The sequence below is a fragment of the Rhopilema esculentum genome, chromosome 14 (assembly GCF_057945365.1).
Source record: "Rhopilema esculentum isolate cy_ngs chromosome 14, ASM5794536v1, whole genome shotgun sequence".
Classification (NCBI taxonomy): domain Eukaryota; kingdom Metazoa; phylum Cnidaria; class Scyphozoa; order Rhizostomeae; family Rhizostomatidae; genus Rhopilema; species Rhopilema esculentum.
The window spans coordinates 2577876-2696266 of record NC_142828.1 but is presented as its reverse complement, the minus strand read 5'-3'; the positions used below and the strand labels follow the sequence as shown (position 1 = coordinate 2696266).

At 36.0% G+C, this 118391-nt stretch overlaps 3 protein-coding genes across 4 annotated transcripts; 2 read left to right on the top strand and 1 right to left on the bottom strand.

The window, feature by feature from the left end:
* The first annotated feature begins 766 nt into the window (after positions 1 to 766).
* Positions 767 to 22077, top strand: LOC135696292 (eukaryotic translation initiation factor 2-alpha kinase 3). 2 transcript variants are annotated; one of them, XM_089112417.1, is made up of 22 exons: positions 767 to 1024; positions 2828 to 2954; positions 3760 to 3840; positions 4269 to 4385; positions 4534 to 4667; positions 5322 to 5626; positions 5998 to 6231; positions 7086 to 7230; positions 7625 to 7728; positions 8058 to 8137; positions 9045 to 9100; positions 9858 to 9980; positions 10848 to 10994; positions 11910 to 11992; positions 12536 to 12964; positions 13416 to 13570; positions 13746 to 13802; positions 14939 to 15029; positions 15757 to 15830; positions 17160 to 17261; positions 18408 to 18470; positions 19256 to 22077. In XM_089112417.1, the coding sequence occupies exons 1-22, from the start codon at positions 861 to 863 to the stop codon at positions 19373 to 19375; spliced, it is 2991 nt and encodes a 996-aa protein (XP_088968543.1). In that variant the 5' UTR covers positions 767 to 860; the 3' UTR covers positions 19376 to 22077. The 2 variants fall into 2 exon arrangements, with proteins under 2 accessions (XP_088968543.1, XP_065071715.2); XM_065215643.2 differs by having other exon boundaries at positions 768 to 1024; positions 7625 to 7724; positions 8054 to 8137.
* A 2647-nt stretch (positions 22078 to 24724) lies between these two features.
* LOC135696291 (uncharacterized) lies at positions 24725 to 98187 on the top strand. Its single transcript, XM_065215640.2, has 55 exons — positions 24725 to 26839; positions 27048 to 27123; positions 32268 to 32423; positions 33054 to 33445; positions 35615 to 35774; positions 36646 to 36891; positions 40885 to 41277; positions 42082 to 42126; positions 43980 to 44486; positions 45147 to 45707; positions 47617 to 47688; positions 48453 to 48626; positions 49624 to 49743; positions 50635 to 51177; positions 52398 to 52666; positions 53100 to 53214; positions 54069 to 54396; positions 56121 to 56247; positions 56611 to 56785; positions 57862 to 57975; positions 58640 to 59350; positions 59889 to 60152; positions 61772 to 62022; positions 62513 to 62741; positions 64885 to 65229; positions 65570 to 65626; positions 67978 to 68102; positions 68997 to 69055; positions 69695 to 69876; positions 70177 to 70479; positions 70952 to 71299; positions 71690 to 72010; positions 72416 to 73210; positions 73686 to 74006; positions 74754 to 75371; positions 75661 to 76017; positions 76625 to 76942; positions 77923 to 78093; positions 78615 to 78905; positions 79977 to 80135; positions 81281 to 81454; positions 82486 to 82656; positions 83356 to 83465; positions 84235 to 84293; positions 84908 to 85050; positions 86482 to 86787; positions 87745 to 88038; positions 88369 to 88680; positions 89508 to 89974; positions 90161 to 90255; positions 90740 to 90896; positions 92147 to 92213; positions 93056 to 93327; positions 94254 to 94425; positions 95932 to 98187. Exons 2-55 carry the CDS (start codon positions 27051 to 27053, stop codon positions 96174 to 96176), a joined length of 13839 nt encoding a protein of 4612 aa, XP_065071712.2. The 5' UTR covers positions 24725 to 26839; positions 27048 to 27050; the 3' UTR covers positions 96177 to 98187.
* A 7844-nt stretch (positions 98188 to 106031) lies between these two features.
* Positions 106032 to 114225, bottom strand: LOC135696294 (programmed cell death protein 4). Its single transcript, XM_065215644.2, has 16 exons — positions 113736 to 114225; positions 113218 to 113497; positions 112217 to 112317; positions 112029 to 112103; positions 111842 to 111877; positions 111038 to 111079; positions 110622 to 110660; positions 110301 to 110382; positions 109474 to 109535; positions 109161 to 109252; positions 108773 to 108887; positions 108280 to 108327; positions 108096 to 108155; positions 107849 to 107959; positions 107168 to 107307; positions 106032 to 106774 (listed from the first exon to the last, which is right to left on the bottom strand). Exons 2-16 carry the CDS (start codon positions 113480 to 113482, stop codon positions 106708 to 106710), a joined length of 1335 nt encoding a protein of 444 aa, XP_065071716.1. The 5' UTR covers positions 113483 to 113497; positions 113736 to 114225; the 3' UTR covers positions 106032 to 106707.
* Positions 114226 to 118391: the final 4166 nt, after the last annotated feature.

Below are 118391 nucleotides of genomic sequence, written 5' to 3'. Positions count from 1 at the left end.
TGCATTGTACAATATGCTATATAACATGCTATCGAAGCTCTTATCGATGTACTTCTGCGCTTCTCTATTGAAACGGAAAACTGAAATGCTTTTCCATCCCCCTTACCTACTCCGTCGTTGGTTGTTAGTATCTCTATTTTATCTAGATGTTTGCAGAGTCGAACAAAGTTTTCAATTTTCCTTCTGATCAATGGTTCCGTACCTTGAATTCTTCCATAAAATCTTCTTAGATCCGCCGTGCTTGATTGTCAAACATCGAGTGACCTTCTCTAAATTCTCAAGCTATTGCAATGAAACGGCCATTACTCCTGGACCAATTTCTTATGAACGCCGATACAGTAGTCTGGAACCCAGTGTAACTTGGTAAGAGATGATATGATATTTCACACAATTCCAATTACATGGTTTGAGGGTTAGATAGGATGAGGGTGGGGAGATGCTTTGAATGGATCGGAAGCAAGTGGATCTAGAAACTGAAATAATAGGTAATTTACCATCACGAGGAATCAATGCCTACTCTTCAATAAAAGTTTTTATACAACATCTTCAATAAAACAACAACAACAATGGAACAACATCTTCAATAAACAACAACAACAAAAAACAACAACAATAGAACAACATCTTCAATCAAAGTTTTTTACTCACAACTGGGTATACATTTTTCATCGTGATCTTTAGGACCGACATTTTATGCTCTGAGGAATGTCAAGCTATTGCAATAAAAATAAAAAAAGCTCTTAGCGTTTTTGACCTCGTTATCAAAAAGAGATATGCTTACATCATCGAAATGGCCTAAACAACAATTTTGACCGCACATTCTGGAAACATCTTACCTGCCCATCAACGTTATTGCTTTTATGATATGGCAAAAAATGCTTCGTTCTGTTCTTAAGGTAGTCCTTATTTTATTATTCATCAATATTGGCATTGATTATGTTAATCCTCATACTGACGACGAGGACGCAACTACAGAAGAAATCCCACAAACTCAAGTTAGTCATTGCTATCGGAATAATCGAGAGTAAGTTCACTTTTTGCTCCAGATTTTGAATAACCGAATCTTCCAATAATCATAAAATACTTAGAATGCATCAATATCTAATTTGAATAAAATTTAATGTCAACAACTAGATTCTTTAGCTTGGTTAAATGAAATTCGATCACGTTTGATATGTGACAGGGTACGCCTTTTCTGTGCCCCTTGGGCTTTTCTTGTTGGCACAGAAAGCACGACTGTGTGTCGCTGGAGTAAGCATTGCATTGTCTTTTTATACGGCCAAATTAACAAGTTTGCATTGGGTATATAAACTTTATGTTAGCATACATTAAGGACCAAAAATCCAGTGCCAAAAATTTCGGTGGATTGATGTTCAGTGGGAAGGTTTTCAGCATGGAATCAATGTATTTTATGGAGATATTGTCTTTCTATTGTCTATTGGCGTATGACCGGCATGACAATTTGAACTTGAAAATTTTAAGTGAAGAGAAAAAATTTCTGTGTGTAAAGAAGTGAAACACTCCCTGTAACTTATTGCAACTTCACAACATAAAATGTTTTGGACGCAATTGTAAAAGTTGCAAAAATCAAATATTTTGACGTCAGCCCAATAAATGGAACCGAAGAGAAAGCAAGAATGTCATAAACTCTTATTTAGAGAATGTCTTTTTTATTTTATTTTTAACCAATAATTAATTGGAATCCTTTACAGCTCATAATATTTTAGATTGCCAATTGCAACAAGAGGATTAGAAATTATGATTGATTATGACTTGAAAATTGAGGAAAATCCAGATTGAAACTGCTGGAACTTTAGAAATAAATACTTTAGTGAAATTATGAAGAGCCAGTAGAAGCATCAGTTCAGACCATAGATAACTCAAAATTAGTTGATGTAGAAGGCGAAAGAGAAGAAAGTGAAGATGAGCTTGAAATCTTTTTTGTTGATGACAAGGGAGAACCAGAATCTGAGAATTGATATGTATTGGATGTATAGTAATACTCAAAAAAGATCAAAGGAACAATTTTGTTGTTGTTTTTTTTAAATTCCATGGGTGTCAAACAGCATTTGTATAGTGTTTCAAAATTTTGATAGGAAATAATTTCAGTTTGAAAGACAATTTTGAGTAAACTTAAGCTTTTCGTCTAACACTCTTTAGAGTTTACAACTTCAAAACAAAGATTGAAAACTCTACGCTAGGAAATATATATACCCATTTGTAGATTGAAATAGGCCAATCAGAAATGCGAGCACATGACTATAAAGGTTGACCAATCAGTGCCACTTGAAAGGTGAAAACAAACTCTATTTGTCTACACAATAGCGGTTTTTTGTGCTTATGTAGATAGATTCCAAAACTGCTAAATGGAACAACGATCAGGCTTTACCAATAATCCAAAAGATGTTGCCATTATAGATTTTTGCATAATCTGGGTTTTCCAATAAATGCTGCCTGATAGCAGAATCTCAGGTTTAGTTATACTTTTAGATCAGCAAGACCGATGTGGCTGTTCTCTTTGGGGATGAGTTTTGTTTCTTATACTAGACGGAACATGTTGTTTTATTTTATCCTCCAATCTTTGGGTAGTGCATCCTACGTAGCCAGAATTACACTGGTACATAAATTCATATACAACAGAATTATGCAATGGACAACCTTCAAATTTTGTGGTACCAAGGCTCATTTCATTATAAAAAAACTGAGTCACAGTTTGGAAAAACACCAAGCCAGGTGTGATAGAAGGTTGTCCATTGCACATGAAAAGACTCTAGCTTGTTTAGGCATATTTCATTACTTTATGGATCATTTTTTATCTTTTTTTAAGGTCTTTGACATTGGTGAGCACTCTTGATGGGAGGTTTGTAGCACTAGACTCAAATTCTGGCAAAATAATTTGGAGTCTAAAGGAGTCATCAGGGCCGTTGCTCTCCTCAAGCCTTAGTTCTGTCAAGGTAACTGTTTTTTTCTCTCAAGATAAGTTAAGATTAGATAAGACCAACTGAATCCTTTTTTGTTCCTGTCATTTTTTCTTTTTATGTTCACATTTTATGTTTTCTGATACTTTCTGATACTATTACTTCTACATTGCAAGGAATTAGGTTATATTTCTTTTAAAAAGTTGATTCATCTTAATGTACATAAAATAAGGATGGTTTTAGAAAACAGAGGGAGGGTTTGGTATGGTTATCATTCTATCTTGTAATATTTGACATAGAAGATATTGTGTTTGAGCACAACTTGTTGCTTGCAATTGCACAAGCATTTGACTGCATATTGGGACAAGAAATGTACTGCAAAAATATACGTTATGTAAGTTGCCCTGGCATCTATAAGATCCTGATTTTCAGAGATAGGCTGCAAGTATCTAAACATTATAGAAGGTTTTCTGATGTAAGTAGAAAAGAGAAAAGACATTTATCAAAATTTTGGAATTTCTGCCTAGTTGCACTGCCTCCACATACTCATTAATGTATGTAAGGACAGATTAACATTGTCTGCTTGAAATGCAAAAATTTTTCTTAGCCTAAAAACTTTAGACCGTTGAAGACCATGCCTAAAATGTACTTGCTGCTATAAATGCCCTATCAACCAAGCAGTCAAATGCTAAACACTTTTCTCAAGCCCATGTTTTTATTTAATTAAAATAATCAAAATATGGCTTGTTCTAGAGTTCAACTTGTCCCCCAATCTCATTCTAGTATTCATAGCAATTTTTGTGTAAAGCTGCTATCATAATCAAATATAAACCATTTTTAGCACGAAGAAGACCGTATGAAGCTTAGGTATGTGCCTTCATTGAGTGGTGGGATTTTCCAGATCGAAAAGGATAAAATAGAGGTAAGGTCCTAAAATAGAATGTTTTAAAAGGCCCTCTCCAGCCAAAATTTCAATGATCCCTTTTTGATAAATAATGTAGGAATTAAACCTGCTGAAGTGCTGATCATGAATTTGCTATTTGCTTTTAAATATTGTGTTGTATGTGCTTGCAGTTTTAAAAATTGAATTTGAATTCAAGAAGAAGACTTTTGATTGGTCACACTGCTATATTTGCATCACTTGGTCTGTCTATGTGAAGTCTATGTGAAGCAGCAGTGTCACCTAATTGATTTGTCTTTGTTTTTCTGGAAAAAGTCAATTTTTAGCTGCATTACCTAATTAGTAATTTAAATTTCGAATCTAAAATTTTTTTTATCACACAACACACAGCAAGAGCTATCTTTTGAACCAATAGCAAAAACAATAATTTTTGATGACTTTTTTGGCAGGCTGTTCCATTCTCAGCAGATATATTGCTTGGAAAATTCCAGAAGTTGCCTGATGGAACCGATATAGTGGGTGGAAAAGATATCAAAAGTTTTGGTATTGATGCAGAGACAGGAAATGTATGTGCAGTTTTTATTGTATAGAGTTTTTAATACTTCTGTTTCTTTAAAATAAACTACAACCACATTCCAGTGCCATGCCAGGGAAATACCAACTTCATATTCATATGGATTTGTTGTATGCTATATTTCATCCATTCTTTTCTAGGTACTTTATGAGTGCAATATAAATGGCTGCAAACCTGTTGCTAATAGATGGCATTTGTCAGAAAGAGATATTTTTGTTATTAGAAGAACTCAGAAAGTAGTTCGGGCTGTTGATTTGAAGACTGGTGAGGAAAGGTATTAGAGAAGTTTCTTTTCTAAAGAATTGTGTATGCTGTGTTTTGTAAACCATATCATTAAACATTTTTTGTACTAGTGATATGATTTTTTATAACATTAGTTTGACAGCACAGATGAGTAGAAACTTAAATATGTGGACAACAGCAAATAAGTTCATGAGTTTCAGTTCAAAAAAATAAATGCAGCATGTTAAAAATAAGCATTTCAGTGATAAGATATCCTTGGTGCAAAAATCTAGGCTGCAACTCAAAGTTTCGTGCCAAGTACTATCATTAGGCAACTGTTGATCATGTGCTTACAACTCTGCTCATTTGACAGACTGACAATACAGTAATTTTCAATGACAAATTAATTTGAAACTAAGTCATGTTATTTGAATATGATTATGATTGAAAAGAAACCAATAACAGTGGTAATTCTTCTTATAGCAACATGAGCCTGATTTTGTACCCTAAAAGTCTGTAAAATAAGAGACCTGTCTCAGTGCTTTTCTTTAGGGTCCCAGGTGCATCCGTTTTGTCACTGATTGATATGCTGTTTTTCTGAACATTTATTCCTTGACTATTTCATAATTTAGAAACAAATGTTTAGGATGTTTGAAAGCTTACTTCTTTGTTAATCACAAGTGCTAAGCCTATGCAAACATTTCAGGTGGAATTTTTCAGTTGGGAATTTTGATGTCAGTTATCTAGACTCGCCTGGCCACCAGCAAAGCTGTGAGAAATATTCAGAAAATTCAAATTTAAAAATGAAATTCAATGTAGCAAAAGGACTTTTGGAGGCATTTAGACAAAACAGTGAGACTGATGTTGAGTGGAGTTTCAGATTTGACTCGCCAATAGCAGACGTCTGGAAGCTTGATAATAAAGTCATTAAACCAGTGGATATATTAAGATATGGGTTATTGAAAGACATGATGGATAATGAAATATCAAGGGAACCAATTCTGTACCTTGGTGTGTATTTTTCGAATAGTTATTTGTATTATGATGTAAATTATCAAAGCTCTTTGCGTGTTGAAATATTTGTTTCAATTAGGATCCTTCATTGCATTCTATCACACACAAGGAAAGTATTCGAAAATATTGAGCACCAAATATACTGAAAGATTAACATCAACATTGGCATATCTAGAACTGTTTTTGTTCTAAATTTGTGTTTAAATTGCTGGTTTTTTTCTGTCCATATACCCTTTTTCTTTATAGGCCTTTTTATCAGTATATTGACGCAGTCTATTAAACTACAGGGTCTTGCCATTTTCTGGCATCAAGAATATTGATTTTTCACCGCTGAAAGCCAATTTTCTTACAGATTTTTTCCACATTAGGCGTATACGAAGGTCAAATGTATGCACAGTCATTGCAGTTCAATATGCCCCAAAGGCTACCAAAAGATCCTTCATTAGATCACGAAGGAGCTTCAAATTCAAATGAAGTGTCATTGTTTGGACAACCTTATCTTGGCACTTGGCGACCATACATTGGAAGTTCACCATCTAGAACACCCTCTCTCATGAACAAGAATGGCTTAACAGTTTGGAACCAGCTTGACTACCCTTTCGGTAAGCCAATCAGATATTGTTTGTTCTGCTTCTTGGCTTTGTTTTTAATAGCCAATCATAACTTTTGATTCATTTTCTTTGTCAATTATCTTTAAGGGGTAATTTTTAGCTTTGATGTTCATTGATTTAAGTTTCACATCAATATTTTTAGTTCATAATGGCTTTAAAAAAGCAAACACCTGTTTGCTTGCTTTTTTTTTGCTTTTTTAAAAGCTGTTTCAAGTTCTGTACCACCAAAAATTTGATCACATTTTAGTTTAATACACCATGTGGAATATGTATGATAAATAGCATTAATACCCCTTAACATCAAACAGGCTCTTTGTTAATATAGGGCATTATCTTTGTATCTCTCTTGATATGATACTTACTAATACTATCCTGATACTTAAATTTGACACCAGTGTTTGGTAAGGGTTGGCCAGTGGTTGACAGTGTTTGATAGTGGTTACTAGTGGTAGCCTGTGTTTGATAGTGGTTTCCTGATAGTTACATGTGGTTTGATGTTCTAATGTTTCAAGGAAACATCTTTAAATTGCCAGTTGTTACAAAGAAGACTTGTACAACTCTGCCTATGAGACACATAACAATCTTTGCAAAAATTTCCAGAACTTTCACAGCTTGACTAGGTTATTGCTTTTGATATGAATAAATGTTGATCTTCTTTATATCCTGTCCTCCATAGCTTGAATAAATGCCTTTGATCAAATAATCAATACTATACGGATATGGGCGGAAAAATATTGTAGCCCTGTTAATGTTAAAAGGACTGGAAGTTGTCATCAACTTTTCACTAAAATTGTGCTCTGTTGTTATAGTTCTAAACATTGTGAATTTGTTATTTTAATTTTTAGATAATGGCTTCTGCATGATTGCATTAAAAAGAATCACAGCCCTTAAGAAGTTGGAAAAGAAAGAGCAACCAGAAAAAACAAACAAAAGTGTGATAGAAGATCCATATACTTACGACTTTGTACCAGTCTCTCTGTTTGAAAGATGGTATGCCATATTTTTTAAAGCTCATATTTTAATTATCGGCAAACTTTGCTGATTGATTACCGTGGTATTCATTCAAGTTATCCCCAACTTCAATTTTCGTATGAATATGCAATTGTTGTTTTAAAGAGTTACTTTAAGGCCATCGAATTGCGTGATCATTTTGGAGTAAAAAAGCAATTCAAGACAAGCTAACACTATGGCGTAAAAGTGTCGTTTTAGTTAAACGCTTTTTTCGGCGTGAGATTTTTAAATGAGAGCAGATCTATTCTCTTGCAAGCAATATGCAGTATCTTTTCTTTCTATAAAAAGTTACAATTTTTGGGTGGAAAAGTTCTTTAAGTGTGTCAAAAAATGTCAAATGCTTCATTTTACTTTTTTACTATTTTTGTTTCAGGAGAGAGATCTTATTGCTTGCCGTATTAATTTCCATATTTTTACAATACACAATCTTCAAATTTATCAGAAGGAGATACAAGATGTTAGAAGAAACACAGGCAAGTAACTTCTTGCTTTCTGTGTGCATGTCTTTTTTTAACTCTTTGAATCCATCCTCAAATTCTCTGATGCATTCCTTTAGTACTTTATTTATGATCCTCTTTGTAGTTTGAAATGTTCAAAATATTACATACATTTAATTGTATTTTGAGTAATTTTTTATTCATTCTCAGTTACTATAAATTGTTTGTAATTGGTTTTTACTCTGAGTCTTTTCTTGAAGTTTAAAACATTCATAGAAAAAACGTTGTCTGTATATAACTCGTTTTATTGAAATTATGCAATTTTTGCTTCCCATCCAGTCTTATCTTCTATACCTTGTAAACAGGAAGACGACTTGCCAAAGGAAAGTGAAATCAAGAGGGTTAGATCGATAACAGCATCCGTTTCAACTTCGACTGATCCACCCCAGGTAAAATCGTGTTTTGTTTCAAAAATTTTGAATCTAGTTTTTGCTGTCTACAACTTTTGCTGATTGGGTGTTAATGGTAACCTTGATTTACAAGCAGTTCCGATGCACATACATTGCTGGCTTTAGAATTCAAGACAAGAACATCAGATAATAATACTATTTTTCCAATAATGTGTTACTTGGTTGCAAAGAGGGGCGGACACTTGGTCAAATATTGGGGGGACAAGCCTATTGTTTTAATAAGATGACGTCACATTTCCCCATTGCTTTAGAACAAAAGACCATTGTCCTCGAAAAGTATTTTCGGGGGGGGGGGGGTGGTACCGCCACTGGTTGCAAATAAGCTGAATGAAAAAATGGAAAGTTTGCCAAATCCATTGATGTTGTTGAAGTCTCATGCTGTAAATATTCGGTATTTGTTGGTGTTATGTGAGCTTTCGAGCCCGATAATTGATGAAAAAATAGACTTAAAATTTAATTGGGGGTTGGGTTTTTCCCATAATTAATAAGCAGAAAGGACCGTTAACACTTGTTCCAAGATTAGAAGCTACAAGTAAGGGCTCATATAATATGCGAACGCTTGATCCATAACTATTCATAAACGCCGTATATATACGCTACATATGATTATAAACTTGAACATGAAAATTAAAAAGGAACATGGAAATGGTTTGAAAGAATGGGACATTTGAAACATACTTTAGTTTTTATAATCAAGTATTATGAGAAGAATCTTTTACCCTGAAGAGCGTCCGGCGAAACCTTTAAGTATGTTTCAGAATTTTTGCTTTTTAAAAAGCCATTTTAGAGTTCTGAACCGCCAAAAAGTTGTTAGCTGTTAGTTCCTATGCATTTAATAGGCTGTCCAATTTTAGTGATCATAAAATTTCCATTATTCTTTCCGTAGGAAAGCCTAGAGAATGTCATCCAAACCATTGCTTCTATAAATGACTTTTCCTCAAGGTAAAACAGTAAAGTTATTTGGACTTTTTTATTATGAATGCTCGAGTTGTAAAGTTTTCTTAAACCTTCAGTGTCGAAAAGCTGCTAGTGTTTGCATAAGATTCTTTTAATTTTAGAAACTATTATCCATGGTTATAAGATAAGAGCTTCTGTTCTGTTTGTCATCGTTTTTCTCATATACTTTAATTATCATGATTAATAAATTTTGTAACTTTTTTCACTGATGATGGGAGAAGACATGAGGGCACCTAGATATGATCATAAATAGCATTTATATCATTTATAAACAATTTTACTCTTTTATGTGTGGAAGATCGTGGTTGTAAGTTTGAATTCCGAGTTTCACGCCTTCTACGGCTATCAGGTGTTTCAGAGAATTTATTCATTCAAGATTAGCAGACAAAAGGGAGGGAGGACGGATTATGAAGATATGGGACAAGATAAATGATAAGTTACTATCAATTAAGAGAAGAATTTCGAGATTACTCTATAGAAAGAGCTATTTTGATCTCTATTTAGACCGGTTTTGTAAAATCTTCCCGAAAATGTATCATTTTCTTTGTGAATATTGTAGATATAAATTTTGATGTTAATATTGTAAACTTTTCCTCATTGGAAAAGGAGAAATTGATTATCTCTTTAATCAATTATTGTCCGTTTGATGGTAATATCGTAAACATATCCAATGCAACTGTTTATTTCATATACCGATTTTGGTGTTGCATCACATCGTTTTACTCAATTCTATTCTTTGCAGATATCTTGTTGATTTCGACCATATTGAGTGCATTGGAAAAGGAGGCTTTGGGGTGGTTTTCAAAGCAAGGAACAAAATCGATGACTGTGAATATGCAGTAAAGAGAATCTATCTGCCTAATTGGTAATTACCCATTTAAAGATCAAGCAGATACCTTGAATCAATCTTAAATGTACCTTTTTGTATTCACCAAAGGGAGCAGTGTGAGACTGCTAGTTTAGGAAGATTGACTTAACATACCCCTTTCTTTGAAACCGTCAAAGCTAACAGAGTCCAGAGAAGTGATCTGCCAATTGATTTGCTCAGCTTTCTCAGAGAACAAGGCAAGGTTTGGCTTTGTATGTAAACGTCCTTTGTTTTCATTGGCCCTCCTCATGGGCTGGCTCCGTACGTTCGCTTTGTTCTCTGGGCTGTGAAAACCAGCACATCTTCAGGCTCCAGCAAAAGAAAATTGAGATCTCCTAAATCATAGATATTCGAGTTTTTTGCACAACCTTTCTTGCTTTGAAATTGGTCAAAATCGACAAAATTCAGTCGAAATTTAACTTTGTAATCCCTGCTTTATATTGCTAATGCCTTTAAAAGCTTTTTTATTCTCGTCGCATTGTGATTGCACCACCTTTTTACAATTTTTCTCTTAATGTTAACATTTCTTAATAAAATATCTATCAGCAAATTCAGATATAAAGATATTTTAAAGTTGTATTAAGATGATATCTCTCTACACTGGAAATTTGACCGTTTAAAGATCTGACTGCATGCAACCATTAGGATTTGAAGAGCATGACTGTCTCAATTTCTGTTGTTCCAATCGCAATCCATTTTGCGGATATTCACTTATCAATTAACTTAGCTACAGCACTAAGAAAATCCAATCAGCAGATTGTTTCTTATTGTGATTCTAAACAATTTTCTAAACAAAGTTTTAAAAAGTTAAAACCAGCATTCGAAATGTATGCTTCAAATTTGTTGTTTCTGTTTACCTTCAAGCAATGAAGCAAAAGAAAAGGTTACTAGAGAAGTAAAAGCATTGGCCCAGCTCGACTACCCTGGGATTGTTCGCTTCTTTTACTCTTGGTGGGAGTCGCCTCCCACAGGTTGGCAGGAAACTATAGACAGAAATCACCTCATGTCAAAGTAAGTTACTTCTGAATGGCACTTTTGCTATTGATATTGCTAAATGCCTACAACCGTAATAGTTCTACTGTTACAAAGACTATCTATTCGTTTTTTGTTTGGCATTACATTGTTGCTTTTAAAAGACATCATATTGTTGCTAATATGGTCAAAAGAAACCTGTCAATAAGGAAGCAACCAGTCAAAAACGCGTAATGATTTAAACCAATCACAATCACTTCTGGTTATCGGAGTGTAGACACGTCTCAGGTCGTGAAATCTTTTGGGATAACAAACATTCTCGACTTTTAACCACGCAATGTACAATTCTGAATTGGCCATAAAAAAACAGGAAAACGATCAGGTTTATGCACAGTAAAACTAGGATGAGAATCAATGACTTATTTTTCTTTTCTCTTGGTTTTTTAACATCTAAAAAATTGAGAACTCTATTGCAAGGATTGAACCCTAGATAATAAATTGGATTGAACCCTAATTTATGGCCTTTACCTGATTATAAATTTGATGAAATTTTATGGCCGTTACCTGATTATAAATTTGATGTAGTTTGTAGTTCTTCATTCAACTTTGCTCTTTGTTCCAATCTTAACCTTTTGATGAACGGACTACACCTATGATATTCAATTAATACTTTGAGTGTTGTCCTAACTAATCAAGATGGCTTTTGTTTCAAGAGACTTTTGCAGAATTAAATACTTTATTCCCCCTTTGCAGAATATTTTAAAAATGGTTCCTATGATGATTACTTTAAAGGCAATCGACAGATGCTTTGGCCATATGCCAATCATTTATTGACCAATCAGCAATCGCGTCCGTTGTATTAAGCTTGTTGATTGGCCATTTTTGATTGACAAATGGCTTAAGCCACTTAAGTATCTGTTGATTGTCTCAAGAATCAGTCCTTTCTTTTAAAAGTATCCCAGGAGCGCCGGTCATTGGTCTTTCGAAAGAATGGTACATACATATTCAAACTGACGAAGAAGATACATTCGATGAAGGTACATAAAACGTTTGAATTTTAACTCATCCCGATGTTTGCAAAATGGGTCTTCTGCTTGGAATGATATGTCTTCATTTGAATGATAATGATCGTTTCTATTATCTTCAGTTTTCTAATTGAGTTTGAAACTCGAAAAAGCACAACCATTCACTGATACAGAACAAAGCGCCAATTGTTAGAATGTCTATTTGCCAATTATAATTTGGTATTTTCACTCGATCAATCAATCAATGTATCTTATGTGTTAGCTTTTCAATGTAAAAATAAGTTTTTTCCAAAATTATAAGAAAGTTAACGCAGATTGAAAGCAGAACAGTGTTCCAGGAAGCGTAGGAAAAATTGACTTATTGATGATGATGAGTGAGATAAACACTGTGTTTTAAGGCTAGAAATATTACCTGTCTTCTCAGAGCGTAGGAAAATATATAACAGTAAACTCTCTATGTACGTCAGTCCTACAAAATGGGGTGCTTGATGTTTTGTTTTTGACGCAAGTTTGTAGTGCACGTGATGTTGAAACAGTGTATGTTTCATTTTTCAGAGGATAGTGGATTAACGTTGAAAAGAAGAAGAAACAAAAGTACCAAGTCATCAAACTCGATGACGTCATCTAAAAGCATTGGGGATGACCCTTTTGGGAGGAGGTCTTTTAATGACTCATTCGGCATTGATGATGAAGAACTATTAAAGGTCGATTTGTTGAAAAATAACGATGTGTTTCACGAGGAAACATCTCAGGATGATTCTTTTAACATTGAATTTAAAAATGAAAATCATACAGACAACGGATTTGTTGATTCAAGTGAAGAAGAAAAGGAAGTAGAAGATATATCTATAGAATTCAATGACGATTCTTCGACGGGATTGGATTTTTCTCGGAGTAAATCCGACAAAGGCACACAGTCAGTAGCTAATGTTGGCAGCTCTAAAGGAAAACTGCTGAAATCTAGATTATCGACGAAGCTTGTGGGTAGGTTTATTCTCTAATCGAATCTTGTATTTTTAAAAGTGAGCGGGGGGGGGATGGATCTTAATAGGTCTGAGGAACGGAGACTTGCCATTATTTAGGGTTACCTTTTGTCTAAAAATTCTGAAATTATTGGTACTAGTTTTTGAAATATGTGCAGAATTATGGGTACAATTTAAAGAAATTTTGAACCCAAATAGCACATCCCCGTCCAAAACAAGGCTTATTTAGCCCCCCTACTCCCCTTCCGAGTTCAGAAAATTGATCAGCCTTCCTCTTGAAAATTTCCTCCAGCTTAAAAAACCTTCCACAGGGATTTGGGTGTGATACCTTCTATACATTGATATTCTCATTGCCATGTCGTATTTCTAGAAAGTTTAAAAAGTTTTGAAACATTATGCCAGATTCGATGATAAAATTCCTCGATTGCTTAAAGAAAACTTCTTTGTTTTAGGACGTTGTTGTTGTAAGTCAGAGGAATGTATCAGGGCTCCTCCGCTATATCTGTATATACAAATGCAGCTATGTATGAGCAGTACTTTGAAAGATTGGCTGAATGAGCATATCACAGAAAGGCAGCGCAAATATATAATGGGGATCTTCGAGCAAGTAAGTGTATTTAACAAATGTTTTGCTTAATAAATAATTTTTTCTGATTTGTTTCTATAAGAAATTGAATGTTGCCCTGAAATAAGTTTGTCATTTTTTATTCAGTATCACAGGTTTGCTCTTTGATTATTCTAGCATGTTGTTTCATTTCTGTTCTTTTTTATTTTCCTTACAGATATTACGTGCTGTTGAGTACTGCCATAGACAAGGGATGATGCATAGAGATCTGAAGGTGAGTTACCTCGACTGTTGTTGTTTGGTTTGCTTAAATTTATCCGATTGATAGCACGTGGTTAGGGCAAGGAAAAATCGACGAGAAATTTTGACAAGGCAGTTGTACGAGGCGGGTAGTTTGACGAGGCAGGTTGTTCGATGAGGCAATAGTTGAAAAGGCAGTTCACCGAGTGGGTGTATCAGTTTGAAGGGATTTATGAAATTAATGAAATTTTCAAAATATATTTTCCATATCCAACAACCAGTGGCGGACACTTGGGGGGGCGAGGGGGGGCGACCACCCCCCCAATACTTTAAAGGACAATGGTCTTTTCTTCTAAAACAATGGGAAATGTGACGTCATCTTATTAAGACAATAGGCTTGCCCCCCTAATATTTGATCAAGTGTCCGCCCCTGCCAACAACCCGCCTACATATTGGATGAAGGCTATCTTCGCCTACATGCTATCGAAAATAAATAAAAACTAGGACAAAATGCGAGGCTTTTAGAGGCTTTTATAATAGATGGCATATATGTCACAAGAAAAGCTGTTTTTATTTCATCAACTCGTCTTGCAGAGATTTGAAGAAGATATTTTAATCATTAGAAAATGTCAAACGGGGGCAGTACTGGATCTGGAAAGAGTTATCTAGAATATCTAGAAAAATTCTTAAGAACTTCACTGGTATGTGGGCTTGTGATGCACTGCAAATACCATACCAGTCCTGCAAATCAAATTCAGTTTTGTTGCTTTTTGATTTTGTTGAAAAGTGTTTATTTACCCTTTATAATTCTCTGAAAGGTTTTTTGCTTTGCTGATTTGAGTCTCTGTTGTAGTGTCCTTAAAATGATGAGGCAATAGCGAAAATGAGGCTCATGGAGTAAGTCTAGGCCACTCTTTCTTCTCGTTGCCTTCAGCCTCCAAAATGTTTTCATTAAGTACTAGATTGCTCTTTAGCGGATACGAGGCAGGTTTCTAAATGAGAAGCTAGAATTTGAAACCACAGTCGTCTACTCAAGGGCTGTCTAGCGCATGGTCTGCAGGATCGGATCTATTCAAGTTATAATTTAGTATTTCTGTATTTGTACTAGTATAATTAGTAAAAATTATTCTTATCAATATTTGTTGTTAAAGTCATATTCTTTTATTTTAGCCATCAAACATTTTCTTCGCAAAAGACGGATCAATTAAAATTGGGGATTTTGGGCTCGTTACAGCCATAACAAGACCGTCAGAAGGCAAAGGTAAAACGGTATTTTGTTTGAATAATCTCAAAGCCTTGCAATGTGAATTGAAGAGATTCGATGGTGTTTCGTCCGCCTGATGGCCTTCTTGTCTATCACTAATCAGTAAAATGCATATCAACAATCACTTAACGAGTTTATGCCTAAATAAGTAAAGGCAAATTTGTTAATCCAGTCAGATATTTCGTTTACTTGTTGGTTTCTTTGCGTGTTTCTTTTATCCTATAGAAAATATTGTCTGGTAGGATTTCAAAACCGCACAAAATCTAGCAATATATTACCGAACCCCTTTAGTTGCAGTCTTGGTCGACAAAACATTTAAAGGGTGGCGCAGGGGGCCGTAGTCCGCCCACTTTTTATAGAAAAATAGAAATCTTTTTGCAAAGCAAAAGAAGCTAAGTTTTTATGAGTATTCATTTTTCCCTTGGCCCCTCCCCGACTCTCAAACTTTTTCAGAGCCTATGATTTGAACTATGAGCTTTTTTTCAATAAACGAAAAAAAGTAGTGTTTCTCTTCCCTTTAACAACTATCTTTTTCCGCTCCTCTGATTCAATGCTGAATGCATGTTTCTGAAGCACAAATGATAGAAATACAATGTGGATTTAGGGAGAAAAGGGGGTATCAATTTCGATGGGAAACCTTAAGTGGAAATCTGCGAGAACTTCATTTTGTCTCATCAATTTGTCATAGATTGTAGATGTTCTTAAATCAAATTGATATTTGTAGGTGTTGGCCAACCAGCTATAGATGAAAATCACACTGGCAATGTCGGTACTCAGCTTTACATGAGCCCAGAACAGGTAGTGTTTCTCCTATCCAATTTGATGTCATGGTCTCTATATAACATTAACCAAAGGCTCTACCAGATAATCTTACTCACATGTTTTTGGGGGTCAGAGACAAAGTCTTCTATTCAGTGAACCAGTACTTAGACTCGTATGCATACATAGAAAAAACCTATGATGGAGAATGGCTCAGTGCAAAGAGGGCTTTCTCTTTATCATTCCAAAACTGTAAGTCTTGCAAGCACAAGCTTAGAATAGCACAGGTGAAAGATATAGTCAGAAATTCAATTCAACATATTACAGTGACCCGTAAGCGAACCGTGGAAATTAACTAACGAGATAATAATCATGGACACGTGGAAGTCAACTCTTTCAACTTCTATTTCATGTTTTGAGTAATTGCTCTTAGTCTTTGTTTATTTGCTCAGAGGCAAGCCACTCTCTCAAACTGATCATTCCAGAGAAAGTTAAATAAATTATTTTGTGAAATAAGTCATGCAGATTACAGATTTGTATTTGTTTCTACCTAGCATCCGAAGGTAGTTTTTAGGACACTGAGAAGCTTATGCTTATCGAGCAGTGTCCTGGTCCTTTTTCTCGATGTGACCACACCTCGTGATTACCACGCCTGGAGTTACAGAGTACTGGTGACTCTCCTCACTCTGGGTGAAAATTTGATCGTGCCAGGGACTCGAATCATGCCAGGGATGTTGTAGTCAGCGCCTCTAACAACTGTGCCATCCTCGCACGTTATCCTTGACCCCCCCCTCCCCCCTCCCCCAAGACCTGTCTCTAACACCAGAAACTCTTTGCGAATCTCTTTGCCAAATTCACGAACACAGCCTTGAAACTTTTCTTTCCTTTCCAAAGCCTATGGACTTTTGACGCTTTGTCCACTTTTTTCTTTCCGGACTCTTGTAACCTGTCCTCTTTAAAACTTAGTGCAACAAATGAACCGCCCCTCTTAGCGTTTCCTTCCTTCCCCCGTTTTGGACTTTGCTATCGATTCTTCGGAACTTTCCCTAACATAATTCGCTTGAAAATTAGGGTGGTTTAGCCATTGCATACCGGCAATCTTGTGGTTTTCTTTATAGAATGTTGAATAGTTCTGATACATCAAGGTACAATTGGCATAACTGTATAGAATTATCGTCGCTGCTTGTTCCTAGTTTGTAATATATCATACTCTTTTTATGTAAATGCGTAAAAAGGCTGTGATTAAAATGGTGCATTTCCATTCTTCACTCAACTTAATTACTATGATACTCTTCTCTATCTGACAATAAACTGAATACTACAGAACTATACTTTCATATTCTCACTCATTTTCTTGCGATTCCTCAGATTAAAGGCGATTCCTACAACCATAAAGTCGATATATATGCACTTGGTCTGATATTGTTTGAATTGCTGGTGCCATTTTCCACCCAGATGGAGAGAATAAAAGTAAGTACTTGTATTCTGTATAGTAAGAGCATTCTTTAAGAGAAAACATGTCTTTCAATTTATAATAGTGCCTTACTTGAATTGAAGATTTTTACAATAGTCAAAAGCTTTCTTTTAAACATTGTCAGACAACACCCGCGGATTTATTATACGCAGTCCTATGAAAACTCGTAGTCCAGTAACTGTTTTATTGCAAGTCACTGAATTTGATGAAGTCATTGGTTACCTTATACAATAGCAGATTTTCGACTTTGGGTAACTTTGTTTTGTATGCTAGAAGGAACATTTTGCTATATTCCATTCTCCAGTCTTTATGTTGTGAGTCCTTTGTCGCCAGAATCACACTCGGACGTACGATGCACGACGTATTTTCAGAACTCTTTCAGTTGGCAGGAGCGAAATCTTTTCAAATTGTTGGAAGAGCTCTCTTTCCACTGTAAAGAATACGAGGACAGACAGCAAGAACTTTTTCCAGCATGTCAAAAAATAAGTGAATCCTCGTATTGTTTACAGTACCGTCAATAAATTGTTTGAAAATAAAATGTGTTTGGTAAGAGGAACAATCAATACCCGAAAAGCAAGTTGTCTGCATTAGAAACGACATGAAATCAGTTAAAAAATAAGAAATTTCCATAGCATCAAAGTTTATGCGGATGATGATATGTTTATGCGGATGATAAAAAAACTGCGGAGTTGATAAGCACTTGAGGGAAGTGATAAAAAGCTGTTATTTATAGGAGAGGTAGTTATGTATGAATGCCCAGCTACTGGCGTCAGGGGCGAAACTAGTAGGGGGTGGCTTTAGGGAGGTACTTCATGAATTCGTCGGTAAATCTTCAGTTTGTCTACAAATCCCTTAGTTTGTCGGTAAAATTGTTCTATTGATTTTTTCTATTCGAGTTCAATAAACAATTCATGTTTATTTAAGCTGGCAGAATAATTAAATGGATAAGGTAGTATAAACTTTCTTCTAGCAGGAAAAAAACAGTTTGCAAGTTGTTTCGAAACATAGTGTTTTATTTGCACTTATTGGAGCGCGTCTAGGACTTGCAAAGAAAAATTTGCTTATATTGTCTGAAAAAACATTTTGAATGTGCAAAACGTCATTATTTCTGTTCTTTAACCTTTTTGTTCTCTTGTCTTCAGAGTTTATTCGAAGTAAAACAGCACACGTTGCCGAATCGATTTGAAGAAAAATATTCAACAGAAGTAATGCATTTTTTAATTGGTTGATTCTTGTTTGTCTATCTTATTATAGTGAATCATCTATTTTTAGCGATTTCATCGTCTTATATTTCTTTGTCAATTTTAGCGTATTATTTGGATTTTACAGCATAAAAAGAGGTAATTCTTCGCTACAGAATGATTGGAGATAATTGAAGGCTTGAGTGTCATGACTTTTGCTTTCATTCACTTTCATCTGGTTTTCCCTTCGGATTTGAGTTTACATACGACGCTGTATTGGATTTTGAGTTCACGACATTGAGGCAGTCAGTAGTCCTTCACATGTACCCAAAACTGAGTGAAAAGCAGTCCAATGTCGTGTTTACACTTGCAAAATCAAAGTGCTTTTCTTAGATAGGCCAGAGTTATTCGAAGTATAATAAATCGTGTTACTTGAGCATAGGTTAGGATTCTTTAGCTAGAGCGAGGCCAATGCCTAGAGCGAAGTCAGAGGTATTCTTATAACATCTCTGTATTCTATAAATGCTTAATTTGCCGTTGCTGACCCCCCCTCCCCCTGGGAGATTCAGGTGCATGCATGGGTTATCAACTAGACAGTTTTAAAACCTTATCTTGTTTCGGGGGGCTTTGGTTAAAACATGAAAAAAATGCACCATTCATATCGAATTGTTAACTTGAATATTTTTTAATAGGCGATGCAAATTGGCCAAGCATAAACAATTTTGTTGTGATTATTTTGTAGAAAATATTGGTAGAATTTATATCATTTTAAAAGATGAAGTTTCTTAAGTTGAATTATTCTCTTTCAGGCAAAAATATTGCGATGGCTCTTATCTGAAGATCCTGATGGGCGCCCAGAGGCAACCGATTTTAGAAGGAGTGAATTGTTTAAAAACATTTGTATTGACACTGATTTTTCGGCAGACTAACATCGCCATTTGTCATAAAGCTCGGTGTGTTTTTTTCTAAAGTATTACGAATGGAACTATTCAACGAGGGTCCCGAGACAACGGAAAATGACCTCACGCAAATAGCACAGCACTGCACGTCTTTGTTTAAAACAAGTCTTTCTTATTACTGTCACCATTTCTAAGATAGCCCAATTAAATGAAATTTGTTTATGATACAAAGACATATGCTTAGCTGTATATGATACAAAATTTTAACAAATGACTTAAAGAGACCATGATATTCTTGTGTTTTCAACTAGTGGTTGCCATTTTACTAAAGTTCTTACATTGTCTTTAAAATACCTGTCTTCTGGTGGAGATGAAAAGGGCCTAATTATTTAAAGCTGTGTTGCCACATTTGCGTTACTTCTTTTGAATATAAATAAAAACACATTTCTACCTGTTTTTTAAGGAAACAGAGACAAATTTGTCAATAAAGACCTATTTGGAATGTTGAGAATGGCATTTGATAAAGTCATGGTCCATCTTTTTTGGCAAAATTTTTTTTAAAAGTAGTTTGGAGGTTTCCGTCACTAAGTTTGGAAGTTCACGAACCATCACTCATTCACATAGAAAGTTCATAAACATCTTACCGAAGTAACTGCCCTTTGTGGCTTTTTTACTGGATCAGTTAAGTTCGTCTCCATTCTCCACACAAACTAAGCCTTTGGTATGACACAATTTGAAGATATCAAGATATCATGCCAACTCCATTCGTGGCATACTCACTCATGAGTATACAAACCAGTAATCTACATTCCCTTGCAGTTTACCTGCAATTTACAATCATATAATACGCATTTATAAAATTTACATCCACATGTATACTTTCTTCTTTGCAACTACATGTCCCAGAATGCAATGCGCGCAATGGACAGAATGACGTCATTATAAAAACGGCTGATTACAACTTTGCAGCTAGGCATGGCTGCGTCTTAAATCCGAATGGTTTTGGTTGCCACGCCACGAGTTTAAAGGTATGTTTGTGCTGATTTTGTGTACATATCTCAGAAATTTTTCTTTGAATTCAATTGGTAATTAGCAGAAAATTTACGTAAAAGTTCCCATAACTGTGGAGGAGCATTTCATTAAATGCTGAATGACAATTTCTTTTTTACATACGAATAGGCACACGTTTGTAACCATTCTTCCATTGTGTCAACGCAAAAAAAGTTGAAGAACAAAGAAATGGAGACTTTAGGAAACAGGAACGCTTAAAATGTTTGGGAAAAATGGTTGAAAAAGCATCTGTTCTCTCGTTGATGTGAAATAAATTTGATAAACACTTTTAATTTTGGAAACGATTCAGCGTGGGCCTTGGATACCTATTCCCTAAATAACTTCTAAGTCAAAAATGAAAGAATGCCCTTTGGTTGATACATGTGTTTTAATACATGTGCACAAACTGTATTTTGAAACTTTGTTTTCAATTTCCTTCCTGGCAGTGTTGTATCGTTGAAAGATCAATACTTCTAATGTCCATCCTGCACCATACTTGTCTTTTGGGTGGAGTTTCAGAATATGATAGAAATTTTGCCCCCGAATTTTCGTCTGCTCAAAGAGACGCAGTTAATACAAAGTTAAATTGAGCCTGGAGAGAGATTAAATTTTTGATGTCGAAATTGGTAACCTGATGTTGAAGAACTTTTCTTTATTTTCCTGAAGGTTTCCTGGCCTAATGGAGGTTTTCTGTGGAGATTTGCTCAAGTATTTAGGAGGATTCAAAGAGTAGGTAGTAGCATACGAACCACAGTAAAGAAACACCTATTTACAGTAAACATGACGTGAAAATAGTAGAGAAGACCCTCAATTTATCAGAGTTAATGGATCTCTCACTGCAGATCAGGGGAAAGAGAAGATGATGAAATTGTCCGTAAGTAGATAATATACTGAAGATTTTTAGATGTTTTCAAGCGAATATATTGCAGCGAGACATGATCGCAAAAACTGTAACGAATTTTGTGGAGAATCGTACAATAACAAAGTTTGCATATGAAAGAACACCCTGGAAAAAATCAAGCTGAAGCAGTTTGGGTAAGGAATTGAGAATGAAACCTCGTAACAGGAAAAGGTGATGATCGGGAATATTCCTTGGAAAAAGCGATTATCTCTATCCTTTATTGATACTGGAGGCGATTCATCGATGCATCTGCTGCTCCGATAATTCAGAATCTTGGCTGGTTAACCATCAGAAATCTTGTAAGAAAGGAGACAGCCACGCTAACTTACAAATCTCTAAATATGCTTGCACCAGACTATTTGAGAAAATTATTCGAAAAATGTTCGGATGATAGAGAACGGTTTCTGCGTTCATCAGAAACTGATCTTAAGATACCGCTGCTAAGAACAATAAATGGCCAAAAGGCTTTTTCTTATCGCGGTCCAAAACTGTGGAATAATCTAGAAAGGGCTACCAAATTGGCCCCCTCCCTGAAAACCTTCAAAGAACAACTATAGTCGGGGACAATTTTTATTTCATCTTTACGTTCACTTTTTATAGCCTTAGTATTATTAGATATTGTAAATTAGGTTTGATTGGTAAATTTCTTTTGTTACTAGTATTTTAACATAGTTATTAGCTCTTATTTTATTCTTTTAAACAGGTCAGGTTGAAAAACATATGTATGAACCTTTAACCTGTATAAATATTATAAAATAAAAAAAAAAAAAAAAAAAAAAAATCGGGACCGAGTGAGATTCATCGGGGCCGAGGCAAGCAGAATCTTACTCCTATAAACAGGCCCAAAAATGCGGCTTCTTCTTTGGCGGTCAGTGATTGCTGCAGATGATACTGTGAGGTTTGGTCCTGACAGTTTGAGGTTCGGAAAATACAGGTGCCTCCTTTGATTATAATTGTTTTTAGTGTCTTTATTATGAATAGTAAACCACATTCAGATTAATGGCCTGATATCAATTGTGACTTAACTTTATAAGTTACCGCAAATTCGTGTGTCGAGAAAGTCACTTCTCTCATTCTTTATCGAATGCTTGTGACAATCTGTTATAGTCAATGCTTGTGACAATCTGTTATAATAAAATTTTAATGGTGAAAATGTTCCACTTGTTTTTTTCTTGTTATATTTATGATTCTTTTCCATGTGATAAATCTCAAGTTTCAAATTAACTGGCTTAAATAGCGATCTTAGTTCTTCTAAGAGCTACTTTTAGCCTGTACGGTACCTGCCTGTACGCTACTCTTAGCCTGTACGATGCCGATACCTGTATTTATTTATTGATCAATCAAAAACCACTGATTATCTGAAGCTATCACCAGCTCAATCAAAAGAGTTATTTTATATCCAACGATTGTAAACATTCAGTGTGCATGTAGTCATTTTGTGCATGTAGTCATTTTTACCAAGCAGTAGGAAGCGTCTGCACTGGCCGCTAAAAATGCAGAACCCTTTACTTCAAAAGTTGCTCTTTTCTAAAGAAGGATATATATTTTAGGCCAATGCTCCTTCAAAAGCTTCTTTGAATCATAGTGATTTTTGTGTGTAAATTGATCGCAAAAAAAGACTGGGTCGAGCTTCTCCAGCCTAACGTTGATTCCATATCGCAGCGTCCACGTAAGGGCCTCGCCGTGTTGCTTGAGACTAGAGAGCATACATGTTGGTTTTAGTTTAACTTCTTTTTCATAGCAAAAGTCAAAATTACCATTAAAGCAAGAACTTCCAGTAATTGTAAGTGACTTTAAACATGGTGTGGTGGTATTTAGTTTATCCATTGTAGAATGAACTTTTAACTAATTTTCCAAGACATGTTACTTTTTATATTATTTGAGAATTCAATGATCCCTACGAAGTCAAAAGCGCAACCTTGTTTGTGTGCCTTTTTTACTCATGGCACCCGTAAGCTTTAGAGGCGAGAGGTCCCAACATAGAGGGATTTGATCACTTTCTGGTGCTGATGTAGGAGAACATATCGTGAGCCTGAGGTTGGTCTGTCCGTGGCTAATTTGCTCAATCTTGGTCTAAAGCCCAAGCCCCAGTTTCAAGCTTAAAGATTTTGAATTTGTGAAAAACTTGCTCGTTTGCGTGTGCCAAAAGCAAATATTTCATCGTAATTTAAATTTTAAATTTAAAAAACCTCTCTCGTTCGCGTGCCAGAAGCACAGAACACAAAATATAATCGCACAAGATGGCTATTTTCAAACCCCGAAATGTGCGATGCTGATTTTTTCTTAAAATTATGTATTCAGCAAACAAACTTCTCTTCTGAGAGAGGAGCAGCCATCTTGGCTGTCGAATTTGGCGCCAGATTTGCATGCTGTGTATTTCAAACAGTCTGTGCGTATTTTAAATACAATTGTCATTTGTGTGCGCTGGGCTTGAGAGCCGCATAGCGGGTTTTGTTGGAACTTAAAGGTATAATAATTACACAATTATTTTTATTATAATAATTATTACACAATTAGAAAAACAATTGTACACAACAGTTTTAAGACCAGTACTGCTCTATGGTTTTTGAGGCATGTGCTTTGACTAGAAAGGAGGAAAAGATATTGGAAACAACGGAGATGCGAATGCTGAGACGGATTATTGGGGTGTCATTGAGAGACAAGAAAGGGAATGATGAGATCAGAAAGAAGCTAGAAGTGTGTATAATTATAGCGAAAGCAAGGGAGAATAGGCTCAGATGGTTTGGACATTTGTTTAGAGACATCATGTCTATAGAGGTGAATGGAAGCGAGGCCGGGGAAGACCAAGAACGAGATGGAAGGATAACATCAAGAGAGACATGCAGGAACTGAACCTGACCGGGGAAGATGCAGAGGAAAGAAAACAATGGAGATGGAGGATTCGGGCGACTAACCCTGATTAATCAGGATAAGGTCTAAGGAGAGGAAGAAGAAGAAGACAATTTGGAGAAGACATCATGGAAAAACATGCCAAATTGGTCTTCTTCATACAAATTTAACAAATTTATGATAAGCTTCAAACACTGTGTGTGTTGAATAGGAGGAAAGGACTTATTGAGTGGTATTCAAAACCCATGATCTCGTATATATAATTAGTTGCATACTTTCACATTTGCGAAAAAAAGATAGAAACTAAAGTTCAAAGGAAGTGATTGAGTATCTACGAAAGCAAATTGAATGAAGTGAAGTAATGGGAAAGTAGTGTAGACAGATGTCTTAGGGGGTAGGTGTGGTTGGGTGTAGGTGTGGTTGGGGAAGTAGGTGTGGCTGGGGGGATTGGGTGTGGTTAGGGAAGTAGGTGTAGCAGGGGGTATGTGTGGTTGGTGGTAGGTGTTGTTAGGGGTTAGGGATGGTTTTTGGGAAATTAGGTGTGGATGGGGATGTGGGTGTGGTTAGGGGTAGGTGTGGTTGGGTGTAGGTGTGGTTGGGTGTAGGTGTGGTTGGGTGTAGGTGTGGTTAGGGAAGTAGGTGTAGCAGGGGGTATGTGTGGTTGGTGGTAGGTGTTGTTAGGGGTTAGGGATGGTTTTTGGGAAACTAGGTGTGGATGGGGATATGGGTGTGGTTAGGGGTAGGTGTGGTTGGGTGTAGGTGTGGTTGGGGGTAGGTGTGGTTGGAGGTAGATGTGGATGGGGGTAGGTGTGGTTGGGGGAGTAGGGGGTGGTTGGAAAGATTCCAAAGTACGAAGAGTTTGCAAGTGCCTCTTCAGCGGCAATTCTCGCCTCTTTTTGGATTTAAGACGATGCTGTTGCGGCTTCTTATAATAGGATGAGTTCATTTCCGTTTTTGTGTGAAAAGATGAGCATGAGGCATTTATTTGCTGGAGGTGTTCATTTAAGCTATGCATATGTAAAGGGACCATACATTACTCTGATGAACCCTTGTTCGCGAAGTGTCAGTTCTAATATTTTCCTTCTGTAATTAATTATCTACCTGTATTATATTGTCTCTCTTTGTTTTGCGCTGTCCGCCCAGTATTTATGCTGTCATCGCGTGATTCGAGGAGTCCGGCGGACACCATATTAAACCTTTCTTCTTTCTGGAAAGTTTTCGTTTGAAAGTCGAAAATGTTGAAACAAACGCAACCGCATATTGGTATATCAATTCATTTGGTTATGAATTTATTAGTTGATAGTGCTAGTTGATGTGCACAGGTTACCTGTTTTACCATTGAATAATTCACTATGATAACTTTCAAATTAAAGATAGCCTGTTTTGCACAAAGCCAGTGAGTGTAGATAAATCTTTTGCTTAGGGCTCTCATCTAAGCTAAAAGGTAGGTATCCTGTCGCTGTGTACGAAGAATACTGGTACTCTTAAGATGCTGTTGAAGACAGTTATGAATACGTCGAAATAAATAAATTTTCTTCGTACACAAAAATTCATTTATTTGTTGCAAAAATAATAGGGATGCGATGAATTTCTTCATCGACAGGTCCGTCTAAGTCAATGATGAAATTTATCTGCCTGCTTTGTATTTTTCTCGAGCATAGACTCGGGCAAAACCCCCAGCTCGGGAAGTTGAAGTTTGCAAACCCAGGCAGGAGAGAGCTAGAGAGGGAAACTGGTTCCTAGAAAAATGGAATCCCCTCTATAGGTTCTTAAGAGGGAACCAGTAAAACAATGAGCGCTTTACTAAAAAGAGGACGTACCTTCCTCGACTCCGGTTCGCTAACTAACCCCTACGTTTCATGTGCTACAGTCGACGTTCTTTTGAATAACTTCTTTTCCGCTGGTTATTTTTCAGTTTGTTAGGCTATTAGCCTAAGTTCCAGACCCCTTACTATAAGTATCGATAGTAAGTAAGGCTCGGGCTTTTGAACTATTAGATAGCTTGTCTGTAAAATTCCTCGACAGAGCTTTTGCATTTTGAAGTCAAACCATAAAAGGTGCGTAATGTGGCTTTAATTTAGTGCGATTTCCAGTATAACCTGGATGCATTTAGGTTTCAGTTTGGATTTTCAGTAACTTGAGTGCGTTTGGAGGTAGCTTTAAGGTAGGAGCACAGAACCCTTATATGCGAAGAAAAACAATGACAAAATTGACAATAGCAATACATTTTTACCAATCAAAACTTTATTGCCGCTATATCCGTATCTTAAATTACACGATGCTACAAAGGATCGATTGTTTCTGCTAAAAGTTGTCCCAACTTCCCTTCTGGCAATGAGAAAATAGTTTTCTAGATCGTTGGCTTGCTTGTGAGGTTGAGTCATCATCATTTCGTGGCCGCAAGCAATAGAAATCGGTACGCTAATTACAGGAAAACGAGCATGCCTTGCATGTTGATTTAATCGAGTTGCTATGCGGCGTTGCTATGCAGTCTCGAACTGGTGTCTTGTAGGTTGTACTGTTCAATTTGACAGACTCAATCGTCTGAATGCGCTATTGATGGTGTCGTGGTATTTTATTGAATATTCTCCTCCAATTTTGATTACCAGTCTTATGCTCTGTTTAAATCTTGTGCTGGAGTTTTATAACAACGCGGTAAAATGTATTTATCTATAGACTAAAGGTGCTGAACTGTAAGTGCTTTTGTTATTTACACCTTTTGCATTTGTTTTCTGAAAAACTAAAACGTGAATCTTTATGTATGATTGCATTAGTTGAATATCTTTATTTTATGAATACTGCTAACCAAAAGCATAAAATCTCTGCGTTTGAATAGTTTCACGTAGTTTTCACGAAGTTTTATACCTTCTACCATATTTATGTACTTTTATCTATCCGCAGGGTATGAAAATGCTTATCTCATTGGCGGTTTTGTTTGTGATCTTGCTGCCTTTCAAGACATTTGCTTATATCGATCGTAAGTGATATTTTTAAGTTATCTGTTTGTTTCGATGCTGTGGAAGATACAGGGAGATTAATCAGGGCCGTCGCTAGCTATGGTGTACAAGGGGGATGCCCTGACCCTAGTTGCTGACAAAGTGGGTTAGCCATCTACATTTTCCGACAAATCTGAAAACTTGCCGATGAAGCACCCTAAGTAGTAAAAAATTTCTCGTTTTAACAATACTGTTTTCTGTCATACCCCTTCCCTGTCACATCCCCTCACCCCCGTAGCGATGGCCCTGAGATTAATGATAAATTTATCTTCCATAAAATGACCGTATTGCTGCTAGCAATAAATCTTGAGCAATCCCTATGAAATTCTGAAAAGCTTGCATGGCTATCGCTTCGATTCATAGTGTTCAATCATTTGTTAAGAAAGTTCAAGCGCTAAAAGCCCGTCTACACGATAACAGTGAATGAACCCTGTTGTGTCTTGTACCTGCAGAGAGGTTTGCCACTGTTAATAAGTATTGTAGTATTTTTTTTAAAGAATTCAGGTGTACTCGAGTGCTAAAATGGCACATCTATACAGGAGATTATCTTCTTGAAAAGCTATGAACGGTCCATTGCAAAAACAATTTTTAGACAAAGAATGTTCAACTTCGTTACTATGAGCCAATTTGCTTCAATATGTCCTCGATTCTTTAATTTTTGCAATGTTTCTTCGGACCAGGATATACATCCAAACCTTCAATGAACAGTTGAAACATTGTTTAAAGCTTAGAAATTCCATAAACACTTACGTTCAAAAAGTACTTCGAAATTTCGAAAACATTTTATGCAACAAACTTGGAAAGACTTTTTTAAATCTTTCTCATTAAAAAAGTACGGCAGCTATTTCCATGAAATTTTCACAAGGCATCGTTGATATTTTGAAGCCTTTTATGAGACGAAAACATGGAAGTTCTTAAAATTCAAGAACTGAGTTAAGAGAAGCGCTAACAAATTGCTTTCTACTATAATAAAGCAAATAGATTTTGTGAAATTGCGTCAATTGTTGGTTGCTCAATGAATGCAGCTTTTTGGTGTGTAAAAATTTTTTCCGTACAAGAACAGTAAAAATTCACAAGGGGTTGGCAGACCGAAGAAGTTTACGACGCCGAGGTCATTCCTGCGGAAACTGCGAAGTAATAGGTTTGAATCCTTACTAGAAACCGCGCCAGAAACTATGTTGTCATGTAAAAAGAAGCTAAATCTTTGAACATAAGCAAAAACATGGCTATAAAAACATAAGAAATAAAAATTTTCCAGCTTATAAGAAGAAAATGCTCTCTCATAACAAAAATTAAACATCGCCAACGAATACAATAGCTTCTCCTTGAATGTTACACAATTTATAAAGTATGTAGCTTGAATAAATGCAATGATTTAATGAAATTGTAGCGTTTTCGTTTATGTAGTAAATTTTATTTGAAGTTTAAAAGTTTGATTTTGTAATTTGTTATGCAAACGTAAAAAGTTGTATTTGTTTGCACAGCTCTAAAATTTTTGGAAGGTCATGTGACTTTGTCATTGTCAGGCCATGCAAACGTTCTGCATATTTTGCTGTTATAATCAGGAAAATCGAAAAAATCCTATGTTTTTATGGTTATGCTTCAAAAGTTGAAGTATTTTTTTAACTTTTAATTCCATTTTGGGGATGCATAGCCCTAGATTATTTGGAAAAAGACTGCTCCAATCTGAAAAAGTTTCCGTTGCAACACCGAATCCAACGCAACGCCCTAATTCGTTTATCGAATTTGTCCCAATACTTTTTGAACGTAATTGTAGTTTATTCAAGGCAAATATTAGCATGTATTTGCTCCTTTGTAAGGGGGAGCTCTCTATTAGATCAATAAATCGAGACAGCCGCTCTCCCGTTTCCAATTAAAAACAAAAAAGAATGAAAACAAGACCAGAATTTTTTAGCTCTTCTTAATGAAAGTGAATAATTACGTTATAATCCTGGCCATTGACGAGGAATCCCCTCACTTTTGATTTTAGTTTTGCATCAAAATATTTTGTTAACTGAAGACCGTATTAAAACATATTCTCTATGTTTCGAAAAAAACCCCTTTACTCACATTTCAAAACTCTCAGAATGAAGGGGGTGAGAGGTTTTTAAGGCAGATTCTTAAGCGTTTTTCAGTTTGTCGAGATATAAAGGGTCCAAGAATGGCGCTCATCCAGCTTCATGCCTAAACTGACTTTATTCAAGTTTGATATGCGCAGACAATTTCTTGTGGGGGAATCAAATACAAAAGAACTGTTTTCAATGTTAAAAGCATCGTTTCTGCTTTAGGCCGATGCTTTGCTTTTAGCAGTTTTTTGTAGAATATAATCCTTAGCTTTACTGTTTTCTGAAACTTCGTATAGATGTTCTTACCGTTAGCAAACAGAAAAAAGGACTTAAGATATACTAGGCAAATTCATCGACATACGTTAGAAAAGTAAGAGACCCAATAAAGATCCTTGAGGAATTCCTCAATAACTGACTTCCCCAACACTGAAAGAATGAATGTTGTTTGAAACATACTTCTGAATCTCTGTAAAGTAGGACTCAACCAATGTTTATCTCAACACCTGTTATCACTAAGTGGCATTTAGATATTGAAACATGCCACCTGTTAAACATTCAAGTATCTTTTGTACTGATTATGTGTCAGGGTCAGCAGGGGCGCAGTGGGAGTTAACTTTTTGGGTGGGCAAAGCGGAAAATTTTCCGATAAAACTATGATTTTTCGGAAAAATTTTTTCTCAATACATTCCTTGAAGATTACCCTTGCTGCATATACTGCAACACTTGATACTACAATATCACGAATGGATCTCGAAATCGTTAACGAATGGATCGTTCGTTATACACCTTCAAGTTCAACAATAGCCTTTATTCTAACAAAACTTATCAAATATAAATCGCTATGAACAAAACTGCAACTAGTTATAAATTTACACCCTACAAGTCTTCTCGCTATACTAGACAATAAACTGTCAAGTCAGTGTTTATAGCTGTTTATAGCAAAAAGTTTTTTTGGCAAGTTTTAAATCGCATCATAATTACTTTGCATTTATTTATGCTAAACCTTAAATAGATATTACGCCTCCAAAAGAATAGTTTTCTTTTAACTGAATTTATATAAACTGTTACTCAAGCAGCATCTTTCTCAAAAGAGGTGTGGCAGCATACAAATCGATGATGTCACCATAGTCTATCGACTGTAAAATATCACTTTCGACGTTGATTGTTATCAGAGAGGAAAGGCGGTCTTGTCCCATCGTTGACCGTAGCCGATTTTTTTACAATCCTTAGCTTTGAAAAAGCTCTTTCATAGTTTGTTGAACCTATTGGCAAAGTGAAGAGAACCTTGTAAAGAAGGACCAGCTGTGGAAAGGCACTTTGCAGGTTATACTTATCATCAACTGAAGAACTGAATGGAACTGAAAAGTTTTCTCTTTCTTCTGCAGCCGGGAGAGGGTTGCTCTTTGCTCTAACTTTCCAAAATTTACGGTAATTATTGGCGAACGAGCTGTACTCATCTCTTAATTTTTCGTCATCCAGGCCGTAATTCTTCGCAACCTTTTTGAATTACACTGCACACAACTGCCTTTCAATTGTTTTTTGAAAACATTCAGGGTTGAGCAAGGCAAAATCTGTCAAAATTGCCTTATGAGACGTAAATATTGTATTCATTGAGCTGATAGCTGTATCCACTATCACGATGATATACGGATTCCCTATTTCCCTCTAATTCATCTATGCAATTTTCCCCTGGCATCTTTTTCTTTCTGCGTATTCGTCGCTCGACAAAATTTTCCTCTTCTAAGTCATGGCGAAAATAATAACTTTTTGCGTCTTCTACAACACCAGCGAATTCATTTCGAAATGAACTGAGTTGAATTTTTACTGTCGGAAATGGGAGTTTATAAAATAACTGAGACCAGAGCGTTAATTTCCTTTACAAATTTCAGCAATGCGATGATTCCGATAAATACTCTAATGAAAATAAGTAAGAAGGGTTGAGCATGCCCTATTTTACGACAGGTTTAAAAAAATATGCGACCTTTTGGACAGGATCGATGAAAACCTTACATTTTGTCTAATATTTCAAATTTTCCGACAAACGTTGGATTTTCCGACAATCCGACAAATTTTTTGCCAGGGGGGGCGGCTGCCCCCCCTGCCCCCCCAGCCACTGCGCCCCTGAGGGTCAGCATCAAGCACTGGCACTTATGCAATCTAAACCAACATCGCTGAGATAGATACGTTATTTACTAAAAACTGACAGTCTAGGGAATCTTTAAAGCGCAAATGTCAATGTCTAGGACGGGAACCAGTTGTGCTGTCAGAATTGAGGCTAATAGACACGCAACGCAACACATCTAAATCTTTAATCGTTTGCTAGTTATGGAATCTTCTGTCAGTTATCCTTATTCATCTCAGTGGGTTTAGTGTTTGTCAGGAACTTATAGTGACCAAGAAGTAAAGGGAATTGCGTATAGCAAAGCTGTATCAGAATTAAAATGCAATGCCCGGCTTTTATGTGATGTAAACATCATGTAATGTAACGAACCGTAACCTAACCTAACCTAACGCAGCCTAACGTGATATAATGTATTCGTATGTGATCTAATGACATTTAATGCTATCTGTTTATATACAGGAAAAAACTTGTTTGCTAGTATTAAGTACTAGTGGTTAGTAGATCAGTAAAACAGAAGTAAAAATATAAGCAAGACCTGAGTTGTAGTGTTTCGTTTTCCAATAAAACAACACCACCGTAACATCAATTTTATGTAAAGCATTAAAAAAACGCCATGTAAATCTTCCACAAAAGATAATGAGAAATTGATAAAATAATCAAACTGATTGATGAATTACTAGCTTTAATATTTAGATTAATTGCTTTAATTTTCCTTGCGTTATTACAGAAATTTTTCAGCGCCCCAAACAAAGTCTTGTTTGAAATAAACAGAGCCACCGATGAAGGGGGGCAGGGGGCATGTCCCCACTTTTCTGCAAAGTAATAGAGCTTTTTTCAAAATCTTTTATTATGGGTTATAAATTTTCCCTTGGCCACCCCCCTCCCCAATTTTCAAACCTGTGACAGTGCTCATGATAATTTTTTTTGTTTTCTGTAGAGAGCTGCTTGCTGTTTAGTCAGAGTGGATCATGTTGTTCTCGGCCCTCAGTCCACGACTACCAGCCATGTCATGAGAGATATGACAAGTTTCTCTGTGATGCATGGGTTGAGTCTGCATCTAATGTTAGATGTGCAAGCATCGGAAAATTTCCTGGTAACTTTCTGTAATTTCTTCAATGTAATTGCATGTCTTCCAGCGGATTTGATTCCAAAACCCATAGATCGTATTTGAAATGGTTGAAAGACACTTGCAGTTATTTATGAATCGTATCATACAGGAATTCCTGCATTCAAAGAGTAACTCTACACCTGTGAAATACGTTGATGCCCCTTTTATATCTCCAGGTTTCTATTTTTACCGGGAATAGCAGAAGTATGTTTTCTTATTGAACATACTTAGCATTTCTTATTCCTAAGATGGGTAGAGGAAAAATGATTTAGACGAATAAAAGCGTTTCAAATTTTCTCACAGCATTTTGCCTAACTGCCCTTTATGCTTACCTTCTACGTTATCTTAATTCGGGATCTGATTTTTAGCGTGAGATAATACCTGACCTTTCTAAAGCCAATAAACTCTTATGCCAAAATGGTGTAAACGGGGCTTATATGTTTTAAACGACATTGTAACATTGCAATATTCTGATGCTATGGCCACCTCTCTACTACTTACATTCATTTCCCTAATTTCGCAAATGTGCGACTTTTACCAATCTTATGTTCAACTGAATTTCTTATGTTGTGACCACTGCTATTTTTGTAAGTTTCCTTCCGATCTTTATTTAAGGTGTTTCATTGGGTAATCCACTCGGCATGGTCAATGGCCTAATATTTGGGGACCAGCTTGTTGTTCCGGATAATCAAATATCTGCCAATCAAGCTCGGTATGTTTTTTTGGACTCCGGTGGATGGAAGGCATCAAAAACTTACTGGGATTCTCATAGATCTTACTTGACATTAATTCCGGCAGACCAAGCCTATCTTCAAAAGAACGTCATCGGATTGCTTCCTATATTCCTGGAAATAGATTTCTTGGAAATGAAGAGGATTTTCTACTTTATTATTGGAAACAACATCAGGATAAGTGGTATTTCCCCCCCAGACCGAAGGTTTGCCATAAGTTACCGCGATGTCAATGGGAAAAGGATCATTTACGGAAAGGACCCTGCCTACGCTGCGGTGTGTTTCAATTTTGTATCATTTTTTAATTCAGTCAAATCTATGCAAATCGAACTCACTAGGGGATTGTCAAAATTTTCGAATTACAAAACTGTCGATTTACAAAATTTTCGATTTACAGTGATTCTAATTATAGAAATTTATTTGTGAGAGACCTAAGAATTTTGTTTGTTTTAGTAACAGTTCGAATTACACCTGTTCGAATTAAAGACAGAGTTCACACTACTCCGTTTTCAAATGAAAACGGAGTCAAACTAATCCGTTTTTGCCTTGCGTTCACACTACTCTGCTATGAAAACGGAGTCGTTTGAAAACGCAAATGAAAACGGAAGCTTGCGAATACATCATATTGAATACGCTCCGTTTTCAGTGTGAACACCAAAAACGGAGACATTTGAATACATTAATAGTGGCAACAAAATACGTGCTTTCTAGCACACCAAATCTCAAAATTTAAATTGAGAATTCACCATGGCCTGGTAGCTGTTACAACAAAGTTTTTCACAATTTGCTTTTATTTACTTTAATTCATAGTGACACCAATTTGTTGAGGTTTCGTGAACGCCTCTTTTCAAAAATGAGGCCACCAACAGCGTTTTTGTTGGAGCAGTGTGAACACTAACCGTATTCAAATCGTATTCATTTGAAAACGGATAAGTGTGAACGGACAGCGTTTTCATCGACGAAAACGGAGCGAAACGAATATGGAGCAGTGTCAACGTAGCCTTAGACAGAGTTAATGTATCCTCGATGTATAAACGTCGGATAGAAGTAGTAAGCAAAAACTAGTATCCTAATGCGGATCGAAAGTCATGTTAGACGGAGAATGACGCGTTTGATTGGTTCCTTGTATTCGTCAATCGGTGGCCGCTGACCTCTCATCGAATTTTATGCCATTTTGCAATGCTAGACATTATATTATATCCAGACGGCATTTAGGCAGATCCGTACAATTAGCCAGACCTTCAGGCATCTTCTATGCTATTTGACGTTTTGATGCTGTTATATAAGGCTGGCGCATCGGTTGTAATGGGGAAAAGGAACATTTCGTGTCCACTGCCTTCCCAATATGAACTGAATCAGGACTTTTTGTGTAACTTGCCTTAGTAAACTCTTCCTGCTATAGTTTAATTGTGAGTTGACCGATTTGCGGTCATGCATTAAACTTGCTCTCGATGATGTGGAAACGTAGCCTCTGGACTGAATTGCTGGTGTTTATGCCATGTTTTTCTGAGGAAGCAATTTTTGCCCCACAACTTGTATTGTGGCTTCTGACAAATATACAGACTGATTGGACAGGTGAAGCCATGTGATCAATATTACACAATGCATGTGTTGCAGTGAAGCATTCAATTCACAATGTTTAGGTCAGCGACTCTCGCAAAATTTGAATCATCCCAACTTTTCCAACACTTAAGACCTGTTTACCTAGTCTGCCGAAGTGCATTGCATTTTTTTTAAAAGGAGACGTCACTATTAAGATATATTTATACACCATTGAAAGTAGGGGAAAACGTAACCACAATGTTTGTATCCTGGAAGAGGTAAGGTTGCTAATAGAACCAATCTTAGCTGTCCAATCTTACCCGAAACAGAAGCGTAACATCACGATATCATCAACGTACCAAGCTTCATCCTCTTGTAACAATAGAATGAATGAAAATTTGCCGATTCTGGCTGCGCTGCAGATTTTTGTAATTTTTATAATGAATAGCTCAGCTTTCAAAGTGGACAGCACGGGCTTTTCAACCCTGTTGAACGAATGGCTAGATCATGTAATACCCAGACTTCTATGTAAATACAATTTATGGCTGAGGTGGGATTGGACTTCTCTGCCATGCTATGTTTGGTTAAGGATTTTCTTAAATAACATCAGTGATCATACTTTATGATTGAGTTATGCCCTAGTATCTGCTTTCTTTCGCGTCGCCCGCGAGATTTGCCGCAACTTGCTGCGTAACTGATATATTTAGATTAAACAAAAAGGACAAGGTTTATTGATCCGTCAACGGTATTGATGTGCTTATGGTCAAATAATCGGTTGTGAGCATTGCCTGGATTCTGTAATTGCTTTTGTCAAGATGCTCTTGGATTCATTTAACTTCATTTTCCTTGATTTGACAGTTTTTGCTTGTTCTTGATCTATGATCCTTTTATCATTCTCTCTAGACGACCTATTGTAGGCAAATAATACTTGGGTTTCAAAAAGCTTGCAGAATCAAGGTCGATCCTTTCAGAGCGAGATCTGTTCGAGTCACTTCGAATACCTATGATAACTATGCAAGAGAGGCAATTTACCTTGAAGTCGGAGGTTTTCATTATCTACAAGGTATCATCTTCTATTTTAGTTCGAAATGCAAGTGTACAAACTTATTCTTAGAGTATGTAAATAAAGGAAAGGCCATGGTAGCAGGCTGCTCGACGGACTCCTATAGAATGCTTGCGGTGAAAAGTCGAGAAAAATCTAGAAAATAAGTAACACTGCAACACGACAAGAATGAATAACAACAAACACACATAAATCAGTTATGGCTAATATTTCGCCCCGGCATACGGGGCTTCATTGAAGCAAATGTAAATGCCGGGGGCAAAATATTAGCTTTCATCAATTTACTTGTGTTTATTGTTGCGTTGCGTTGCGTTGCGTTGCGTTGCGTTGCGTTGCGTTGCGTTGCGTTGCGTTGCGTTGCATTGCAGTGTTCCTTATTTTCTACTTCTTTTTCTTGAAGGACTTTTTATGTTTTAAGTGCATTTGCCTTTTAAACACCTTACTTAGTTCATTTTGCAGGTTTCCATAACGCTTGTGAATTTTGTAAATGTGTAAGAAATCACAGAATTCTTTCCCATACAGTTAATTTTATTTCTGGTAGACAGTATCCTTCTAAATCGTCAATTTTTGAATCACTATAGTTTTTTAAAGTTACAGTTTTACAACTGCAAAAGATGATCTTATTGTTTGGATAGAGTTTGTCTTGAAAATGCTTAGTTAATAAGGTAATCCAATGTTCTTTCGTCGAGAAGTCCTTCGTCTGAGTGTGTTGTCAATTTCTGCAAGAAACACGTTGCTTGAAAACTGTAAAAACTTACTAATATCTTTATTGCTACGGTAATCGATAAAAGTAGAATATTTTATCGCTTTGTTGTCTGAAATTTCTGAATTTCACTTGTTTCATGTTTTGAAATAAGGCCATTATTTTCAGCCGACCATCATTGGTCTTTCAACACGATAAAGAACGGCACCACTACTTTTTTCCCTGACATCGTTGGAGGTCTTCATCTTCTGACATCAAAGATGATTAATACAAACAGCTACACTGCCCACGATGCAGGGAAGCTTGAATTTGTCAATGACTCAGTCAGCGCGGATCTGTCATCGTACGACTCAAGCTGTCTTGCGAATCCCACGAACTGCGCGGACGGTTTTTCAGTCGCATTTTGGTTTAACGGTGGGTTTTTCTTTTTGCCTTTACGGAATTCTTTTGTTTTACCAAGCAGTGTATTGCGTATAGCTACAAGTCCCTGAATGATGTTAAAAAGAAAGTTGTTTCTAGGGTGCCATTCATAGCAGTGAATTAATTCTGATCACTGGATAACAAACTTCTGTTTAAACAATCTTTTGGTGGTACAAAACTTGTAAATGGCTTTGAAAAAAGCAAACATTTAGTAAACTAAAGCTTTTCGTCTGACACTCTTCAGAGTTTAAAACGTCAGAACATAGATCGAAAACTCTACGCTAAGAAATATATATACCCAGTTGTGGATCGAAATAGGCCAATCAGAAACACGAGCACATGACTGTAAAGGTTGACCAATCAGTGCCGCTTGCCTATTAGAATGTTACCAGTGGAGTCCTAAGGTGAAAACGAACTCCTTTTGTCTACACAGTAGCGGTTTTTTCGTGCTTATGTAGATAGATGTATGGCCTCCCTAAAATACACAAGCCGAATGTCCCACTTAGACCCATTTTGTCTATGATTGACTCAGCACAACACGAACTGGCTAAGTGGCTTTCTGAAGTTTTGGACCCTGTTCTTCAAAAATATTCAAAACATTGTATCAAGGACTCTTTTACGTTCGCTGAGTTCATGCAAAACTTGAACATCGAAAACGAAACATCTTTCATGTGTTTTTTCGACATTAGCAGTCTTTTCACTAATGTCCCTTTGAATGAGACCAAAATATGTGCCGACGCTTTGTACCGGAGCGAGCTTAATAGCCCACCATTCCCAGAGGAAGTATTCATTGAACTGATGGAAACTGCAACACGTTCAGTTGAATTCAGTTTTAACAATGAAATGTACCAACAAAAGGATCGTGTCGCTATGGGTAGCCCTCTGGGACCTGCCTTGGCCAATATCTTTGTTGGCTTTCATGAAGAGCGGTTGTTTGACTGCGACCAAAAGCCAGGTGTCTATTTTCGGTATGTGGATGACACATATACTATTTTCAAAACAGAGGCTGAGTGTGATATTTTCCTAAAACGCCTTAATGGTCTTCACACAGCCCTAAATTTTACATTTGAAAAGGAAGAAAATAACTCCTTGCCATTTCTAGATGTTTTGGTTGAAAAATTTGACACTGGATTTCTCACCAGTGTATACCGTAAACCCACTTTCTCGGGGTTATACACTCGATGGAGTTCGTTTTGCCCAAAACAAAGAAAAATCAGCCTCATCAAAACGCTTACACATAGGGCACTGATGATTTGTTCCAAGTCTAAACTCGACTCGGAACTTGAAAAACTAACTAAGATTTTTCTGGAGAACGGCTATCCAGAAGATGTTATTTCAGTTTACATTAAGGAGAAGATAGGAAATTTCTCGGCTGACGTAAAATTTGGTCCTCAAAAGTGCCCGGTCTATCTAAAACTATCCTGGATCGGTAACAGCTCCCTACGTTTTGAAAGCCAAATAAAACAGGCCATAACAAATTGTTTCTTCGCGGTTAACCCACGTGTTGTTTACAGTACAAAAAAGGCCCTTCCGTCCATTCAAAAGGACTGCGTTTCTGCCACAAAAAAAGTTCTGTTGTTTATGAATTTACGTGCCAGTGTGATTCTGGCTACGTAGGACGCACCACCCAAAGATTGGAGGATAGGATAAAACAACACGTTCCATCTAATATTAGAAACAAAACACATCCCCAAAGAGAACAGCCACCTCGGTCTTGCAAATCCAAAATTACTACTAAAACCTGCGATTCTGCTATCGGGCAGCATTTGCTAGAAAACCCAGATTGTGCAAAAAACTATAATGGCGACGTGTTTCAGATTATTGGTAAAGCCCGATCGTCGTTCCACCTAGCAGTTTTAGAATCTATCTACATAAGCACGAAAAAAATCGCTACTGTGTAGACAAAAGGAGTTCGTTTTCACCTTAGGACTCCACTGGTAACATTCTGATAGGCAAGCGGCACTGATTGGTCAACCTTTACAGTCATGTGCTCGTGTTTCTGATTGGCCTATTTCGATCCACAACTGGGTATATATATTTCTTAGCGTAGAGTTTTTGATCTATGTTCTGACGTTTTAAACTCTGAAGAGTGTCAGACGAAAAGCTTTAGTTTACTAAATGTTTGCTTTTTTCAAAATTCTGTTTGCATCACAAAAAACGATAGGTTACATGATAGGCAATATAAATATATCTGCAAATTTTCAAAAGAAATTGGATCTATAACTCTAGAAGGAAATGCAAAATTAAAGTACACGTCACTATGGGAGTTTGGGGGCTCGGCCCCCCATCCAATCAGCGATGTCGTCGGAAAATTCCGGCTTTCATCGGATAATTGACAACCGTTAAACGTGTCGAAATTACTCCAAGAAATCGTTCTGCAAAGGAATTTTAAGCTGTTTGCCAAATTTTCTGCTCGTTACGCTCGCAGATGATCTGCAATTCCCCTATTTGCCCCAGGGGCCTCTATAGCCATTCTTCTGTGCCTTTTTTGCAAAATTTGAACATAGCATAGCTGATAAAATATTAGCCAGTACCAAGATAAAATAAGGAACTAAGATAGTCTAACTAAATTTGCCCGAATTGCCCACTTTGCCTAGGCCATTTTCTCGTTTCCCTAGGTTATTTGATTTGTCAACAAAGCACATCGTTTTGTTCCTCAAACATCGGCGAACATCTTCGTAACAATTGTTTATTGTTTTGACCGTGTTCGCTGTGTCTCTGGCCCTTTGGAAACTAAGCAATTTCGGGCCCTCCATTGGCAGATCCCAGTGCATAGCATAGCTTAGCATATTTTATCTTGCCAGTACTAAATAATCAATCAAACAATATATGACAAAGATCAAAACTGCTTGTGAATTGTATATTTGATTCAATTCCGTAAAGATTAGCCTGAATTTACATTGGATTCTTGCGACAAAAGTTATTTTCAAACTTATTTCTCACTGACGAAAACAAGAAAAAATGCAGAAAATGAGCGTACGACTTGTCAAAAGTGTCGCCCTCTTGTTTCATCAATTGTATCTTAGATGATCGATCTTGATATCAAAAATCATAAATGGATTGTTCTTCTTGCTACTTAATTATGACGTGGTCGGCAAAGATTTCTAGCAGGTCCTGTCAAAAAATCATCCATTTTCATCAAAATGTTCAGTTTCTTTAAAATTAGACATGATCCAAGATGTTATATTGTCGGAAAATCGTAAGCCTGGGCTCTCCCAAATGAAAGCCTGAATTTTCGCCACTGCGTTTGCAATGAATATCAAGCCTCGTTTCCATAACATTTAAATTCCGACAATCGAGTCGCATTACAAACCTAACCCAGCAGCCTCGGTTCTGCGTACTTACAGTGATTAAACAAAATATGAAATTTGTAACTGTTATCTCCGATGCTGCAACCAGAATTAATACATGTGTGCATAATCGTACTTGCGAAAGGCAATTCTACCGATGCCGGTAGGCCAAAATCATGTAGCAAGCTGTTTACGATTTTAAGATACAGACACACCTTCCTGCCTCTCTGCCCTGATTCGCCATCTATTCTTCTTTAAAAGATTTCTTCTGGAAAATCTGAATCGCTTTCGTGACGAAGTTTTTTCATGGAGCTTTTTGACAACACCGACAAACAAAGGCACATCCCCATTCCCACCGATCGTCTGCGAGTCTATTGTTCATTTATAAACGAATCAAAACGCTCTAATTGTTAATTTCAAGTCAATCACAATCGTGACATTTATCATTCAACGTAAGAATATTTTCATGTAGACTTATTGTTAGGAACAATTCGCATTGAAACAGGAGAAGCAATCTTCGAATAAATCCCTGAAATAGGTAAAAAATTTATGCGTTCTAAAAGTTCATTTCTTTTCCAACATTGATCTAGGTTTGCTATTTAAAGAAGCGATTAATGTTTTTTATATCATTATTTCGCTTTGTGTCCGAGTTAACGAAAGTTTAAATTGTATAAAAGGTAACTTTTTATTCGATCAGTGAAATCTAACAGCGAGGAATTTGCAGTAATGACAGTTGGAAATGAAAACGCCGGTCAAAGCTTTGTTGGCTTCAAAATCATCTTTACAACTGCGAAAAAGTTAAATATCGATGTTATAACTGAAACTGTTCATTATAATGGTACCTATGACATCGCCCAAAACGGCTGGTTACATTTTGCTGTCACATGGTCCAAATCGTCTGGTATACGCCTGTATGAAGATGGGGTTCTTGTAGTCAATGGCAGCTTTGTCGAAGCTGTTGCTTTTCTCAATAGTGCCAGTAAGATCCATATTGGAGCGAACACAGCAAATCGTGGAACTCAGCTGCACGATTTGAAGTTGTGGAGCTTTTGGCTGTCTGCAAACGATGTCATGAATATCTTCAGTCCAGGTGAGCTTTGAATAAAATATTCCGGCAAAAGATGCATATAAAAGAATCTTAATTTGGCTAAGCCTCAATATTCTCAAAAAATTTTATATTTCTGAGCCTAGAATTATTGCAAAATGATCTTAGTAAGAAATTACATATCGTTGCTATATACTTTCTTCATCACTAAACATTTAAGGAAACGAAGCATACTGGCACAATACAAGCTTGAGTGTTTCTCGAATTTTTTACGTGGAAGTCAAGTTTGCCTTATTTGGTAAAAAACTCATTTAGATAAAAGTCAAATTTTTGATTAAATTCGGGCCTGGCTTTAATTCTTTATCGATTTTTAAGTTTCACCAATTTTGAGGTGAAATTCTCTTAAAAAATTTATTCTTATAAAAATGTCTGTAGTGGAAAAGGAAGCTCCTTACTGGAGCAAGTTTCATACCGTGGTTTCCCTATTTTTTTAAATTAAAGCCTCTTGAAACGATAGATTAAACTCACAGATTTCAGGTGATTTCTTTCCTTTATTGCGAAGATTACTCAATAAATATGATCTCTGGTGACATCTCTTCCTATGAAGGTCGTTCCCGCACGATTACAAACTTTTTCTAAAATGTTATCATCCCTAGAGCTGGTTAGAAAGTAGATATTTCTGTGTAATAATTTCTTGGCTGATCTTTTAATTGATCATTTGCAAAGACTAAATCGGTTTTAGAATTTTTTTTGTATCTGTACGACATCTTTATAGTATCTAGAGTCTTTGATCAAACACTTATTATTCCTTGCAAATTTAAAGTCATCTGAGTTTAATTTTTTCTGTAGGGAAAGGAGACTACAGCCAGAAGGCTGAGGATATGACAAAATTCAGTGAGTAAAATGCCATTTTCAATGTCTATATGACAATTTGTTAGAACAAAAATTACAATTCTATTTTACATCTTTAGAATGATAATTTTTTTGCAAATTCACTGCTGTAATATTTGTTTGTGTCTAGATTTGCTACCACCTAGCTTCTGAAATTAGATTTTGGGACACTGAGAGGCAGATTTTGGGACACTGAGAGGCAGATTTTGGGACACTGAGAGGCAGATTGTGGGACACTAAGAGGCTGTGCTTATCGAGTAGTGTCCTGGTCCCTCCCCCCGGTTTAGCCAAAACTCATAATTCTTACTCCCTGAATCATAGACAGTGGACAACTCTCCTCTCTCCAAGTGAAAGTTTTTGTCATGGAAATGATTCTAACCACAGACCCTTGGATCTTTAGTCTGCTTCCCTAATAGCCAAAGATCCCATCCTTGCAACTCCAGTGATATTTGTTGCAAAATATGTGAAAAACTATAACTTCTCTCGGCTTTGATCCCAATTTAGGAAAAAGTTTCAAAAATAGTAATCAGTAATATGATAAACAATCAGAAATTATCAATCATTATCAATCATCATTTCTTCGATTTTCTATGCTTTGTGGTTTTAAGATGACAACTAATGCTAGGTGTTGCTATCATTAATTGATATTATAACGGTTTCGATATCGCACTTGAAAAATTCTGTGCTTCGATCTTGCAATAATTCATACACTGAGCTAGTAAGATAACCTTTTAAGACATTTTGAAATTCAATTTCAGTTCCAATTTTTTATTTTTTCTTATTTGTTTAAAAAGTGCTCTGTTTAAAAAGTGACAATATTTTTGGCTCAGTGGCTAGGGGCACAGATGGAAAATCCAAGTTTTAAAGCTTCGAAATTTTTGCTAAGATCGATGAGAGTCGCCAGCTTTTATTAACTCCAAGCGTTGACATCCTAGGCGAACTCCGATTTGCGTTTTTCGAGCCTCTTTGCAGCATCGAGGTCGCTATGCTGAGCACAGCTTACCGTAAATTTTTGTTAACGCCCCCTGGGGGGTTTATTATTTTCAGCACTTTAAAAAGGGGGCTTATAAGAGAGGGGGCTTAATTGAGAGAGGGGCTTAATGAATATTCGTAATAAAAAATCATTTTCAGTGGCAGACGAATTTTTGCTATTTCCGAATTAAATTACACCATATCAGGCTCTTTCATCAATAACATAATCATCATCATCAGTTGCAATTCTGAAATATCGTCTTGGGCCATGTCGTCTTCTCAAATCGAGCATTCGCGGGGGGCGACTTCAACTCTCTTTGAGTACCAACTGCCTGTAATTTTGGAAAAATTTTCTCACGTGGCTCGTGCTTAATGCACTTTAAATCTTTGTCTTCGGATCCGTCCAGACTGAAAGAAAAATGCTTTGAATTTTGAGATTGCTTTGAAAAAACACGATGAAAATATATATCCAGTTGTGGATCGAAATAGGCCAGTCAGATAAAATCAAGCACACGACCGGCCAATCAGTGCCGCGTGCCTATAGAAAATTACCACTGGAGTCTAATTTGATGAGGAGTATTGAACGACCAGTGGATAAAATAAACCTATCTTTTAACTTTGTCAAGTTTACCTATCTTTGCATAAATGAAGTTTTTTAGAGGGGGGGGGCTAAATTGTGAGGGGGCTTATTATTTTTCCTTCTGAAAAAGGGGGGGCTAACAAGAGAGGGGAGGCTGAATTAAGAGGGAGGCATTAAAGAGAATTTACAGTATTACGTTCTGATTAGGTATGAGGATTAAAAATCACAGGTCACATTTCGAAGAAGGGGATCTTATATCTAAACTATCTAGGCAGTAGCAAATACTATGATATCTACTTTACAGGGCCAGGAACCTGTTTGGGAGCAATGGCAGCTTATGGGAGAAAAGTTTCTGTCTATGAGCTTTATCACGTCGAGGGCTCCTTCCCTTTAAAGTGCATTCCAGTTGAAAATGGCGTAAAGTATTACATCTTCCCGGATTTACCTGTTTACAATGTGACTGGGCCATGGAAGAGCAACTTTGAAGCGACGATCAAGTATGAACAAAACTCAAAGACTATCATCAGACATCTGATAAACTCAGCCTCGTCCTGTGAACAGAAGGTCTCGTTTACGTGCATGATGACTGGCATATCTGATTCAGATCTGTATGGCTGGAATAATGAGTTGCTTGTTGGAAGTTGCGTTGGCGGTACATGCAACTGTGTGGCCTCAGCTTCTGTTGTACAAAAAGACATCAAACAATATAATGTCACAAAAAAATTGCCACTTACGAAAATAATCAGAAAAAGTATTAGCTTGTCCAATCACTACCAGATGTTTGATATTGGCCCAGTAGAGTGCTTTCAAGGTATTGATTCCAGATACTTTAACTGTATTTTAACTGAACATGTCCACATCACACTAATCATCTGAATTTTATTTCGTTTAGTTATCCCTGATTATGTATGGCCGCACTGATTTCTGACATAAAACTCATTATCTTTGTCAAAGTGGAAAATCGAGAAAACTTTTTCAAGTTTGACAAAAAGAATCCGATTTCCGCTTGGAAATCCGAGCGCTCTGCAGTTGGTGTGTAAAATTGTTGTTTGCTGTTTGGTTAATGTAAAGTGGTTTAAAACAAAGAACGATTTGACTTTGGGTATTCTGTGGCGCCAGAAAAATGCGTTAATTGCTAATCATTTCCGTTTTACAGACTTCATCCTGCTCTGGGGCAGGACGGAACCTTGAGGGATTAGTGAATTTGGTTCGGTGACAATTTGGGTGGGCGCATTGGAAAATCAGCATTTGTTTACTAACTAGCTTAATCCCTTTTCTCTATGAACAATAGAAGTTAAGTGTCTCAGAAGTTTTTCCTGAAATCTTGTTCGGTGCGTCTAGGGCCTATAACTCGTTCAACAGTAGCAAACCTTTACCCACTTGCTTGAAAAATATTATAAATATGTGATATGATTTTTTAATATTTTTCCTTGTCAATCACGCCATTCTTTATAAGCTTTTCGCTTTTTAGATATGAGGGTTTATAGCTCATGCAAACATGCTTTGGAAGTAAATTCATTTGCAGCAGGAAAGTACACCATTTCGACGTCAGTGAAAAACATTTTTGTTCACTGTTCAAAGAATGATAGCAACTTTGTGACGCGCATAGATCACGAACTTAGCGGACTGTCTATTCGTGTTCATGGTTATGAGGAACACGGAAGCTATGTCAGGCTTATTCGGTACCTCGAGGACTTTGAAAGTATACTGGCTGTAATAAACGTAGCAGATTCGTGCAAACAAGAGGTAACTGCTGAATGCTACAACTCCCTTCTACCGGACTATTCATGGTTTGATGATCGTGATGGAAATAAGATCAACTATCAATGTAAATGTGGGACTGAAAATAACTGCCCTACAACGGGACCCACAAGGTCGTGTAATTGCCAAAACAATGATAATGTAATAAGAAATGACATTATCGTTTACTCACAAAAGTCTCAACTTCCTCTAACCACTCTGAGAGCTGGCGATACAGGCAATCCACCGGAGTACATCACATTTGAAGTTGGCAGCTTGGAGTGCATCAGTGGTAAGTTTAAGCTTTTTCTCTCGGCTTGTTCTTTAAAGTTTTGTCATGATTTAAAGCACAATACACGTATTTTTTATAAGAAACTAAGGTCCGGTGCTGGTAGGCAGTTAAATTTTCTGGCCATTTTGCTATCAAAAGTTTCTTAGATGTTTCTTAAATTTCTTAGGTAATGAATTTTTTAAACGTGCTTCCAAAGTAAAGTGAATAGTTCACTCACATTCAGTGATGAACTAACAAAGTGATCAAGGAGTTTTGTTTTCCTAGAATGACAAACTCTGTTGAGATCTGTAAACAGTCAAGCTCATCGAAAAGCTGATTGAACTTCAACAATGTCAAGTTGAAGTCAAAACAAATTTTAAACGGAAACTTCTTGAATGTGCAATTTACTGAGAATGAATGCAAACTGCATGTCAAGTGTAGTGCTGCAATATACAGAGTGATGTTCAATGTCAAGACTGTTTCGAGTGTCAACTCGGAAAATAAAAACTGCAAATTATAAAAGTTTCTTAGCTTTTTCAATTTGGGTAGGGTTGTTTCTTAACTTTCGAAAAATTGAGCCTACCGTTCTTATAACCCGTTTCTTATTAAAATATGAGTCTATTAGTATAACGTTATATATGACCTGCAGTACTAATCACTAACCCTAAATTGAATGAACTTTGTGCTGATTTTGTAAACAATTCTGGTCAACTATCAGTTGCAAACAACTTCTGTTACGATGATAACGTCAAAAGATTCAAGCCTCTTTCAAGTGACATCATTAAAGATAACGTTAATGATCTTTTCGAATTGTTCTGCCCCTCAAGATAAACAGGAACCAATTAAGAAATGGCAATAGGTTATGCACGTCTGCATCATAAAAAACTGACCCTGACAAATATGAATTTTGTACAATTTTTCAAGCTTAGGGTGCCAGGCTGTTTGTTTTTTGTATACACGGTGGAAAAATATTTTGGAAATTTTTTCTGCCCTGTGATAGCTAACTGTCCTTTGAACTTTGATCTTTGAATGAACTTTGCTACATTTTATACAGCTGGTTATTGCAAAGATTTTCAGCCCTTAGGTTTCCCACACGCACGATGCCTGTCAAAAATCCTGAAACACGCAGCAATTTGCCTTGTATTTTATATATTTCATTTCACTACCACCGTCCCCTTTCCTCTAAGAGCAGTGTTGACAGTTTAGACAAAAGTCATACAAGTAACGAAGCAGAAGGTACTTCCTCTTCTCCTACCTCCTACGCCGTTCTATAGTAAACAATCGTTGTTTTATGGGGGAGGGAGTGGATTGTTTTACAAGGGAGGGAGTGGCTGATTTTGATCTTGAAAACTGGCATCAGTGTTCCAACACTTTTGCCCGGCATTGTAGATAGTCAGTTAGCGCGAATAGTCAGAACCCGGAAAAAAATAATATAAAGCTGAAATTAGGCACAGACGCTCTATACAACTGTATTACAAGAGATATATAAAGGGTGCAGATATATGAGGTAATAGGGCGCAACGCCCTCAACGCCCCACTTACTTCCCTTAACGCTCTGTAACCCAGGGTAATATATATATTAAGTCACTTTAGCGACATCAAGATTTGAACCCCTTTTGATCAGTCCACCATTATGGGACTTGCCCAAATATGGAACTCCCAATGTTTAAATAATGGGGCTTTTTCTGGTCATTTTTAGTTTTTCTGGAACCTGTGTACTTAATTTTAGCTTTATATGATTCTTGTCCGGGTAAAATCGCAATTCCACTACACTTAGCTTAAAATCTATTCTCTAGTGTCATCATTCAATATAAGTAACAATGTCACGTTTACGACGTTGTGACGTCATCTCCATTGCAATCAACTTTATTTTTAAACTTTTCAAAAGGCAATTCATTTCAACTTTAATATGGTTTTCCATCCTACGCAGCTGTAGCCGCTGGTGTAAATAGTTGCCATAGGGAAACGTCTGGAAAGTCGTGCTACGAAAGTAAAATTTCAAGTAAGTGGAACAAACAAAATAAAATTATTTTCTTAGTAGCATGGGTTTTAGAAGAATGGCCTTCCGTCAGTGAAATCGATTTTCAGTTCTACCTGTACAGTATCAAGGTAGAGAGAGAGAGAGAAGAATAGGCCCACTGCATGCCTATTCGCAGACGTTGCCCGTTTCGCTCAGAAATAAATACGTGAATTGAAAGTAAGCATTGCCATATCAAAATAAAATGTAAAAGTAAAACACAAATATAAAAGCGATTTTACTGATATGATATCTTATGGGAGATTTTGCTCCAGTTTTGAATAGAATTGGAGTATGTGACTGATCAGCATATACATTCTTTTTATAAGATGAATTTTTTGAAAACACGATATTTTGTGAAACCTCTAGAAAATTTTTTACCTCAAAACGAGGAGATTTTGCCATGTAGGATTTCTTGGTTGGTTAATTTTCAAACTTTTTCCCAAAAACGATGTCTCACACACTTTGTTGGCAAACGAGGCTTTAGCAACTCCCCCGACCCCTCCCCACCCCCAGTGCCCAGTAGCTAGCAATGCCACTGCTTCCACCTTAATTATTTAAAAACAAATTAAGAATAATTCAGCCTCAAATGTTTGAAAACAGCCAGCCTGAAATTGAAAAATAGTTATAAAAAGGTCAATATGTGTTGCTTCTAATAAAGTGTTCTTATAAAAAAGAGTGTAAATGGAAGTAGCGAATCCAATGGGTTGAATTGAGACTGTTTTGATGAGTGTTCGTTTTCTTTTTAGACTTTGGTAACTGCGAAAATGAGATGGATTTCAATGGCTGTTGCGAATTTCCATTCACATACAGGAACCGAACATATAACAATTGCACTACAACAGACTCAGTAGTTCCCTGGTGCTCATTAACTCCAGAATATAGTGGACAATGGAGATATTGCATCTCAAGCCAGCCTAAAGGTATGACAACCATAGTGCTATGGGTATGCTTAAATTCTTGGTATAATGGCTTGACTAGTATCCCTCTTAGTTTGAATTAGAATCACAATGCATGCTCAACATGCTTACGTGAACTCTGGCTTATGTTCGGTAGAATAGATTAATAATAATAACATCTACTTCGATATGTGACAACCATACCTTATAAGTCAAGAAGTGAGCGGCCTTTCTCTGGATTATAAGCCAGAACTTTGAAAGCCTTCATTAAATAAAGAAAGCAAGGCATGCACTCATCGTTCAATAACAATCCAAGTTTGAGATTAGAACTCCGCTCCTTAAGTTTTTTGTTGATTTCAGTGCTAAAAATTTCTTAAAGGTTTTTCAAACACAAAAGGCTAAAGAGCTACTTACAAGAAACACAGTATCAAAGCACAACATGAGATAAGATGAAATATAATACTCATTAAATGATAAGGAGCTCTTTGTTTTATAGAGTTCTCAAATGTGACGTCACAAAAAACTGTTTTTAGAATTTTCGAATTTCGACCACATAACATGAAAGAACACGCTGAAATACTCCCATATATGAAAAATCAGTTAAATTTGTCAAAAATCGGGTGAGCTATAGCCAATAAAAAATTTGAAGTTTGCTAACGGATTACTATTATTTTGGCTCAGTTCATAAAGTTATGAACTGAGACCAAATTAGAGAGGTTTAATGGGGCCAGAGCTTGTGCTCATCTGGTCATATCTCAGCCAATTCGTAAAACCTTTAACTGATTTTGCAGATTTAGAGGTATTTTATGATGCACTTTCATGTTATGGTCGAAAGAAAATCTTTCCCATCCCATCTTTGATTTTTGAGTGGTTTTGCAAGGTCAAGGCTAATCAGTGCTAAAGGTTTCATTTTTTGGTTATCTTATGGTTCGCTATTTTACAGACGGTTTCTTCAACTTTTCCATTCGTTCATCTTCCAGTCATTGGCTATGCCTACTGTTATTTTTCTCTCCATTTTCAGCTGACATCGACTTTAGTTTGGGTGCAAAGGAAACAACTGGAGACTGGAAAATTGGATACACTTGCAGTGAAGATGACAACAGTGGCCCTTGCTATGATATGACTTTTTCATCAACTCCAAGTACGTTCTCTTCATATTCCTATTTCATATATGCCGTTACTGGAGTTTTTCATAGAGAATTTGAATGCAGTCAATTATCCTTACTTTTTTCTTTCACATTTTTTCCAAAGGCTCCTTCACAAGATTCATTACTCATTTTGCCACCCCAGTCAGGCTCTAGGGTGAATTCTAAATTCAGAGGGACTCCCTTGATTCCAATTTTGAAGCCTTTTTCAATTTTTAGTAGAAAGTGTCTAAAGAAAGAATCTGAGTTGGTTTGGAGATATCTTAATTTGTAAGCATTTATAAACCTTAATTTCAAAGAGGCTCTCAAAAGGGGCTCTTGAAATTTTTGTACTTTTAATTTGTGGACCAAACTGGAAACAAGTTTTCAAACATAGTTTGTTAATAACATAAAAGATTATTATACATACTTTTCAGTATTTGTATACTCCTCACATGCTAGAACATCTTTTTCTAAGATACCATAATACAGAATCAACATTTTATTCCATCTTTGTCAATTTCTATATTATCTTCCGTTTATCAGGATTTGGCTTTAAACTGTCATCTTTTTTCGTTGTCTAAACAAACATTCATTTGCGAATGAAGCAACCTGTTTATGTTCTTAATCTATGATGTCTGCCTGCTTGATAATCTATTAATATATATGGCTGTTTGGCCCCTTGAATAAGTCCAGTATTAATTTCCTGCAGATTTCCTAGTCTTAGGTTATCCATTTTTAGATTGTGAACGAAGTTAATTTTAATTGATGTATTTTTTTCTGTCTGTTCACGTTAAGAGAAGAAATTATTCCCCCTTTTTTTCACGGATTTTGGGAGAGCAATTTGAAGCTCTAGGGGTGAGGTAGCTCAAGACCAAGCTTTCAACTTTTATATCATTTAATTTTAGGTGAAAAATCTCAAGAAAAGCCTGCTGTTCATCGTCTCTCCTATAAGAGTGTTTCATCTCTTGACAAAATTAACGGCTTTTGCACGCAAAAGTTCATTGGGTCGGTCAACTACACTACAACCGCCATATCTTATTTAGCGACTGATTTGACGAGGCCAGAGTTCTTAGACAGCGTCTCTTTCTGCTTATCATCTAATGCTGATAGCCCGGTTGAAGCAATCGTTCACATTTATGCTGCTGTATCGCTTGATGAAGCTGATAGTGTCTATATTTCCAAGTGCAAATATCAGTTTTTCCGGTCAGCGATGTATTTTGGACCGGTTATTTGGAAATACGGACCGGTTTCAGATGGAAAATATATCGGCGGACCAGATTTGAAAAAGATTGTCTTGCCAATCTTATCATCTAGCGATCCAAATGTCAGCCAGAAGCGGATTTATTTGCTGTTGGAATGGCAAGAGTTTTTGATAGGAAATGGTATTACGGACAGTTTGCACAATCCTTGTAAGGAGCTGTATCTACGCCATAAAGTTCGTGGACCAGGTCTGTAGCTCTTCATATCTAATCTTAAAACTATTTGTTCTTTTTCTACTTTTACTGCTTTTATAAATCATTGGACATAACGATCAAAATAAATAAAATGCCGTTTTTACACTACCTGGTATTTGTCTGGTATAGCTTTTACTTTAAATGCTGTGCGTTGATTTAAAAAAATTTGATGAACCGAAATCAAAAAGCTGCAAACAGCGATAGAGTCAATTGACTTCATAGAAAACAAAGTCGCGAGCCAGTCTGCAGAGTATGGCTGTTCTCGACGAGCTCTCTCTCTCTCTCTCTCTCTCTCTCTCTCTCTCTCTCTCTCTCTCTCTCTCTCTCTCTCTCTCTCGTGATATCATTATAACGAAAGGAAAATGGACAGGAAAATCTTCAAATATAACCAAAAGAGGAAAGAATTAAAAGAAAGGAGGAAAATATTGACAGAGTTCAGAAAACGCCCTATTCTTCATCAGCATGAAATTTGGCCACATTTTCCTTCTATAAAAGTTTCCCTGTATCTTTTGAATAAATTTTTCTTAGAAATGGTATTTAAGCAAAATCATATATGGTCTGGTTTTTGCGCTTTATCAGGAAAAAAAGTTGGAGTAAAAAGCTAAATTATTTTCTCTTTGTACTCGTGTCAAGTTAGGTAGTGGCTTACCTTAAAACTACGCCATCATTGGGTGACTTTCTCTCTGGCTCACAGCCGTGGAACTGTAATGTTTACTTGAATCTGAAAAATTTAGATCCAAAGCCTGAGAAGAAAGTTAATGATGTTAAATGCAAGATTAGGAGCTGCTGAATAACGTAAGATTCAAGAAGTCGTAAACCCCAGACAATTTTTTTCAGTAGATTGACGAATGTTTGAAAGAAAAAGTTAAGTACAGGACTACAAAGGCCCAATTTTTATTATAAAACTGCCTTAACTTTCACCAATACTATGCTGTTTTACGCAATTTTATTATGTGCTCCCTCAAGTTCCTTTGTCTATGATAGTGACAACGCGTTGAAGTTGTGTTTTTATGGGGTGTTACAATTTTGGAAGTTGTGTTTTTATGAGGTATTACTTAACTGGCATTGCTCCTGATAGAAGGGACCTGCAAGTGTATAGTAGGGGCCTGCTAATCTTTTTAAATTTGGATTGTCCAACTCACGAGGTTAACGGTCAACTGTGATCGGTTGTCAGTTAATTTCTTGAGGGTCTTACAATATTTTTCTTCGTCAAGGAAATTATCTACAAGCTGACAAGAGCGATACAAAGAGACAAGGTGAAGCCTTGGTGTATGATGCAAAGTTTTTTTCACCTTCTAAGAAATGTATACGATTCTGGTACTTTATGAGCGCTGTTGGCAATAGTATGTTAATGGTGAATTTGTATCAAGAGTATCACACGGCAAAAGAAATCATAAGAATCGTTGGTGATCAAGGAACCAAATGGAAGAAGGCAACCATTCCCATCGAGGCTCTGGTAGATTCTCAAGGAAATCTTGCGAAGGTATGCCAATAAAATAGGCTTTGCTTAAGTTTTTTGTAACATTTACCCATTTTCTAGAAGTTAAAATGAACATATTTGTTTATAATTCGTTGAGTACCTTCACCATGAAAAAGCAAACAGGCTCATCCCTGCAAATAACAGCGAACCCACTTGTAATAGCGATGTATGGATCATAATTCGGCTTCGTCTCAAAAAATTGCAGAAAATTGTGAGTTTAAGTGATTAATTCTAACTTCTTCTCAAATTTTGAAAACTTTTAAATAGTTTTTTTGTGAATCGCTTAAATGTAAGTAGCGGTGCACAGTTGTCCATGTTCCTTGTGCAGTTAACAAAGATGAAAACTTAAAAGGGCGAAATCGATACACTTTTGCAGGTAATCGTTCATTTCTTTCACTATATTTGCTGTTTAAAAAAATATATTTGCTGCTTTTAGGTATCCTTTGTGGCAATGTACGGCTCGAATAGTTCTCGAAGTATTGCCATAGATGATATCAGTATTCTTAGTGAGTCCTGCATCCTACAACCAAACCAATTGCATGAATATGGAGGTAGGTCTCTACATTTACATGTATTTTTGATAGTTGAAACTCATGGCAAGGCAACGAGTCGTAGCTCGAACGTAGTATCAGACACTGTGTAACTTGGATTTTCTGTTATAAACCGTGAGCAAGGCTCCCTTGAAAGCTACCAAGATGGCTTAGTTATCTAGGAACTCCTAATACGCTCAAAATGAAGCTCCTGATAGCTCGCATTGTTAAAAGTGTCGAGACTGTGAAACATGCAAAACGCAGAGTAACCTTTTCAGGATGTCAGGATGAAACATAAGCTATATCCCGGTAAAGTTTGGCGCTATAACTTCTAATTATCGATGCCTTTCTTACAACAAATATACATTGAGAATGGCAGTTTGATAAGACTATTTATTTTCTTTGGGCATTGAAATAAGGTTATTGGAGTCAGTTCGGTACCCCCAAACGTGTCTAAATTCAACCAAGAGCATTTGTGCTGTGACTGAAAAGCTATTACACTTTTACAAGGCAACATACACAAGTAACTCCTAAAAGTAACTAACGTAACAGGCTGTACCCCCCCCCCCCCACTTTTTTTGCTAAACCAGGATATCAAGGTTGTAGCATCAAAGATAATGTATAGAGGCTTTTTAAGAGATCTCTATACATAAAATAAATGGAACGAACTCACCGCTTGAGAATTCAAATGAATAAACAAATCCTTCATTTCTCCATCTCAATTTCATTCCTCGATCCTATCACACCCCATAACAAAACTAACATAAACTAAATTGTTTCCATGGATATTTGATATTTGAGGGTTGGTTGGTTGCCTAATTATCATAATGATCGGATTGAACCCCCTGGAAAATTAACGTATCAATAAATTCTAGTTCTAGGCCATCTGCCAAAAGCTGCGATATTCATTCCTCTGGACCATTCATTGTATGACAACAACTCTGCCTCTGTGATGTTTTCGCCATCCTCTCCTCCTGGGCCAAAAACTGCTGATAACTTTGGCTACCCACATCAACATGCATACTTTAATGGCGTACAGAACCGTTTACATGTAACATACCAGGATCAAATAGAACTTTCAAATGATTTTACAATCTGTCTTAATACAAAACCAGCTTCATTGTCAAGTACACTGAATCTGCTCCAAACTTCTGATGGTAGCCTCGTGCTACGAATGATTGAAGGAGGAACTCTGACATTGTGGTAAGTACCAGTTTCTTTCTCTCCCTGATGTTTTTCCAAGTTACAAATCATGATATACCTGGAGAAAGATTTCTGTCTTCCCCTTAATTGCTAAAATTTTATAGCAATCTCCAAAAAGTTTATAGCAAATCTCCAAACTCAATAACTGACAATGAGCTAAGACCTGATAATGCCTGGTGACAGATGAAAAAATATCTTCAGCGTTTCATTAATTTTTTTCATGAATATAGATTGTTTTGTGCTTTTAAATACATCTCTAAACATTTAACGATCAAAATGTATACCTATTTAGATTCATTAAACGCACTCTATTTAATAAACGCCCGGAGCTATTGTTAGAAATATTGCGAAGAAGCAATTTTTTATGTTGCGCATACTTATGGTTATAAAAATATCATATTACACAGAGGGAAATAAGCCGCTCCACACAGGTTGAAAAATAGTGTCAGCCACCACATTTTGAGATGGAAGAGAGAAGGAGGATCCTTGTGAAATAGCGAATTCCAACGTGGATGAGAATCGACCTTAAGTTAAACTGATTCAGATAAAGAAGAGAATGAATTAATATCAATTGATTAGATTCTGTACTTGCCAGATCTGGCCTGGATTAATTTGAAAATATGATTTTATCTTGCAGATAACATTCTCTTAATGCCACCATTAAAACCGAAAATTTTAATTAACGCTAAGACCTAAGCCTGAAAATTAAGAAAGTATTGATCTTCGTATAAAAATTGTTATATTACGATTTTGGTATAAAGGTTGTAATATTATGAAAATTTTAAATTTTTGTTCCACTGAATATTCAAGAATGTGTATCAGTGTAATTGTATCCGGATACTGTAACCTGCAGGAATTCGACCTAGCAGTTACCAAGCCTTTAAAGTGATTTTGGAAATTTTGAGAGTTTTGAGTTAAATTCATCCAGAACGATGATAACGTAATGTAGACTACAACAAAGATGAGGACGACGGTGAAGATGACGTAACAACGGCGAATACAAAAACGACGAATACGAAGACGACGATTCAGAGAGGACGAATACAAAGACGAAGAATACAATGACGACGAATACGAAGACGACGATTCAGAGAGGACGAATACAAAGACGAAGAATACAATGACGACGATTACAAAGACGACGAATACAAAGACGATGAATACAAAGACGACGAATGCAAAGACGACAAATACAAAGACGACGAATACAAAGACGACGAATACAAAGACGACGAATACAAAGACAACGAATACAAAGACGACGAATACAAAGACGACGAAAACAAAGATGACGAATACAAATACGATGAATACAAAGACGAAGAATACAAAGTTGACGAATACAAATACGATGAATACAGAGACGACGAATACAAAGACAACGAATACAAATACGATGAATACAAATACGATGAATACAAAGACGACGAATACAAAGACAACGAATACAAATACGATGAATACAAAGACGACGATTGCAAAGACGAGAATATGACGTATAGGAAGACGAATATGCTTACAGTGGCAGTAAAGCATCACACTTTCACCAATATGACAACATCATGAAAACCTTTCGAATTTACAGCACAGCCTTAAAGAGAAGTTACATTTCACCATTAAATATGTTAGGAATTCCAGATAGTTTTGTATTCATAAATTCTTAATCTTCCATTTTTAAACAAAATTTTTTTTACTGATGATATTATTTTCTTTTTGAATTCCAGGTTCAATACCAAGGAAGGACAATTTAATGAAAATTTTAAACCAATCTTGACTGAAGATGCATGGAACTTTATTTGCGTCGTGTTCCAGCAACACCGCGGAGCATTCAATTTCTTTGTGAATGGGCAGGTTCGTGAACTCTCGAACTTTCAAACGTGGGACTCTTGAATCAATTAGCAAAGTTTAACAAAGTCAATAAAAAGTCTACTTGCTTTCTATAAAGGTTCTTTTATATGGAAGCTGTTTGAAACGTGGTTTATGCACGTTGGCACAAATGAGACTAATTTTGGTGAAAAGCAGACATTTGCACATGGAACCAGGAATTTTAGGTCGTACTGTAAGATACCTTTCGTTCAATGTAATATAACCTATATCAAATGGCTTTTTCAGTTTGCAATTTGGTAGGTTTAAAATTTGGTAGGTTTAACTTCCGGGTCTCTTTGAAATCCTTTTGTAAACATTTTTTCTAAATCATTTTACTTTCCTCTTCAGCTGATGCAAACGGTCCACACTGGCTTTGTTGAGCCAAGCATTGTTGTAAAGACACTCAAGATTGGTCATCTTAATTTGAATAAAGGAAGAAATTTTATAACGTGCGTACAGATATATTCTAGCGCAATAGATGATGCTGTCATACCAGCTCTTGAGCTTTGTCCAAACCGTCACAGTAAGTGTTTCTTTTTGCTTTTTGAATTGTTTTATTCCAGTTCGAAGACTCCACCACGTATTGTCATCGTGGCTTTAAAAATTTACCTATCAGGGGTGAAAATGATTCCCTAGTAACGCAAGAAATGCTTCCAAATAGCACTTAGTTTTAGATTCCGTCATTAATTTTCTTGATATAGTCACCTCACCTCCCATTTCTGCCAATAGATATTGTACAATTTTGCCTATACTTGATAAAATTTGTACAAAAGTAGCTAGTTTTCACTTTTCGAAAGGGATGTGTTTATGCAAGACACCAATCGAGTCCTACCGTGGCCGTATTGCTCGCTCGCTTTTCTCCCAGTATGTTTATTTTATATTTTCCTCTGTATTGTAGATGTTTCTTCTTTATGTGACCTTGCTCTTGTTGTCATTTTTCTTTAGAAATTTAGGTAGAACATTCTTTTTAGCACGATAATTTGCTTAACGATAGCTTAACAATAATTTGCAATTCAAGAAATTAAAACTAATGCTCGAACTACATCTACATTGGCACTCATAGCGAGGAGAATTGTTTGCTCTTTAAAGCTTTAGGCAATGGGATGATATCATGCGGTCTACTCGTTAATAAGGACAAGATTATTTTTTAATAGCAGTAACTATTGAGCTCCCAAAACCTGTCATCAACTTTAGACAGAGACATGAAACTTGTGAGTAACCAAGTGTACATTGTTTTCTTTCTCCCACCTCTTCGCTGAAAAAAGTTAGTTTGGCATGGGTGCAGCATTTGATTTCTAGAATTATTCCCCTCCCATCGCACTTGACTATTTTTCCTCATCTTTGTTCTTGTACAAATGAAATAAATCTACTATTTCTAAATAGCTTTTTTCTATTAATTATTTTTTAATACATATTTAAGTCCAAAACTTTATCTTTAAGTTAATTTATCAGTTACTTTGTTTCCGAATATTTCTCTGTTTTTACTTATTCACATGCAAAAAGATGCTAATGATAAATACCTTTTACCTGCTAGATACCTATAATTCAATGTAATTTTATTCTGTGGAATGGTAATAGCATGATATTTTTCCGTTTTAGTGGTCAGTGCCTGCAAGATGAAATGCAGCCGTGAATCTGTTTGTGATCAGCTTTCTCAAAGGTGTCTTTGTCCATCTTATGCCAATAGATTCGTAAAAGAAGATTGCTCTAATGGTATGTATGTTTGTTTGTCTAAGTGGAAATGTATTTACCGACGTTAAGAGGTGTTCTGTTTAAAAATCAACAATTCGTTATTCGCGAAAGCAGCCATTTGCACGTACTGTGTGAATGCATAGGCAGTTAACTATCTTAAACTATCTGTAGCGTGACTTCCTTTTGGATGTTTTTGACTTACCCTAGAAAGACAATTTCAGGTCATGCCCTTAAAAACACCTGAAAACTTACCAGATATCTCTATCTAAAGGAATATCTGCCTGGTTAACAATCTGGTGATCAATGTCGACGAGAAGACACCTAATATTGTCACATAATATTTTCATATTGTCATGTAACTTTGTCATGTAATATTGTCATGTAATATTCTCATGTAGTGTTATCATGTAAGCATTATGCCATGGTAAATCCTTTTTAGAATGAGTTGGAAATACTTACACATTTATTGGGTAGTCAGTAGACAGGTCTAGAAACAAATAAGAAATCAAATGTTTATGAAAGTGGTATAATAGAAGGGAGTTGTGGTTCCATTGGGTTGCCCCCTTGCACCTTAGCGGCTGGCGTGTTAAAGCTATTATTCAGGCCCTTTTTTATACCACTGCCTTAACAAGACTGTTCTACCATGACAATACAAGCTTATTGCCGTCATTTTTTCTTTTAATAGCACTAGAGTCCACGGTGTATAGTGGTTATGCTGATTACATGGGATTTGATGATCGAAAAATGCTACCTGGCAAAACGTTTCAGAGCATTGCGGAGGCTGAGAATAGAACGAAGACCAACATATCATTCTTTCAAGACACGACCTTTGTCTTCGTGCCTGGTCCAGTTAGCTCTGCACTTTGTGCCTTGAAATCAGCAGCAATAAACATACCATTACAGTCGAGTTCTTGTTTCTCAACTGGAACATGCGTCAACGGTATGACGCTAGTGGTTTGGCTGTACATCCCAGCTGTGCTTGACTGGAACGCGGTTGGTAACGTAACGCTTTTCACTTACGGTAGACTCAAGGTTATCTACGGCGTTGTTAATGACATGCGCAATGGAACTACCAAGCCAATCCCATCGCTGATGTTCGCCTATACACAAAATGGCGAAACCTGGCTTTGGGTATCGATGATATACGGCAGCTCGATAACCGAAGCTTGGTCTCATCTTGCCATCACCGTGGACTCCTCGCACGACGTTCAGGTTTATTACAACGGTAAACCAAGTTTTGTGAAAAAATCAGCCAAAGTGGAACCAGCTGAGACAGAGACAGCTAATATTGTCACTGGGGATCTAGAATACACGTGCTTTGATGAATTCGTTGCTTGGGACAATTTTCAGTTAAAAAACCAAATAGAGAGAATATACAATCTCTCGGTTTTTGGAGGTATGGTATAAGTTTATATGCAGGGAACGTGAATTTCTCTTTCAAAAAAGTTTTAAATTACAAATTATTATTAGAAAACACACATAACTCCTGCAAACTTTTATTTGGAAAATCTTTCATCCCTTACTTTATTTCATTTCCAATATCTCCAAGTTACCTGCCGTCATGTTACGAGGTATTGTTAAGCTCCCAACAAAAAAGGATCGTTAAGCTTCAAGCGATCGATCCAAAAAGGATAATTTTAATGTACGTTAGAAAAGATTTCTAGGTATCTAAAAAGAAGAAATATTTTAAGGTATCTGAAGAAAAGGAATCTTTTTATGTATCTGATAAGCCTTTTGGCTTGTATTATAAAAACGAGCCACGGAAGCTTGGAATGTGAAGTCACAGGAAATGGAGCAATAACAAAGTTTACAATTTATCATGTGACATCCACTTCAATAGTATCTTGAGCTAACCTTTATATCCTTCAATTACCTAACATTATCGAATACTTCATCCCTCGAAGGTTTCTTAGCACAATTTAATCAAATTTCAGGACAACAAGCTACTGAAAGCCGGATTCTCTTCAGAAAATTGGCCCTCAAGGAACCCGGTGATTTGTGGGCAGTTGATCGATCTGATGTTGCTTATAAATATCATGATGGATCTTGGATACCGTTGCCAAGCGAGCCCATTCAGGTTATTCATTCAGGGATGTTGGGTGTTATTGCAGTACACAAGAACAATAGTTTATACAGAAGAGCGGGTATCACACCAGAAAATCCTGTTGGATCATCATGGGAACCCCTCTTGACAAATAGTATGTTGCTACCGATGCGGCTTATGTCATCTGCCAATCAACTATCGGCCAATCAAGAAGCTCCTGAGTGATATCGCGGTTGCTCATTGGCCAATGTTGATTGACAGATGACTCAGCCTCGTCGATTGCCTTTAAAATGTATCTTATAACTGAATTTCCTAATGCCACTCTAACTCCTAATGTAAATGCTCATAATTTCTTACTGCGTTTGAATTTATAAGAGTTAAGTCAAAGAAAAATGATAAAAGCTAGAGACTCTTAAAGACTGAGTTAGAATTCCACTTGTGCCTATGTTAAGCAAATATTTTGAATAAATCGTTGAACTTTTGGCTTGCCAACAAAAATAGCGCAAAGATACGTGTCTTGTACAGTGTTTAAGACAACTTGGACAATGTTACACCAAGAAAGCTAACTGATAATTGCAATCATTTACAGGGGTCTAAAGTCGATGAGTTCTACAATATCACTTTATCATAACTTGGTGACCAATGCACTCCTTAAGATTTGAACACACTCTTTAAGAAGACAGAGACCCGATTTACCAACAAAATAAAAACTACGTAAGAACATGCATACCCCAGATAAAACATTAGAAGAAGCATTAGATTAAAATTAGGAAAAACAATGCTTTTGGAAGCTGTTTCTCGCGTTAACATAACAGAGCAGATTTTATCAGCTAACCGAGTCCTCGTTCATTTTTATAAAAAGGACTGCAGTTCGCGTTTCCTACAGCCAAATCTGATTTCTCTTAAATATCGCATAAATATATTGACACTATGTGTGCAACTAAAAAGGAAAAAGTTTGAGATCTGCTGTAAATGGGGCATCTTTGTAGGCATCTCTTTTCAGAGAACTGGCAGTATTTTATTACAAATTCTAACGTTCATGGATTTTTGATAGAGCTAATTTTTTGCAAACTGCCTGTTGTGTATAAAGACAGAGAATGTAAGAGCCAAACAGTTGAAGTTTAAAATAAACTGTGAAAGAAAATACCTGGTTGCAAACCCAAGCCAAGACAGGGAATGGGTATAAATGCCCCCTTAAATTTATGTAGGGGGACCTAGCTTGAATCTGATCGAAAAATAAAAATAAATCATATCAGCCAGAAACCCAGTATTGAGTGTTTTGAGGCACCCGGGTTGACTAGGTTGGATTGGACGGCACTGAGTTGATGGGTTGGGAGAAGTAGGAAGTGTAGGGTATCTTTTTGCTAAATAGATTACCGAAGTGTGGCGTCATCAAAAATCCATTTTTAGAATTTCTTAATTTTGACCACATAATCTTAAAGAACAGCATCAAATACCTCTCATTGTGCAAAATTAGTTAGATATGTTCCAAGTTGGGCGAGATATGGCCAATGAAAGATTTTAAGTTTGCTAACGGATCACTCTTATTCTGGCCTGGTTCATAAAGTTATTAACCAAGACCAAATTACAGAGCTTTGATGTGCTTGCGATATCTCAGCCAATTTGTAACAAAATCAACTGAATTGGCATCTTTGAAGGTATTTCAAGATGCTCTTTCAAGTTATGAGATCAAATATGAAAACTTCTTAAAATATATTTTCTGTGATACATGGGTGAAACATTCAGATTCTTAAACATTTTATTTTCTTCTAGCTAATTTTATGGGACGTGTAACCGACCTTTCATCGTCGCCTAAGGGTAATATCCTTGCAAAAAGCCTTTATCAATGGCACTGCATTTCTGCATCGTCTGGAGGTCCGTTTAAAAATATGAACACCCTAATTGGTGGCAGTGAGTTTTCTCAAATCGCTTGCAATGGTTTTGAATGTTGGGGCGTAGACACGTCTAATTTGCCCCAAAAATTCTTTGAAATCAGTGATTGCAGCTTTATTCCAAATGACACGGTAAGTTTATACCTGTTTTTACACTTATTGGCATATTTAGGCCCCGTTTACACGAGATTTTATTTCATCATTAAAATGGGTTTTATCAAAATTTGCATATTTACTTCCTAAAATTTCATCAAATCTCGGTTTTGAAGATATGATAGCCCCTATATTGCCTACATCTTTGTGGAGATGGTGACCATGTTTTTGTGGCACCGTCTAGAGGTACTTTTAGTACTCTCTAATGTCAACGCTGAACATTGGTGCTGCTAGCTTTATGGGTATTATACCATATAAATGTGTTTGCTTTAGCCCTATACTTTTCGTTTTTCTACCAAATCATCACTTGTTCTACAATCCTCTTTACTTTGCTTCACATCATTCTTTTTAAAGATTTTTTGTATCAATAGCTTTTCACAGTATCACAGTTTAAATTCAAAGTTGCAAATTTGTCAGGGTTTCATCGTTGTTTTTTACATTGAGATCACACAGCGTTGCTTTTTCGTAGCCACTTGGTTCCAAAAAGATTTCACACATTACTGTAAGTTATTTTCCTCCGATATTTGCGATCGAGAAAGAGGACAAGAAACTCTTAACTCGTATTGATGGATGGAGAGCTTCACGGGAAGGGATAGACAATAATATGCCCTTTCTTGACGTGGTTGGGTTGTATGGAATGGCAGTTGGAGTTAAAATCAATGGGGACATCGAATTTCAACTTCCTGATGATGCTGATGGCAAGTGACAGTTTTTTTATAATCCAATATCGATTGCAAATACACGTAATGAGATACGCTTCATAAATAAAACACTCTTCAATACTACTTTGTCTACCACAAGGCCATTGACATAAAGAATCAACGGTTTCGTGAATTTCAATAGAACTGCATGAAAAAGTGATAAATTTTTCTGATTGATAAGCTGATACTCTGCAACAATTTTAGGTTAATAATTCTTGAATTTTCTTTAAAATCTTAAGTACATCATATTAGTCACTAATGGACAGTATATGATGATCGTCGATTTGTAGACGATCAAACAAAAAAGCAATAAAGAAATTACGAAAAACGTATGCTGCAGTTGTGTAAAGTCATGGTTAATAAACCTTCTCTAAAGGATGTCATTCAGGTTCATGTGATATCGGCATCCGTTGTTTAAAACTTGCTATCGAAAGAAGCTGTTTAGTTAATCAGTACGAGGCAACTTTGTATGATCAGATTCAGGTCAACCAATAACAATGAGGCACGAATGACTCAGCGGATTTTGATACGTTTGGGTATACCCTCTCCTTTTATCACGATTCAATGCCTTTGAGGTTCTTTGAATTGATATTCCTCGTATAGGGTCTTGACGTTTATTGAAGCATAGCGATAATAAATTCGAAGTTCTATAAATAAATACAAAATTCTACTCATTCCAACCTCCACTGATTTCGATCAAATCTCAGGGCGCGCAAGATTCTTAGAACAAAGATGTTGTCTCAGGTCTGTCTTTTACGGTTTTTGTTTATGCGAAGAAAAATGAATTCAGTTATATTTACATTGGAGATCAAGCTCTTCAAAATACACGTATAGATTGGATGCGCAAATTACATTAAGACAGAGATCAGAAAGGTGAATACCAATTAAATCGGCATTTGGTAAGTTAAATTTGGTTATGGACTAGAATTATAGCTTATTCATAGTTATAGCTTACCAGTAAAGTATATAACTGCAAGTTATTTTCACTGCTACTAAATTCCGCTTGCTGTGAGAATGGCCATCTTGCAAAGGCCTATTATGAAAATTATGCAATTCTATTGTCCTATGTCTTCCTCGGATAATTTTGCTTGACGAAAAGTAGAAACTAGTGAACGCTTTTCTCTCAAATTTTTTTTTCTGCGCATGTGTCGTCGCGGATTTTTCGGAAGAACACTGCAAAAAAGCGTCAAAGGAGACTGGCCTCAAGCGATAGCTGTATACGAAAGCAAAATTCAATTCTCAGGTGTAAACCTCGAAACCTGGGCCGAACCTCGAAGCCTGGGTCGAAACCTCGAAACCTTGGTCGAAACCTCGAAACCTTGATAGCTTAAAAACTCGATAATCCAAATAAAACTTCTGTTTCTGTTTTGAGTTTGGCATATTTAGCTTCAACTTAATCAACTGTGTATATATGCCTTATATTGATAGAATGAAAATAATAAGGGCCTTATTACTAGAGTTTGCTCAGCTGATGGGTTGCTGAACTAGGATCCTTGATTCAGCAGGATTAATTGGACCGATTTCCATTGGAATTTCGGTACATAAGGGGTTCGTTGGATTGGGAATCTCTTGTTTTCTTCAAACTCACTAAAGATGACGTCGAAGCTTATTCCTAGAAAAACTTTGGAAAACAATGTTGTAGAACTGCAAGGAGAAGATAAAAGCTAATAACTATCTAAGAATTAGCCTAATAGCAACCATATGATATATAACCAGACTTAAAAAAGCACTAGCTTCACACTTTTAGGGTAAGCCTCTTCCAGTTGTGATCTGCTGTTTATATTTCACACTTTTTTCATAGAGACTAACAGGTCTAAGCTCATCACTATTTCGAAATCTGTCTACTAGAAAAACTACATGACTAGTTATGGCTAGTCAAGTTTTTCACTTACTGTTAACATGTTCCAGAATGGATCGCATAAGGCTACTGGCCGCCAAGGATTTATGGTACTGCTATTTTGACAGTGTGGAATGAGTTCAAAAAGCCAAGCTCTGTCGACAAAATATCCCGTGTGTTTTTGTCTCCATCTTCTCCAAATATTTCGTTGAATATTATACTTAGTATTAGTGGATGAATATTATACAAGTGGCAATAAACGTATCGTTGATGACAAGTTTACTTTTGCTTTTTCTTTTTCAGATCAGCCTCTTTTGATAACACAGCATAAGGACGGAAGCAGTGCTGACTGCATTCATTCATCGGCAACGGAATTCATAATTGGGTGGTATACTAGATGCAAGAATCTTCTTTTCCGTTCGAAAGAAGGCTGCCTTGTTAGGCTAGCATCCAATAAGTTTTTGCAAATCGACGGAGGAACTACAACATCATCTGATACATGCAGAAATGAAGATAAGGTTCGATTTGACAAGAGTGGAATGATATCGACATCCAAATCGAGTACTTCTTGTTTGCAAAAATCTTCCAACAAACTTATACAGAAGTCATCAGAGAGTAGCCCTTGTTTAGATTTCACTTATAACACAAGTAAGGTGTTATCTAATTATAATTTTTTTGAATCTGCCCCTATCTTTACATATAAGCAATATTCAACACTATAAACACAAAGGAATTTTCATTGTCTGAGCCCAATAGACTTTCTTAATGAGCCTCTGTTTCGCTACGCCTCTGTTGTAGCGCCCGTAAAGTGAGGCAGTAGCGAAACAGAGGCTCATGGAGTAAGTCTATCAGCCGAATACCCTAACAATCAGAATATTTTCTAAAATCCTGTTCTCGATCATAGAATCCGTTATATTACAGCCAGAATTACCTCCAGAACATACGATATCTTACACGCAATGACTTTAAGTAATCATTCATATTGTAGTGAACCCTATCAAAAACATCCCTGGAAATCTTCTAAAATGGAATGCAACTAGTGCAGGTAAGCATCACGTTAAGGCTACTTGACTAAACAGCACTGCCACAATATTGTATCTATATTTGTATTGTAAAGATATCGAATATCAAGGCTTCAAAGATGTCTTTATCAAGGCTATTAGTGGTATCGGATATTAGTGCTATTAAAGCTATCGAATATCAAGGCTTTCAAAGATGTCTTTATCAAGGGTATTAGTGGCGTCGGATATCAGTGCTATTAAAGATGTCGAATATCAAGGCTTTCAAAGATGTCTTCATCAGGACTATTAATGATTCGGATATCAGTGCTATTAAAGATATCGAATATCAAGGCTTTCAAAGATGTCTCATCAGGACTATTAGTGATTCGGATATAAGTGCTATTAAGGATATCGAATATCAAGGCTTTCAAAGGTGTCTTTATCAAGGCTATAAGTGGTATCGGATATCAGTGCTATTAAAGATATCGAATATCAAGGCTTTCACAGATGTCTTCATCAGGACTATTAGTGATTCGGATATAAGTGCTATTAAAATATCGAATATCAAGGCTTTCAAAGATGTCTTTATCAGGGCTATTAGTGATTCGGATATCAGTGCTATTAAAGATGTCGAATATCAAGGCTTTCAAAGATGTCTTTATCAAGGGTATTAGTGGCGCCGGATATCAGTGCTATTAAAGATGTCGAATATCAAGGCTTTCAAAGATGTCTTTATCAGGACTATTAGTGATTCGGATATCAGTGCTATTAAAGATATCGAATATCAAGGCTTTCAAAGATGTCTCATCAGGACTATTAGTGATTCGGATATAAGTGCTATTAAGGATATCAAATATCAAGGCTTTCAAAGGTGTCTTTATCAAGGCTATAAGTGGTATCGGATATCAGTGCTTTTAAAGATATCGAATATCAAGGCTTTCACAGATGTCTTCATCAGGACTATTAGTGATTCGGATATAAGTGCTATTAAAATATCGAATATCAAGGCTTTCAAAGATGTCTTTTTCAGGGCTATTAGTGATTCGGATATCAGTGCTATTAAAGATGTCGAATATCAAGGCTTTCAAAGATGTGTTTATCAGGGCTATTAGTGATTCGGATATCAGTGCTATTAAAGATGTCGAATATCAAGGCTTTCAAAGATGTCTTCATCAGGACTATTAGCGATTCGGATATCAGTGCTATTAAAGATGTCGAATATCAAGGCTTTCAAAGATGTCTTTATCAGGGCTATTAGTGATTCGGATATAAGTGCTATTAAAATATCGAATATCAAGGCTTTCAAAGATGTCTTTATCAGGGCTATTAGTGATTCGGATATCAGTGTTATTAAAGATATCGAATATCAAGGCTTTCAAAGATGTCTTCATCAGGACTATTAGTGATTCGGATATCAGTGCTATTAAAGATGTCGAATATCAAGGCTTTCAAAGATGTCTTCATCAGGACTATTAGTGATTCGGATATCAGTGCTATTAAAGATATCGAATATCAAGGCTTTCAAAGATGTCTTTATCAGGGCTATTAGTGATTTCGGATATCAGTGCTATTAAAGATGTCGAATATCAAGGCTTTCAAAGATGTCTTTATCAAGGCTATTAGTGGTATCGGATATCAGTGCTATTAAAGATATCGAATATCAAGGCTTTCAAAAATGTCTTCATCAGGACTATTAGTGATTCGGATATCAGTGCTATTAAAGATGTCGAATATCAAGGCTTTCAAAGATGTCTTCATCAGGACTATTAGTGATTCGGATATCAGTGCTATTAAAGATATCGAATATCAAGGCTTTCAAAGATGTCTTTATCAGGGCTATTAGTGATTTCGGATATCAGTGCTATTAAAGATGTCGAATATCAAGGCTTTCAAAGGTGTTGAATATTATGTTGGTACCACTATCTCTAACGAGCGTCGGAGTGAAAAGATGCAGAATTCAGAGAAAAGTTGTCATTTTCTATATTTCATTTATTATTCAATAACCATATCTGTTCTCTATTCAATACTCATCATTCCAACCAACTAATTCATATCAACATGCATAATTATTGCGTTTTGTTTTCAACGTGTTGTGTGCGTGGACATAACCGTATTCGGTATCTTAAATCAAACGATTTTACTGCGTTCTGGTTTAAATGAAATATATTATCATCATATTAAAGCCATCAAAGATGTCGAATATCAGGGCTTTCAAAGATGTCAAATATCAAAGATAATGATACTTCAAGATAGCTGTATTTGATAGCATTAAAGGCATTTGACATTTTTAAATCAAACATTGTCCGTACAAAAAGGTTTTATTGAAATAAGTAAACTTTAGACTAGATAAAGTTGATATATTGCAAAATAATTGTAATTTTATTTCTTGATGTAGATTCTATGGACGTTAATGTAGACATTGCTGCAGTATTTCATCTGCACTACCCAAGGTGGACCGCTAAAACAGATCATCTAGGCAGCAAAGAGTTTGCTTTTTTTTGTCAAAGACTTCGTTTTGAGGTAAGTAATTGTATGTTATCAGTAATGAGTATTCATGAAAATCCTCCTGCAGCCAAAAAACGAAAACCCTTGATTTATGCAAATGATTCAATACTCGAATAATGAATTTGAAAATAGTGTGAACATAGACTTCTGATAGCCTTCACCTCAGTTTGGTATTCTGACTACATTTTATTATCCTGGCCTTGTATATTGAGAATTGGTAATTATCTTTAAAAGGGAAAAAATTATTGTGTCAATTCTCAAATTTTTAAAATAGCTTCTACTTTCGCTACCCACATTGGCACATGCTTTGTGCCACAAGTCTGTCAACATTTATAGGCTTTGTTTTATTTTCAAATGTATGTGCTTAACTCAAATGATGTGCCATTATGTAATATTCCTATTTAGGGAGAGCTTATTACTAGGAATGTTCGAAGCGATTTAAACATTGGCAATATGCGTTGCCAATCTTTATTGTGCGCTTTCATATAGTGCATTTCCTCTAAAGAACGTGTATTACACGCGGCGGCGTTAATTAAAAATCCAACTTTGGATGCGGTGTTCATCAGAGGGCAGCGTTTAATACAAAATGAAAAGCGTGTGTCAAATGAAAAATGACAAGAGAAGTGCTATAAAAAGGATAAAATGGATGCCAGTGTCTCCATCAGAGTCATTGTCCCAATTGCATAAAAACTTTCATAGCTTTCGAATAGTAAGCGTAAAATCTATTCGTTATTTCTTGTTTGGCCTGTTTTCTTATGAACGTCGCTTCCAATATGCGGCGTTTAAAGAGAGTGGCCTTTATTGGAGGAAATACGGTATAGCAATATAAACAAACAGATTTCTTTGTAGAATTTCGTATTAACTGCATTGGAAGATTTAATCCTTGAAATAATGTCTCCTTTTTCGAAGATGGCACAGCGATTTTCTGGAAATATTAATTATCGGAAGTTCAAGTGCAATACCATAAAGTACGTATGTAACTATTCAAGTGGCCAAAATTAACAGCAATAAAACTTTGCTTTATAAAATCAAAAAGATAGTAGATAGCCCTGTAAGCGATTGAAGCGGGCCAGCTTTGTATTTGACTGGATTCTGTCTTGATGTAATGACAGCATATGTATAAAATTTATTTGAATGAGCCAAGTGACAGCATTTGAATATGTATAAAATTTATTTGAATGAGCCAAGTGACAGCAGAAATTCAACATCAACCAAAAAAAGAAACATTCTTTTTTGATCCATCATATTTGAATGCCTTGTTAATCCGAATTAAATGCGATATAAAACCAGTATTTTGCTTTTCCGTTTGATATCTTGCTGACATGTATTGATCAGTTTCTTTCATTAGCAACTTTTACATTGATGACTTGATCAGAACGAAAATTGAACCATGTCTCAAAATTCCACAGTAGAGTTGATTTTGAATACTTTTGAATAAATCCTTAGGCCAAATAAACTTGATTTATGAACATATTTACACTACTTTTGTTCTTTATCAAAAGACATGAATTAATTTTTGTGTCAGTTTCGTTCTGTTGGGTTCCTCTGCATTTTGGAGTTAATTATAGCTGTACAAAGCTATTTTAAAGAGTCCGCTTCCGTTTCAGAAAAGACGAATGCGACCTTGAGCGGTTAAAAAAATGCCATTTTAAAGTCGGTGCTCGCCTGTTCTTTGCTCACGTCGATGAAGGAGTTCGGAGAATATTTTCTTCTAAAATTTTTAATGGTGAGGTGACAGACTGTGGCGGGATTTCCTGCTCATTATCAATGTCACTGACTGCAGTTGGAGGTAAGACATTTATAAAAAATCTTTTTGTGGTACAGAACTTAAAATGGCTTTGAAAAAGCAAACATTTTGAGTCATACTAAAGCTTTTCGTCTGAGACTCTTCAGAGTATAAAACGTCGAAGATGCATAAATATACTTATTAAGTGAGACAGTTCAGATTCAGTCCTCATTCAACGCCTTACGATAGTTAGCAATGGAAAAAACGCCTTTGCACGTTTGCCTAACGTAGATCTGCTAGGTTGTGTTTACCTCTACGATGAAGTGTTTTGCATTTTTTCAGTACATTTAAATTTCTTGGCAGTGATATTCACACCTCAAAAAGCTGATGTTCTCAACGTCACTTCGAGGACAGCCTCTGTTAGAAGTTACCCTACAATCAAAGCAACAAATGCTGCTCCAGCTGGTTACAACGTTACAGTCGTCGGAGTATCAAAGATCACTGAAAATTTGCGAATTTTTCACAAGATTGAGCAGTTTCGAGAGGGAAATCAATTTGTTATTAGAAACCTTCCACCAAATTTTAATTTTACCTGCAAGATACAACCACTGTTTCTTCAGGGAGTTGGAAATGCTTTCGAAGTTAAATTTGAGACTGATGAGGATGGTAAGTTTTTTCATGAATTTTCAAAAATATATATGTAGAAAGGCGAGTTATGAGAAGGTGTGGGCATTTGTAGAGTGCTATCATTGAAACTGGCTTTATACACTTAAGAGGCTCTTTTCACAACAATTTTCTGTTTCCATCTTCCTTATATCTAAATATGATGATGTATGATTCGTTTTTGCCAGTACTACCATCTCATCAGCATCTACTAATGTATCAGTAGCATTTCTAGAGTTTCCTTTTTGCTTATCACTATAATGTACACCTGCTTAGAGCTTTACATAGATTTTCTGAGATCAAAACATTTGGTAGATATGTTGTGATATAAGACTAGATAGATGGTTTTATGAACAGTACGCAATCAACAGAACACACATTTATTGCACTGCAAACAAATCGGTTGCATTTTTATTGTATTATTTCTCGTAGTTTATAGCTAATACCATTTCTTTACTTCTCCTTTTTCTAAAAGTACCACAAGAAGCACCATTGATTGCAGTGGAGGCAAGTGGAAGACAAACGATCGACTTCAATATAAGTATAATAAACCCAATCAATTGGAATGGCTTCCTGGTAGGGTATCGAGTCTATTACCAGTCAATGCTGGAAATTAATTCACATCTGGATTTAAAGAACCTGACAAGTGTTGAGTCGACTCATCCGATGCATGTCAATTTTAGAACTAACAGCACAGATTTTAGCCAAGCTTTGAGTTTAACTGGGCTGGAGGTTTTTACAAACTACTCACTTATAGTTGGTGCTTATAACAGCAAAGGGGTTGGGTCTTTGAGGCAGATATTCTGGAGAACTAATCAAGGAGGTATGTGGTCTAGCGCTAAGAAAGTGTAATATGGAAAATGATAGTAAAATAATAATAGTTTGCACTAAGAAAGTTTGAATGTAAAAGAAGTTGGTAAGAATGTTGTTTTGTCTTTGCTGTACCCATTGACAAAAGTTTGGAGTCCGTACAGGTATTTGTCATTATATATTTATTGTAACAATATCATCATCGATTAAAGATACATTTCCCTACGGCTGTTAGACATTAATCGCTTCTTTAAGAATTCTACTGTCTTTCTTGAGAATAATGAGTTTAGCTAGCACCTAAATTGAAAAAATAACATTTTCACGAATAATTCTTTAAAAACACAGTATTTATTTGCAGCCTTTGTATTCTAATTATTTATGGTGAATGTTTTGTTTGTTACAGAGCCAGAGGTATTTACACCAAATTACAATTTAAGCGTTGTTAACAGCTCATATCTCTTGGCATCGTGGTCACCATTTACAACAGACATTGAACTTCTGAACGGCTGGTATTTATCAAACTACACTCTGAAATACATGGAGTATAGCACTCCTGCTATCTTCATGCCTTTTACAGTGACTGAAGTCATTGTTATGCCAAATGAAACCAGTCTTCTCATAGGCCCTTTAGAAGCTGGCAGAGATTACAACATCTCGATTGCTGGAAACGTTGAATTGCGAGCAGGTGTTTATTTGAGCTTGTGTATAAGAACTGATCAAGATGGTACGTATCCCTGAAATTTTGATCTGCACTCATCTTTGTTTGCTATCTCGATTATCTTGTTTATGCAGCTAAATCTAAATCTAGTCATTACCAAATAGACTCTGTTTTAGAAACTTTCTTCGGTAATTCTTCATGATCTAGTTTTCCATCTGATTGCATTTCGTAGCAGGTCAATAGCAGGCCTTAGAATGACACCTTAGAATGTCAGCACAACGTGGTAATATCCAAAATAAAATTTTGTCTGTTTAGACTCTCTCTGTCATTGAAAATGATAACTCTATCGTCATTGCTTTTAAATTATCTAATTCTAAATTCTAATGGCTGAACTCTAAAATATTTACGTTCTTTGTAAGTTTACATCTTTTCGAGAACAAAAGTCTAATTATTGTATCATATTCTTTCTAGTCCCGAGTGCGTCTCCAGGCTTTGCTAATGTCACAGGCATCGGTTCTTCGTTGTTAAACTACACCACTGGGTGCATAGATCTTAACAGCGAAAACGGAGAGATACTATATTACAACGTATCAGCCATGATCGTAAATACTGGCGAAACAGCGTATTACAGAGCTGATATCTTAACAGAGCGTTGCGTTGCAATCAATTGCTTTTCCTTTGGTTTGTCTGAATGCCACAATCGTAGCGTGGATAGCAGTACACGACAAACACACCTCATGGCCCGTAGCTGTAGTGGTAATATGACAAATATTGGCAGAACATCAGATGTAATTAACTACGCTATTGAAGGTCTGCGATATTGGACTAACTACAGTATTAGGTCATCAGCCTGCACAATAAAGGGTTGTGGACCGTTTAACGAGCCAATATATGTCAAGACAGATGAATACGTGCCTACCTGCCCGCCTAATATCACAGGATTCCAAAATATGTCATCGACATCAATGCTGGCTACATGGAATGAACTTGAGCTCCACTGTGCACATGGAGTACTTTTCCCATATAATATTTTCATTTCACTAGAAGACGAGCTCACAAACAATGAGTGTTTCAACCATTCGTCATGTTGGCCTTTGTTCGATCCTGCATCAAATGAAACCAAATATTTCAAAAATTCTACCAACACATCTGCTTCGTTATTTGGGCTGAAGAAGTATCGAAAGTATTGCATCTTCTTGCAAGCTGTAAATGTCAAGGGTCGTGGACCCACTTCGAACAAAACGTGCAGCTTCACAGCAGAGGATGGTATGATCTTTGCTTTGTATTTTTTCTTAACCGAAAAATGACCAAGATAGATAGGCTGAATACAAGCAAATTTCAATTTAGTGTTTTTCTTTTCAGGATTGATAACTAGGAATACCTTATCCTGGTTTTTGGATGTCTTGCTGCATAAGTAGTTGTTTTCGTTTTGTTAAATGACTGGTCCATTACGAAATAACGTCTTTAGAAATGCTGAATCGATTTATTCCCACTTGAGTGTAAACAAATCAAAGCCATATGCTAAAAGGGTGTGTTGCCAGCTTCGTTGCTCTGTCATTTGACGTCGTATCATAATGTTTTTATGGAGCAGAGCAATCACGCTAAAACTTTCGAATTTTTGTCCTTTTTTATCTCTAATAGCAATTCCCAAGTATGTCATGAAGTGCCAGTAAGTAATAAAATGCTACATACTTGCATGTTTTGTTTTTCTTCTTATTTAATTTTTGCTGTTTATTCCTAGAACCCGATGGCCCCCCTGCCGTATTCAACGTATCAGTTAAATCCAGCCAAAGTGTTGAAGTACATCTGGAGGTGCCATCCGCTGATGTTGTCAATGGCATCATCAGGGGCTATCATGTGATTTATCAAGAAACCAATGAACTTGGCGAAATGATAGGTGAAAACATGACTGCAGATTTCAAAAGAATAGATGAAGTCATTACTATAGGTAAAATCAAAGGCCTTAAAGAATTCACTTGGTACAGTTTCCAAGCTATAGCTTACACATCCATTGGATATGGGCCTAATTCAACTCGCGTGACATCTCGAACTTTCGAAGATGGTAAGTTTGTATAGCTTTTTTGCAATTGTATAAGAATTCAAATTATTAAGCATACTAATCTGTCAAGATGTAATATTTTTGTTGTTAAGTGAGATGTGCTTTATAATGGCTGCTTGGTTTCCTGTTTGAAAATAAAATTATAGCCGCTGAAATGCCAAGTGTAGGTTTTAATAACTAGGGCATGATTGGGTTTCAGTTTTCAAGAAAAATTCTCCCTCAGAATTATTTTTGCTATACATCCTGAGAACACGTTGTCGATGGCATGAGAATTGATATAAGCAACTATCGCCTTAGTCGGTTTTTAATCAGTTTGAGCTAACTCAAAAATATCAGTTAACTTTGTTTTTTATTCACTGTTGACAAATACTGAATAAATTTGGATAGTAATTATTTCTCAGAAACTGTTCCGGAGCTTGGCCTCTTAGCACTTACGCAAAAAATTGTAAACAGTTTAACGTAATCAAGTAATCAAGTAATCAAGTAATCACATAATCAAGTATTCAAGTAATCACGTGATGAAGTGATCAAGTAAACTAGCAATCAAGTAATCAAGTAATCATGTAATCAAGTGATCAAGTAATCAAGTTATCAAGTACTCATGTAATCATGTAATCAAGTAATCAAGTAATGAAAAATCACTTATTCAAAGGATGATATACCGGTTGTAATTTTAGCTACCATTGTGCTGATATGAAGGCCTTCAAACAACCTCTATATATTGATATTTTGATATCATGTTTTTTACAGCTCCCACTGCACCACCAAGAAACTTGACTATCAAAAATATATTATCAAATGGCTTTGTTCCATTCTGGGAGCAGACTGAAAAGTCACATCTGAATGGAATTTTCCTCAGCTTTAATGTCACAGTAACGGAAAATCGCCGCGATGGTATTGTGAATACATACACATTTCACGCAGATGCTGGACAACACAAAGACAACAGTATTCATACAAATACAACACAGTCGAGAAGAAGGCGTAATGTCGGAATGCCTCCGGGTGTTGCCATCACAACTCCCTCAACCGGGCCAAGAGGATTGATTAACAATGTAACTAACAATGCAATTAACCTAGTCAACAAAACTCTTAATGATCTTCTTAATGGTTTGCTGAACTCTTCTACGGCATCACAACAGCAGCTTCAAAACAGTATTGGCAGCGATCGAGCAAATGCCAGCATGAATATAACATTGTTGCATGCATTTCAGCGCAATTATGTGAATTTTTCAATGAAGTCAGACAGTTTTGCTCTCATATTGACTGGTCTTCTGCCTTACACGTTTTATAACATTAGCGTTAGGACTTGTACTGTGATTGGCTGTGGACCAGATGCAAAGACAAGAGCTAGAACAGCTGAAAGCCGTAAGTGAATATCATGTCTCTCTATTACGTCATCATTAGTAGAACTTTAACTATCAACTTCAGTTAAAAATCGAAATACAACTGTATATTTCATAGGTAATGCTTTGCATTTTTTTTAAATTAAAGAAAGGGGGGTTGTACGACTTCCTTTAATGACTCAGAACCAATTTCTGTTTTCTTTGCTTCACAAACCTATCATAAATCGGCTTCAGATTCCCTACAGTTCACGTTGCTTTACACCGAGTACTGGAAGCTATTCAAGTCATAATGGCGGTTTTTTTCATTCCAGGACCAACGTCTCCACCTGTGATAAATATTTATGCTCAAAAAACTCACAAATCTTTGAATTTTAATTGGAAAGAGCTTCCAATAATGGAGAGACAAGGCATTATAACTGGTTACAAGATCAAATGGATGAAGAACTGCGAATACCAACGACTCATGAACTATCCTGAAGATGGTGACTGTGTGCGAGTGCCGCCTGAGAATACGACAATTTTCTCAATTGATGAAATCAGCAGTGATATGCTTTACTATAAAATCAATGGTCTTACTCCATTTACGTGGTATCGTTGTGAAGTATGTGCTAAAACATCAGTTGGTTACGGTCCTTGCGGAAACGCAACATTCCAGACGGATGAATCAGGTAAACTGCTTCACTCGTTGCCCTGTGTCATAGCTACGTCACAGCAGGGAAAATAGGATTTCAGCTTTAAAAACAAAAATATGAGTAAGGGATAGAATACCGCGCATGTTTCTTCCCAACTTCATGATACTTTCTTAATACTTATCAATAATCGCCTAAAGAATATTTCTCAAATTCAGTTTTTGCGAAATCGTAGATTTACCCAATAGCTATTGTTTATTGGCAAAGCCTGCTTTTTTAGCCTTCGAGTCTTTGGCTTCTCATTCTCGTGAGAAATTAATTACGATTTGAGCGCTTCTAGGCCGACTTTCAAATTCAATTTTCAAGTAGGCCGACTTTTTTTCTGGACATTGACTATCCCCTCTACTAAGTCTTCAAAAAACCTTCCATGCCTTAGTTTCCTATCAAACATGTACCCTTTAGAAAAGGGGCACAAGGGGGATATCAGAACCTACAGACTAAAGTTTGGAAAATCCGATATTCAAAACCAGAAATCCACCACGTTTTCCAGAGAAGAACCCATAACCCAGTGACTAAAATCGATGAAACCCGCAACTTTTTTCTTTCCAATTCCAATTTTCTTCAAACTACACTTTTATCGTTTTAGTTCCTCTTGAGGCACCAAATGTTACCAGATCATTTGCAGTGACTGGGAAGAGTTTCCAGACAGAATGGCAGGACATTCCACCACCGTATAGAAATGGCATCATCCAGGGTTACATAATATACTTCCAACTAAGCTCATTGCTTGAAGAGACAAACACATACTTCAACTGGCAGAAGACAAAAAAGTACCCACCGGAAAAATATATGTTGATTGATGATCTGCATTTGAAATCTAACTACACTTTTATGATTGCTGCTTATACCTCAAAGGGTGTTGGCTTCAACTCTAGCTTGCTCTATACGCAAACTGGAGATTTCAGTGAGTACTCGAAATATTTGACTAGACATTCTAATTCTATTGATGTGATTGTGTTTATTGACTAGTATTTAAGCAACTACAGTGAAACCTCCATCAACGGCCACCTCTATACAACGGACACCTCCAAACAACGGACAGATATTTGAGTCCCAAAACAAGAGGTATAAAAAGATGACACCTCCATACAGCGGACACCTCTCTACAACGGACAATAACATTGGTCCCACTGGTGTCCGTTATATGGAGGTTCCACTGTACCCTGGGGACCAGACTCTTTTTATCGAGTGAGTCTTGAACCCAGAGTATTAAACAACATACAACAAGGTTAATTGTGTTTTTTTCTGTTCATACGCTTAAGTTGTAAATGACAATGAAGGAATTTACAATGAAATTTAAATAATGAAACAATACATTTTGTTCCTTAATATTGATTTCTTTAAAAAATCGCTTGCTAGGTATATATTGCTACTGAAAATTACATGTCCAAACCTTTCCATACTTCAGACTGTGTTTAGTATTTACTGTATGCCTTTATGACTTTAGAAGTTATTCATGATGATATTTTTACGTCCATGTTTAGGCTGGATAGGATTAACTATACTGCGTGCCGCTTATAAGAAAAATAATATTTTCCCATTCTTTTACATCATGCTTCTTCAGTCTGTTAATATTGCCAATTCAATATTGCTTATAGATTTAATTTTACTATATTAGTTTATCGTTGCATTTTTAATACATTTTAGTATTTAGTTAGAAATTCTTTATTGGTTGTTTGCTGCCAAGAGGCCTAAATCTTTTCCATGATAGCAAACAAATAACTTTATAATCTGCAAAAGTTGTTTAGGAAAACAAACATTTTAGTAGAATAATGTTTTCAACCAATAAAGGGATAATATTTTCTACGTTAAACAATTGATCAATTTAAAAGTTTAACTTTCTTATATTAAGCATATCTTTACTTAAATTATCAATTTCCTTAGAACATGGCAACTGGAGTGAGTGGTCACAGTGGAGTTTCTGCAGTGAAAGCTGTGGAGGAGGAATTAGAAAGAGATCTCGTAAATGTGACAACCCAGCACCTTTCAGTGGCGGAGATGATTGCAAGGGCAACTCGACGGTTACGGAGATTTGTGGCACAATACATTGCAGTGGTAGGAATTGGTATTCTTAGCATTAAAAGATTTGAGTATTACCAAATTTCAAAATGCTCAGGATTACAAATAAGCCTCGTTAATTCGACTATCGCTTAAGTCGACCAACACCCTTTATCTCGAAATTCTTCAGTCACCATAAGTTTTGATATGCTTTATGTGAAGAAATAGTTCCGGATCAGTCGAGCTCAGATTAAGTCTAATTTATCAAAAAGTCGATAAAACTCAATTCACTTGCAAACAAGTCCGCTTAAGTCGAACGGAATCGGCAAGATCATTTAGGAATTATAATTAAGCAAGGGTTAGGCAAACAATACCTTTTTGCAATTTCTTGAAAAATCATCAACACAGAATATCCATTCCGGTTACTAAGTTATTTTACCAGTTGATTATTTGAAATTGTGATTGTGAAATTGTGAAACCAGGACCTTTGACCTTCAACCAAGGTCTTCAGAAGGGGGAAGGGCTAGGGACTTTTGAAGAATGTTTGTCTGCTAACTAATTTTTTGCTTTTTCAACAGGGCCTATAATGGGTAGTCTCGGCGAAAATTGTTCTCGAGTGTGTCAAAACCGCGGCATTTACTGTTACCCAGAATTTCAGTTATTGAATTCAACAAAGACATACGAAAAGCTTGGTTATAACTGCCTAGACTCCACAACAAATCCAAGCTATAGCAAGAAGTATCATCCTAGCTATGTACACAGTTCGAAAAAATGCGAAGGCTTCAAGAATGTACCTAAACAAATAAGCTGCGACTCAGTGCCTCCGACTGATGGAGAGACTGTCCGCTTATGTAACTGTTTGTCTCCTGGTAAATAAAATGCCTATTCTTTTTTGAGTTGATAATGTGCTAGGTGTATTGGTATGTGGGTCCTTCTAGAAAAAGAAGGGCTTGGAAAAAACGGCTCATAAATTGCTGACTTATGCCTTTTGTCTTCCGATAAATATTCAATTAGCTTTCATAGTCTAAGGCTTAACTGATCACGTGAGCAGAAGATAATGTATGTGCTTAGCAACATAATTTATTCACCTGCAAAATCACATGAAGATCCAATACCCATAGTAACATATATGGACTAGTTTCTGTCAAGAACTTAAATAGAAAATATTTTGAAAATTGACAACAAATAAAGAAATAATTACCGTAAAAGCTCCATTAAACCCTCCGGGGGGTATTAATATTTTCAGTCCTAGAGGGGGGCTTAAAAGAGAGGCGGCTTAAAAGAGAGGCGGCTTAAATGAGAGGGGGCTTAAAAGAGGGGGGGCTTGAAAGAGAGGGGGCTTTATAGAGCTTTTACGGTAGTTAGAATCATAGGATATAATTAACTCAACTTTGCAGCAGTAACTCAAGAAGTTGAGACTTAGATGTGATTTAAGAAAATCGAATAATTCATTTTTAATTATTAAAATGTTACATAACAAATGTTTTTTCAGCTCTGAAACCGATTTTTACATTATCTTTATTAATTTGGTTATTTTTACCTTCATCCAAAGGTGGCTTATTACATAAAATAGTATATAACTAATTTAAGCCAACTACTCACAAAAAGTAATTACAAGATAATAAAATAAAAGCTCCTAAAACATTTATTATAAAAAGAAATTTCCTTGGTAAAATTATTTGCAGATCCTTCACTTGCAGACTTGACATTCGTGTGATTTGATCGCTGATTTAAAAATGTAAAGTGAGTTATCATTTCTTCAACAAGAAGTGCTCACAATAGTTTTAGAATTCTTTTAGAGGACTTCCCATGCCTTTGCCCATAGAAAAGTTTTTTAACATTCTAGATCCTTTCTGAGAGTTCTTTGCGTAATGCGCTTTTTGTAACAATATATTTTAAAAATTTATGTGATGTTAAATAAAAGCTGACTTTTTTCTTAGTTGATTGTGGATGTGGAGATTGGAGTCAATGGAGCATGTGTTCAAAGGAATATTGCGGAGGAGGAACAAGGAAGAGAACTCGAAGCTGTACTCCTGTTCCTATTTGCGCGGATGGTTTTACTGAACAGATATTTGAATGTAACGAGAAGCCATGTCCAGGTTATTTCACTTTTGATTCATTTGTTTTTGACTAGCATAGGACACTGAGATCCTGGTTACACCATACTGGATTCATTTTCTATTGGATAGCTTGCATGCCAGATACTATATTTCATCTATTTAACGCCCTCTTTCTTTTTAACCCCCTTCCTAATTAACGCCCCTTCCTAATTAATGCCCACTCTAAAAGTGAATAAAGTTCATTAACGCCCACTTCCTTATGTTATGTTTATGTTATGTTATGTTAGGTTATGTTTTGTTATGTTATGTTCTTTATTTTATATTATGTTATGTTATGTTATGTTAAGTTATGTAATGTTATGTAATGTTATGTTATGTTATGTTATGTTATGTTATGTTATTTTATGTTATGTTATGTTATGTTATGTTATGTTATGTTATGTTATGTTATGTTATGTTATGTTATGTTATGTTATGTTATGTTATGTTATGTTATGTTATGTTATGTTATGTTATGTTATGTTATGTTATGTTATGTTATGTTATGTTATGTTATGCTATGTTATGTTATGTTGTGTTATGTTATGTTGTGTTATGTTATTTTTCATGTTATATGTTTTATGTTCTATATCAACGCCTCTTTCTAATTAACGCCCACCCTTTAAGCTTAAAAGAATAAATTAACGCCCTGCGCGTTAAATAGATCAAACACGGTAGGCGTTCTGTTCGCACTGCAGGACTTTTGAATCCAAAACACTAAATATCGTTTTATTGTTGGGGAGACGAACCAGTATTTTCCCAAAGGTTTTCCAGTATTTTCCAAAATTTTGCATGATATGCACATGCGCTGTTAAAATCGATGACACTATTTTCACATCGAATAATATATTCCGTGATAGGAGCATGATATATTCTTTAACGCGACATCAATATATATTGCTCTGTCCTTTGATTCTGTTTGTAGGTGTTTGTTTCAAATATATCCTCTGCGTAAATTATGTTACTTCACTTAAAGCCTCAATGTACCCAGGTTACTTCAGAAAGTGATAAAAAAGAAACCTCTACATTTATATGCTTGTTGATCTATCTATTCCAATTTTCTTTGTTTATTTCATTTTGCTTACATTATTTTAAGAATTCTCACTATTTTTTTTAAGTTTGGCCTCCTCTCTCTCTCTTTGTAGTTAATGGTAATTGGGGAGCATGGTCCGAAATTACTCCTTGCAACAAGACCTGTGGCTATGGATATCGACATCGCTATCGAAAATGTGACAGCCCCGCTGATGCTCATGGGGGAAAATACTGCTTTGGTTCTCCTGTCGATATCATACCAGAATGCAATGTTCATAAATGCCCAGGTATGAACTTATAACAAACATCTGACACCGACCATACTGATAATGTGATATTGACGTTGATGAAAAGTACCTTTTGATATGCAATTTTGAAAACGTCTATCTTAAATTGAAAATTGATAGATATTATTTTGCAGAGTTTGATTATGATAATTGCTTGTCATTTTAAAAGGCAACTCGCAACTTATTTTGTGCAGTTTGAGAAAGGACTACTCCATGACAAATTCTGAACAGCTCTATACGAAACATCAATATATACAATACGACCTATCACTACATTTTATTTACGAAATGCTTTCTAAAGCCGAAAACCCACTCCGGAAAATGATCCGCGGATCGGATCAGATCGTGTGGTTCTTTCGTTTCATTTCATTTTCATTCATTTTATAATATTTATACAGGTTAAAGCTTCATACATATGTTTTTCAACCTGACCTGTTTAAAAGATTAAAATAAGAGCTAATAAATATGTTAAAATACTAGTAACAAAAGAAATTTACCAATCAAACCTAATTTACAATATTTAATAATACTAAGGCTATAAAAAGTGAACGTAAAGATAAAATAAAAGTTGTCCCCGACTATAGTTGTTCTTTGAAGGTTTTCAGGGAGGGGGTCATCGTTTCAGATTCGAATGCACGTGACACAGAATGACGCAAGTGCTCTATTGTTTAACAAGTTCTAATTCGATTTTGATCAAAAGAAAACTACTGTACCGGAACGCTTCAAAAAAAAGTTGAAATGATTTCAACTTTTTTTCGATCCGTTTCAATCCGTCGCGGATCAGTCATGTGACTATTTTTGCATCCAAAGCGCTTGCGCAACACAAAATCTGATCCGATCCGCGGATCACTTTCCAGAGTGGGTTTTCGGCTTAATCCAGCCCTGTGTCTTCAAAGGCATCTTGTGTCTGGCAGTTTGTGACCCCAGGCTATGAGGATTGTACCAAAGAAATTCAATATTGTACTGCCTAGCTTTATTTACGTAAAACGTTTCAAAAACACTATTAAATTTTTAAATGCTGTTTATAACAGTTCATGGCGGTTGGACATCGTGGAATGATTGGCAGCCTTGCGATCGGCCCTGTGGAGGAGGGAAGTTACTGCGCAAACGATACTGTGAAAATCCATCACCAAAATATGAGGGCAAGGAATGCGAAGGGCCTAATTCTGAGTGGCAGCCTTGTAATCTACATCAATGCGACGGTTAGTTGAGTATGTTTCAGTGGTTATGGCACCCTTGTGCTAAAGGAAGACAGATGTAACGAGCAATGTTGCTGTAGGAGTAGCACATACGCACAGAAGAGCATGCGTAAAAGCTAAAAGCGAACAAGACAGCAAATCGCGAAGAAGAAACTTACAGTCAATGTTTAATCTCTCTTAATTCAAAACATGTTTTTTCTTGACAGCTAGTTCATTTAAGGCCATATTTTGATAATTGAACAAACTGACTTTTCCCCTGAAAATTTCATTAACTCACATAATACTTTCTTATAAGACACCTACAAAAGAACTTCACAGCCTGTTCCGAAATAAGTTTCTTGTTTTAACTGTATTGAATAGGAGCAAAGTATGATGGCAAAATACCAAAAGCTATTTTCAAAAAATCATCATAATTAATAAACTGCAACAAATCTTAACTTACGCCCGTGTAACAAAATGTTTTTGTTGAACTGGCCCTCTTTTTGCAAACAACAAGGAGCCTAAAACGACATTTTTACCTAGTCATCTTTGTTCCCAACTCAAAACTTATACAAATATTTTCGTCTGAAACGGTCATCACAGTTAATTTTTTGGCGAGTTCTAGATTTTGAAGTGAATTTTACCTTTAAAATTCTTATTCAGAATTTAACTTCATTTTATTTTGTCCATACATTTTTTAATAGAAAATTCAATTCATTTCAGATGTTTCTGTTCTTTTCACTGTTAAATTGGTTGACTTTGAGTGGGATTTCAAATTAGTATACGGATCACATCCAAAAACAATTGAACTTTCTAAGCAAGTCACTGACAACGTGAGTAAACAGTCTGTTTTAAACTAGCTAAAGCACTATTTTGCTTCTGGAACTTTTTCTAGGAAAGTAATTTTATTCAAAGTCTCAATTATTTTCACTGTACGCTATTGTCTTATCAAAACATTTTTCCTCTTCTAGATGTTTTGCTCTAACTTAAACGCGACTTCAAAAGTAAAATTACAATGTATTTTTAGACCAGAAACTGAAAATGATTGTTTGCAGTACTATATCATTACAAAGCCGCCATTATGTAAACAGAAGAAAGTTTTTTGGCGGTACAGAACTTGAAAATGGCTTTGAAAAAAGCAAACATTTTACAACATATTAACTAAAATCTTGTTCGTTTCCTCTATAATAACGACATTTTTCGGATAATTGACAGAGCCCGGTCGTCTTTCCATCTTAGCAGTTTTGGAATCGATCTACATACAAACGAAAAAAGCCGCCATTGTGTAAACAGAAGGAGTTCGTTTTCATTGGACAACTATGCCGGTCATGTGCTTGCGTCCTATTTCGTGATTGGCCTATTTCGACCCACAACTGAGTATATATTTTCCATCGTGTTCTTACGGACCCTTATTCTGACGATGCTCTGAGGAGTGTCAGACGAAATAGCTTCACGGAGTATGGTTTGAATGTTTGGTGTTTTCAAAGCCATTTTCAATAACATTTCTATTGGATTATTTGATGATTTTTTACAACATCTCTTTACCTAAGGATTTTTCGCCCCTATTTGTATTAAATAGATTTCTGCTATTTTTTATTTCAGGTTAAAGCCGTTTACAATCATTCTTCGACTGTTAGTCATATAAGAATTGAAAATTTCTTGTAAGTAAAATCAATTGATTGTACATTTATATTAATTAGATATGGAAGAATTTAAAAATAATGCTATAATTAATTTTTTAGATATTGGCTTACTTTTGTTCCGCACCTTGATATGAACTGCGGCCCGCCCTTTCGTCACTATCCGATTACGAAGACTGCCGGACAAACATCAACCTATTGCACCATCGGCTATTTTTCTGTTGTTTGTACCATTCTGATAGCTTACTTTTGTCTTTAAAAAACAGACATGAGTCCAACATACAACTATACGTAGTGAAAGTGACTTTTAGAGAAGGTACATGTCCACGATAAACAGAAAAAGAAGGTAGAATTGGCTGTTCCTTTCTTCCCTGCTTTTTCCTTCCCATGGTTACCAACAGCTACACATTTAGTAGCAAGCAGGCGTCCCAATCATTGGCCCTATGCTTGAACCAATTGGCTCTATGTCCCGGGTGGACCTGCTACCTATATTCGCTACCTATATTCAATAGCCATTTACAGGTCACATTATCTTGTTTGTTTTGTAGTTAATGTCTTGTTTGATATGCAATAATTTTTATTTGTCAAACTTGTTTATATGAAACAGCAGTTAATTTAAAACTTTATACTTTTAGGCGGGGCAGCGTTATTGCGAACTTTACAGTATATTATGTTAAAGTGAGTCAGGGAGAAGTTCTGCTACTTCAAGATTTCATTGACACGACGGGAAAAATGTACAATTTGTCAACCATTGTTCAAGAGGTCAAGCCTACGAAAGGTGTGCTCCTTCACTCATATTTATGCATCAAATCTGTTATTTCATTGTTTTTCTTACAGATAAATACTATTTTTAGTGATGTTTAGTTTTTTTTGCTTGTTATGATTTTTAAATCACTTGTATACGTTTTTCACTAATTCAAGGCGGATCCTGAAAATTTTTGTGGTTTTGATCATCTCTCATTAAGATCTTTCAAATAAGATAATATTTAGTGTATGTCCACTTTAAGAACCTATGTCTTGTTTCTCTTACCCTGGGTACCAGACTCACTATATAAAATAATAGAGAGTCTGGTCTAGTGCGCCCCATTCTCGTTCTGGTGAACTTACTTGAAAGAACTGAAGTCTATTTAACAGACTAGGCCTGTGAAACAAGACTGTCAGAAAAATAATAAAAAAACTCAGTAGTCAGAGGAGTTTTGGGAAATCTTGAAGCCAATGTATTTTATATAGTTCTGTAAAGTTGACATTATTAATACAGTGATAACAGACTTTTCTGCCTCAAGATTCCAATCAAATCAGGTGTAAAACGCCTTGGCAGCAAAAAGCATATACGAAGCATGAAATTAAAGTTAGCACAATGCAGTAATTAAATGTTAATCATTGTTAAATTTCGCATACAACTTAAAATAAGTCTTTTGTAATTTTCCACATAAATTGTGTGTACTTTCAGTCTACTTCCTCACTGTGAAGGCAGCGCGCTTGGACACCGCGGTGGTTAGAATCATCACGTTGGAAGTTCGCCACAGCAAATATGGCCAATATGACAAGCGAAGCCCCGTATGCCGGGGGAAATATTAGCCATAACTGATTTACTTGTGTTTGTTGTTGTTTGTTTTCGGCGCCTTGCGGTGTTTCTTATTTACTGCATTTCACTACAAGGCCTAATTTCTTTGCAATGAGAGGCACAGCTTTAAATATCAGAGACTTTCCAAAGCCAGTTGGCCTTATGGCGAAGGTGTCTCTTCTCTCTACAAACAAGGCTTTCAATGTTGTTCTGTGTTAAGTTCCACAACATGCGGAAAATATTCTTTGAGTACAGTTTTAACAGCATCTTCAAACTAAATCGTTACAGTCGCTAGCATTTATTTATGTTGTGTTCTGTTCAATGTTTTACACCAGAGCTAAGTTTATTGTTTCGCTGTGACCTTTGAACGTACAGAAATCTGTACACTCGCTCCTGATTGGTTAATATAAGCACACCAGAACGAGAATGGGGCGCACTAGACCAGACGCTCTATTTTATTTCATATATAGTGAGTCTGGTACCCAGGGTATGTCTCTCTTTATTTCTGTACAATTCTGCAGCATATAGCTTGCTAATCAGGGTTATTTAAATCATATAGAGCAATGTCATCGGAACCTTACCAATGTACTCAAAAGAGTTATTGATGGCTGGCTTTGCATTTAAAGGAAATATTTTTATTCCTAGTTGTTGTAAGTCCACCAAGAAATGTCTCAGCTGCATCCTACTCTCCAAGGACAATGCTCATTAAATGGCTACCACCAATGAATTACCATTTATTGAATGACACATATGGCTATTATATTTTCTACCGTGAATTCGAGAGCACCGTTGGAAAATGGGATGTCTCGGGTGTACCTGGACTGAATAGCACTTCATTTTTGTTGAAAGACTTGAAGCCAGCTACAAAGTATAGGTTCAGAATGACTCTAGCAGTTACTACAGGCAACGGACCAGCATCAGACGAATCAGTTAATAGTACTATAGAAGGAGGTTTGTACAATGTTTATTTGTCCTCTCTGTTTATGTTTCCAGAGATGCTGCAAGGCTAGTGCAACCATAACTGTACCCTGGGTACCAGAGCCCAATACTATATCCAATTGAAGGAGGTAAGGAACAGGAAGCGGGAGGAGACAGGAGTATAGTAGAGCCTTCTACCTCTCTTCTTTTTTAGAATGCTTTCTATTTCCTACTTGTTCCATGGGAGTATTTAGAGGCTCTGGTACCCAGAGTACCAAAACTGCCAGTTTGCCAGAGTCCTTATCTTTGAGAAGTGCTTGTTGTTCTGCAAGTGGTAATTGTCAGTAGATCACACATTTCGATGTTGACAATTGTCACTTCTCTTGGCAAAAATTAAAATGTTTTTAGGGAACCAAGATGAAAGATCAAAATTTCATTTTCAGGGAAGTTAATTCGTTTGGAAGTTGCGGTCTCTTTTCTTTTACATTATAAGTCAACAAGGGTCATAATCAAGACTTTCTTTGCTCTCTTTGTGCTTTTTACCTCCTAATTCCATCCGCTGAGCCCCTGTTCCTATATTTTCAAATCAAATTCACTGATTTTTCCATTTGTGTTTGTTCCAAAATAAATATCGGTTCCATTTTATTATTGTGCATGCTTTACTGTATAGGACAAAGCAGTTCTGAATTGTAACTCTGAGTTTCACGCTTAGAGCGATCATCAGGCAATGGTACTATGCTGTTCTGTAAGCTACAGTGCTTAAGTAATAACGCCTCCTTACTTTGCTATTGAGGTGCAAAACTGCTTTCTAGCCAAACAACTGTTGTTGTCAATGGTCAATTAAAAGTTGTAGTTAAAAGTTAAAAATTTTAGTTTAATACTTTACCTTTTTGATATTTTACAAAACTATCATTCCTAGATCGAAGATATCCATTAATTTTTTTAAATTGTTTGCTTTTGTAGTTTTAATCTTAATGTTTTTTGTTTTAGTCCCCAAAGTCTCACCGAAAAACTTCACAGGCCGTGCAATATTACCGTCTCAAGTGTATCTGAGTTGGGTTGGCATAAGTGACGCAGAATTCAATGGAAGACCTCTTGGATATGCCATTAGATACAAAAAATACTTCGACACTGCTTATATTGAGAAAACCGTCCCAAAAGCCAACTTTGAGGTAACATTAGAGAATCTCAGACCATTCACCCTCTACGACTTTGATCTTTTGGCGTTCTCAGGAGCAGGCTATGGACCTCCATTATCACTCATTTTAAAGACACCAGAGGGCGGTAAGTATTATACGTGCTCTTTCTCGTTTTTTGTGTATAATATTTCGAGAAATATTTCGCTACTCATGGACGTTTACTGTTGGCAAATTTTTGGTGAAATAGAATTTCTGTTTCTTCTGATTTTGTATTCTGTACTGACATAATTATAATGGCGCAGAAATCATGATATTTTTTGAAATTGTGAAAATAAGTTTCAGAAATACCAATCCTGTTGCTATTTATGTCCAGCTCTTTTCCAAATGACTTTGGACAGCGTATGGGATACATTCGTTTGATTTTGAGCGTGTGGCACTCTATCGAGTATTAGTTTTCGACAATTCGTCTTTTCAGTGCCTTCTATCGCCCCTCCTATGTTCGCGGTGCAACGTGATCAAAAGACAACTACATCAGTAGTGGCTACGTGGAAGGAGATTCCTGATGACCTCATCAATGGTATTTTGCTAGGCTACAAGCTGAGGTATACTGTCAGTCGCATTTCGGATGAGTTGTATATTGGAGCGCCTATTACCAAAGAGATCGAACTTGACAAGTTTACATTTCGGTACCAAATTACCGGCCTACAGAGTTATACAACCTACGATATCAGCGTCGCTGGCTACACAGATGCTGGCAATGGGCCTTTCAGTATACCAATACCTGAAAGTATGTTGTTATTCCTTGTGTATCTTCGTCCTGTTTTTGGCGTTGTTATTCATTGTTTGATACTTAGAACAACGAAAAAAATGTAACTGAAAGCTTTTAACTAATGTACTTAACTATGAAAACGTCCTAATTTTTTACTAATAGTAATTAACTAACTAATAAACTATAAAAATAGATTGAAAATGACATCAAGGAAGGCCAAGATTTTAGACATGCTGTAGCCCCTCGTTTAAAGATTGAAAATATGAGGTTAGAAAATATATACCCAGTTGTGGATCGCAGAAGGCCAATAAATAGGCAAGCACATGACAGATTAAGTCTACCTTATTCTAACGTTTTATAATCGAATTGGCAAACGAAAAGCTTTAGTATGCCTAAAAATTGTTACTTTTTCAAAGTGTTTTCACATTTTGTACTATAAAAAATTTTCATAGGTGAAAGACATGCTGATCAGGAATTACTATCATTCTTCTATCATTAGAGAACTTCTACTGTCGCTTGCGCTGTATGAAATCAACATGAAGTCTTTTTTTGTGTTGCTTACAAACAGCTGAGATTAAAATTTACCCATCATAACGAGGCTTTTATTCAGCCAAACCGAGGCTCCCACTATAGCAAACCAAGGCTGCAACCTGAGTGAACCTAGACTCCTACTATGAAACTAACTGACGTGACTCACTACTTTTTATTTGAATGAGCCTAATCATTTCACATTGCTATAAAAATTTTGCCCCTATGTTACGGTTTTTTCTGCACTTCCATTTCGAGAACTCTTTTACTCTTTGCATTTAAGATATTATTGAATAGTAATGATATTTCTTTTTTAGCCACTTGTAAATGCCCAAGCCGCGTCTTTCTGAACTGGCATTCGAATCCACCGTATGTAAGAAGAGAACCTCGTTTAAAAGTTTCCGGTATCATGGCCGAGATTATTCAGGATATGATCCAGACTTCATGTGGTACCTGTAGTGGCGCTGCGCCATTCATTAGCTGGTATCAAAGCCTATCAGGAGAAAACCCAGTGAAAACTAATGAGCTCGGTGTTCGGCAATCTATCGGTCAAGAGTACCATATGTCGTTTCCAATATTTGGATCTGGCAGTAATAGCAAGTACATGGAAGACAATGCTTTTATGTTGCTTATCAAGTCGTCTGGAAGTGCTACTGTCGTAAAAAAGAAAGTAGATTATTCTGCAAAGACGAAGAATGTTCTCAAGTCCATAACCAATTTATGGCCCATGTATCTGCTGGTTGTCTGCCTGACTTTTGTAACAGGAGTGATTGTTTGGGTAATGGTAAGTTGATTCAAACAATTGTAGTCAGAAAAGGGATGCTCGAGAATGTTAGTCAAAATTAACTTTAATAGATGAAACTAACGAAAGGAATTGCAAAAATCTGTCTAAGAGTATTCTTGAATTTCACTCTTAACAGGTCATCTTCTTATTCTGGTGTTAGCTACCATAGTTGCTCTTTGCTTACAGGAACGGAAAGAAAACGAAGAATTCTCTAAAGGAAGATACGTTCACGGCGTTTTGCAAGGATTTTGGTGGGCTTTCATTTCAATGACAACTGTCGGGTAAGAATAACTTGATTTTCAAACGCAGCCTCTCCTGTTTGGATTTTAGTCCATGAAATGTTTTATCGCCATTGAGAACTAATAAATTATAAATATTTAGGAGGGGGGTGGTGGGAAAGTGTTTGACGGGTCTACAAAAGCTACACTTCTTATACAACTGTATAGAGCTGATCATTTTGCAAAGATAGTTTTGTGTTAAATGGAAAAAATCCCCAGTGAGTAAATCTGTACCGTAATCTCTTTGATCTTCATAAAAAAGCAGATTTTGTCGCAAGGGGGTGGAAAAAAGGAAAAAAGTTCTTCTCTTCATGACTGTCTTCGATTTCTTGTCATGCTTGTCCCCGTGAACGGGCTGGAGAGATCATCCCCCGGCATTAATTTTTTTTGTATTGTTTTTCTGATGCCTTGTACTTTTTTGCATGAATCGTGATTCAGTGAATTTAAGATGATACTTATAGTAACGTATCAAATCAATTTTTGCTAGTTATGGTGACATAACCCCAAGAACATTTAAAGGGAGATTGGTTGCGATCGTCTGGACATTGGCAGGTCTTGTCCTCACTGGCATTCTTACCGGTGCACTTACCTCTTCCGTCACGTCAATGACAATGCCCCCTGCTGTAACACTTTATGACTCCCAGGTAGGACTGTGGTTTTCATGACTTAAATTTGGATCATTTTTTTAAATACCTAGATCGTTTAATTGGAAAATCTTCCGATTCTGGAAGACTTCTTGATATCATTGTGTTATCATTGTTCACAGCTACTTCCAAATGCAATCTTCAAAGATTCCACAAGTCATAAAAATGCGAAACCTATGCACATAACTGAATTTATGCAGAACAATAATTGTACCAGTTTGGCATACACCATTTACAGAAATGTTGTAAATTTGAATTAATCTCCATTATCGAGAAGGACAAAAACTGCACATAAGAATGTTAGCCTCTTAGAACAAGAGTAGCTAGCTATACAGCTCTATTCTGTTAGCAAAGAAATACAGTTTGCTCTTTGTAGTAATTCACTTTACCTTCCAGACTAGGGGGGATTGACGGTCATGAGTAGTAAAACTTACCGACGAAGACAAAAATAAAGTAAAATTTAGGTGATATTTCACCTACCGATAGACGATTCTACCAACAACGGACGATTCTACCACTAGGGAATTTTAGCACCAACAAAAAATTTACTGACAAACTCATGAAGATTTGGGGGGGGGGGAGTAAAGGCCAGCTAAGCCCCTATAAGTACTTTCAGACGTAAATGTCATCGAAAAGAAAATCAACACAAAGACAAATAATCCTTAAAGTATCAGCACAAATGCAATAAGGATATCTGCTACTTATCCTTAAGATTAAAACGATAAAACATATTTCTTAAATCAACTGCTTGAACAACAAGGTGTATTTTAATACATCCTTTAAATACGTATTGCACGTTCGGAGCACTATTTTCCTTCCCTTCATAAGCAGCAATTCTCTGTAGAAAAAGGTGTATAGGACAATTTTAGATTTAGCATCGATCTACACAATTCGACTGACTAATTGGCAAAATTTATTATGTTTTACAATGTTTCCTTCTTTCAAAATCATGTCTAAAGAAAGAACAAAAATTCTAGTGAATCAAATTCTCTTAGACGTTTTTTAACTTAAACATTTTACAGTAAACTTTGATATTACAAAAATTTCACAAAAATTCCTGCAAAATTAGCATCCTTTTCCTAATCACGATCCCTAGGAAGACCAGCATTATATATAAATTAATCTTTACTTTTCCTTTTTTAACTTAGTAGCTGATAGGGTTTCTGTGTATAAATATGATAAAATGAAAAATTCATCTGATGTTCTAGCCTACGTTCAGTTACTAATATCTCATTTTTATTCAATCACAGAGCGCAGCTGTAAATAATTCGTTTGAATACTTCCTTGGGGTGAGAAGAAACAGCAAAGTTAATACGAGTGAGTATCACCAGTATGTTATATGTTATAAGATAACGATTCTCTATGCCAAATTAGCATCCTCGCAATAACATACAAAAAGATAGCTTGGTGCTTAAGAGACCTGTTGCTAGAAGACTTCTGTTAATAACCTCCACATAAATGGCATCTATAATTCAAAAATATCACTTCTCTTTTATTCAAACGGTGTATTTATCTGGTACCTATTTTCTCAGTATATTAATTATAACTGAGGAGATTTGATCGCAATAATATCATTGTGTTGTAGGTGCCATTTTGCAAAGAGTTCATTTGATTTCAAGCTTTCGATCCATTTTTTCACTTCTGCCTTGGGCTGCAAATTACTGGGATATAAGGGGGTGTTACACCCCTAAATAATCAACATACGAAGTTCAAAACGAAATTCTGATAAAGTCAGTCCTCCTTCCAGCTTACTATAGCACATTCTACTTTGAATGGTAGACCCACAGTCCAAAGCAATTTTTTTGTGCCTCAGCTTTAGCCAAGTCTACGTCACAGACCATACGAAGTAAAGAAAAGGTTTCGGGGCAAGGAAACTTGGGGTCATTGCGGGACAAAGCAATCATTTCCTGTTTGAATTGCGCAGGCTACTTTGTCCATGAGTTTTGATTTTTGCAATCAGACATTTTTGCAATATTGCAATTTCAATTGCCAAGACTGACAAATTTACATCAAATTCTGCCTCCACTTTGAGTTTTTGTTAAACTGAAAAACCTAACAGCTTTAGTGACCTGGAGCCTTTTTATGCTAATTTTAGCTCATTTATCTGAAACTGTAGTTAATTAATTTCATTTATCTGAAACTTAATTTCATCACCGCAGAGAAAAACTATCTGTCAAATGACGAAGTGCTCGATGCTGTAAAAAACGAAGAAGTTCAAATTGCGTTGCTTGATGCGTTCACTGTCGCAGCCTTGGCGGAGGAGCTGGTCTCGAAAAGCCTCAAGGTGACAAAGCTCATCGATGCAAACACTGGATATGGAATTGTTCTATCACATGAATTTGTGCGTATGGAGAGCGATTTTAGAAGCTACATCTCATCACAGAGCAACAAGATTTCCGCGTTCCGTACAAATATGACAGAAAAGTTACATGTAAGAAGCACAGCCATCTTTTGTTGTTTGTTCTAAGATATTTAAGAACTGTCGCTCCTTTCAAGAGGAATAAATTTAGCCTCATGCTTTGACAAAATTGGAAATAGGCTTGACAAAGATAGAAAGATGATAGAATATCATAATACAGTTGAATCCTGTTAAGTTGGACCTTCAAGACACTTCTAATCTGATGGACACTTCTATTCTATAGTGAAGTTTTGACTTATACGGGGTACGAATTTTGACTTGAAGGGGTAGGAACACCAATTGGGGAATGAAAATCAGTCCGACCTAGTGAAAGACCGAGCGACCCGGGAAGAACTTGACGGGATTCAACCATAGCTGTGTATATCTGACTTTGTTTTTGCAGATTTCATTTTTGACTATGATATGTTATATGAAGTAGCACACTTCCTTTAACATTTTTTGGAACAAGAAAGTGAAGATTTTGAAGGCGTTTGTCTAAGCTATACGATTTCTCTCGCGAATTTTCCGATTGATGTTTCGAAGACTTATTACGGAGCAAAGTGTTTCTGAAAGATTAATTAAAGCCAGTCGTGGTTAAAAATTCCTTAAGCTCACTAAAGAAAGACTTCGCTGGGCAAAAATTATATATTTTCTTTCCATGACTTGCCTTATAAACTAAGTATCGATTTACTCATTAGGTGGGCTGTCGATGGCACACAAAATATGTTTCTGGGTCATGAAGTTTATAGACGTCGAGCTTAATTTGAAAGCCTTGGGACGTGATCACATGTTCTATGTGCGCGGTAGACAGAGCGACAATAGCAATCGTTTTTATGCTGCTGTTGGCTCCTGCTGCTACTATAAACGCCAGAGCTTTATACGGGAGCTAGTTGTGATTTGTAAATAGCTTTTATATTTGCTTTGAATACAGAAAGTGTGATTCTCGTATCCCTTTCCAGTCAGCGCAATCTAAAGTTGAAGCAGTACCTCTTCTGTTTGACCCATCAACAAAGATGTTCTGGGATATGGTCTCTTTAGAAGGCATCTTACTGCTTGTCTGTTCCGTCCTTGGCATATTTTACTCTAGCTACAGGGCAAAGCGCAAAAACAAGAAAATCATTCCTACACACGGTACGTTGCTAATTTTTCAATCCTAAAGATGAATAATGTTTACTTCTTAACTTTTACAATGGTTCATGTCTTCCAAGTATTTTTGGATATTTATTTCCTGATTTGTAGGTCTGGATACGAACCTATATTTAGTGTGCGCTGTCTTCTCAAAAATCGCTAATTTAAGAACACCTACCTTCGTTACCATAGCTATATAAATTCTGATTCTCCGTTCCTCTTCTCCTATTTTCTGTTTCTGCATTCGAATTATGAAGGCAAAGTAAACATATCTAATTTTCTACATTTTGAGGCAACGCTATATTTTAGTTTAGCAAGCTACAATTTTGCAAAGCTAAAATAAACGTCATTTATAAGCGCCAATGCAAAATTGAGCTATAAAGAAAATGCTGAAATACCTAAAATGCTCTAGGTTTGCAGACCGAAATTCTATAGAACTAGGAAAGTAGTTGTTTAGAAAAATATATGTTCATATTCTGATAATATTTTTAGGGGTATTAACTGTTTACTTGGCAAAGCAGTATTTTGCTTGTAACGAACTTTGATATTTTCAAATAATATCATAAAACACAAATAGTTGCATTTCACACGTGACTGCCTTGTCAACCATATCCTCTGCCTTCTTCATCCAAATTATCCTGAAAACTTCAACCCCGATAAGCCCCCCTCCCCCCCCCCCCACAATAACTCCATCTTTCATTAGCTTGAAAAGTTTTGCATTCCGTTTTAACGGCCTTGACGCAAAATCCAAGTTAACAAAACTCTTCAAACAATATAAATCAGTCAAGAATCTCGAGAATATTAAAAACTCATTTTTCAGTCGTGCCAATTGTTCTTTTATTGCTAAAAAGTTTTACTTCTAATTGGAATTGTAATGTATTTTGGTGCTAAATTTTAGGGTTTTGTCTTTTTTGTAGAAGGTAATTGAACAAAAATGAAATTGAACTCTTCGGACTCTCGATATCTGGAACATTCGTTACTTAGACCATTCGCATCGTCTTTTTAGGGGTTTGAGTTACCGTGATGGTATTGTAGCTGTACTGGACCTTTTTATATATCTTCAAAGAACTTGATTGAGATCAGGGATGGCGCCAGAAAAGAAATGCTGGGGGGGGGGGCTGTAATGTCAGAGTGCCGACAGTGAGTGAACCACCAACAAAGATCTAATATAACACCATTTCCGCTGTGGTAATTCCAGTTCAAAAAATGAAAAAAAAACTGAAAAAAAATCAAACAATGAAATTTTTTTTAAAAATTGACGTGCCGACGGAGGGGCTCAATGAATTTTTGGGGGCTCCTGCCCCCCCAAGCACCCCTGGTGGCGCCATCCCTGATTGAGATGCATTTCTTATCAAGGGGCTGCACCTGAAAAGTGGGGGGGGGGCTATGGCTAAGAAGAAATATGGTTGCCAATCATAAACAATTATAGGGATGGCTCGTTGGCGTTTTTGACGCTGCCCTTGTCAAAGTGTCAAAGTATAGTCACTACATCGTATATTTCCCTTTCAGAGATTCTTCTCCTGGAGATGGCAACTATCGACCACAACATCGCAGAATTTGAGAAAACAGTGAACGAAAAGTTAGAATCATTAAATAGTAAGCACTTTTCGCAGTATTTAGAACTCGAACGAATGAAGGCAAACTACAAACGACTCCTGAAGCGAAAATACCCTGTGCACGTTGACTCGCAGGCCAACCGAAAGGTGTCAAGGCATAAATTATCAAACTATGGTATCGGTGAGACAGAAATATGAGGAGATTTGTTATTTGTTATTTGTATTTTAAGGAGTTTTTCAAAATTGAAACAAATGACAACTTCATAATTGAAAGGCCTACAGTTTTTTGTATAGAATGAATATTGACATTGATAATGTTTTTCTGGAGTTATTTTCTTTTTATTAATACCCTCTTGCCTTTTGCAAAAGGTGTCTGGGAACGCAGGTTGAATTTCCCTTAAAAAATTATAGCTATTTACTTGCTGTACCCCTGTGCTAGTGAAGAAGATCATAAATTGCTAGCTCGAGCTATATCTAATTTTTAAAGGCAATCTGTCACGACGTTGATTGGTTATAAGAACAGATGGGTTTTTATTGTTTCCAGTCCCCCTTGAATTTATCGCATTGTAAAAAATATGGCGGATCGCTGGAATCGTGTTTAGGCTATTGTTCCAGCTATTGTTCTCGTTAACCAATCCACAACGAAACAGATTGCCTTTAAGCCAGTAATAATTTTTTGTTTTGATGTGCACAATTTGATTTATTTTGTTTAATATATGCGTATGGAGGTTAACCCGCTGGTTACCTAATGCTGGCTGTCAAAGAGCTCTGTATCTTAATTTTGTAAAAAATGATAAAAAATCTAGTAGAAGACTTATTGCAAAAGTAAGCTACAGAAAATTTTTAAAATACTTGAAAAAAGTTCACAATTGTTAATAAAATTTCAGTAAATATTTTATATTGTACGAAAGATACAAATTTGCGGACTAGAAGTAATTTGAGTACGACTTTGTAAACCGTTAAATTATTCGAAGTAGGTACATTCAAAGTCGATACCCTTTTAATCGATGTACTATTTCTAACCTACGTACTAATGCGATTTTAGGGGACGTTAATATCAGATTCCATTTTGTACAAGGATAATGTAGACTGTCTACATTCCAGTACCGGATAGGGGGCACCGGGTGGTCAGGTTTTGATAGGATTAAAAAGACAGGCCAAAGTGCCATTTACATAAAGTTCAAATGACACCAGTTTCGTAATCATCAAGAAAATTTATATAAATTTCTATTGTAGTGCTCAATTAATTTTATCTCATTTGATTGTCATGCTTCTCTTAAATCGTACATTCTTTTTATTGGTGAGAAATTAGTCTTTTATCAAGATGCATACTCTAGAAGTAAAAATATAAGTTACGAGAGTATAGGAAGAAGTATTTTTTATGTTCCTTGTTCCACCCCTCCCCCCTGCCCCGTTGTAGTTCCACCGTCCCAAACACACGCCTTTTATTGTGTTTACTCATTGATTGTTTATAGATGTTAGTAGAAATATGATTAGTTGATAGAAGTATATTTAATTTCATTTAAAAAGGAAAGCAGAAAAAATGAGATTAAGCATAAATCAAATTCGTTTCCTTTTACCCTATCTTCATCTCATGGCTTCATCAATATAGCAAAAATTTCATACATAAATCGAGATTGTAGGACACATTTAACAAAGCAGCAGGAAAATAATTTTGTTTAAAAGTCGGCGCATAAATCTTATATCTACAAAGAAGCTAATTTATGCAAAATTTCTTAAATATAAAAATATTTACAATGTAAGAAAAGAATATCAAGGGGTCGTGAAAGATTGTAAGTCAAATAAAACCTAATCTATGAATAAACCCTTTACACATTCTATAGTCACATTCAGGTTTGTGGAATTTTAGTCTTTTTTAAAGCTGCCAATGATTTAGACTTTTGAAGAGCCAACTCTTTATGCCTTCAACCTCTGCCTAAACAAATTCTCAAGGATGCCCCTAACACTTCAAAGTAAGGAACACAAAGCTACAGATTATGGTACCACGTCATTAGAATTATACTGCACTTAAGCTAAAAGAGGGCCATTTTCCCCCTGGCCTCTTTTCGTGGCTCTTGTCCCTTCTCTGTCTCAACGCTATTCCGAAATGGAAATTTTTGTTTCAATAAACAAAGATTTAAAGTATACAGACATAGGATTATATCTCTATGAGATTTGTTCACATTTGAAAATGCCAATTCAGCCAAAAAAAGTTACTCTGCGAGCACGGTGTGTGGTGGGACATACTGCATTATACTGTAGCCCTTTTCCACTCTTGCGTAATAATTAAAGGTGTAAACATTAAAAGTCTAGATAGAGAATAATGTTAGAAACGTTTAGTGGATTATATCTGGCCATTCAGGTTTCAGGAAAGCCTCAAATTTTTGTCAAATTCACAAAGCTTTTCAGACTAAATTGAAAAAATTTTTGATTTGCTTTCTGATTTTTAATAAATACTTTTCAAGAATTACTTGAATATGTTAAAATATCCACATTTGACAAATACAAGACAATTCAGACAGGATCAGACAAAGATGTGCATTTCCCATTGACTCCTTTGATTATTCCCCTACATAAATGGTCGATTTATTTCAAATTCAGTTGATTCTCTATACGTTTTGTAAAAATAGCTTTTCTAGTCCTTATATATAAGTGTGTTATCAGTTATCAAATAGTTATTTTGATATCTATACTTACATAAAAGTCGACCCTATTCTGAAGCTTGATGCAGTAGTTTTAATATTCTATGTATTATGCAAAATGTTTCTTCGGTGCACAAAGACAATCAGACCCTTTTGTTTGGTAATGTACAAAGTGTGAAAGCGTGCAGCATCTAGAATGCATTGTTTAAATTCGCGCCAGAATCAATGTTGCGGCAACTCGTAAACCATTATTGAGATGCAAGCGAAAAGATCGACTAGAATGTTCGCAGATAATTGTATTTAAACCTTTCTTGTATCTTCTACAAAGTCTAACACAAAATTCTGGATTCATTGCAAGAGATCAACCTAGTAGCAGTTGTACTTTGTATAAAATATCAATTGTTGCTTACTTTATCGGTCAAATTGAAAGCTTCTTGGCGTGATAAAGTTTCTATCAGAAGCCCGCCCGATGTCCAAACTGAACGACGTGTTTTGCAATCGGCAGCTTTGGTGGTTTGCTGGGCTGCATGCTTCGAAATGGGCTGCAGGATGTGCATATGAAACTGGTAAGCTTGCAATCTTCTTCTGTTTTGAAATCAATACTTATCAATAAAAAAGTTCGGATAAGCCAATGGTTTTGATATATGACTTTGGTACAACTGTGGACCTAACAAAGGCTAAAATAATGTTATATAATTTTATACTGTTTTGCAAATTAAGGAAAGGTTCTTCATTTTTTGACATCTTTTCAAAGTTTAAGTTCTGAATAATGTTCATCTAGAAAGAACTGTTGGAATCCTTTTTGTATAGAGAGATTTCAATCACACTAGTTTTACCTTAGTTGCATAAAATACAACTTGAGCTGTAGACTGCGTGTATGAAAGTGCTTAATTTGATTAAGATAAGCAGAAGTGATTTAGTTTTATTTATGTATCCTTAACAATCATATGGTCCAACCAGAGTGGTCAATGGGTCGACCCATGGTTATATCAGGGTCGCCGAGAGAGGGGGCAAAAGGCCCAGAGCCGCGAAGTTGAGGGGGCCTCATAAAGTAGTGAATTTCATTTGAAATAATGAATGAATGAATTTAAGCTATTCTAAAGGGCAGGGTCGCAAAATTTTCTGTTCCCTGCGCTTGCAGGAGGCCTCATCCTTCAGATTTGCTTCAGGGCCTCCAAAAACTCTTGGCGGCCATGGGTTTTATAAAGGCAACTGATACATGGCGAAAAAGTCTCGTTAATTTTCCAGAGACATGCTCAATTAAAGAAACTAGAAAAGTGATCACATGAAAGTTGCATTTTTACTTTTTAAGTCTGGTTGCGCTGCTCACATGATACCAGTCACTCTCCTATTATTTTATCACTAGTTGACTGCCTGTGATCGCATGATCGTGCTAAAATGATCACATGATTGAAATATGACATTTTATGTAGCATACAAGCAGTAAAAATGAAAACATTATCAACAGCACAGAAGTTCGTATATCTTGATGGCGTAGCAGTTTGAATAAATTTTTCATTTGGTATTATCTCTTCAAACTTCAAAAAACAACTGGTAATGTTTTTCTTGAATATTTATTATTTGTAAAATTGACAAATTTGTCGAAATGGGAACATAATTCGGAATTTTTTCTTATTTATTCTTTCATTATATGTTTTCAGCTGCTTTTAGTCGTCATATTAGTTTCATTTTACTAGGACATTTTACCTGTCTATGATAGCCAATAAAACTTGTTTATGCACATCATGTCGTAGATCCTCGAATTGCCCTACCCCCTCGAAAAAGACCCCCCTCTCGAATAAGCCACCACTGCTACCGTAAATTCTCGAATTGGACCCCTCCATTTAATGATTGTTGCCATCTGAGGTTGCCTATGGCGTTTTATTGAATTACCACAACAAATTCATACTTTTGGTAGTAATTGATTAAATGCTCATAAAGAAATTCCTATTAAAATAAAGGAGGTCTTTTAATAATGTCTTCTTAAAGTCTACAAGAAATTTTATAAGTCCATCCCTCGTATAAGCCCCCCTCGAATAGGCCCCCATCCAAAAATATCAAAAATAAATAAGCCCCCAGGGGGCTAATTTAATGGTTTACGGTACTTCGACATTTTTTGCTATTTTGCTGAAGTCAGAGGTGCTAAAATCTAACGAGACAAATGACAAACGAGGATCTAATAATCAATCTATTGCAAACTAATGCAGTACCATAAACACAATATCAACTTGGGGGTCTCAATATTTGGCATATACTTTATTGGACGAAAATAACGCAGTACATTAATTAACCCCAGTTGAAAATTCCGCGTTGATTTAAACCCTGTTAATTTCATGGCCGCGTGATTTTCTCACCCGTTATTAAATTTCTAGCGGGAAATAAATATCCGTTTATATTTCATCTCAATTTAATATAACATTTAACATTTCAAAATTACCTAAAATAGGCAGATATTAATAATCTGAAAATGTGGATAAAAGAAGGCGTCCAAAACGTAAGGAAAGGGCTCTTTTCACAAGTTCTATAAACAAGTCCTTGACTTGGAGCTATTTGTCATTTTACTTTCTGTACTGAAGTTGAATGTATTTCAGTTAAAAAAAAATTGACTGACATCGCGTTAATTAAATATAATTCGCGTTAATTAAATATAATTGATGTTGATGCGCGTTAATTACCAAACATTTAAAGATCTAGTCTCACAATTCCCGTTAATTTGTGATCGCATAAATTTGTTCCCCGTTATTTTGTGTACCGCGTTATTTTCTTGTAAAATGGTAGATTTTTGGAAAAGTTTTATAGATAAAATTTTTCTCGGAATTTTACGCCACGGCATTTTAAAAATTAATAAAAAACAGTTAAAAACTTAACTTTAAAGGGATGGGGGGGGGCTTCAGTGCCGCTGTGCTTGTCTACCTCAACCTAGGCCCACTCAACTTAGGCCCACTCAACCTACTGTAGGCCTACTCAACTTAGGTCCACTCAACCTAGGCCCAATTAACCTGGACTCAATAAACCTGGGCTCAATAAACCCGGGCTCAATCAACCCGGGCCCAATCAACCCGGGCTGACTCAACCAAGGCCCACTGAACCTAGGCCCACTGAACCTAGACCCAGTCAATCTGGGCTCAATCAGCCTGAACTCAATCAACCCAGACTCAATCAACCTGGGCTAAAATAATCTAGGCTAACACAACCTATGCTCACTGAACCTAGGTCTACTCAACCCGGCCCCACTTAGCTCGGGCTGACTCAACTTAGGCCCACTAAACCCGGGCACGGAGAATAAACAACAACAGACACACAAATAAGTGATGGCTAATATTTCACCCCGGCATACGGCGCTTTATCAGGGGAATTTGTACCAGTGGGTTCCAGAACGTCAAATGGAGCAAGTTTTCCTCTCTTCTCTCGTCTTCCGCACTTTCCCGCAACGTCCTATTTTCTCGACGCCCCATTTGCTACATTTGACGCTCTGGAACCCAGGGTAAGGAATTTCGCAGCAAATTCCGGTCAAATCTAGAGAAATATCTAAATATTCAAAACAAAGTAACTCGCGACCAAACTATCCAAACAACATGATTTGATTTAACAGTAGAAACTAATTTAAAGAAGGAGATTTCAATCCTGAAGTCCATCTTTGAGAAAGATCCATAGTAGGCGAGGTACAAAATCAATGACGTCAACCCGGAACGGAGAATTCGCACACAAAAATTTCGGCTCGAGGTGTTGGTAATGATAATAATCTTATTCAAAATTGGTTTACTTTCAATAGTAATATAATTACTAATTTATACCAACTATTTACAAAAATAACTTTAACAAAAATTAAACAAATTTAAAATTCTGGCTATTTACAAATCTGGAAATTAGACTTATATCGCCAAGCCAGTGCTTGATCGCTTATTTGAAAGCTGCAAAGTAAAAGCGATGAATTGTGGGACGATGAATTGTGTTGAAGTAAAGCGATGAATTGTGGGACGTCGTCTATTGTGTGACCTGATATCCACCAATGTCGAAAACACATTGAATCTCAGCCCGTGTTGGACAGTTGGCGCATCTACGTTGTCAAGTTCAGTGGCAGCAATCGCTGGGCTGAATATCTATTTAGCAGCCATTTACGATGGTTAACACCGTCTTTGCCAACGCCATTTACAATCTATTCTCGATGGTAGTACATCAAATCTCCCGCGAAATATCTTAAGGATAATGAAATTCTGAAAAAAAGACGACGACAGCAAACAGAGACGTAAATTGGCAGATACTTTGGGGGGGGGGGGGGGGTTGAAGGGCTCAAAATTTCCGACTGACAAAGGTCAATTCCTTTTATAGTTTTTACCAACAAAACCTTATAAATTGTCTCGTAAATAATTATTCAGCTGTATGATAAAGTTTCTAGATTTCGTAAATTTGAAAGATCGAGCATAAAGACTGTTAGTTTAATTAGTGCATCAAAACATACGTAATCCAAAAATCAGGTGTTAATTTTTCTCCTTCTACGACTTGCCCATTGCTCCACTATCTTATCTAAATTTACGTTGTCCAAAATGTCTTTATCGCAAGTAAGAATCATGAGGTCGTTAAGTCTATCACAGGGGCGGCGCCAAGAAATTCAAAGTGGGGGGAGGGGGCTCGAGTTGATAGAATTATTAGACTAAAGAACCATCTCTTGAAAAACGCACTAAAACGATTCATGATATTTTATGCCTATTATTTTATGGGGCACTCATTATGCTAGCGGTACGTTTGAAGGGGCCGGCAGGAGGTTGGCGGAGGCCTTAGGGATATTCGAAAGAAGTTGCTTCCCTGCGAGCGAAGCGAGCAGAAAATTTTCACGACCACGCTTGTTAGATAAACTTAAAATACATTTCAGAATACTTCTTGCAGGTATTTTCTTGCAATCGTTCAAAATTTTTTGTTATTTTAAGGCATGCTCTTATTATGTTTGATTAATTACAGTCTTAAAATTGAATTCATTACTTTATGAGGCCCCATAGACCTCGGCGTATTCCTTGGAAATTAAGCAACTAAAGGATTTGTCGGATTTTTCTTTTCTTTATACTTTTTCCTTTACTCTTTTTATTTGCTTAAAAATACCTTTCTGCAAAAAAGTGGCGGGGGCCGCCTATGTTTCATCGGTCGATCTCGAACGGAGAAAGTTCTTGACAAGTTATGGGAAATGTACTGCGCTTCTTTAAGCATTACTGTTAAATATTATTTAAAAAATTATATTTCATATCCCGTTTTTAGAAGCAATTTGATGGAATGATTATCACACTATCCCCATTACGACGAATGTAGTTGAAAATACTTGCATTTTCATACAAAACTTCGTATTTTCGTCGCCTCTCATTCTTTCCAGGACTGCCTTTTACCAAACAACTTATACCTTTCTTATGCTTCTCTTGAGCTACAGTTCACAAGGTCATTTGAGTCAAAACTTTAATTTTCACAAATGATTCAAATTTTTTCCGATTAACCTAGCTTTCTACCAACAGCTTTAAATTTTCCGACTGTCACACCCCCCACAACCCCCCCCCCCCCCAGTATTTCATACCTGACAGAAAAGGCTTGTATTGTTTCCCAGTCCAAGCCTTGATTGGACTTTGCAGTTTTGTAGTCTAAAATAACACTGAAAATTAAAGCCACCTCGTCGTCCGTCCAAGTAAAGTTTTTATCAACCTTCCGCTCCACTTTAGCTCTCAATGAAATTCCGATTGTAGACTTCGGCGGCAAAATTAAAGCCTTGGTTGACGAAGTACAGCCTCCTCTAAACAATATTCTACCATTGAATTAAGGTCGTATCGGTACAGTGTAGACGGAACGGCTATACGGAATAATTTGGAACCGCGACAGTGTAAACACTTGCGAACCGTAACGGTACAAAATTGTCCCGGGACAGTGTGAGAGGAAAATCGCATTTTGTTTAGTTGGGAAGCCATAAGGCCCTGACATTATTTTCATACTGAGAGCCTTCGGAAGGTTTTGAAATGTGGAGGTAAACCGCAATTGGAGGCGTCTTGTCGTGCACATTTGCAGACCACACCAATCTCCTCTATTATGAATCACTTGAGATTGAGAAAAGCAAAGCTAACAACTTCGGTACTTGCCTATAGAAGAGTTGAAACTTACACGCATTTAGAGTCATATTCAGAGGGATATTATATTAGTATAGCGCCGAGAAACCTCTTCCGGTGTCCCCATTTACTCTTTTTCCCGTAACAACGTTTTTATTATTGTTTTTTAATGTCGCTTAGGACTTTGACCGAAAACCCATGTTGGCACAAAAAATTTGCCAAATCAAAAAATGAAGTTTTTTCGCAAAGTAATCGCTTATCTTTGCTTTCTATGTTTCACAGAAGTCATGAAAGGCAAGATAGAATGCAGACAAAACATGACAGGAGATGGACAAGCTTTTGAACCAAACCGTAAGCTTTTGGATTTTAAGACTTACTTTTGCAATGATCAATCTCGAGTGCGAAACAGAAAATTTCCCAAATCCCGAAACAGAGTTTACCAAACATTTCATTCAATTTTTGCTTAGTCAAATTGAGCTAAGTTTAGCGAAAGTAGCAAAACATGACGAAACTTTTCACTAAACTAAACATTTCATTAGCTTTGCTATAATTGCGAGCCATTTGGGATGGGCTGCACAAACTCAGCGGGATACTTTTAGACATTAAAGAATGATGGAGGACGCAAAGCGTAAAATTTTTAAATGGTAAATTTCTGCATATAACCATATGATGCTGTGCCTTTTTTAATTTTTTTGTAGCTTTTCCCGTTATCTTTTGATCCCTAACACCCTTCACGACTTAAGCCACGCCTTATTACGTTCATTTTTCTCCCAAGGTCGGGTTGCTTCCTTTTCTGAATCAAACAAGCTTCCTTCCTCATAACCAGAATTGATTTCACTTTTTTAACAGTGTCGCTTTTCATTTCATCATCACCAATAGCTACTGGCCCTGCGCGGCAAATTAATTGGTGGCAAAACAACTAAACATGCGCTAGACATTTTCAAAAATGTGTAGATGAAGTGAAAAGCAACAGCACTCAACACGACTAAACAACACTTAACAGGGTGGCATAACCAATAAACTTTTCACGAAATTTTCAACTTCATAGCAGTAACACGAGGTACAAAAATAACATATGGTTGGTCTGGAATGTCATGAGTGGATTTTTTGAAAAAATTTTATGCAGGGGGAGTTCATTAAGTACCCGATAGTGGTTTTCTAAAAATTTGTTCAAAAACTGACTTTAGCTTAATTACTCCTTCTTCTCCTTCAAAACATTACAATGCTACCAATTCACAAGAACCTATAATTTTTGTCATGAATTATACCAAGAAAATTATGCAAGAATGAATTATAACATGCCAATAAGTGTGTTATCAAAAAAGAAAGACAGGCAATGAGAAGAGTTTGTGTTGGTGTTATAAAGACAATCAAAGAAGGTCTATTTACAGTGACATTTTTTTGAGTAACTGCAGCCTAAAAGATACAAGGAACATAGTTACATCCATACTGTCCATTGAAACAGTCATGATCTTGCAACACAACTGTAAACTTGAGTCGAAGAAGACCTTGTTACATGTTTTTCTTGCTAATTTACTCAACAATTGTAAATCTTAAAAAAGTTGATTTCTGAAAAAACAACTCAAATGAACCCAAGTTGCTGATCATAAATGTATCAAACTATGGCCTAAATATCATAAAAAGATATAATGACTTCACCCGAATAAATCTGTATAAAAAAGGGAAGAATTCAAAGTTATAGTAATTTATGTTATCTCTGTATGCTATAATCCATAGCAAAATTGGAACACTTTCATAAAAATAAACTGATTTCAAGCTATACAGGAGCAAAGGTGTGTTGTGCCTTAACTATTTAATAGGCAAGAATGTTTGGTGTAAAGGATCTGAAAATTTTGAGCAATACATGAACAACATGATCTAGAAATAACTGCTAAATTTGATTTCCATATGTTTTATTTTAGCCAAGCGACAAATTGCACAGCCCTGATGTCATCATTTGTTCATACTTAATGAAAGATCATTAAGCTCAAGTCACTCAATGTGAGTCCATTGTTAATGTTTAGGGGCTTGAAACTTCATAGACCCATCATCTCCTTCACTGACAAACCGTTTACGTCCCCTAAAACAAAAAATACCAAGTTTGCAAGATACCAGGTAAAATTTACAATAAGAATTGTGACAGAATTATCCTCTGCAGTTTCTTACATGAATATGTTTTGCATGAATAAACAACATATAATAGCAAATGCAACAAAAATATCTACAGTCTTATAAATCAGCCTTAGTAATTCCAGTCACTTGACTACTTTACTCTGGAATAAGACAGACCAATGCTGACCTCTCTCAATGCATAATCATATAACTCCTCCCATTCTGATTTTACAAAGTATAAACATATGCACATATGAATATAGAAAACTTGAACATGCTGTATTTCTGAATATCTACAGGGAATTGTGAAACAATGATATCTTTCACTGAACAGTTGATCTTGTCATAAAAAGTTAGGTACCTTGAAGGTGCTTGGTCCCTGAGAGAGAGAGACACGACTCTTGCTCGAGCACATTTGTCAACGAATGAATGCAGTGTTTGGTAGGCATGAGGTGAGTCCAAAACAATGTCATCCATTGCTTTGTATGCACGCTGGAATCCCTGTTCAAAAATTTCCTTATTAGAAGTTTCTTCTCAAAAAAGTTCAAATATTACTTCTAAACCTCTAAAAATTATATCTATTTTTAGAAAGCTGGAAAAAGTTTAGTATCTTCAAAATATTTTACCCTGGCCTAGCAATAATTTATCTTTACACCAGTAATAATCACATGAAATGTCCAAATGGATAAAAAATAGACTTAACTTGCTAAAATCATGAAAACGTCACACATATAATTCTTATTTAGCTGAAGATAAGACCAGCTAATTCTGAAGCATTCTGTTAAATGAAAATATAAATAGTGCTGAAATGTAATAATTACTGAGATTTTGATACAGCACAAATGATCTAGCTCAAAACGGTGTTTGCTGTGATAAGAATTAACAAAATAATCCTTAATTAAGATAGACAAATTACAGTCCAACCTTTCATTTTGAAAATAAATTTAAAATTACAATTACAATTTATAAAATTCAACACATATATACCAAAGTAGATGAAAAAGTGCAGAAACACATTATTTATAAATGAATGCTGACATACATTTATAAGTTGATCCTTTGTGATCAGGGCGCTGTCAGAAAATTCCTTGAGAAGCTGGATAATGGAGTCCATGATGCTTTCAGTTCCTGACTCCAAAACAAGTAAAATCGCCTAGCAAAGAGGAAAGGGAATAAGACATAGGAATAGGTAAGCAAACTTAATAATTCAAACATGTTGAGAGCATATTGAAAGCAGGCCAAGCAACCTAGGCAAAGCATTATGGTAGATGGAAGACATGTGTACTTACTTCATAAACAATTTCATGATGGAAATGTGGGACATCCAGATCATTCACACACCTAAGGGCCTAAAAGAATGAGGCAAGTTACTCAAAACTAACAAAAAACACTTTCATTGCCATCAAGATGAATGAAGATAATTTTATATACAACTTGCAAACTGCAATTTCATAATTTTCTAAAGCCTTTTACCTCTTTTGAATCCTTGGAGCACAGGTATTCTTTAAGCAGCAAAATGATCTGAAAGCAAACAGAATAAATCTATAGGTATAAACATTTAAACAGTTAAATAATTTATGTTTTGCAGATATTTCAATTTAAATAACAAGTATCCAGATAAGATTTTCAATAACAAGCTTCCAAACCAATTAGGCACTAAATCTATTTGCAAAGAATCAGAGCATTCAACAAGGCTGGCCATTTGAGGGGAGCAACAGCTTGCCCTCCTCTCCGCACCCCTTCCCAAATAGAGGAGAGCTATGAATCATCCTCCTAAATCAAACAAGATGGAAAAATAGATCTCCCAAAGCACACTGCCATGTCTGATTCAACCTTCAACATCTTTATCTGTTTAGAAGCAGCATTTTGCAGGTGTTTAATAAATTTTATCTTAACCAAAAACCATTGATAGACATATCTTAACCTGTAATGTAAATGTTTCAACAATAGGTTTATTGTTTCTAACCTTTTTTGATAGCACCTTTACAGGTCTTAAACCACCACCAACTCCCCAAACATTGTCCAGGCGAACAATGCCATGCTTCATTTTCAACAAGGCATTTGCTTTGTTAACAGCCTGTCTGTAGATCAATTTACAAACATTGTTATCTTTATGCAAGTCAATTTGTACTTTTAAAATGCAGTACAACTTTTGTTTGTGCAATAAAGCATGGGATTGATGTAAAAGCATAGGAAATCAGCTACTAAAGATTTGCTCATTATGAAGAGCTATTTTCTCCTCTTTTCAGTTTTTTTATAAATTTATAGTCTACATACTGATTCAATTCCTTTATGTAAATAAAGAGAAATATCTGGTTAATATTAAATCAACAACAAAATAAAAGCTTACTTACCTTCCAAGGTCTGATGGGTGCTCGAACTCTTTGACAAAATTTGGGTTCAGTATATCATCAGCAATGGCTCTAGCCATAAACTGGCCAAGAAGCTATGAAATTATAGACAAAATACTCAAAATGTACAGATTATGACAAAAAAGATAATATATAAATGATTAACTATGTATGATAACAATGCTGGTAAATAATTAAATTTAACCAAATCAAAACCACAGATATTCTTCATTCCTATTTTCTATTCTGTATAAAGTTGTTTATAGGTATTATATTATCTGCCATCTAGTGTGCAAAGTTCTAGTTAGACAGATACCTGTGGTGCATCAGGGGTGTCCAGTGTCAAATCAGAAAGACCATTCATCAGAACCTGAAAACCTTAAAGGAATTCACAAGCTTAAAATTTCCCACCAAATGAGATTTTTCTGACAAGTTTATTTTCAATGTTTTTATAAAAGTGACTTTTAATATGGTCCTTGTTTTAACATTATTCAAGCTATAAGATAAATAATATTAAATAATCATTCTAAGGGCAAGAAAGATTTTGATTTAAAAAGCACATTTACAGACCATTTGCAAAGCAAACAATTGCCACATTAAGTGGAATTGGAATAAAGGTTATGAGTGGTCAGGAGAATTTTTGGTACATTATGGAAAAATTTGCCTTTTTCAAAAATACTCTTGCAAATGAACATAAAAGCAGAGAATAGGGCAGTTTTAATGAACCAAATATAACTTTGTAAAAAGAAAAGAACAAAAATAAATCACAAAGTGTCAATAATCAATGTGCTTAAACACTCTTTTGGAAAAGACATAAATATAACTAAATAAATACAAAGACATAATTAATAGTATAATATATATCTATCTATATATATAAAAAATCAGTAATAAATCAGCAAGACAGGTAGCTACTGTATGTTTAGCACCTGATTGGAGTGCCTGCTTGCAATTGAGTTTTCAGAGCTGATAAAGTTGTGTGGGAAATTCACAATATTCCAAGAGATACTTATGTTTATGATTATGATTAATTATGTATATTCCATATAATTATGTAACTCTGCAATAACGTAATGAAAAACAGGTAATAGATATAAATCTAGCTTGCAATTAACTTAAAATAAACATAGATCTGTGTTTTACCTTGTTCAACTTCATCTTCATGCAGAATCTTGTGTCCATAAAGATCTGACAGCAACCTGGATGTCATTTCTCTTTGGGGGGCCTAAATAAAGCAAAAATGAATGCAACCCCTTTGAGATACCCATTAAACAATAGTTCATACTTGAGCTTGGATAAATTTCACAAAAACGTTATATAGCAAAAGTAAAGCATGCTTTAATATTTAATTAAATTTTCATATGTTCATGTAATTATCACAAGCTCTTATGAAACAGCATAAAAAAGGAAATCTTAAAAATGGCTATAGAAAAAAGATAAAAATGTTGTTAAACAACAAATTACCTTCTTGTCCATGGCCTTTGTGATGGATAAAGATGTAATCTATCAAAAAAGAGATGGATATATATATATATGTATAAATATTTTTTAGAAAAAACTAGCTCAGAAGACGAAATAATCCAATGGCTAAACGAAATCATCATCATCATCAGTTTATTTAAGTCAGGGTTTTTCTCTTTTTCAAGGGGTTACTGACTTTTTTCCATGACTTGGTGCAACTTCTCAACTTCACTCGGTAATTTGCATCCTCAAAGTTCACATCACATTTATGGCACTGCCATTCCAACATTCCTTTCCAACTCATCTTTGTTCGTCCTCTACTGCCCTTAACCTTAAAATTCCATGCTTGTTTCACACACTCACTCTTTCTCAAAACATGGCTCATATTAAAAGGAATACAAATTATAAATCGAACTCACTTGGTGCTTCAAATGGGAAATGTTCCAGCCTGAAATAATATCCTGGAACAAAGAAGGATAAATCATGTTATGTTAATAATTGGCCTTTTGAAACTTAATGATGACATCACAGACACTACAAACTAAAAACTTGTAGCCAGGAAAGGAGCTAATCAAAGAGAGAACAGCAACCCTGTAAGTTTGTCTTTGATAACAACCGGCCCCCAATTAAGGCAAAATATCTAGCCAAAAATAGAGCTAATTATTAGCAGAACACAAATCTGGCCATTTCATACAAATCCCATTAAAGAAATTGTTCTCAGATCTAAGGTCAAGATATTGAGTCTAAGTTTTTAAAAACTGGCAGACTTCTGTGTCTTTCTATGCTTATACAGAGAGGATTCCATTTACTATGCTGAATTATAACAATGATTAAACATATCTGCAAAAGTGTGCAAATTTTACACTCTCCAAAAACTCAGATGTGTGATTATACCAAATAGTATGGTTGCATATAAGTTATGCATTGAAGTTAGCATGAAACATTCAACATAAATCTAAATACACAGTATACATATTTATTATATATATAATGACTCTTTATATTTGGCTGTAAGATTGAAAAAACATTTTGCCATTGGACAGCAGATTGAAGTAAACATTAAATGAGAGGCACTACTTTTTCAAAACATCGTACAATATTTTTTAGAAGAATAAGATTTTTTAGGGATTTTTGAGATTTTGAAAATGATGTAGAAGACTGTGATTTGCATTAAGATATCTGCAAGTGAGGGAACATCAGTATTTGCTACTGGGATTACTTACAGCAACTTCCTTTGTATCTCCATGATCAAAATATTCCTGGAATACAATTAATATGCTCTTAGTATAGACTGATTCTATGAAATTTAATGAGTTGTAGAATAAAAGTAACTTACATCAACTTTTGCATAAATAGTCAAAGATTAATTTTTTCAAGTAGCTAAAAAATAAGAAAGTAAATCAGTTTTACCTGTAAGAGAGGCTCCATCTGCTTTTGAAACTCATCATTGTGCAGTTCAGGTGTCACATGTTCCATGATACATTCCTACAAAAGATTACAACTAATCTAAATCCAATTAACAAGAGCAATATTCCAATCATAAAATAAAAAATCAAAAGATATTATCTGAAAGAATTATTTTCATTGAATAAATGTACCTCATTCTCTGAGTTATAATTGGGGTCATTGGCATCTAAATCACCATATTCCTCATAAATCTCCCCAACTTTGCCCCATGTGCCTTTTCCACCAGCACCACCTGAAATTCAAATCAAATTGATATCAGAAATTTGATTATTCAGGTATATTTGTGAAATAATGCGGTAGTTTACAAGCATAGGAGCTATTAAGACTATTTATTGACCACTGAAAACGCAAAAAATTTGAAGACTTTATCAGGCATTAATAAATTAATAACAATGTTTTTATTTATATAAGCGAAAATGATAAACATTGAAAAGTTTCAACATTTTCAAGATAGAAAGTTTCAAAAGTTTCCAGATAGAAAGATAACATAATTGACATGAAAAAAATATATATATACTTTAATTTAAAAATATATATATATATATATATATATATAAATATATGTATATATACTTCAATTTCGAGCACATTGCTTCATAGAAAACAGAACAATATGGCACATGCTCATTGCAACAGGTCTTTCTTCGCGCATTCCTTTTAAGACTCAAATGTAAACTAAAGACCGAATCTCCTGGTTGTAAGTTGTACCTGCTGATATTTAAACTATCCAACAAACTTGTTTCATGATTCAACGTATCGGGCAATTGGTATAAACTCAAAATAATGTTTTACACTTCATGATCAATATCAAGAGATGAATTCAAGAAAAAAGTGCTTATGCTGGGTTCCTTAAACTTACAAGAATTGTTGTTTTTCTTTAAAAAAAGATGCTAGTATCGTGCATAATATAAAAGTTTCGGAGGGTTTTAGAAGTACATGCTCTCCATAAGTGTGAGGTCTACGCAAATGATTGAATTATACCAAAATTCAGAAAGCTGCGTGCAAAAATTTTAAAATTTACTCAGAAAAAAACAACAAAGTAATTGCAACTAAAAGTTGGACTGCGGAGGTGTGGTGAATAATTTCTGCCATTAACAATAATCTGCAACTGCACAACCGCAGGCCATCTCACCTTTTTTAGGTTGACCCCTGCCTTTATTGTTCCTGGGCTTGCGATCGTGGGTTTTATCTTTAACGGGTTTTACAACCCCTTCTTTCAGAATCTCATTCACATCTGGAGCATGGTGCAAATCGTAGCCTTCACTTTTGCTTCGGTGACGACGTCCTTGCTCGTGCTTTCCGTGCCTATTGTTCCCAAACTGTGTTCCGTTAATGCCTTTGGACTGGAACATCCCTACAGATGCTGTAGGTACAGTGCTGCTTCCATCCACATCCATAATGGGTCCAATAAGCTAAAGATAATAAGAATTAAATAGTATTTGTTAAGAGACACTGGGATTTCAAAACCGTTATGAGCCAACACGGCTACCATGTGCTTCCCTCAACATGAGCTGCCCGGGAGGTGGGGAGGGGAAAGTGGTGGTTCGACTTGAACGGTGTGCAGAAAGGTCGTCTTAAACCTTTATATCTTTTGGAACCTTGCAAATATAACTTAGGTGCCACTGGCAATAAAAGATAGAATAATTATACCTCCTTTCCTGAGATTTTCTGTGTCCACCCACAACTCGCCTTCTTCTCTCACAACAGTGCTGGTCTTGCAGAAGAGGATTGGAGTCCTTCTCCCAAGCTATGCACGGCGCATACAATCGGCAAAGGCTTTATTCTTATTGAATACAACAACAGCTTATTCACGACACCTTTTTGAAAGTTAAACCCTGAATTCAGATGGTGTAGTTGATTCGCTCAACAAGTGGCCTTAAAACGGTGGCCTGAAAACAATAACAAACCAAATGAAGGCTAAAGCTGGCCAAGTTTATCCAGTAATCGAAGGGTATCCAGCAGCAATTGATGGCCAAAATGTTGCAGAACGTGACGGATCTGTCTTCAAAACCGATTAGAACTATACACTAGGTTAAAAATATCGATAATTTTCTCAAAAACCTCACGAAAACGTGCTTTCCTTCCAGAACATATACGTGTGTTTATCGGGTCTTCTCGTGTTTTCCCTTCGATCATGTGGCCTTGTTTTGGTCGTCGCTGATTGGTTGTTACTCAGTCACATGATCTCTGATCGTGCAACTTTGAAATCAGGCATGAATGCATGACAGCTCGCATGCTTTGATCCTCTTCAATACATCCCTTGGCGCCTGACAGGTGGCCTGTACTATTGTTCAAATATTCATATTGTCAATTGGCCTAAACCTTTAAAATCTTCCTGTCCTACTAGATCATTTTCTGGAGAAGCGAATTTATTGTTTTGGAGAAAAGTTGTGATCCAAATGTCTTGATGTAAAAAGTTTTAAGTTTTAACAAAGTAGTTTACCTCCTGAACTGATGGGGGGAGGGGTGAGGTGATGTGGTGACACACATCAAGAAAAAATTGGAATTTGGGAAGTGGAAAATGGAAAACATCCTTTTTGAAAGACAATTATAAAACTAGCTATTGGCCTGGCATTACTTGGAGTAAAGGCCCTCCCTTTAACTTCAATGAATGCCCCCTTGGAAAAATTTTGTGCTTAAAAGAGGGGGGGTTTAGTCCAAGTCGCTGAAAAAGAGGGTGAGTCGACGAAGCACCCCTACGATGCAAAAAATCCTCGTATTTGCAATGAAGTTTATTTCCAACGGGTGTCACACCCCCACGCTCCACCGTAGAGTTAAGTTCTAGTACAATCCTATTGTTGTTTTAAACGTTAGCGTATTAGTCTTGGAAACAATTATTTTCTTTATCAATGCTATTTAAAACTTTTTAGTACACCCGCATAGCGCCTGTTGTCCGCCTAAAAGATGAATTTCAATGAAAGATCATTACCGGTGAGTTAAAAACATCAAATATAATTTTTGTTTCTTTGTTCGAAGAACGAAATACGATACCTTGGTTAAAAAGTGGACAGTTTTTTTATAATTTATGAATTATCGTGAAATGTAAGGAAAGCATGCTACGGATCTTATAAAAGCTAATTGTATCAATCTCACGTAACATGCTTTCTGTTATTGAATAGGCAAGGGTTTTTTAAGGGACAAACTAGAGGAAAAATTAGATTTACCAGCAAATTGATATTTCCCAACTAGAAATCTCCTTTGGTTGAAAATTATTCTAAAATATTAATTTGAATATGCCCTTTCTTCTGCTTATTTGTGCTCTCTTAAGTAATGTCGGAAGTGCTCTCTTAAATAATGTGCGCTCTGTTTCCAGGAATGTCGGAAGCATTTCAAAGTTAAAGGGGCACTTAAATAAACTTTAGGTTTTTTCATTATCAATTTTAATTTTGAAGCCTTATTCAAGTTATTTTTTATAGAGCTTTCCCAATCTAAGAAACATTGCGCTCCCCAAAACTCCATTCTGCTTTGGTTAGGTGTTGAATTTTGACAAGTTGAAATCTGTAGTTAAATTATTCAAAAACTTTGTGAAAAGCTAATGGAAACATGACTAAATTATTCATTAAATTTGAGGCAAACAAAATTCAAATTGTCCAAATATGTTTGCCCAATTATCTTGCTTTTCGTCTTTTTCCTGAAAGAATCTTTACTTTTTAATGCGTTCTAGGTTTGGGTAACTTCTATTCATTATACTTGCACCTAACCCTTTCTTCATGTTTGTGTCATTTCAGTCGGAATAATTGCTTCTTTTTTCGTATTTACTGTTCTGCATAATTAATGCGCAAACTTTCTTCAACATATAGTTAAAACCTGCTCACATACAATATCTGAAAGAACTAACATTTTGTACTAAAGTCTTAGGCCTGTAATTAGGGTCATTGGTAACTCACCATTGAATACTCGTTTTGAGAATTATAGATTACACTCAACTTTTTATAAGAAACAAAGGTAGATGTTGAGTACTCCAGTTTCTTAATGTTCTGGAAATTTCAATACTCATTGTCTCTTAAGAGTTTCCTAATTATGATGTCATGAATGATGTTATGAAATGTTCGTGACCTTTTTTATTACGTCAAGAGATTCGCTTCCGTTCCGATGCTGTATTTAGATGTGGGAAGTATATTTTTATCCCTTGTGTCTTAATTTCTAGCCCAACAGGGCAATCTTGTTCTTGGATTTTACAAAATTTCGTTGTTCTCATTTTTATCACGATTTGATAGTTTCTTAATTTTTTTTGCTTCTAGTACTGAAGTTTCTTAATTTTTTTCTGACTGTCCAGTATTCGTTTCTTATAGCCAGTTTCTTATAAAAAAATGAGTGCATGCCAGAAAATTTGAATATCTGTACAACGATGCATTACACTGATACATTTTAATAGCAAGACAGCATGTTCTGAAATTTGACTACTACTTGATAATCTAGAATTCAGCTTGAAGAAATGCAAAAACAACAGACATAGATAACCAAGATAAATAATTAATAATTTTACAAAAAGGGAAAGTATATTACACTGAATGCTAGGGCCTCAGTGAGAGAATGGGTCAGTGAAAGAGTGGGTAGTAAGATGAGTGGGGCGTCAGTCCATTCTTCGACCATTACTTTCACAGAGGCTCTGGGGTACCCAGGGTAAAGAATATACAGAAAACCTGTATGTGGGGAACTTTTTAAGGAGGAGGGGGGGAGCGAATATACAGAAATCCTGCATGTGGGGAACATTTTTAAGGATGAACTCTCTATAGAGTCTAATCGAGGAGAAGGCACTTCCTTTGTTGAAACGGATTCTTGTCAATTAATATTATTTCAAAGGATGGCTTTAGTGGAAGAGACTAATCTTCGGTTACAGTAATTAAATGAAACCTGCAATGTATTTTGATATATTCAAGTTAGAATTTACCATAAGATTGTGAACAAGATAAATACAGATGAGAGTATTTTGTTGAGAACAGATGGACTTTCAGTTGGCGATAAAAACTTATCTATGAGACAAGAAAAGTGGATTAGGATAAATTTAAGTGCGATGGAAAGAAATAAAAGTTTTCTCCAACTGCCTACATGAAGTGCGATTTCGATGCAAATATAAATATAATGTGTAGCTGATTGCTATAACCTAATACCACCTAAAAAGCGTTGTTCATTTAACGGAGGATCAAGCCTTTTGTATTTTCATAACGACAGGTTTTATTTACACAGCTAATCTGCCTACTCAATTTTCCAGTAAAAAAACAAGGCTTTTAAAACACGAAAAACCTATTCAATACACTGAATATGATTTTTGCATAGTTTTTGGAACTTAACCTGCCAGTGAAACTATTACTTGTAATTGTTAGCCATGCCACGCTTCACAGTAATCCCCGCAACTACAAAAATATGCAATTTCTAAAAATGACTTTTTTCTTTGCATTGTGATAGTGTGGTGGAATTACGATTTTACCCGGACAAAAATAATAAAAAGCTGTAATATGGCACATAGGTTCCATACGATACTGGAAATGACCAGAAAAAAGCACCATCAATTGGACATTGGGAATTCCTTATTTGGGCAAATCCCATATGACGCACTGATCAGCAGGGGTTCAAATTTTGATGTCGCTAAAACCACATTATATTTACATATTCTGAAAGACAGTTTCATGCTAAACAACTTTTATTCAACATACACGCCCTTACAATGTGGAAATAAGTACTTTCTGGTCAAAAATTGCAGATAGGGGGCAACTGGGCAATAAAAGGTATACAGTGGTGGCGCCAGGGGAGGGCTAGGGCTCTACAGTCCCTCCATCGGAAGCCTCTAGCCTTCCTATTGGAAGAAAATTTAAGGTTACTGTCGGAGCGAATTTGACAAAATAACGTACGAAAACTGCATATTATAGTCAATTTAGTCCCCCTGTTGGAAGCTCTAACCCCTCTATCGGAAGATTCCTGGCGCCACCTCTGAATGTATATAAGTTTATTTGTGAACAACTTATATATTAACAAGATCAAAAAATGCGATGATGAAATCCTATCCAACAAGGAGTAGCCTGCGTGCAGACTCAAGTCGAGTCTGCACGCAGGCTAACAAGGAGCAGGTTAAGAATCCCGCTAAACATTTTGAAATTTCTGCAATCCGTGCATTATTTTGAGAAAATCTGCGTCCGGCAAGTGTGTAGAATTCCCTCGTTCCGTTGAGAAATTGCCAGATTTCCGCAATCTACGACAAATTTCCCTAAAATTCTGTTCTTCCGCAAACACTGATGACATCTTCATTTGGAGAAAAAAGGCAAGGATCTACCCTGTGCCTTGCAGACAAATATTCTTGCTGGTAATAAC

Bases quoted from the DNA above. Each gene is read 5' to 3' on its own strand.
- LOC135696294 (XM_065215644.2), bottom strand. From the start codon at position 113,482: ATGGATGTGGATGGAAGCAGCACTGTACCTACAGCATCTGTAGGGATG. The intron at 109,536-110,300 runs GTAAAACACAGA...AATTCCTTTAAG, and splicing joins TGAAGATGAAGTTGAACAAG to GTTTTCAGGTTCTGATGAAT. The intron at 109,253-109,473 runs GTATCTGTCTAA...ATAATTTCATAG, and splicing joins ACACCCCTGATGCACCACAG to CTTCTTGGCCAGTTTATGGC.
- LOC135696291 (XM_065215640.2), top strand. From the start codon at position 27,051: ATGAAAATGCTTATCTCATTGGCGGTTTTGTTTGTGATCTTGCTGCCT. The intron at 75,372-75,660 runs GTAAGTGAATAT...TTTTCATTCCAG, and splicing joins AGCTAGAACAGCTGAAAGCC to GACCAACGTCTCCACCTGTG. The intron at 81,455-82,485 runs GTATGAACTTAT...TGTTTATAACAG, and splicing joins CAATGTTCATAAATGCCCAG to TTCATGGCGGTTGGACATCG.
- LOC135696292 (XM_089112417.1), top strand. From the start codon at position 861: ATGATATGGCAAAAAATGCTTCGTTCTGTTCTTAAGGTAGTCCTTATT. The intron at 7,231-7,624 runs GTATGCCATATT...TTTTTGTTTCAG, and splicing joins GTCTCTCTGTTTGAAAGATG to GAGAGAGATCTTATTGCTTG. The intron at 18,471-19,255 runs GTAATGCATTTT...ATTCTCTTTCAG, and splicing joins AAGAAAAATATTCAACAGAA to GCAAAAATATTGCGATGGCT.